At 39.1% G+C, this 141,793-nt stretch overlaps 3 protein-coding genes across 3 annotated transcripts in view; 1 reads left to right on the forward strand and 2 right to left on the reverse strand.

The window, feature by feature from the left end:
- The window catches only part of DYTN (dystrotelin), a 25,475-nt gene extending 290 nt beyond the window's left edge, over positions 1–25,185 (reverse strand). Inside the window, exons 1-3 of the mRNA XM_075181369.1 lie at positions 24,909–25,185; positions 17,460–17,580; positions 1,415–1,484 (exon numbers count right to left, since the gene is read on the reverse strand). Coding sequence (XP_075037470.1) covers positions 1,415–1,484; positions 17,460–17,568 — 179 coding nt within the window. The 5' untranslated portion in view covers positions 17,569–17,580; positions 24,909–25,185. The remainder of the gene's footprint in view (positions 1–1,414; positions 1,485–17,459; positions 17,581–24,908) is intronic.
- A 14,406-nt stretch (positions 25,186–39,591) lies between these two features.
- On the reverse strand, positions 39,592–70,659 carry MDH1B (malate dehydrogenase 1B). The gene is made up of 10 exons (XM_075180217.1): positions 70,478–70,659; positions 62,000–62,112; positions 60,933–61,067; positions 55,120–55,262; positions 50,576–51,075; positions 49,614–49,755; positions 48,470–48,624; positions 41,455–41,594; positions 40,267–40,342; positions 39,592–39,807 (listed from the first exon to the last, which is right to left on the reverse strand). Exons 1-10 carry the CDS (start codon positions 70,497–70,499, stop codon positions 39,716–39,718), a joined length of 1,518 nt encoding a protein of 505 aa, XP_075036318.1. The 5' UTR covers positions 70,500–70,659; the 3' UTR covers positions 39,592–39,715.
- A 62-nt stretch (positions 70,660–70,721) lies between these two features.
- FASTKD2 (FAST kinase domains 2) lies at positions 70,722–114,268 on the forward strand. Its single transcript, XM_075180216.1, has 12 exons — positions 70,722–70,853; positions 78,714–79,432; positions 80,552–80,655; positions 84,359–84,467; positions 85,959–86,082; positions 87,611–87,750; positions 91,607–91,779; positions 94,122–94,270; positions 103,917–104,129; positions 108,527–108,614; positions 112,756–112,870; positions 113,870–114,268. Exons 2-12 carry the CDS (start codon positions 78,782–78,784, stop codon positions 114,017–114,019), a joined length of 2,016 nt encoding a protein of 671 aa, XP_075036317.1. The 5' UTR covers positions 70,722–70,853; positions 78,714–78,781; the 3' UTR covers positions 114,020–114,268.
- Positions 114,269–141,793: the final 27,525 nt, after the last annotated feature.

The raw sequence follows: 141,793 nt of genomic DNA on the forward strand, positions 1-141,793 counted from the left end.
AACAATATAAAGGGGGGGCAGGGACAGCATTGCACAACACCTTACTCAGATTAGTCTAAATAATGAGAACTCATACTGTTTTATCTATAAAAACTGGTTATTGTCTGATCTCATATTGTGATATTAATTATTTCAGTTCAGACTAGGACATTAGACATGTACCTAATATTTTAAACTGTAACAGTATTTAGGGTCCATGCTGTAATGCTAATATAATGAAACAAGGTATTGACACTGTTCTATTCTCCACGCACCTCGCTTCACCCAGTGCACAAGGATGTGCACATGAGAACTTTTAGCCCTCCTTTCCCCAGGTGTTTCAATGGGAGATGGGTACTAGTCACTTTCAATTAGTGCCCAGTACCCATATTTTTAATTAGGTTAAGACTATAAGGCATCCCCTTTGTTCATTACACTGGAAATATGATTTCCATAATGATTTTTGATGTTCTTCATCCTTGATTGTTACATTAAACTGAGAAGGACAATGACTATGAAAGTATGTAAGTATGTATATATATATATATATATATATATATATATATATATATATATGTATATATATATATACCTTCCCTCAAGTCTCCCTCATCATCAGTGATACAATTTCCTGTGTCTCCCCAGAGCATTCTACATTGACTCCACAATTGACTCCACACTCTGCTTTGTTTCTCACATTCTCACTTTCCCAGTCATGTTGCTTCCACCTTCAAAATATTGCCAAAATATGTCCTTTTCCTATCCAAGATGTAACCTTTTATTAATTCTCTCATCATTACATTGACTACTGCAACCTGCTTCTATCTGGTTGTCCCCTCACTTATCTATCCCCACTTCGGTTGGTCTTAAAAGCTCTGGTAAGACTGATCTTCTCTGCTCTACATCGGCCACACCTCTTTGCAAATCCCTACACTGGCTCTCCGTGTACTGCAGAATCCAATTAATCACACCTACAAAGCCCTAATTATACATGTCAAAATCTCATCTTGAAATACTCTCCCTTATGCTCTCGTTGATCTACCTCTGACTCTTCTTTGATAACCACTACCTACCAATTCTCTGAGCCACTACACACTGGTGGAATTCCCTACCATGTCTACACACAGACAGACAAGAGTCAATTTTGATAGTAGCCAATTAACCTACTAGTGTGTTTTTTGGATTGTGGGAAAACCCACACAATCACGGGGAGAACATACAAACTCCACACATGTGCCACTATGTCTAGTTTTGTAAGCAAAGTCTTCATTGTAATAATTCTGCAAAAATAATATTATAAAGCCTTTATGTCTTGATTATATTGTAATCTGTAATAGTTTAATAAAATAGGCTTTATTCAATGGTTAATCACTGACAAAATATAATCATCACTATTAAATAGAGATAAAGAAGGTTATTGCAAATTGGACCATACCATCTCTCACCGTGGAGGTCTTTTATGCATTTCTGTGTCCTTACAAGCTGTGCCGTGATAGACTGAAGATCTTTAAAAAGAACGAAAAACAAACATAAAGGTTTGAAAACTAACAAAACACATCATTTAAAAAATGAAGAACCATTTTGTTTAAACCAATATCAATGGCTTACATGTTAAAAAAATTTACTGGATTTTTTTCCCAAAATTATAATAGTATTATTATTTTTGATGTTCGACAAATTCTATAATAAAATATCAACAGAATTTCAACTTAATTAAACTTAAATTTATATTGTATATAAATTAGCACAGTTGAATGTGGCTTAAAATATAAAAAAAGTGTTTTATTTACAGCGCTTTACAGGGAATAATCATTCACATCAGACCCTGACCATTGGAGCTTAGAATCCCTGGTCGGAATCAAACCCATCACTGTTGCAACATGTTGCCCAAATTTATAGATTTATATAAAACAAATGTTAAAAAAATGTCACTCTAAAAAGAAGTGTTGTCTTTAACTAATGTTATAATAATACTAAATTATTTTATAACTTTAGTTACCCAAAATTGTTCACTTTTTTAGTATTATTATTAGACCTTGCTGTTTGACTTTGAGAACAACACCCCCAAAGAATAAATATATTTCTTGCTGTTAAAATCCCAATGTTTCAGTCTCACTATCAGTGACATTTGACCTATTTAGTGGAGAAAGAAATAGGTGTTCTTTGATACTGAGATGCACATCATAAAATAATACATTTCCTGCTTTTAAAATCCAAAGTGTTTCAATCTGAGTGAAATTACGTGAGGGGCAGTATAAATGACATCTTTACAACTAACCAGCCAAAAAACATGTGCTGGTGCTCTTTGACTCTGAGAATATATATATATATATATATATATATATATATATATATATATATATACACATATTTCTTGCTTTCAAATTCTCAAGTGTTTCAATCTCAATGAAATTGTGTGAGGAGCAGTATCAGTGGCATCTTTACTACTAAGCAGCCAAAAAACACGGGCTCTTTGACTGTGCAGCACACCACCCCTTTTTTTTTTTAAGAACCATTTGTACAAATTTGAATTATATTATGGAGCAGTGCCCGAAGAATTGTATGTAACATTCCCTCCTTTAGCTTTCACATTGGTTGTTCACCTGGTGTGGAGGCAGCTACAAATAGCTCCAACTTCAAGTAACTTTACTCCTATTGTCAACCATGGATCAGTCTACAGATCAAGCGTATCCCAGTACTGGCAGTAGTAGTAATTTTTCAACCACTCTTAGTAAATGAGTGGGAAGATAGTGTAACAAAGCATGCTCAAAATCCAAACACTGTTTGTCAATCTCAAAGAAAACTCAGCTCTCAATGTAAGGATTAAGGGAAACGTTTCTGATGAATGAGGTGATGATAAAAAAAAATGAAAATATCTTACATTCCATACACCACCTGCAGTGGCAAGAAAGGGCTCAGACAATGCCCACTTTTTCCTAGTAGTGGTCCTGCTACTGCACTTACACATACTAGAATGCCCATTGTAAAAGAGAGTTCTCAACATGGTCATGCATTTTATGTAACATCCCATGCCCCACCTTCTTGCTCAGAGTGTAGGTCTTTTACCTTCAAAACAGCCACATCGCTACATGAAAAGAACACTGAGACTGAAAAACATCTTGGGCACTCATAGAAGCCTGAGTAGAGTATAAAGGTATCCATGAGTACTATATGTGAATCTGATATTTCAGTTGACACTGTAATTTTAGAGCAGTCTCCTTCCCAAATTTCTTACCCATTTGGAAATGTGAGCATGCTACTTTGGAACTTGCTAATGTGCAACAGGATCAGGGGTATAAATGTGGATCTGAAAATGATGAATGTGTTGTACTTGAACAAGATAACGAGAAGGATGATGATGATTGTGTCCAAGTAAGGCCTCATGCGCATTGGATCACTAAATTTTGGCAACCATGCTTGATCCTAGGTTTAAATCATAAGTCAGCTTATAAGAAATGTCCAAATATAGTGACACCTGTACCATGTCTCATTTTGACGCACTTTGTATTAGTAGAATGGTGGAGAATTACTTTACTGATAATGTAAAAAGTAGCACCTCTGACTGCCCTTTTGACTTCTAGGAGGAAAAAAAAGTCATTTAGATCACCTTGTACAAACTAGCTGTTGTGTACTTAAGCTGCAACTGTCCAGTGTGTACTCGGAAAGATTGTTTAGCACAGCCAAGAACATTGTGAGCTATCGCCATTGGATACTACTTCCCAAAAATATTGAAAAACAGTGTTCATCAAAATTAACTAAAAGATTTATGAGAAATACCATTGTTTCCTCTAATTACAATAAGAATCTGTAACGCTAGATTCCAGTGGAGATTAATTAATATTGTATGATGATGATCTTGACATCAGTGATGATGATGAGGGTGATGACATTGTCAACATTGAGGAAGATGGCCACTGTTACCCAAATAGCAATTAGGAAATTGATAAAAATCCATTTCTTTTCTACGGCTCAACAACCAACAACCAAAATGTTCTCTTTAGTGGGGAACCAAACAAAACAAGCCCTTTAGCTACAAAAGTGGCATTCCCTGTCGCTGAAGTGCTTGGTTTGTTATACTAATCAATGCCTTTTTAGCATTTGGTTGGGTGGGCGGTCCCAAGGACATATCCATCTTGCACTATTTTACATTATTTTCTTGGTCTAAATCTTGTGTAAAATATCTACTGATGCCGCTACTATCTGTCTAATGAGCTCTGATTACTGCCTCTTTACTTTCGATGACACATGCTGTCTAACGTTGAAAATATTGTGTCCGTGGTCTTTCTCCCTCCATCTCACTTCTGGGTGCAGCACACCTTCGTCTGTCTACTTGTCTAAATGTCTATTGGTGCTGTTGTCTAAAGAGCTTTGATTACTGCCACTTTACAATAATGATACATGCTGTCTAGTGTTGAAAATATTGTGCCTGTGGTCTTTCACTTCTGGGTCAGGCCCACCTTGGTCTATTTTCTTTTCTTAAATTACCATGTTTCACAGGGATTGTGCTATGCTTTGTAAACAAAACTTGGTTGTTCAGAATTTCTTTAAAAATGAGAGGTCAGTGCAGGAGATGCTTTCTGTGGCCTGTAAACTTTCTCGATATCTTCTGCATTTAGCGACCACATGAAAATCATTGCAACAGCTACAAATAAAATGACCTGTCATGCCACCAACTGAAGCAAGAGGGTATGCAGTCGACAGTTAGACATTCATTTGGTTGATATTCAGAAACTCGACAACATTAGGTCGACAATTCAAATGTCGAAAATTCAAATGTTGACAGTATTATTAGGTCTACAATTTGAATGTCGACAGTATTATTAGGTCAACAATTCAAATGCAGAAAGTATTATATGGTTAGTGTTAGGGTTAGGGATACTGTTATTGACTTAGTAATACTGTCTACATTTGAATTGTTGACCTAATAATATGGTCTAACATTTCAATTTTTAACCTAATTATACTGTCAATGTCATTATTATCAACTTTCCAACCTGTCTATATTATAGTGTTCAACATATAAATATTGATCATGTAACTGTTGAACATATGTATCATACCCAGCAAGAGGTAGTAATGAGCTGGAATTCCACACTTTATATACAATGTTCTCAAATCATTTCAGTTGTGGGGTGGGCCTACCCTGCAATATCTTTTCTAAAATGACCATCCTATCAGCCAGTGCTCTGCCTTTATGTATTAAAGGTAACCTTTGCTTTCCAATGTTGTCTGCCACAATGTTTCATAGGGATTGTATCTTGTATTAAACTGCTATGTATTTGAGTTTTTGCTCTGCCCCTAATTTTATCCAGCCAGTTCGCTGTAGCCTTTGGCCAATATTGGTGAAATCTTTGACATTTGTGAAGAGGCCATTAGGGTCTGATTCATTAAGACACATAAATGCAGATACGTGCCGTATTTTGCGTAAAATCACTCTGCATATACCCAGAACCGACGCATACGTAGCAACATCCAATTCATCTTCGACAGTAAAGGACACTTACTACTGCCTACAATTTTTGGGATGGAGTGGGAAGGGGCGTATGCAAGTAGTCAATGTACAGTAAGGGCGTGCCAAGCTTGAACGCATGCAGTAGCATTCAATTCAAGATTTGGGCATCTCAAAAGTACGTATTTTCCTGCCGTATCACTTACACCAGCTACAGATCAGGTGCAAATGCCAATTACTAGAGATGACAGTCATGTATTCATGCTAGAACATGTGTTTGCAATCAAGAACAACTGTAATAATGCATTTTATGTACAAAAGACATTCATAACATCCTAATACATGTATTTTTTTGGGGGGAGGGGGGGTAAAAATTAATTTATTTATTGTTTTTGAAATTTTTTATCAGTAACAACTATATTATTAGTAGACGACATAATTTTTTTATTCTGTGGTTTTTTTTTGGAGAAACCTTATATTCCACATATATTTTGGCTGTATCCTGCAGTGTATTGTGTGTTAGAGCAGAGCGCGCCTAGACCCATATTCAACAACATACGCATCTTTACATTGCTCCCTTTACATCTTTGTGGCATAGCTTTAAATGTGATATTGATACATTAAATGGACAAATAACCAAGGACATTTTTCTCCCTTTCAAAATTGTTTAGTGAGACAAAGAGACAGAAATAGGGGCACACAAAAACACACAAGAAAATAAATAAATTATTTGGACTCTCGCCCTCGCTTGCCCCCTGGCCCAACATTGGCTGTGCTTTGCAGTTTTGACCTGCTGCATATCATCCTTCCTCTTGCAGGCTGTAGAGGAGCATATGTTGGCTCAGGAACAGGAGAGGCGGCAGTGGGTCAGCAGTAGGCAGAGGGGCATGACATGGCAGTGAAGCAGGAGGGTGATAGGACTTGGGTCTGAAAATGAGGGTAATCTTGGGAAGCATAATGAAGGCGACCATCATGGAAAATCATCATACCCTCTCAAAATCATTACCTTTTGTCTCATTACAAAATGGAAACTAAAATAATTAAATCAAACTTTTTCCAGCTTTATTTACACATTTCAACCTTACAACATTTAACTTACAAAAAAAAGGCAACAGTTCTTAAAATTTATAAAAAAATAAAAACTAGAATAACAGGGTTGGATCAGTCCACTGATTTAATACTTGTAGAGCCACCTTTTTCTGTAACTGCAGCTATCAATCTGTTTGGATATGGCTCTACTAGTTTTGTGCAACTAGATTGGGGAATAATTGTTCCAGCTCAGTCAAACTTCATGGTGATAGCGACAGACTGCTCTCTTCAAGTACATCCACAAATCATCTATCAGATTTAGGTCAGACTCTAACTTGGCTAGTAAAGGACATTCATCTTCCTATCTTTAAGACACTGCATTGTTTTCTTGGTGGTATGTTTGGAGTCATTGTCGTGCTAGAAGGGGAACCACCTGTCCATCTTCGGCTGCCTAGCAGAGGTCCACAGGTTTCCCTCAAGAATTTAGGTGTACTTGGCAGCATCCATCTTCCCTTCAATCCTGACCAATCGCTAAGACCCTGCTGAAGAGAAACACCCCCAAAACAACATAATGTTTTGGGTGGTGTGATGTGTTTGGTGTGCACTAAACATAGCACTGGAAATCAATTTAAAAATTCTATATTGGTCTCATCTAACCATACAAACTTTTGCCACATGGCATCAGAATCATCTAAGTGTTTCTTGCAAACACAAATGAGATGCAGGAAAGCTTTGTGTAAAGCTTGTAAGATAGTTGTCACATGCATAGACTGACCTCTATCAGCCATAAAGACTTGTAAGTCCATCAAAGTTGCCATTAGCCTCTTAGTAGCTTCTGTGATCAATGTCCTTCTTACTCTGTTACCCAGCATGAAGGGATGGCCTAAAACCGGCAAGGTGTTGGTGGAGCCATACGCTATCCACTTCTTGATAGTGCTTTGAACAGTACTCAGAGGGAGAGTAAAAGCTTTTGCATCCTTCTCCTAATTTGTGCCTTTCCACAACTGTATCCAGGAGCCATTTTGAAAGCAGTTTTCCAACCATGTTCAATTGTACTAATAGTAGTGGAAAATGCTTCCTACGGGGCTTCTAAAATCTGTCTGTGGCAACATTTTGGCTGCCGGCGCAGTAAACTGCAACTCCAGCGCTGGCGGAGCGACCTCCGAAGGAGGCGACCCCAGCTTTTCTCAGAATTAAGGGAGAGAGATTACAAGGTGTAAGTTCACACATACAAAACCAATTTTAATGTAATGATTACAGTTTTATCTATCCTTGTGTATAAGAAAAAGCAATGTGGCTTGAAATAACCTTTAAAACACTGCTATATAATAGGAATGTTTCAGTATCAGTATGTTAATGTGCTAATAAAAAAATAACACTCCAGGATACTGAAGTTTACAAATACCTCAAAGATCAAGTCCATATGCAAGTGGTGTAGAGAGGTGTATTTATTTGGCCAATGATGTAGTAATGATCCATGTGTGGTATTTGGTAAATAAAATTTCAACCTGACATTATATCAGGGTATGTGTCTATGTGGGAGAGACAGAGATAACAATCATTAAAAAACTAATGTGGCATATTTCTTCCAACTAAATGCTGCCGACGCAGACTCCGTCTCAGACAACAACAGGCGGCCCAAGAGACAGGTCAGGAAGAGGCCCAGCAGGAGGCACAGCAGGAGTAGGCCCAGGATGAGGAAACAATTATATTCTTCTTTTCTCATAAAAGAATCATCTGTAGCTTTTCCCATTACAGTTGTACACTGCTAATACTTGATAAATATACCTGTCTAGGAACAAGAAACCTGTAATGTTTTATGTTGCTTAAAAGTCAAGTTTTTCTAGTGAAATTTGAATTTAAGTGTTTCTATGCAGAATTACAACTATCATTATCAAATTCTATCTGGAATTTCCCTATCAGTTTTGTTCCACCTGGACCCCAACAACAACACAGTGCAGAATGAACTGACACTGTTGTTTTGCCAGCTCTATTTAAGTCCATACATTCTAAGAAATGCTGAATTTTCAAAGACAGTGCAGAATGACCATTCTGCTTAAATGGAGAGGCAAAAGCTTAACTCAGTGATTGTGTTCAGTCACAAGATTTGATTTATTCTGCAACTTCTTTTATCTCTACTCATAGATGAATAGCTAACAGTACAGAGATGTTTCCCTTGTCCCAACAATCAAAAAAGGGTTCAATAGTAAAAGCAGCCATTGGGTGTATGGCCATCAACAACTTTGCACATATGATTTAACAAATAGTGAGTACCTGGTTAAAAAATATCCTAACATAATATATTGTCGACCCATATGAACCGTGCTCAGCCTCTGCTTCTGCTATTGTTGGATGCTGAAAAGGCATTCAACAGGATACATTGAGACTACCTGAAGGCCTATCTTTCCAGGTTTGGATTTCGTTGTTTCTTCCTTCAGGTCGATTTGCACCCTCTATAGCTGTCCCTTGGCCAGAGTTCCCAGTAACGGGTTTCGATCAACCCCTTTTGCCAATAAAAGCAGACAGGGATGCCTGCTCTCTCTACTCATCTCCGCATTGGAGCCCCTTGTGGAATGAATCAGAGCAATGCCTACTATCACTAGCAACCAAATTGGGAATACACATCATAAGATTTGCTTATTCAAGGACGGAGTCCTTCTGCTCCTGACCGAGCTTTAGACCTCATTGCCTGTTCTCCGAGCTTACTCTGAGGCTTCCTATTGTATAATAAACCCAAATAAATCAGAAGTTATGGGGTTGGGACTATTGTAAGATAGGCTTCTCTCACTCCACTCGACCTACAAATTTCACTCATGCTCCTTGTCTCTCATATACCTGGGAATCCATATGCCATACCATCCTAAGCATCGCATAGTCTGTAATTATGCACCTCTTCTACATCATTTCACAGCTCTTACTAACTTGTGGGCAGACTTTGAGGTCTCATGGATCGGTTGGATAGCCGCGATCAAAATGGTGCTTTTGCCAAAAATTCTGTACTTTTCCAGATCCATACCAGTTTTTGTTCCCCACCAAATACTTAATAAGTTTTACTCGAGTGCCTTGTGGTTTTTGAGGAGAGGCGGGCGCCCTAGGATGACTCAGTCACGTTTGTTTCATCCTAATTAGAATGGCGGCCTCAAAGCTCCTGACCTGGAACTCTATCAACAAGCCGTCAGGCTTGACCAGCTTAAGGACCGGACAAATTCCTACCTTTGCAAGCTATGGGTCTACATTAAGCCCTGCTTCAGATAGAAGACTTGCTTTAGTTATATGAGAAATCTAGGCCGATCACTGTGGCCATCCTGCATAGCGTTAAAAATTCCTTACCATCCTGGGATAAGCTAGTGAGGCTGGTCCAGGATTTTTCCCTTCCCTCCTCCGATCTCTCTCTGCCTGTGGTAACCTCTCTAATCTTAGACTTGCGCCTGGACATTTAGGTTTCCTGAGGAGTCACTAAGGTTTCAGACCATTTTGAGCTGGGCATCTTGGTATCGTTCTCCTTTCTACAAAAGCACTTCCAGATCTTGACCTCTGACTTCTGTAAATACTTCCAGATACACCACTGGATCCAGTCGCAGCAGTATTGTCCACCTCTATTGCAGCACACCCCACTCTCACTCACAATTAGTGAGGATTTTTATTTACTACCGTTCCCGCACTGGGGGCATATCCGCCTGGTACCAGTGTCTTCTGACAGCACCCGAGCATTGTAAATTGCAAATCCAAGTAAAATAGGAGTCTGATCTTGATCTAGCCCTGAAGGACGAAGACTGCAAGCATATTTTCTAGAATGAATATACGATGTCAAGATGCATCAACCACCTGGAGATGCTCATTAGAATGATTCATAGATTATATTACACCCTAGATAAATGACATAAAATTTGGCCCATGGTATCCCAGTCATGCTGGAGTAAGTGTGACGTAACCAGATCCCTCTTCCATATTTTCTAGACTTATCCCAAAATTACATCTCAGATTAAGTGTTTGGTTTAATCCAACAAGTAACTTCAATAGCTATCACACCACAGCCTTCTCTGGCTTTTCTTCAACTATACCCGTGTAACCTCCCAGCTCACCACCTGTATATTGTGGGACCCATTTTAATCACTGCTAGATCGGCTATTGCTCAGCATTGGAAGAGCCCAAATACTCCACCTATCTCCAAAATTATAGCAAAGACCCAACATAGTTATGTGATGGAAACTATAGGCTTCAAGTATTCCACCTCACAGCTCAGTGTCTTGACCCCTGATGAAGTGGTTTACCTGATCTGATTATTACACTACCCATAGAATTGCAGCCTTCCCTTCTTGCTCCAGTTATGGTTCATGTATCTTGCTATGGATCGACCATACAAAGGGCCCTTCCAACACTCCACTGTTCTCCCACCTACAGTGGCTCCTGGTGCTATCTCCCCCCCCCCCTTCTCCCTTCCTGCTTCTTTCCTTTAGGATGTAGTCCTCCCCTGTCTTCGGCTTTTTTGGTTTAATGTATATTTGTTTCTGATACCTGATGCTTTTACCTGCCATTTGAACTGTGATTGTTTGTGTATACTTTTTTCTTTGGAAACTTTAATAAAAAAAAATTTGAGTTAAAAAAAAATAACCTAATAAACTAGAATTATGGTAAATAGAAAATGATGATATCCATATAGTCTGCTTTTTATGACTTGTGACATGGGCACCATTAGGTGAGGCACACACAATGTCTTGTTTTTTTAAACAGTACTTTTATGGGCAGACGTAATGGGGATCAGACATGTGTTTTTTGCACTAAATGTTTTGCTCACAAAGTGTTTGGAAATGCACAGTAAAATAACACAACTGCTGACCTTCATCATCTTCTATCCTGAACCTCATCTCAATAATGTGAGCTTCTCATCTCTGCAACTGTCCAACTATATCTTCAGTAGGGGAAAACGTGTGTTTTCTGCATTAAATGTTTTGCTCACAAGGTGTTTGGAAATTGAGAGTTAAACAACACAGTTGGACAAACATTGGACAACATCTGAAAACGTCCAGGAATAAGCTACATCTGCTGCAGCCTAACTCTGCACTACTTATCAAACTACACTGAGCATTGCAAATAGGTATTTCTTTAAACTTCCTCAACTTTGTGGCTTTTTACTCTTAAATCACAATATTTAACTATTTGCTTTTATTACTCTCCTTTCATGGCATTATCTTTAGGACTATATAATCCTTCAGCCTTCCTGCAACATAAACATTTATCCACATTGCCTCTTCATTTCTCCACTCACCTCTAGTTAACACTCATGAACTTTTTCCTATTTATTTTCTCTGTCACCAGAAAATAAAAGGTCACACATTTTACAATCCACTTACCTATCTTTGTCTCTCTCTGCTTCTTTTAGCTGGTGATATATCATATATCTCCTAATCCGGGTCCCACACACACTTTCAATACACACATATCAGAACACTACCAAAATACAGCAAATCTCAAATGCATCACCTGTCTCCCCTTTCTTTCAAAGTCCTTTAAATGTGCCCTTTGGAATGCACGTTCTGTTTGTAACAAACTTACCTCCATACACCACCTCTTCCTCTCAAACAATTTCAACCTTCTGGTAATAACTGAAACATGGCTTACACAATCAGACACTGCCTCATCTGCAGCCCTTTCACATGGTTGCCTTATTTCACCCACACCTCTAGACCTGGAGGCAGACAAGGAGGTGGGGTTGGCTTACTTCTCTCCCCACAGTGTGCATTCAAACTTTCATTCACATCTTTTGAAGTACATGCTATTCAGATTTTTAATTCTCTATGCGTGTTGCGGTGATCTATTGCCTACTGGCCAGGATTTTTCTGCATGGCTCTCTCATTTTTTATCTTCTGACATCCCCACCATCATCCTGGGTGATTTCAACATCCCTATTGCTAATCCACATTCCCATGCTACTTCCATACTATTCTCCCTAACCTTCTCCCCTGGCCTCTCCCAGTGGGTTGAATCCTGTACTCATTGGGTTGGCCATTGCCTTGATCTTGTTTTCACTAATTTATGGTCAGTTTCTGATTTCCTTTACGTGCCTTTGCCCCTCTCAGGTCATCACCTTATCAGCTACATGCTCACCCCCACTGATTTAATCTCTCTGCTGTCAAAATCTACCAAACCTCCTCATATTTAAGAAAATCTTAAATCTATTAATCTTCAGCAGTTTTCCACATATCTCCAACACCTTTTTTCCCCAATCTGTACATTCTCCTCCCCTGATAAGGCGGTACCTCATTTTCAACATAACATAGCAACAGTCTTTGATCAAGTGGCTCCAACAAATATTCATACCTCACAAGTCAGCCGTGGCACTCTAAAGTAACACGAAAACTTCAAAAACTTTCCTGTAAAGCAGAATGTCAATGACATAAATCTCATACCTCTAATGATTTCTTCACATATAATTCTATCTATCACTCCTATCAAAATGCTCTGGACACTGTAAAACAAACATACTTTTCAATCTCTCATCTATGCTCAGGCTTCTAACCCCAAATGCATGTTTAACACATTTAAATCTCTTCTCAATTCTCCCACCCCAAACTCTCCAACTACTATCAGTGCCCAGGATCTTGCTTCTTACTTCAAGAAAAAGATTAATAAGATCAGACTGGAAATGGTATCCTCTTCCTCAACAAGCAATCAGATCAATTCCTTCCCAACACCCTCTATTCCTTTGATCACACAAATGAAGATGAAGTATCTACTCTCTTCTTATCTTCCTACTCTACCTCCTGTCAACTTGATCCTATACCCTTACAAAGCGATACATCCCTGTCTCTTGTGTTCATTTCACCTCTAACTAAAATCTGTAATCTTCGTCTCTCGTATCTTCCCATCATTATACAAGAATGCAGTGATTACTCCTAGTCTGAAAAAACAAACTTTTGACCCAAACTCCCTCCAAGTTTCTGGACAAACTTGTCTACACTTGCCTCACACACTTCCTTTCCGCAAACAACCTATTAGATCCTTTTCAGTCTGGCTTTTGTTGTCAACACTCCACAGAGACAGCGTTGACTAAGGTTGTCAATGATTTGATCACTGCTAAAACTAAAGGCCATTACTCTCTTCTAATTCTCCTGGAATTTTCTGCTGCATTTGACACTGTTGACCACTCTCTCCTCATACAAACACTACAATCCCTAGGTCTTCAAGGCACTGTCCTATCCTGGTTCTCATCCCACCTTTTTAATCACTCTTTCAGTGTTAATTTCTCTGGATCCACCTCTGCTCCGCTTCCTTTATCAGTTGGAGTACCACAAGGATCAGTACTAGGTCCTCTGCTCTTCTCTATCTAAACCACTTTATTTGGAAAGTGTGATCACTAATTACTCCCGCATGTCAAACACAAATCGTATTCTACATGCGGTGTTGCTGGTGTTTAGCATGACAGCGGTGGGTAAGGGCTCTATAACAGTCTAGTTTATAGTTTTGTTTTTGAACTAATCTCCCATAGGCTGTCCTCTGATTAACTAACTGGGCAACATCTGAAAACCACTATGGCCGATCGGTGTAGGTTATAAATATGTACATGTATAATATATATGTTATTATATATCACCATCCGCTGAAGCAAAACTGCTGGCACTGCCAACAATTACTTTTTACTCTATTGCAGGCTTTAAACAACAAACTTGATCTTTACATATATCCAGCACTTTCCACAGGTAATTAGAAAAACAAGCAGGTGTTATAGCATCCCAGACAGGCAATCAGAAAACTTCTGTTCACAGATTTTATTTTATTTTTATTTTTCCTATGAACCACACCCAACTCACAACTCAGTGAATATCCAGGGGTGGCAATAAAAAAACAGCAAATTTTTAAATTTTTTCTTTCTTTGAAAAACAAAACAGGAGCTGAAGAGTTCAATGTAATACTGCTCTTATATGTCTCTCCACAGACAAAATATTTGCTCTTTCTAAAATACAGCAATCTCCCCACTGCAACTAACAGGTTTATAAAATTTTGGTGTAGTATTCTATAAACTTCACACACCGCCATTGTGTCTGGACAACTGTGCTTTGACTGTCCTTTGCAATCCCACTTCTAACACCACTTGTGACACTGGCACCCAGGCAAGGTGAACAACTTCTTGTTTTTTAAACAGTAATTTTATTGTTCCATCACCATTATACAGCATACTTTCCATCAGGATAACATCAGGCAACATAACTCTGACTAGATCAAGTCCCTCTGTCTAGACACCAGCTACTGTTTGGCATTGGTCGCGATGCATTGTAGCACAATACAAGTTTTTAAACTTGAGACTCCTCCAGCAGCCTTAGTTTGATTGACAGGTGACAAACCCACGTGGCCCTTAGAGAATGAGGTCTCTTCAGGTGCTGTTTTATCTATCTCACTGCAGACACACCCAGTCAGCTGTAAAAGAAAACATATCCACCTCCACCATGCAAGTTAAATCACACTTTATACTTTAATTTGTCATACCTATGTCCTCCACTTGTTTATCTTTGAACTAGGTACACTGCTGCATAAGTGTATAATGTCCACAGCCTTGCTCTACAGGCTGTCAGAGGAATAACTACCTACTCTCTTAGAGGCCATAACACATAGCGTTACCAAGTCAGATGGCGCAGACTTTGCAAGGAACATATGTCTGTGAAAGAGAGCCTGTGCGATCATTTTGGCCATCTGAAATTTTAAGGCCTAAGAGAAGGAAAGTTCTTTAGCCTTTTTAAATGTCCTCACAATCACGCCTACAGCGCACTAACTGGTACCTTATCTTCTTGACACCCGAGAACCCTACTTTCAAACACCTTGTCTTCTCTCCCATGATCTCCCATCCTTACAAAAGGACTCTTATGTGCCCTTTGTAACTGTGGCTGTACTGCAACAGTAGGATAGGTTTTCTGGCATTCAGAACAAACCCAACAAAACCTTTTTACAGCTAAGTAGATTCCGGTCCAGTAAAAATTGTGCATAGCTAGTTCCCTTGTTCTACCTTCCCCTGTCTCCCACCTGAGTGTTTGCAGCATCCAACACTAGGTGTACATGAACCTGTGAAACTACCAATTGTTCTACCTCCCTTCCACAATAATCACTCGAAATAGCACATTATTGTTGACAATATATGATGGCATACAGCCTGATGAATTGACTCTCGAATCTTGCAATATCCCCAACATTATTAGCTTTAAAGTTACTTAATTTTTCTGATCACGTGCAAAGTTTGGCACATGCTACAGTCTTGGATAATCAGACCAGTCTACACTCTCACCAACAGGTGGGACAGGCACATCCACGATATCACAACCCAACCCTTATTTTGACTGTCCAGGCTTCCGTTAAATTCCTGACCATCAGGATAGAATTCCAGTTTGGTCGTTCCCAAAGATCAAGGTCCAGATGTTGTGGCTCCTTAGGCAGATCCTTTAAGACCGATTTTCTGACCGTTGTAAAAGTTACCGGCATGTCCAGCCAGACTTGCTCACCGAAGACCTCTTTAAACAGTGGGAAGTCTCGTCCCAGAATAAGAGGAAACAGCAGCTTAGGCACTATGGCTACCACTACCTCCACAAAGAGTCCTTAGCAAACTTTTGTTTGCCCCATGAGTGCAGTGAACTATAACGCTGGGCAGCCGAGACCTTGACTTCAGCCAGGACAGAGCTGGAGACCAGTGTAAGTCCACGACTGCATGGACAACCTTGTTGTTCACCTGCACAGTCACTTTAGTTAAAATGGGTCCACTGGTTGCAAAAGTTCAGGAACAGCAACTTCAATAGACAGGCCCAGCTTGGGCAAGTGAACAGTCCATGGGTTTTTGTGATCTAGTGCACTTGGCTTTAAAGTGTCCAAGCTATCTACAGTAGAAACACTTCCTTTCATACGCCCTTACAGCTGGACCTAGACTAGCAGCAGTGTTCTGTTTGAGAAATTGGACTTTGGGATCACATAATTGGATGCTCTTATCTTTGGTGTTTACTAAGTCCCTCTTGGAGGATGCCAATGCCACCGCCTGGTAATGGTCCTCAGCTTATCTATAAGAAAGAGTCTTTTCCTCATGTAGCAATCATTAAAACTCTGCATGCCTTAAAGTCAGACAAAGCCTCTCTAACTTGCACTCAACAAGTTCCTTTACAGAATCTCTTGCTGTGCGCACCTCCTGCTGAAGCATGACAAGCTATTGTTTCAAAACAGCAATTTCTTTTACTTTCTCTGCTGCTATCTCTAAGAGTTTCCAATACTTTTCCTCTTTTTTAATATAAGTCTTGCAACGCATGCATCTCATCTCTTATGTGCTCAGGAAAAGGCGCCTTGGGCTTTTTCCTTTTCCTAATACTGTTAAATTCCATACTTGAACGGTTTTCTTCTCCAAAAGTATTCTCCAAACAATCATACTTTTCCTTGGCTACATAATCTGATGCAGGTAACACCAGGTTTGTGCAGAGAACATGAGAGTTTCCAACATCATCTCCACTCTGCAAACTCCTGTACAGGTTTCCCAAATTTTCCTACTGGAACTAAATTTCAGACCCACCTGTTTGAAAACTTTCTTTTTGGCATTTTTTCTTCTTTCTCTTGCCTGTCTTGGCTAAAACAAAGATAATTTGCACTAGCAACAATTACTCTTTGTTCTATTACAGCCTTTAAAAAACATACTTGATCTTTATATATATCCAGCACTTTCCACAGGCAATTATGAAAACAAACAGTTGCTTTAGCTTCCAACACAAGAAAAGAGCTTGAGTGGATTGCGCAGCGTCTAAAAGAAACTACCATGATGCCATTTCTCATAATCACAGGGGCAAGTGAGGGTAGGTATGAGGTTATTGCTATCAATATGTTTCACACATGCTTTTACTCAAATTAAAAAAACACTAGTAAAAACATGCATTTTAATGCCAGTTGGAGCCTAGTTTAACTGTACCAATGGCGATAATATTCACTGTTTGGTCTCCACAGATATTACAGTACTGAGATTCACAGGTTCTAATGACCAGTGTCATACCTGTGGTGGTCTTATCACTGCTATTTGTGAAACGCGCATCTCTTTCTTCTTCAGGTATGCTTTCTCCAGACGGTTCAATATTTTCTGATGTATGTTGACAAATATCCATTCTAATAAATAGCTAGAAAGAAATATTGGGTGTCACAATGTGTGTACACTATTATTTAAATCACTATAAAGCAGAGCGTAGATGCAAATTATACTTACCAATAATTCCTTTTCCTCAAGATACTCCATGGCAGCCATTACAATGGGTTAGTGTCTTCTATCTTTAGGTATATACAGGAAATTAGATCCTGTCTAAGGAGATCCATTTGGACCTAGCCTCAAGTACCATGCTCTTTTTGGAAACACAACTTGTGTGCAAGCCGCTTTCCGATTTGAATTAGTGAGGACACATATACCTTTAAAGTTGAGCGGTCATATTTTAATTCTATTTAATTATTTGTCACTATAGAGAGAAATACACTACAATAGCTTATTTTATCTAGTTTATACTTTATTGCTATTGTTAGAATTAAGATATTATGCAGATTTACATATAATAGATGTTTGATTATTGAACTTATTGTTTCTCTTATTCATCCCAATTTCAATATTCTCCATTGGTAATTTCTGTACTCATTGTAATTGTATAACTCCCTGGCGCTTGATCAGAGGGGGTAGCAGGTAATTTTAGGGTCAATACAGAGGTACCAACCTCTACTTTTATTTCTTAGGAATAGTATATGCTTCGGCACTAGGAATAATAGTCAGGTATAAATAAATACAGAGAAATTTATTAACTGCAGTATTTGTGGGTATCACCCTCCAGTATTCATAACACTGACATATTAAAAGATGGCACATATGAGGCTGTAAGCATAAAGACAGACAGAGAAGATATATCACATTTAAGTGCGGCAAACAAAATCCATATTCGCCATACAAACACAAGTCTCTGATAGGGCTGGTAAAGTCCACTAGACACAGAGATACAAAAAAGTCAATGGTAAATAGATGTGGCAATCATGAAGTTTCCGTTAGGCTTGTCAGGCCACATAAACACGGTTTTCTGATAGGGCCACTAAGGTCCGCTGAACACCAGGAGTAAAAATCAACTCTATGCGTGTCATGCAGGTATAAAGTATCCTTTAGGAATGTCAGCAGACATTGTAGTCCGATGGAGAGCGCCTAAGAAAGGCTGAGTGATAGAGGACTTACCCTCAATATAGATGGGCTATGGTGTCCTTCCAGATTATCCCGTTATGTGCCAAGGTAGCTGATGTGATGAACGCTTGTGCCGTCCCGCTGAAGTGTGATAATCCAAACCCGGAAGTCGCGGGTAGTATCGCAATCCTAGCAGAGATGCGCATGCGCATGCGTGAAGTGGGTCCGTTTGTTTCCCACAGCGGCGGTTTCTGATATATGTAAGGTGCCTTTGAGAGGCACAATTATGTTCAACCAACGCGTTTCGCACTAGGCTTCTTCAGGGATCGATATAGTGCTGTAGGCCCCAGCTGGGAAACAAACGGACCCACTTCACACATGCGCATGCGCATCTCTGCTAGGATTGCGATACTACCCGCGACTTCCGGGTTTGGATTATCACACTTCAGCGGGACGGCACAAGCGTTCATCACATCAGCTACCTTGGCACATAACGGGATAATCTGGAAGGACACCATAGCCCATCTATATTGAGGGTAAGTCCTCTATCACTCAGCCTTTCTTAGGCGCTCTCCATCGGACTACAATGTCTGCTGACATTCCTAAAGGATACTTTATACCTGCATGACACGCATAGAGTTGATTTTTACTCCTGGTGTTCAGCGGACCTTAATGGCCCTATCAGAAAACCGTGTTTATGTGGCCTGACAAGCCTAACGGAAACTTCATGATTGCCACATCTATTTACCATTGACTTTTTTGTATCTCTGTGTCTAGTGGACTTTACCAGCCCTATCAGAGACTTGTGTTTGTATGGCGAATATGGATTTTGTTTGCCGCACTTAAATGTGATATATCTTCTCTGTCTGTCTTTATGCTTACAGCCTCATATGTGCCATCTTTTAATATGTCAGTGTTATGAATACTGGAGGGTGATACCCACAAATACTGCAGTTAATAAATTTCTCTGTATTTATTTATACCTGACTATTATTCCTAGTGCCGAAGCATATACTATTCCTAAGAAATAAAAGTAGAGGTTGGTACCTCTGTATTGACCCTAAAATTACCTGCTACCCCCTCTGATCAAGCGCCAGGGAGTTATACAATTACAATTATACACTCTAATAGGGTCGAGCTATCCCTATATCCCCCTACTCCCAGGTGGCTGCTTACCCACTGATATTTTAATAGGGAGCGCTGAACATTCATATTACCAATTTCTGTACTCAGTTCAACATATTTATTCTTAGGCTGCTCGAGTCTTAGTCACCCAGTGACCCCTGACCGCATATATGTTGTTTCTCAGTCCGTGGGTTTGGCTCCACCTCCCATGTTCCCGAGAAGCATTTTTTTCCTTTGTATCTTTGTATTTTTCCAATTTTTTCACCCAGCTCTCCAGCCCTAAAAAATGTTTTACTCTCATTGTTTTCCTTCCTGTCTCTCATCTATCCTTCCCATATGGTTCCCTGTGCCTCCTTACATATATACAATAATAATAATAATAATAATAATAATAATAATAATAATAATATGGGTTTGGCAAGAACCACTTTAGCTCCCTGTTCACTTTAAAGGCCCACTTTATCAAATAATCTGTATGAAATTTAAGTAAATACAATGCCGACTCTAAACGATAAACTTCATGTAGTTTCTATAAATGCAAACAGATTGAACATCCCTGAAAAGTGTTCTAGGACCCTGAGATCCTTAAAAGAAGATAGAGTTGATGTATGTAGCTCTCATCCAAGAGACCCACTTTAAACATGCTCTTCAATCTCTCTCCCTTCGTTCTTACCATTTTCCTACAGTTTGCAACAGCAATATTTTTAAAAGTAAAATAAAGGGTGATGCAATACTGTTTACAAAACCTCTAGGCTTGACCGGTGTGATTTCACAAAGATTGGAAGAAGGTAGGGGCCCCATAGTTACATGTAAGATTTTTAACTAAAATCTCACTTTTATAAACTTATATGCTCCCAACCAGGGCCAACCTGCTTTTTATGCAAGAATTCTGGAACATGTGGGACTCTTAATTGTTGGACTGATGGTGCTTGGTGGAGATCTGAATGGACCATGGACCCTCAGCAAGACTCATTTGGATTCTGCCACTTAGAGACTCCCTGGTGGTCCTTGTTAATCAAATGACAACCAAAGATATTTGTCTGCAATCCCACTGTGAATAAGTAACTGGAGATTTTGCATTTGACATTTTACCCGAGGAAGAATCCCTATGGTGGAAGAAAGCATTCCTAGAAGGTGAAGACCTCTTTGAATTGAAATCTTATGTTGGACTTTTCTTTAATTCTACCACAAGTATAATTAGCACCTTGGTGAAGGTTCTCTGGAATATTGCCAGACCAAAGAGAAGGCTGTCCCATTTTTGGAACTGAACTCCATGTCTGTGCCTCTTCATCATTGAAGGAGACTTTTTCACTTTATCCAGTTTATTATTAATTAAATCCTTTACTGCCTGGTGCACATGAAAATTCTATTTATTTTTACTCAATCAGGGACTCTTGAACTGCAGTGGAGATTGATGCTTTATTCATCACCACAGACTTATATATGTGCCTGAGAGGAATCTCCATATTAAATAGTCTGGGCTTTTTCTTTATCACCCCTGATTCACTGGGACAGGGCTCATCCATATCCTCTTAAAGAGGCCAGTTCTGACTCGTCTGAGATATTGTTATCTTCACCCCCTGCATAGCATATAAATCATCTTTACTCACAAAGGATTGATTCATCCAGGCTATTAATTGCATAAACTGCTCAGGGGTTTACTTAAGGGTTTACCTATGCCAGGTGCTCTTCAGCAATTTGTGGTTGGTTTCAAACTACATCCCACTGGAAATGCTGCTGTGCTCCATAACTGGTGCTTTCATGGAATGTTGCAGAGCTGTTCTGAGGTCCTGCTGCCTGGTCCTCCATATTGGTATTAGTGTCCTTTAAACGTGGACAAGGCTCATTTTCAAAGTATATTTTCTTGTACAGCATTTGCTACAAAAGGTAGCAACTAGCAATCTTTACACCGTCTCCTTAGCTCACACCACCAGCAGGGCCGGATTAACCATAGGGCTAACTGGGCTACAGCCCAGGGGCCTATGGCATCCAGGGGGCCCTTGAAAGTGCTCAGCAGCAGTATTGATCGGGTGGGGGGCGGGGGCACAATCAGTGCTGCTGATCACTTTCACTGCAGTCCTTCCCCGGCGAGCTGTAGTCTCCTTACTGAGGAGATCTCGTGAGCCTCGCTCTCACGAGATCTCCTCAGTAAAGAGCGTACAGCGCGCCGGAGAAGGAGGTAAGTGCCGGGGGGGGGGGGGACAGCTCGGATCACGGGGGCGGGGGGCCCTCACGGGGGAATGGAGGCCCCCTTAGCCCAGGGGCCTCCATTCCCTTAATCCGGCCCTGACCACCAGCAGTGCACCAATGGAACACTGCAAGTAGGCTGATATATATTAACAAACATCAACTGCTACCTGTACTCTCTACCTTCAGTTAGAGACAGGAAAGGAGACAGGCATAAAGGAAGAGCTGCACTATATATTACCTGAGGACGTCTCTAATTTCCTGTCTACCTAAAGCTAGAAGGGACTAACTCAATGTAATAGCTGCCATGGAGGAAATACATTTTGTGGGTTACTTTGCTAATAAATTTGAGTTGGAAACAGATAACAATGCAGCAAGCATTTTACTGTCTGTAAATTCTGTCTGTACATTCTGGAGTAATGAGGATATAGAAATACTGGCATTGAACCCTTATGCTTGTTGATGGAATAATATACAGTAAAGATCTAATTTGGCTCATTTGTTCTGGGCCTCTGTTAAACATCTGCTTCTTTCCATGTCTTTCAATCCTCTTGCCTCTGAGGCTTTTTTGTAATAAGTGTTTCAATAAGTAAATTGTTTGCATGATAGACTGGAATGATTCTGGTATTAAAACAATGTTTACATAAATAGCAAGATCATTAAAGGAATAAAATATTTACAACTTCTTTAATTAAGGTATTTAGCCCATTTCTGAATTCTTATAATGTAGTGCATGTATTAAGGGGTCTACTTATCAACAAGCCCTTTCTCCAGCGATATTATTGCAATAAAATATCTCCTATTGACAGAATTTACCAAAACAATATTGCTGGGGCAGCTGTGCCAATTATACTGGCCCGGAGCGGTAAGTGTAAACTTACTGCATCGCCTGGTCAGTCTCTGCAGGTATGTGAGCCAGCTAGATTTGGGCTTTCAGTTCCACTAATATATATTAAAACAAATAAGTTAAAAAAACTAGATCAAAATTATTGTAAAAAATAAAATAATATTTAAAAACCTTTACCCATTAAAAAATGTCTTTATTCCAAGAAAAAAGGATTTTTTTTAATGATTTTCATCTTATACAAGAAGAGGCATTGTGACAGTGCAAGCAGTGCAGAGATTCTTGATATTATTTCCATAGTGCCACTGTGCTATTCACTGCTGTACAGAGATATGTAATCATTCACAGCAGTCCCTGTCCTATTGGAGCTAGAAGTCTAAATTCTCCATCACACAAACACTCTACATTCCAGTTTTGTCAGCAGCTAATAAAACTACGTATGTTTTGGACTGTCGGAGGAAATCCATGTAAACATGGCTATACAAGCTCCACACACATAGGGGCCCATATCTCCCAACTTGCAAGTCTATGGAAGTGGGATGAGGACATGGTCATGTAACAATGGGGCCTGGCCATGCCCCCAGTGGGCTGCCTATCGTTATAATGTGCTAGGCTGCTCATTAGCTGCCTCGCTTTCCCCCAACATTCCCACTCGCGCGACAAACATGTCCCCAGATGGGACAGTGCTCTAAATTCAGGACTGTGCTTAGATTTAGTGGTACATAAGTCAGAGGTCTCTATTCTTTTTTAGATAAGATATTTATTATAATTTTATTACTGTCTAATATCTATTCTGAATCACTGCTGGGTTTTCATTAGAATACACATCAAATCCTCAAATACAAGCTCACTTTCTGATGTAACAAGTACATATTTTGAATGGGGAGTTTCCTTGACCTGAGGTGCAGCCTGCATATCCAACTTTAAACTAAATGCATCAATAAACACATCACATGCATGTAAACTATACAAAAAAAACATACATTTATCATTATAAAAATATCTGAATATTTTATATGTATAGGGATCCTACTCAGCAACCTGACTAGTTTATCACCAAGATTATTTACAGGAGTACTCCACCCAGTACAACAAGTTATGAAAAATATGCCACATCTGTCTTCTCATAAAGACAATCTATATTGGTATACAATCTATGAAATAAAAAGCATTAAGATTTATATATACATGGATGTCAATGCTATATAATATTTCATTATGCAGCACCAATGTTTTATATGTTAAGAGAACATGGCCATTAAAAATAATTTGAAACAACATACTTAAGAGTGGATAAAAGACTAAGAAACACTGATTCACCAGACTGACAGAGAATATGTAAGTTCAGTAATAATATAAATATATGACTACATTGGGATATTTCAAACACATGAGTATAAATGGTGCCACACATACACAGTAACTGCTAAGTGGTATATTTACTAAACTTTGAGTTTGAAAAAGGGAACATGTTGCCTATAGCATCCAATCAGATTCTAGCTGTCATTTTCTTGAATGTACCAATCAAATGATAACTAGAATCTGATTGGATGCTATAGGCAACATCTTCACTTTTTCAAACCCGCAGTTTTGTAAATATGCCCCTAGATGTTTAGGACTGTCAGAACACTATAGAAATAATTACAAGAGTTTTGTTAGCAAGCTGGTCTGTAACAAACAGAGAAAGCTGGATATTTATTTTTTAATTATTTTTGGAGCAGGAAGGACAACTTTAGGTAGATATAGTAAACAGGACTTAGTTTTTTGAACTACAACTCCCATAATGCACCTATATCAGCTCAACCACAGCATTTTCTTTTACATTTGTTTACCATGGGATTCTATATTTCAAGTCTGGATGTGATGATTTATGGCATTTGTTGTAATATATGCACTATAACACACACAATGAAGACTTTTTATATACAAACTGTAACACACACACAAACACACACTTTATATATGCAAACACTGACACGCAATATTGACAACTTTAATACAATACATATTTCCCAATGTCCCATTTCACTATTTAACTATACTTGCTTAACTTTATTATATCAAAATGATCCACCATGTCACCTCTCCCCTAAGCTGCACACATCTTTCACTCGTCCATTAATAAACACAAAGCAGTCTCCTACCTTAATTTTGGTGGCTTCCTGTCATTTCTCCTGTTAATTGTAGTGAAAAAATAAATGGAGAAACTATTGTATTCTCCCTATAATTGTAAAATTTATTCCAGCTACGATGAACCTGAACAATATTTCTTCCTTAGCGGAGACAGCCTGGCTGTAGGTTCTGCAAACATGACTGACTAATCAAGAAGTGCATTAAATAGTAATGCATAGCCTCAATAATTAAAGTGCCTTCCTTGATCTTAATTTCAAAAGGTAATTTCACCCTTATTCCATAGCCGCATTATTTTTCTCTGGGGTAGGTAATTAAAAGCAATTTCCAGTTGCTGTAGAAACCAAACGTTTCTGTAGCAACAGAAAAGCAAATGGAGACCTTCATATTTCAGCCTGGAAGTACAAAACCTCAATTAAATAATTAGTTACTTCCTGTAAATGCAACACAAGAAGCATGGCGATGTCAGGGTTACAAATATGAAGCTGATCAAATGTTAAACACACCTTTACTTTTACAGCCTAGTTATCCTGTACATACTGGATTTGCAATAAAGTATATAATGGTATATAATACTTTGGGGCATATTTAAGAAAGCACGATAGTGCTTTTACCGGGTAATTAAGGTGCCTCCGTGTCCTCCACAAATTTATTAAGGGTGCATCGCAGCAGATATCATGGATATCTGCTGCTTTGCATTCCTCTTTGTTTTTGGGAGCAATCACCATTCAACAGTATGGTGACTGCTCCCAGCTGCAATCTAACAAGAAAAAACATTTTTTTCGGAAACTTGTCTTGATAATGTATGCCAGCTGAAGCTAGCGTACATTATCAGAAATGAAAAAACCCAATGCTGTCAGCTCTGCTCCGAAGAGCAGAGCTGGACAGTGCATGTGTGGAGGGATCACATGATCCCTCCCTGTCACTCACCGCTCGCAGAATTGCAGACAGACCGGGATCTTTGTGGAACTGCACATGCGCAATGGAAAGAAGAAGAGGAACGAAGATGACGTGAAGGAGATCCTAGAGACAGCGCATCCCGAAGAGAGGGGTAAGTGTGATTTTTTTTTTCACAGAAACAGCAGTTTTTCGGAACTGCTGTTTCTGTGTTCCATTTTTAATAAATTTGAGAAATAGATCAATCCTTATCCATGCGATAAGGATTGATAACTATTTCTCATTTCTGCCGATGAATGATAAATGTGCCCCTATGACTGGTACAGAAGTAGTGTTCCCATGCTTGTTTATTTGTGTGGGGGAGTAATTTACATTTACATACTCATTACAAGTCACAGCAAGAAGTTATATACACTGCTTTTGATAATCTAAGGCCATCAAAGTAGAGTATTCATAAAAAATAACTATTTAAGTTAAAGGGGTATATTTACTAAGTTGCGGGTTTGAAAAAAGTGGAGATGGTGCCTAAAGCAACCAATCAGATCCTAGCTGTCATTTTGCAGAATGTACTAGATAAATGATAACTAGAATCTGATTGGTCGCTATAGGCAACATCTCCACTTGTTCAAACCTGCAATTTAATAAATTTACTCCAAAGACTTCTAGAGGCAAACTGGAATTCTCCCAGTGAAACAGACTGAAAAGACAAAACAGTCGTAAAATGGAAGTTTTGCCCTTTCATTTAGCTTCACAGCTCCAATTGGAGTTATCACTAATATGTTTTTGTATTTCATTTCCATTTGGATTATAAAGAAGATTTCCAATTGGATTATTCAAAATGATAGTTTTTTTTTATTGAGGTGGAGAATGAAGGAATTATTAAGGAGTGTTATTGAAATAAAAGTTTATTCAAACCCAGTGCATCTGTGTGTTTATTCATTTTTTTCTATTTCTATTTGATTCAGAATGTATTAGAAGCCAAGACTATGCTGGTGTTTGTAGTACATCAATTTCTGGAACCACAGGGGTGAGATTTCTTTATTATTTTTTTCCTATTCACTGTTAAGATATGGCAGTCATCATTATCATCTTCTTTCCATTCCAACAGTTTGGTCTGAGAAAGAAGCTGAGAAAGATGATTAGTGTATCAGCTCTGGCCGATTCTTTACTCTGTGGCCACATCTATGTTGTATTTTAAGTTACAAGTATTTTATGATGCATGCAACTCAAACTACAGATGTAGAAATGCATGTGAGCAGAAGCCTGTTTACGACTACACTACAGATGTATTTTTGTGCTCAACCCTAAATCGAGTCCAATATTGCCAAAATAGTTATGCAAGTTCAAGTCATAGCGCCATTGTGCTAACATGTACCCAGAGGAGACCTTCAGTGCATACAAAAGACACATTTTTCAGAAACATGGTATGACATTTTTAAATGTGGTTAAGACAAGTTCCTAATTTGTGGAATAAAAAATCCTATATATTATACCCAGAAACACATACAGAGTAGAGATTACCAGATCTTTTGTTTGCATTACACTGCCAAACTTGCACTATCATAAATATTTGTACTTCAAACACAAATAAACTGCTGTTTTATGAAGATACTGTTGAAAAGACACATATTTCAGACTGTTACGAGCCGCGGCGGTGCCCAGCCGCCGCGACTCTCCTATCTCCGTCCCGGCCATCGCTATGACGACCGGGACGTCACTTCCGGGGGCCAGACGACCATTGCCGTAGCAATGGTCGGACGCTTTTCAGTTCAGCGCCGTGTCCCGGCATTACAGGGCAGCCAGGCGCCTGCGCAACAGTGCGGCAAGTCTGCGGGCTAATTAATTCATTTATGGGACAGCCTATGTGCAATTAGAGAGCTGAGCTCTCATTGGTCCATTTCAGTATTTAAGGCAGGGAGGGCTTAGCCTCCCTGCCGGTTATAGCTTCTAGATTCCTGTGTTGCTGCCTGCTGCTGTACTCCTGGTGTTAAGCCTTTAGATTGTTGCCTGCCGTGTATGACCCCTGCCTGTCCTCTGGATTTGTCTTTTGCCTGTGCCCTTGACCTTTTGGCTTATATCTCCGTCTCTGCTGATTTGCTCGTGACCTCGACCCCTGGCTTGTTTCCCGACGATTCTTCCTAGCAAGTGACCCCTGACCTCGGCCTGTTTTTTGGATTTGCTGTCTGCCATTACCCTCTGCTTCTGGGTTCCCCGCAGCTGGTACACATCACACGACCCTCTGTAGTCTGCAGCCAAGTCTGTCCCCACTACTAGGGGCTCCAGTGAACACCAGACTGTCAGAGTAGACTCTGCGTGGTGTTGTACTGGTTGGAGGGGTTCCTGACACAGACAAACACTGTAAATATAACTAGGGACATGTTATGATTCCTAGTGAATTCAGGAAGAGTCAACAGATGTAGAAAAAAGAAGCATCAGAATATGTGAACAAAGATTCAATTCATGGAATATGCTGATTTCAGTAGCAGAATTAACAGGTATACTCCTATACACAAATATGAACAGGTGTGATGAATGGCAGTAATAGCCCACAGAAGCAACAGGTTCCAAGTAATGATTCAAATGACTAATAAAGTTCAAATTCAGAAACAAGTAGATTGAATTACCTAATTGCCAGGAGGCACAAGCCACCAGACTAAGGAGGTAGGGATTAGGATTCTAGTTAGCCAGAGGCACGAGGCAGTCCAGGGAAGCAGACATACTAGGTGTGTCCAGTGACCAGGCAGAGGTCAGGGCAACAAACGTACATGTCAGGGTCACAAGCATAATCCCATAATCATGCAGAGGTCAGGGCAACAGGCAAACAAGCAAAGTCCGGTAATTTGGCAGAGGGTCTCAACGAGAGATCAGACAGCAGTAAAGCAAACTGGAACATACAAAGTATAGACAGAGTCGTAACATAGCCCCCCCTTTAAGGAGTGGATTTCAGATGCTCCATACAAGCTTCCTTCAGGCTTTTCTCTTCTTCTTTTTATAGGATCTCCTTGGAGAGACAATTGGGCTCTTCTCCAACGAAGTACAGAAAAGACCCAATTCTTCAAGAGCAAAAGAAGAATTGGCAAGTTCGTCCACTAAGTCTCTAGAATCATCAATAAATACACTCTCAGAGTCTGAGTCCCAGCCTAAAGTCGGAATAGGACTTCTTAATTTATTGCAGGATGGTGATATGCCCATAAAGCCAGACACCAAGGTTGATGTTTGTTATGACTGCAGTGGCATAGCGAAGGTTATTTCCGTCTTGTTATCTTTCTCTCCAGGTGACACAGACCGCCTGATAGAAGACACATTCATAGAGGATTTATGGACAAGTGCAGGAACTGACACACAGGCTGGAATGTGCACAGAGAAACCATTATCAGATGTCTTGACTGTAGATGGAAAGTATTTTCGGCAAACTGCATTTACAAAGTCCATGGTGTTGTAGGTAATAGGATCATCAGAATCAAGAAGGGAGAAAGTCCAAGTCTGTGGCTCCCCTCTGAAAATCATGATAGTAGAACCAACTTGGTTAAATTGGTCAGAGAAATATAATGGAGATTCTTCAAATTGCTTGATACAGAGTTGAAGGACTAAAGAAAACTGTTTGAGGTCTCCATCAAAGTAAACTGGAGGAGGGTCTGAAGATTCAGAAGAGGTTTCTGGACGACCTGGCTATATAGCAGACTCTGGGCGCTCTGGCTGAATAGCCGACTCTGGGAAATCCCTGAATTGGGCAGCAGTCTCTGGAGAGTCCCCAACTGGGACGGCAGAGCAAGAGTTCCCGACTGGGACGGCAGAGCAGGAGTCCCCGACTGGGATGGCAGAGCGGCCAGCACTGTGAGAAGCCTTTGAGCGGACAGCACCGTGAGAAGCCTCTCAGCGGACAAGTCCAGAAGGCTGGACTGGACCGTATTGTGTGGCAGCTCGGGCTGGACCATACTGTGTGGCAACTCGGGCTGAACCGTAGTGTGTGGCAATTGGGGCTGAACCATACTGTGTGGGATCTCGGGCTGAACAGTCAGCAATGTTTCTGGAGCAGACTGGAGGGAAAGGACCCTCTCTGGTACAGACTGGAGGGACAGCGCCCCCTCTGGAGCAGGCTGTAAGGGCAGTGCCCCCTCTGAAGCAAGCAAAAACTCTGGAGTGGAGGCTGGCACCTCAGAACTGGAGGCTGAAACTGGAACCTCAGGACAGGCAGCTGGAACTGGCATCTCAGGACAGGTGGCTGGAACTGGCATCTTAGGAGGAGCGGCTGGAACTGGCACCTCAGGACAGGCTACTGGGACTGGAGGATTATGCCCCATTCCAGGGAGCAGATCAGGTTGTATTGAAGCAACAGGAGGTGAAGTGCAAACAAATCCAGGATCTGGAGAGGAGCACGCTGAAGACTGTTCTATAGGGTGTCATGGTCTGCGGAGTGGACAGTCTTGTAAGTAATGTTCATTATTGGCACAGTAGAGGCATAGTTTGCCAATCCTTCTGCGTCATCGCTCATACTCAGTCAGATGGGGATGCAGGTAGTATGCTCGTTTAGAATCCTTGATGTGATAGACTACCGACACTACCACAGATGCAGCACCATTAATGTCCTTGTGATCAGAAAAAGTTCCTGGAGGATATTCTGCGGTCTGCATGCTTTCTTGAGAAAAACTTGTTGCTCTATTTAAGTTGTAACTGCTCAACACAAAAGCAGGAAGGGTTTTAAGCAGTTCTTGAAGTAAAGTTGATATCTGTATGCTTTAGTAACGGATTTACTGACATGGTCTCCAACAGTCAAACACAGAGTACAATTCGAAAACCATAGGAATCCCAGGACAAAAGCAGAGGGCATGCAATCAGCAGGCCCAGATTGTATGGCAGTTCATCATGTTATGATTCCTAGTGAATTCAGGAAGACACAACAGATGTAGAAAAAACAAGTATTTTCATTAAGGTAGAATATGTCAACAAAGATTCAGTTCATGGAATATGCTGATTTCAGTAACAGAATTAACAGGTATACTCCTATACACAAATATGAACAGGTGTGATGAATGGCAGGAATAGTCCACAGAAGCAGCAGGTTCCAAGTAATGATTCAAATTACTAATACAGTTTAAATGCAGTAGCGAGTAGATTGAATTACTCAATTACCAGGAAGCACAAGGCACCAGGCTAAGGAGGTAAGGATCAGGATTTCAGCTAGTGTCACACGCCGGTCCCATATATAGGTGCCGGCACTGTGACTTGCCTCTGGGAACTGCGATTGAACCTATTCCTGTTTCTAAGATACTACCTTTGCACAGATGTTCCTGATTGCGTTGCTTGGACCTCCTTTCGATTCTCATTGATTCTGGAGTATTACTTAAACTACCCATGGTCCTTGGCTCATTATCTGTTCTTCGTGTTACTCAGTCTGCCTTGGTCCTGGCTGCCACTATTGAACCTCTCGTTGTTGTTACCTGTTTGCTTGACTTCTGCATCTACAACCATTGTACCTGGTACTTGTAGTTCCACGCTGTCTGCTGAACCTCTCGCTGCTGATACCTGCTTGCTGGACTTCTGTATCTACAACCGTTGTACCTGGTACCTGCAGTTCTACGCTGTCCTGCTGAACCTCTCGCTGCTGTTACCTGTTGCTGGACTACAATCTACCATCATCGTACCTGATACCTGTAGTTCCACGCTGGTCTGCTGAACTCCTCGGTTGCTATCAAGCTTCATGTTGAACATTCACTGTGAGTTGATTGCTGCACCTGTGGTTAAGCCTGCACACCTGCTGTTGTATTTTCAATGCTGAGTTCTATTGAGACTTTCCTTATGTTTAAACTACCCGCTGAATTACTATGGCCTGCAGCTAGTTCTATGGTTCAAGTTCCTGCTTTTGCCCGGCTGATCTAACAGTGCTGCTTTTCTTCATTCATATGTTTATTGGAAGACATCAGTTATCTGCAGTCCTATACTCGGCTAGGATACTCCTCGTTCTTGCTACTTCTAGGTAATGAACTGTTTGAAGTTTCTTCTGTTCAACTATATCTCTGGGACTGTTATTAGTAGAACATCAGTTCAACGATTATTGCTCTTCTATTCTGAGAATTATTGTGATACCTGTAACCCACCTGCTATGTAGAATCATCTTTATCTTCGGATCAACAGTTCTACATTCTCATTCTCTCGGAACTGTTGTTGACCAGTGATTTACATCAATCTGCCGTGTGTTACATTATTGGATCCACGCATTCTCCATTTGTCATCCTATGTTTGAACTATTATTTACTCATCCCATGCAGTTGTCAAGAGTTACCAATTATGAAGTGGCATAACGTCATTTGCATCTTGCCTGTGTCCTAATTGCTGTGTATTTAATATCTGCCGTTATATATATATATTCTTCCATTACTACCATCTCCAGTGTTTTATTACTACTATTGCTGAAGCCTGTGAATCCTGAACTCTTTACTCTATGTCTCCTCATCCACCGTGTCATTGTGTGTTGCCTCCACTATCCTCTGTCAGTCCTTGCCTGGGAGACCGCGACCTGCGGAATAGGAGCAGCGGAGTCCATATCCCCTTGTGGGGATCCCTGGTGAATACCTCCTATACGTTAGACTCTGCACTCCTGGGCAAGTCCTATATGACAGAGGCTAGGGATCTACAAAACCACTCAGAGTCGTGACAGTTAGCCAGAGGCACAAGGCAGTCCAGGGAAGCAGACGGACTAGTTGAGTCCAGTGACCAGGCAGAGGTCAGAGCAACAAGCGTACAGCAGAATCCAGTAGCCAGGCAGAGGTCAGGATCACAAGCGAACAAGCATAATTCAGTAATCAGGCAGAGATCAGGGCAACACGCAAACAAGTAGGGTCCGGTAATCAGTCAGAGAGTCACAACAAGAGATCAGACAGCAGTAAAGCAAACCGGAACAGGTTATAAACAGGAGACAAGCAGCAGCCAGGTACAGAACTGGACAATGTATGCACTGCACAGAACACAGGCTGAGTCAGGTATGTGAAGCCATGAAACAGGTGCTGGTACTAATTAGGTACAGTCACACTTGCGGTATTAAACCGGCAATGCGAGTGGGTCCTGCGACTATATAGCCACTGGACACACTGCAAGAAAATAGTGTAAAGATAAATAAACACATTTGAAAAACACAGCATTACCCCATTCCCACTCATATTAACCCTAATGCTGTCAGCCTAGCGCTGACCGAAAAAAATCAGGGGGATAACAGCGTGGGGTCTCCCTGAGTCTCTTTCAACAAGCCCTGGGCTTAGCGAGGCAGGGCTGGTGGCAGGGGAACCCGCAGCAGGGGGTAGGTGAGGGTCAGATAAAGGTCATGCAGGTTAGTGGTAGGGTTAACATATATGTAATTTAAAAAAAATTGCACAAAAAGCTCTAACAGCCTATCATTAGAAGTTACCTTCCATGCCCTCCCTTATATCATAAAGTTGGAGTAAGTAGTTAATGCGATAATATTTCAAGTAAGGATAGTATATCAGCAATTATTGTCACAATGACCCATCAGTCCAAGATCTATGTTCTGGGAAGGGGGGGGGGGTGTCAATGTGTTAAGTGGCTACATAGTTATTTTAATAAAGTTATAAGGTTTTGTGGTTTACAAGATGTTGTTCAATGGGCAACTTAGGTCAGTAAGGCTGAGCTATATTTTGATCAAATACATGTTTATTTATTATGTGATGTGTTTATGATGTGTTGTGCTAATTGTGCTAAATGTGTTCAATTGCTATTGCAAATAATACACGAGAGAGTGGGCACCCTTGACAGGTACCCCTTTCAAGACTAAACGGGGCTGAAGTATATCCACCTACGCTCACTATCGCCTTTGGATTGAGATACAGTATTCGGATCCATTGAATAAATGTAGGTCCAAAACCCAACCTTCTTAGTACCTCCCAGAGATAAATCCATTCTACCCAGTTGAAAGCCTTGATGGCATCCAGAGATGCCACCATAGCCCCCGGTTCGGAGACATAAGCCACCTGCAAATGCATATACAAGCAACGCAGGTTAGAGGTTCTACCCAGCATGAAACCCGTCTGGTCTGGATGAATGACCTGACTTATGACAGCATTAAGCCGGATGGGCAGAATTTTAGCAAGTACCTTAACATCCGACCCCAACAATGAGATAGGGCTATAGGTCCTTGCCAGGTTTTGGTAAGACTACAATTAATGCTTCAGACATTGAAGAGGAAATGGTATTAGATTTCAGTAATCTATTATAGAGAGTTAGAAGTTGAGGGACAAAAAAGCTTTTACATTTTTTATACAATTCAATCAGAATACCATCCACTCCCGGGCCCTGTGATTGGGAAAGGAGGTGATTGCCAACTCCATCTCTTCTGCAGTGAGAGGGACATCCAGGAGGGCAACAGCCTCATTAGACAGCATAGGAAGGTGGATGGAGCTGAGATATGTATTAAGTTGTACCTCTATATAAGATACCTTGGATTCATAAAGCGCACTATAGTAATTTAGAAAGGTGTTAGCAATACCCGTTCCCGTAAAATGTTTTACATGGTTGTGATCAAAGATAGTCATGACTGCCTTATTTACTCCCTCCTAGCGAGCCAGGCAAGCCATATAACTACTACCCATGTCTGCTCAAGTGTATTGGGAATGTCTAGTAAATCGAAATAGACTACAGCGAGAAGCACAATAATAAAGTATGTGTGCAACAGAAGTAAGCGCTACACAATAGTTCTCTTCCTTATGACCCACAAATATATACTAATTAAGATCTGCATGGGTACCTTAGTGGTTAGCACTTCTGGCTCACAACACTTTTGGCAGGAGTTCAAATACCAAGCATGGCTGTAGTGTCCTTATTCATTAATGTAAAGAACACAAGGAATTTGACCAAACCGGCCTATGTTTTGCTTTTGCAAGGGCTAGTATTAGGATAGTATTTAGCTAATACAATTGAAAAAAAATATTTTTTTTGAGTGAAGTGTATTAAGATGTATGTTATGCGTATTTAGTTGTGAGTGTTTTAAACAAACGATGCTTTCTGAACAGTTTAATGTTGTTATTCAGCGCTGCTCTAGCTGCTTTGGACTTAAACATGACCCTGAGCTTCCTTAAATTTAAGCAAGAAGTTAAGATAAATTCTGAGCATTTCTTCTTAACTATCCGACAGATCCGGAGCTAAACGCCTACTCCTAAGACAGTACGGATCTCCGCCCATTCCCAACCCTTTTATCTTAAGTGTTTGGAGAACTTCTTAAGTGCAGTTAAGAAGGATTTTTATCATAGGTTAAGAAATTCTTAGCTTACGCAATGGATTTTTTTTCTTGACTCCCTTTTCTGGGCATGCGCAGAGAAGATTTTCGTATTATCTGCACAAACCGGCAGATAAGATCAGTAAAGAATCAGGCCCATGGACACTAACTGAAATGATTATCAATAGGTGGGCTGTGACTCTGTTTCATTCAGTATGCATTTCTAACATTTATAAAGAATTATTCTGTTGGATATCTTTTGCTCCTGATGAAGTCTTGGGGTTACAAGACGAAACGCGTTGAGCGGTATCCAGCGTTATTTCTATTACCTCATGTGAGTGCTTTTATTACTTTTTATTAAAAAAAATTGTGCATACACATTAAATTATCTTCTTTTTTCAATCTTATGCATCTTCGCCACTTGTATGAGGCTGGGATTGTGAAGTCATTGATGTTGCATATGTCTTAAGTACCTAGACATGAGATCTACATGATTTTTGGTACGCAGATTTTTATTACACTTTTGATGCACTCATTTGGGTGTCCTGTATATGATAATCTGAGATAACAATCTCAGACACTCCATAGGATTGTGGGGTATTTAGTGAACGGCCCTTACCAATTACATTTCAGTGTTACACTATGTTTGCTCTTTCCATATTGTATGACTGATTGGTGGAGATTTGGAGGACTACAAGTACAGCAGAGACTGCTACATTTTTTCCTGGAGACCCATTGCTGCTTACCTTACGGTACGCATACTATTACGCATTTCCACCTTGTATATTTGATATTCCACTTAGAGGCGCCCTGCCTGTTCTTGTATTACAGCATTGCATCCGTCCGGACTAACCATCTGGTTTCAGGCTACTGAGGCTGCCACTCTCACAAGAGTAAAGTGATTTTCATGGATTTTATATGTGGGACTGATATTATATTACTTTGATTTAAAGTTGTCACGCTGTGGTGATTAGCGCCAGATATATCTTTTATTTTGAAAAAAATAAATAAAAAAAAATAAAATATATATATATATATATATATATATATATATATACTCTATATGGACAAAAGTATTCAGATGCTTGACCCTTACACCAACAGGGACTGTAATGACATTGTATTGAAATACATATACTTTAACATGGAGTAGAATCCCTTTTGCTGCTATAACAGCTTCCACTCTTCTTGGAAGGCTTTCAACAAGATGTTGGTGTGTTTCTGTGGAAATTTGTGCCCATTCATTCTGTACAGCATCTATGAGGTCAGGCCCTGATGTTGGATCTCCATTTCAGTTCATACCAAATGTGTTTGTGAGGTTGAGGTCAAGGCTCTGTGCGGACCAGTCAAGTTCTTCCACACCGAACTCTTAAAACAATGTCTTTGTAGTCATTGCTTTGTGCACTGGGCAGTCATGTTGGAATAGAAAAGGGCCTTCCGCAAACTGTTGCCACATGTTGGAAGCATAGCATTGTCCAAAATGAAGAATGCTGAAGTATTAAAATTGCTCGCCACTGGAGATTAGAGGTCTAGTCCAAACCCTGAAAAACAGCCTCATACCATTTTCCCTCCTCCACCAAACTTCACAGTTGTCATAATGCAGTCAGGCAGATAACGTTCTCCCAGCATCCACCAAACCCATACTCGCCCATCTGACTGCCAAACAGAGAAGCGTGACTCGTCACTCCACAGAACACCTTTTCACTGCTCCACAGTCCAGTGTCAGTGTGCATTACACCACTCCATCCGACACTTGACATTGGTCTTGGTGATGTGAGGTTTGCATGCAGCTGCTCGGCCATGTAAACCCATTTCATTAAGCTCCCGCTGCACAGTTTTTGTGCTTACATTAATGCCAGTGGAAGTTCTGGGCTCTTCAGCTATGGAATCAGCTGAACATTGGCTAATTTTGCGCACCATGCACCTTAACAGTCGTTGACCCCTCTCTATGATTTTACGTGGTCATCCATTTCGTGGCTGAGTTGCTGTTGTTCCTAAACGCTTTCACTTTCCAATAATATTACTTACAGTTGACCGTGGAATATCCAGCAGGGATGAAGTTTCACAAACCGACTTATTGCAAAGGTGGCATCCTATCACACCACCACGCTTGTCACTGAGCTCTTCAGAATGACCCATTTTGTATCACAAATGCTTGCAAATGGAGACTGCATGGCTAGGTGCTTGATTTTATACACCTCTGGCAACGGGTCTGATTAAAACACCTCAATTCAATAATTAACAGGTGTGGTCAAATACTTTTGTCCATATAGTGTGTGTGTTTGCCACAGACTGTTAAAGGAGAGGGGTATATGTACTAAACTGCAGGTTTGAAAAAGTGGAGTAGTTGCCCTTTGCAACCAATCAGATTCTAGCTGTCATTTTGTAGGATTTACTAAATAAATGATAACTAGAATCTGATTAGTTGCTATAGGCACCGTTTTCACTTTTCAAACACGCAGTTTAGTAAATATACCCAAAGAGTTTCCCTGGGAGTCGAAAGGCTCGGGCTACAAACAGGGTTAAATTTTCCCACTCGTCCACACACAGAGCACAGGAACTCAGGTGGAGCATCTGGGTGTGATCAAATAAGGGTTCAGCTAGATAGTGCTTGGGAGAAAGCATAAATAGCTGATTTGCTGTGTTGTGGGCGGGGTAACTGATGCTGAGCAAGTCAGCCAGTGGCTATAAAGCTGTGGCTATATTTTTTTATTTAATCTCCTTTAATATTGATGTAACAAGCCCTAATATTTATATTGCTAGTCCAGGAATGTAGCTTGCTTATAATAATGCATTTTATGTGTGTTATTATTGTGTGTTTTTTAATTGATAGCATTTAGTTTGTAACACTACATAAGTATATATTTATAATAATGTCTGTTTTTCTTTGCCTAATTATTGTTACTGTTGGAAAATTTGAGCCTTTTCATACTGTTAAGTTTTTTAAACTGTTGGTTACCTGTTGACATACTGTCTATGTGCTTATATACACATATGGATTACTTTCAGTCCGTGGTTAATCAAGGTATAGCTTTTATTTTATGGTTGTTTTATTTTATGGTAGTATTGTTTTATGCTATATATACTTCAGGAGAACTTCTATTTTAGTTTCAGATCTGTCTATCTTGGTAACCACGACAGCAGCACTACTAACCGTGAGTGGGTTGCGCTTCCGGAGAACATGAATAGGTACTTTTTGTGATTGGTAGTTCTGGATCATGTGACCATCGGATAGACCATTGGCGGTTTCCGATCATGTGACCGGTGCAGGTCGCTATTTAAAGTACCCTGCTATGCACTCCAGCTATGCCTCTGATGAAACGGCTTGTTAAGAGCCGAGAAACACGTCAGGCTGCTAGTGATCTCTGTTGGTGTGAATCACTGTCTCCGTTAACCCCGGGGTTAACTGAGACAGTCAATCTGCATGCTATCGGATCAACTGAGGGACGGATATTCAACACATACAAATGGATAAGTACCATCTCTTTTGATTGGAAAGTGTTCTCTCGTATACACCCTGTTTTTCTTTTGATACTAAAGATCGGATGCACATGCAGCTGTGCTGTTTGGGTGTTACAGCCGCTGTTCGATATTTATTGATTGCTCTAAGCTCATCATCCCAATGGAATCACAATACTCCTACGAATTTTGGAAATTTCTTTAAAGTGGTTCTTGATTGTCTACTTATAAACGTATGGAGCTGGACTGTGTAATTGTGATATATATCGATATATGGTTTGCTATATTCCACCAACTCAGATTTACTCATTTTGTATTTGTGACAATTTTTTTTGTTTAAGTGTTTATTGTATTAAATGATTTTATTAAATATACATTGTTGCTTTAAAGCTTAGCAGTCCCTCTTTTGTTTTCTCTTGGCTATAAAGCTGGACTATGGTAGTTGATGGTGTCTACTGGTGTCATCCTGATGGAAGTATGCTGCTGGTTATTGTGAAGGAAGGAATAAAAGTCACCTAAAGGGGGCCGGTTTCGCTATATATATATATATATATATATATATATATATATATATATATTTACATACACACACACACACAAACCATATATACCTGCACACATATATACATACACACAGTATATAGTCTATACATAATGGAGGAAGGTTCACTTTTTTTGTTTTCATTTTCATCATTAAGCGTCATAGGTGGCTTTATTTTGCTTGTACAATTACTGTTTGCATGAACATTTTAGATTCAAAGTACTGATTACTTTAGGGATTATGCTAAAGATACTTCATGCATTGATGTTAGTATATATTTTTTATAATTAAAACCGATGTAATACTTGACTCATTTTGGTAATATGGGGATGAGTGAGATATATAGCCATCTCTAAATTTTTCTTTTTATCTGGAGACTGAAATTGCTAGATTTTACTTTGCGATTTTCGGTCACATTTGTGTCTCATCTTTTAATTTCAAAATTCAAAAACACTGCCCTATAGCAATTTTTTTTTTAGATTTTTCTAATTAGCTATGTTAAGTAAAAAGTTATATTTTTACTCGAATTGTTCTGTGTAAAACATAAATAAAAATAACAAACAAACAATGACTTTACAAATGATTTTAGGAAACATTTAGTGAGTTCAAGATGATACAATGTGATGTGAATATACAAAATAAAATAATAACTAAAAGAAACAACTGAAAGTATAGACATATTGTAATCCATACAAAAATAATGTTCAACTGATTTGGTCAAGCGGCTCTTTGATAGTTTGCGGAGTTTCCCCATTGAGTAATGAAACTTTGTCTCTTGGTTCTGTGCGTAAAAATTCTGAAAGAAATTGACATTGAGAACAATCTGCCATCAATAAAACAGTAGTTGTTCTAAAACTATTTACAAAGTTGCCTACTTAGCTAAAGGTAAAGGATTAAATAATTATTTTAACAATACAATTTTTAATGAAAGAAATCTGGTCTGAATTAATTAGCAATTGGTGTTAAAGGTGTTTTAATGCTATTTATTAATTAGACCAGGTTACTTTGGCTGGAGAATAAGTGTGTAAAACCATAGCTATTCATTGTGCACTAGGTGAAAGGAGTCATTTTTAAAATAAGGTTTTTATTGTCTTGTTATGTTTCTTGTTGATATCACTGCTCTCATTGCCAGTTTTAATCAGCTTAAAAAACAAAACCCTTTCGTTTGTTATATAAAACATTGAAGATTATATTTATACACTTTAAATGTAGAATTTCAAAGCATTTTACACAGAATAGGAGCCACAATATTTACCTATTGCTATATTTTCTTTTGTTTCCTCTTCAGTGGTTTGTTCTTGTTGTGGTATTCCAAAAGCAATGTTCTTTTCCTGAAATAATAATAAAATAGCTAGTATTACTATTGGAATGATCTTTTTAAGTAAACCACTGGATTAAACTGTTATTAACGGGTACAAAACACATATAAATAGGGATGACACTAGAAGCTATTGTTTATAGAGTTAGCATAGCCGTTTCATTTGCATTGAGCTAACATTGCATTTTCTTTAAATATATTTTCTGTTTTATTTTTTTTGTTTTTGTTTTTTTGAGTGGGAAAATGCATTAGGAATGCTTAAAATAATGTATTTAATAATAGCAAAAACACAGGTGTCTGGCGTGAATTTACTGGTGTTAATAAACGCAAGTAGAATGCCAGTGGACATGTGGCCTTAAAGAGGTAGGAAATGGCTGCCCACATCACAACATTTTTAACCGGCGACAAAAAAAAAACCTCTTTGTTAATGAAAACACTGAAGATAATGTTTAATTATTGTGAGATACATGTCTACACAATTTAATTGAAGAATTGCAAATGTGATACAGTGGCGGGACTTCTGCCTTTGCAGGGGATATGACTACAATGGGGCCCCCCCTACTCCAAAACTCCAGCTCCACCAAGAGTTCCCTGCTATGTAAATCCATGCATGCTCTGAAGAGGCCACGGTTCTGCTAATTTGAGAGCAGAACAGGGGCAGAGGGGAGGATAGAGTTGCATCGGTGGGCCCTAACCCAAATATTGCGCTATTCAGTCCTTTATTCGAGCTTGATGCTATGGGTCACATCCTATCCTGGGGTGCCCTCTTCAGCATGTGAAGTCACGGTACTCTCCAGACCCCAAGCCACATCGTAATAATAATTATGCTAAATGACACTATACATCTGATAATACCAAAAGTCACTTTGACTGTCAAAACATATAGTAAACATTTTCTGCAAGGAAAATATGGCTGGAAATGATGTCAGGTGAAAGTATAAAAGACAAACAGTAAAATAGATAGATGTAACAAGTAATTATGTAGATGTTACATATAGGTATGATGATGATATTAATAATAACCTGCCTAATTGTTACAACTATAAAAATGTAATCATTAATATATTGATGTAAACATTAATACTTCGTCATTTTAACTTTCATTATGATTCCAGCTGAATTTACCTTGATCAACTCAGAGGCTGCTTGTAATAATATTTCCTTAACCTCCTCCTGAATGGTGACCTCTGTGTATACCCTCCAATACCCATCCTGGAATTGCACTGGCATGGAGTAAACAATGTCACCTGGAAGATCAAAATAACCTAAGGGAAGAAAAAAAATTAGCAATCAATCATCTGCATTGTCAGAATACTTTGCTGGGAAAAATTGTTGATAAACAAAAAGCATTATTTTCATTAGTTTCTTGCAATTTCTGGTGTATGAAACCACAACATTTGCTCCCACATTTTTACGCATATATTTGGGACCAGTGGTCGAAGTGGAAATTTAAAAGTGGTGATGTGGAAAATCTAATGGGACTTTAAATGATTACAATTTGATAGGTTTACAATGAAGTCAGTAGGAGAAGTTATACAATCAACACTACGACCACTGTTTGGGATGCAAAATGTGGCTATCTGTAAATGAGGCCCAGAGTGTGAATGCACACATTTATACATCATCAAAAGGAAAAATCAAAAGCAGAAGAATAAGCATGTATACTGTACTGTACTGTGTTCTGTTATGTACAACTCAGACTACAATAAAATGCAATACAATAAAATACAACAAAAGGGGGGACTTAACAGAAACATTAGTGTTACATCTGTATGTATAATTTGCAATAAAGATTCTCTGATGCGATCACTGAGGTTCCAAAGCACATAAGTTTTATTCATAAAGTATTACAAGACAAAATTTGGCATGCATACATTTGTGCTGTTAGCACTAACACAAGCTTCTATCAGAACGCTCTGGTTTCCAAAGAGAGAGGTGAACCATTTAAACACTGTACAGTTCTAAAAAGCAGAGACAACACAAAGATACACAGTTACAGTATTAAGGTTCGCATTAATAGGTCATATTGGATTTGCTATCTGCTATTTGGTATATGAAAAGTGCTATTATTTATAACTAGTGTTTGCAATGTAATAACGTCACATAAATAATACCGGAAACGTTCTCATGCAATTGCGAACAGAATGATACCAAACTGTAATTTAAATGTTGGAAATAATAATTAGCCTCTTCAGCACTTTATATTTTATATTAAGAGATAGAAATTATGTTAAAGATATTTAAATGTTATGATAATAATTACGTTGCACATTACTCACTTCGCAACTGATTGTAATGTACAGAAATTTTTGATTACCACTTTCGTCCAATTACTAAACTTCAACATTAGTGATACTTTTGGATAAGAGAGTAAAATATTTTACAGAATAAAAGGGTTTCAAGAAAAATTATTTGCCTTCTGATCTTCTTGTTGGTGCTTACTGATGGAAGATAATTTGACTACACTAAAGGAAAAGCAGGTGAAAAGAAACAACAGTAAAAATAAAGTTGAAACAACTGTGTTTGTGACACAGCAGGTTTTTTTATGCAATTGTACCTACTCTACTAGATCAAAACATTTGCACCCTTTCAGTTATTCAGGTTAATGCCAGTCATTTTGTCATGTTTTCTAGTTTGTGTCTTACACGGATGTTTTAGATTATATATAGAGTATGTATGTGTATGACCATGACAAATCCATGAGTCCTCATTGTTGCCATTCTCTGCACTGTGTCTATAGTAGAAAGAGGGACAGACGACCCTGTATGTGTACCCAGTCTGTTACATCAGGAACAGTCCCATATTGAGTTTCCAACAGCATTTGGGAATTTTTTCTAGCATTACCAAATTTTGTAAAGTACATAATTGTATTTACTCATACTTTATACATGTTGTAGTTTCTTGTTTCCCTTCTGTAGTATAATGGTGGTTTGACCCTTTGTATATTATGATAGAGCTGAGGACAACAACATGACTTGGAGACCACTTTCATCTGCAGCACTTCTCCCTCTCTATAACTGACTGTAGGTTGTTTGTTATTGCAAGCCCCAATATTGGGGTATCCCAGCACCAAGCATGAGGAAGAGGTCATGGATTGAGATGGTGAGTGGCTGCAAAACGGCGCAGTCGGTAGCAGGACTTTGACTCCACAGCAAGGGACCATAGTGTTCCTGCCTCACTGTCTATGAAAACCCTGGCATAGTGGGCGCAATAGATCATGAGGATAAGTAATATATGGAGTAGGAACTAGGCGTCAGGCCACAACTGTGATATATTAAGCAAACTATACTCTGCATGTATCTCCCAAAGAGGAAACAATCCCAGTGGTGTCTCTCCAGAACTTTAGCTGCCTGTTTGCTATAAATAGTGGCACTATGTATAGCCAGACTACACCCCAAAGACTCAGCCTTATTCACAAAGAAGATGGAATTTCCTTCAGAAGACTTAAACTGTCTTTGATATATTATTGCAACACTTTTAGTTCAGGCTAGGATAAGTGATAAATGTTTCCAAAGGCTATTTGAGTTCCTTGCAGAAGATCTATGAGGCAATCATAGGGACAATGAGGAGGCAAAATTTCATGTTGCTTACTGTCAAACACAATGACAGCAATTCCAGCAAAGACAGCTGATACGCTGGATAAAATAGGTTGATTTTCCCATTTAAAAAATACCCATGGCATTCCGAGGACCACAGGGAATTGAGGAGACTAGACCAAACCTATGCTGACACATTCCTGATGACCAGCCATAGGCTCAATAAGGAGAGGATGCATTTCTGAGGTGACAGGAACAGAGGCAATGGGAGATCCAATGGTTTTCAAAGGAATATAAATCATATATTGTGAGGCAAAACTCTTATCCACAAAGATACCCACAGTGCCTGAATCTGACCCATTACCCACTGACATTAAAAATATTTGTTAAGGTTAGCAAAAGAAAGTAACTGTCTTGTAAAGAGCAGTGGCTGCTTCTTTTGGGTGCTGCCTGCTCTATTTACTTGCGTTCACTGCAAGTTTAACATTTGCTGTAAATGGTGTTTTCCTAACTCCATAACCAGCCTCAATGAGAGCTGGGGCGTTCAGAAATCAATCCAGGGGTAGCCACTCAAACTGAGAGGAAACATAACAGTGCATAATGTTAGTTGGCAGTTTAACTGAACCCAGATGCTGCCCTTTCATGGTGTCTTTTTCAGGGTGTTACTTATTGACATCCTTACTCTTCTCTAGAGCTTGCATTCTGAGAGGAAATGGTATGGAATGACACAGTACATGCAAATATTAAAGTACTGACTGTGAGCCCTTTTTCTGACTGCCAGTGAACCCCCAATTTGCACAGGTTATGGGTCCTCCAGTCACCATTAGTGCCAAGTATAGGATTTCCAGATGACTGAGTGCAGATGGCATTAACCACGACGATGATCTTTACATATTGCTCTGCAACATTCAGTCAATTGAGTATCAACGGTTAAACACCAGGAGCCTGATTCATTAAGGATCTTAACTTAAGAAACTTCTTATTTAAGTCTCCTGTACAAAACCATGTTACAATGCAATGGGTGCAAATTAGTATTCTGTATTGCACAGAAATTAAATACTGACTGTTTTTTCATGTAGCACACAAATATCAACTTTAAATTTCAGTGTACAAATAAGCTATCAAGTATTTGTGTGCTACATGAAAAAACAGTCAGTATTTAACTTATGTGCAAAACAGAATACTAATTTGCACCCCTTGCATTGTAATATGGTTTTGTCCATGAGACTTAAATAAGAAGTTTCTTAAAGTAAGATCTTTAATGAATCAGGCCCCAGGTAACTACTTTTTTTAAATCCTGTGGAGGATCTATAGAAGCTAACTTGAATCGTCATTCAACCGTTTGTCAATACCATGTCAGACCACCATGTCGGTATCACCCACCCGTAAATCTGTGGTAGAGTCAGGACATATGATTGCCACTGGACAGGTTATAGAGGGAAGCTTCTGCTAAGGCAGCTGGTGGGGATCATCAAAAGCCCATGCAAAAGTTTGAAGGAACTGAGGAAAGCAGTTCAAAATCTTGACTTGGCGGCTGGCACAAAGGGAGTCAGGAGAGGGTAACAAGCGCAGGAGGAGCAAAGTAATGAGAGCGAGCATGTAGAGAGGAGCGAGGACAGGAGAGCGAGCATGGAGAGAGGGTTAACTGGAAGGCTGGTAGGCTTTGAGGAAGAGGTGAGTTTTGAGTACCCGTTTGAAGGAGCACAAGTTAGGGGACAAACGGATGGAGCGTGGAAGATCATTCCAGTGCAGGGAGGCAGCTTGGGAGAAGTCTTGAATTCTGGAGTGGGAAGAGGTGATCAGACCGGGTAGGAGTGTGAATGGAGAGGAGATTGGAAAACTAAGGGGCAGCAGAGTGGGAGAGAGCCTTGTGTGTGAGAGTAAGAAGTTTAAAAAGGATTCTGTAGCGAAGGGGAGCCAGTGTAAGGCAAGGCAGAGAGGGGAGGCAGAAGACGAGCAGCGAGAAGAGAAGATAAACCTTGCAGCCGCATTGAATATAGAACGAAGGGGGAGGCCGGTGAGGAGAAAGTTACAGTAGTCAAGCCGGGACATGATGAGCGCATGGATAATGGTTTTGGTTTTCGGATGTGGGCGATTTGCCTAATTGAAAGCGACAGGATTGGGCAAAGGACTGAATGTGGGGGGCAAAAGAGAGGGAGGAGTCAAGGGTGACTCACAGGCAGCAGAGTTGGGAGACAGAAGAGATGGTGGAGTTGTTAACAGTGATGGAGAGATCCAGGTGGGATGAGGACTTAGATGGAGGGAAAACAATGAGTTTGGTTTTAGCAGTGTTAATTTTGAGAAAGTGTGAGGACATCCAAGAGGAGATGGAGGAGAGGCAGTCAGATACACGAGAGAGGGGGTGGGGGATCAGGAGAAGGTGTAAAGTTGAATATCATCGACACATAGGTGATACTGAAGACCGAATGAAGTGATGAGAGCACCTAGGAAGGTAGTATAAAGTGAAAAGAGTAGAGGGCTGAGAACAGAGCCTGAGGGACTCCTACAGGTAGGAAGGAGGGGGGGGGGTGAACCAGACATGGATACAGAGAAAGAGCAGTTGGCGAGGTATGAGGTGAACCATGTGAGGACAGAGCCAGAGAGGCAGAGAAAGTGAAAGGTCTGCAAGAGGAGGGGGTGGTCCACAGTATCAAAGGCCACGGATAGGTCCAGGAGGATGAGCAGGGAGAAATGACCCCTGGATTTAGCAGACAGAAGATCATTAGTTATATTGGCCAGGGTGGTTCTGTGTGTATACCACATAAACGTAACTGACTGGATTAATTGCTTTTCACTTCTAGTAGCCCTATTTTTTTTTAAAGCTAGAAATGCTTACGAGTCCTTGGATTTTCGGCCAGGGTGGTAGTCTTGCAAAGCCAAACAGTCAGAGCCAGGTTGAAGTTAGACAAGCGAGGTTTGGTATACAGAAGATCAGAAAATAGGACTGTAGACAACAGACACTAGGACACAATAATTTGGCAAGGGTATCAATCATGGTGGTCAACTTAAACAGTAAGGGAATTGATCATGTGCTGAGATTTGGACGCATGCGCATTACTGTCTGCATTCTCCCTTGGACGCATGTGCATTTATAGATCTCAACATTTTTTTGAGTTCCAACATAAACACATCACCAATTGCAACATCTGGGCACAATCTTAAGTGATTGTAACTGTGCATCCAAACATAATATTTGCACCTTAAAACCAAGAACAAAACTTATCTTCTTGAGGTAGGATGGCATTATAAAGTAATAGTCTTAAATCAGGGGTGTCCAATCTTTTAACTTCCCTGGGCCACATTGGCAGACGACGAGTTGGTTTGGGCCGCACATAAGATACACTAACAATAACGATAGCTGATCATCCAAAAAAACATAGAAAATATAGTCAACATATATATATATATATATATATATATATATATGAGAAAAAAATGATATATATATATATATATATATATATATATATATATATATATCAATCACTTTTTTTCAAATCCCCCTATACTTACCTTTCAATCGCCCTGTTCAAAAAATCCTCTCTAGTTATTATACTATAATCACTTTTTGTATTGTTTCGATGCAATATCATTTAAGCCAGGCATTGTATATCAGTACCTGACATATACACCACTGTGACCCCAAATTGTGACCTGTTTTGATAATTACACCACTATGTTAGTTAAGGGATAACAACTTATAATGGGCCAAAGAGAATAATACATAATGCCCCATTGGTAATACAAGTAGAAGTATGTAGCAGGGAGATAAGGTCCATGATGCTCCAGGACCAGGTGACTTTTATTCACTTGTCAGCGTCCCTTGAAATAATAGAAAAAATCCCGCTTAACTTACCTTTTAATCGGCTTGTTCTCCTGTCCTCTTCTCTTCTTTTCTCCAATTCTGTGCTGCTGATTGTTCTTCTCGCGCGGGTGTCTCCTCTGTGCTGCGCTCCGCAATGGATGTTGGGCGTGATAACATCACGCCCGACATTCACTGCGAGCATGGTAGACAAGGATCAAATAGCAGGATTTTTTTCTTCCATTAAGAGCGCTGCCTCCTTGCCACAACCAAAACTCCTTCTGGGCCACATTTACAGGCGTGCTGGGCCGCATGCGGCCCGCGGGTTGGACAACCCTGTCTTAAATAGTCTCCAATAGTCTCCAACTACCTGGAAACAGGAACTAGCGCAGTATCTGTAACCACTGACTGCCAAGAGCCAGGTACTAGCACAGTAATTGTAACCATCAACTGGCTGGAATCAGGAACTAGCACAGTGCCTGTAACTACCAACTGCCTGAAGCCACAAACATGTATCATCAGCAATAGCTATAAATGTTATCCCATTACCTTTTGCATCAAGTGTTCCCCACATCTTTTAGATTGTAAGCTTGTTTGGACAGAGCCATTTTTACCTTCTGTTTCATGTCATTGTATGTGTTATGATAGCATCAACGGACAGTGCTTCAAAATAAAAAGCATATTATTACACTCTGAACAAGGCTGCTGCTAGATGGATCACTTAGTTGTGCCTACCGTCCCATTCAAAGTTTGCCATTACTACACTGTGAATTACCACTTTCTTATTTCCCCTTATCGTTACCTTCATTGAGGACACCAAGTGAAACAATCTCTCCAGTGTTTGATTCTTGTTGCCACCATGACAAGACATTGGCAATACAGTTAGCAGCTGACAGGCCAGAGCGATGTTGCTTTCGTTTCTTCCAGTCTGTTACAAGGTCATTCTTCATCCAGTTTCTGCCAGTAAGTTAGACAAATGTTACACAACTTAAGATACAGTAACTATAACAAGCTACAAAGGTTTTAATTTAATGTAAGGAGAATTGTTATGCAGGAGTTGAAGATCTCTTGGTATGGTGCAGTATACAGTATGCTGAAAGAAAATATTATTTTATAATGGTTGGCCCAAATTAAGTATTATTTTACATCAAATGTAAGCAGAAAAAATGATAAATGGGTTCCACGGGTTACAGCACTCTGCTTTTACTTCATTTCCTCCCAAAGTGGACAACCCCTTTAAAGTGGGTCTATCGCCTACATTCAACATCTCATTAGAGAGATATCTGAGCAAACATTATATAAATGCACTTATTATATTTACTGTGTGTTATATCTTCTAGTTATTACATGTGAACATCTCATTTACTGGCAAGAAACTTGCTCACTGTGCTCCTAAGAAACTGTATCTGTTCACTTTAAGCCCATTAGCTCTGAATGATCACATGAAAATAGTTTTAGTTCAGCCTAGAGGCCAGTCCACACCAAGAGACAAATAATGCACCAGGCATTATAACAGGAATTACAAGAGAGTTCAGTGTTAATTGTCTCAAAAATGGTAGGCGTGTTGCTGCAATTAACGTTGCAAATCATCAACTCAGTTCCACTTTAAGAAGTTAAGACTCCCAACAGCAGTGCTGTACAACCTGGAGTTTTGGGCTCTAAGTAGACTCTAAATAGGGTCCTAGAATCTTTTTGAGGTTTCTTCATTGTCAAATATTCAGTATATTATACTGATAATTAATTCTTCCTGGGTTCCAAGACATTGGCATGCTGACACTTAGGGTCCCAGTTAAAAAAAGGATGACTGCCACTGCCATACACAATACTATTCAGAATGCAATTTTCAACAATACATAATAAGCTATGATCCAAAACAATATTTAATTAAATTAGTTGGAATGAAAAAATAATAATATGCATTATAAAATGACAGTAAATAAATGTACCTGTCATATGTCACAGTAAGCAATGGGCGCGAGAAAGAAGAGGGGCCCCAAATGGAACTCTCAAATTTGTATACTTTGGATTGGTGAAGATCCAGATGGTTAATGCCACTAATATTACCCCAAACTATCACATCCTTTACCACTGTCAAAAACAGAAACAAAATGTCAGAATTTTTTTTTCAATTGATGAACTGCCTTCTTAGTTTGGTAGAGACTAGCAATGTGGTGGTGATAGAGGGAATGAGCATGCTACAATAATTTAAGGAATTTTCAGGGAATAATAGTGTAAAAGGCCTTTGTAAAATTTACAAAACAGGTGACAAGGCACAGGTTTTTTTTGTATTTGCATTAGCATTACATGTTACACTGCCAATGTGCTAAGAGGGGTCATGTATGCACTGCACATGGCACAAATTGAAATTGAGCCATTGATTTGAAGCATGACTTTGGTGCACTGTTACACGGATGACAAATAGTCTGCGCTGGACCAATCTGTACACAGTGGCTAACCCATGCTATAACTGCTATCACCTTGATCCTTTCACATAGAGAACCATTGTGGTATTTGTTATACCTGCAGACATGTATGTCCCAACACATTTATAAATCAAGTAAGACAATATTTAAACATGTTAGGTTACAAAAATTTCACACTAGGCCAGGCTTGATTTTTGTTCCATTAGGCAATCCCCTATAACCCCACCGTATCCTTATGGCCTGATATTAATAGCTGACAAGTTCTTGTGCTTAATGGAAATGATCAACTTCAAACCTGGAATAGAGCTACTAAATGCAGCATTCCAATAGCAAAAAAATATTTACAGAAGTATTACTGTACACAAAAACCAAATAATCCACTGTCCATTAGTCTTATAAACCTTAAGAAATACACTAAGAGTGTTCATTCTTAGTTTATTTTTTAGTTTACAAATATGCAATACTGTATATGTTTTCATACACACCTGATGAATTTATACTAAGCTTCTTTGCTATCTGAGCTTTAGCCTCGAACTCCAGTTGTGTTGGTAAAGCCACTATATTACGCTGATTGATGGATGGTGCATTTTTTATTATTATTAGAGCCTGAAGATTTGTATAGGTACTTCCTGATACAATCACTTTCACCTCCTTTTTTGCATTCTGATCAATGAGGGTGCCATACCAAACACATTGTTCTGTGATCATCTTAATATAATCGTCTGAGGACTGATACTCTTTGGCAAGGTCATCATCAAGCACAATTACAAAGTCTGCTTGGAGAAATGCATCGTCAGTCATTGTATGCAATGTTACTTTTCGTAGGCATGAAAAAGCTAAGTCTTCGGCCTCCATTTTCAGTCCTTGCAGAACATCCTCAGAGGTGCTGTCATCCAACAAATGTAACCAAATATCTTTTTTCAGGCCAAACACTTCACCGCTGGCCAAAATAGGAATTAAACTGTAGCAAGCTGGCATTGATGCACTAAAAATACATAAGTCAACATTTCTTTTTATACATAAATATTTACCTATTAGAATAAAATAAAAATGCATTAAAGACAAGATTTAAAGGTAAACCTAAAGATGCCCTCTATGTGTATGTGCAAAGTTGAGTTGTATTTTAAGTTGCAGCCATCTTAACATAAATGCAACCTTAAATTTAGCATATAGATTTATCTGAAACAAATGTGTAGCATTTAACATTATCATCTTTAAAACTTACAACTGATTTTTGTAACTGCAAAATGTATGTCTCGCAGCTTACATATTACAGGATCTGTATAACACAATAGGATGCATCTCAAAGATCCGTGCTTAATTTGTACCCATATGTCCTTCATGTAATGCAATTGTACGCTAATGCCTCCAAACAGCTTCTTTGGGTACAAGGGGCCACAAGTGCAAGACAAGGTACGTGCAACTCTTAATACTGATGCAAGTAATGTGCAAGAGCTGTATGTCAATTTTGCATCACGACACATCTTTATGTTGTACAAACGCACTCAAAGATAGTAACGCTTTTATATAGTCTGTGCCCCATTTTCAAGAGATATGCACATGCACACAGTGTCACTTTAAAGTGGAACGCCTCCTTGCATAATTTCAATATTTTTACATTGGAAGGCTTCCTTGTCCTGCAACACAAAATCTAATTTTTGTATGTGGGTGCAATAAGTGGTGCATTCCTTTGCCTGGTCTGTAGGAACGGCCTCATCTGCCAAGCTCATTCCACCAGAAGAAGCTGAGTTTTGCATCATGCCAACTCATACTTGTCTACTTATAATACCTTCCCCTAGAAGGTCCCAGGGAGGACGGGGGGCGTGACAATTTGTGGCAAACCACTTTATCACGACCTCACCTTGCCCACTTTGCAAGAAGATTGGGCTGGATCCAAGAGGGAGTCCTACTCTTCTGGGTGTCCAGATGAAAGGCCCAAAATTCAGGGCTCTCCCAGACATTCCGGCATAGTAAACAGATATGCTCCAATTGTTATCATCTGAACACAGTAAGACATGCGCTTACCCATACAAATGGGCACAAGCAATCGCATAATAGGTGCATGACATCACAAAACACAATTTTTGCTGTGGGTCTACATTTTTGCAGTTTTGCACAAATAAAATGACATTTAAGCATGTTAAGAAACAGAAACAACATAAGTGGAAGAATAATCACAAATATAACAAGAAACAGATAATATGCCAGGAAATGTATAGGCACAACAGCAGACTAGCAAGTCAAATAGGGTAAGACAGATACAAATGGAGAATGAGCCCAGGAATAAAGGGCAGGCAGGATCCAAGAAACACACTGTAATTAAGATAGAGGGACTGATGCAAAGTGGGATCCACACAAGTTGTGTACCAGTGTATCTTGCGTAAGATTACTCTGCACACGCCCAGGAAATGGCCTAGGTATATGTGCCTATGCAAACTTGTGTGCAATTCTGGAACTTACGTCTGACTGCTCCTGAAGAGGCGGTACGGGAGAGAGAAGGGACATTCTAACATTGTCCAAGTACAGTTTAGGCATAGTTATGCAATGGCGACTCATGCAGACATGTCAAAAACATTCATTTAGGCCTGTTAGAGTCGTATCTTTTGCACCTGCTAGAAGGCAGATGCAAATACTCACTGATGACTTATGGTAAACCTAGCACATATGCTGCTCATTCAGAGGTGGAGGTATCTTGAGTTGTGTACAGCTCTACATATGGCAGAAATAAAATTGTTTGCTGTGCTCTTTTTTTAAGAGTAATTTACTCCCACTCTGCGGACAACAATGCGCCAGGCCAAGAATATTTAACAGTATTTTGTTTGTAGAGGGGATTCTATTTCTTTCGGTTTCACAGCAAACACTACCAAGATCTTTCACTCTACAACCAATGCTATGCCCTGCCCCCATATCCACAGGCAGCATCAGGGTGGCCTTACTCTTCACCTCCGCCGAGGTAAGGAGACTATGGCACCTGTAATGGTAGCTGCGCATAATCCTCTGTGAGTACATTGCTCATCTCTGACAGCCTGCAGCCACCAAGCTCAAAAGGAGGGATCATCATAAACAACTTACCTGACAGTTTCCTGCCCATCCAGGTGGGTGCAGCTCTTTTCGCATTTCCTGTGTTTGTCCAAGGAGCTATCTTCCTGTGTAGTTGGTGTTCAAACCTAGTGCCTATACATGCTATAGATTTCCATATTGTAATATTGTTCAGTGCTATTATTTATCAGCCCACCTTACTCAAGCTATTCTCACAGTAGGTTGTGAGTTGACGTGGAAGCACATCTGTCTTTCCCCTATGCCCTTTACTGGCTAGATCCCAAAGATCAACCCCCTTTACACCAGTTTCCCCCCATGGACTGATTTTCCTTTTCAGTGTAGAAATATTGTATCCGTGCCTTCAAGCTAGTAGAAAACCTGAAAACATGATCCCTCTGTGACACAGCCCTTATATTCAACCTGGTCTCAACCCCAAGACCTTCGCTTTCTGGACATAAAACAACTTTAAGTTTCTGCCATATATAGTCCTATCAGGCTTCTTCCCGGAGTTTCCTGAGCTTTGTGATCACCTCCACCTTTCATCCTTCTCTTTCTATCAGTACCTCCAAATCGGTCATCTCTACAACAGCCAGACCCGTGCAGACCCTACTGCCCCTCTTCACTAGAGACGGTCTGTCTTCACAAATCCTCCTCCAGAGGCCTGATCTCCACCTTTTATTCACTGTTGATGCAATATAATTAACCATCCAAAGAACCTCATATGTTACGATGGGATGTGGACATGGGTGAGTCGCTTGATATAAAAGAGTGATCATTTATCCGAGAAGCTGTTGCCAAATCCTCCATATGTATTCAGATGAAAGAACATTCATATAAGATTTTCTTTCAATGGTATTTGGTCCCCTCCAGACTGAAAACAATCTAAACTAAATATTTTTATCCAAAGAAATTATGATAATAATGGGTGCTGACCACAATTCTTAATAATATAAATAAACCACAAAATAACACTCTAATTAATTCATACCAATCTTATACAAAGCCACATATCAATGAAAACTTGGGGTAGGTAATTGCTGCTTCTCACATGACTTGTTGTGCTTCAATTCCAACCACACTTAGTAAGAACCAGAGAAATAAATAAAAAGTGCAGACACCTTCCACCAAGTGTATGTACCTCCATAGACACACTACCATCATAAAATCACTTAATTTATACAGTAGGAAATGCAATTTTCAATGACCTAAACATCTGTTTGTATTTCAATGACTCATTAACTAAAGCAAAACGTATCAATGATGTCCAATTGATCAACTCCAAAATTTATAAAACGGAGAAAAAGAAGAAATTAGATGTAAATGATGCCCATTCAAAACCACAAGGTCTGACAGCCTAATTCAAGAACTAATCCACTGTTCGCAAAGGCAAAAAAAAAATCAATCTGCTTTGCTGGAAGCAAATTAGGGGTGAGACTCGGACAGTCTGCGACGATGGTTTTTACACCGGCGGCTGCAGGTCGCCTTCTAGTTTTTCATCCAGCATTACACTCGTATTCACAGCTGCCCAACGGTTTTTCTTACCCTCGCTCCAGGCTCGTACTGAGTGGTTGCTCATTAAACAGACCTGGGTCTTTCAAATGTTGAGATATTGCTTTTGTTGATTTAGATGATGCAACTCATATCCGGTCCTTATAATCACAATCAATAATCTAACTTACACATTTTACCGCATAGTATTGTTGTTGTTTCATCCAATTATTTATTTTCATCTCTGATGAAACCACAACGATACTATGTGGTGAAACGTGTCCTCCCATGCAAGCTTCTGCTCCTGTCCGAATATCGCCATTTTGCCATACAAACTCCGGCACTTTGGCACAAACTGAGGCACACAGAGCCACCAAAGACCAATTTTGCATTTCATAAATGATCTCCCCTATACTAAGACATGGGTTTTTTTTTTGTTTACTCCCCTACTGAACAAAATAATATTGCAATAGAATCTTTTAAAACCTGCTTGTTTCCTTACCCAGTAATCCAGATGTGCAAAGGATTAAATTGTTGTTTAATGTCCGCCTCCTCATTTTGTAAATCAATGTGGGCTCCCATGTTCTCTGCAGCAATGTCCTTCATTAGATCACTCAACATCCCCGATGTTACATTGTAATATTCCTGAAAAAGAGGGTAATACAACTAATCATAAAAAAAAGTACTTAGAATAATTATATGAAATAAAACATGTCGGTAAGAAATCATATCTTAAAACCTGTTATCCAAAAAGTAAAAAAAGTGATTTCTGCTGTTTTGTGATAATGTCTTAAGCAAACACAAGGTGCCCAATTGCTTTCTTCTACGGTCACTGTGGGGAGCACTGCTAAACAATGTAATGGAGTGAGTGAACAATGAGCAGTGTGGGAGAAGACAGGGCAATTTTTAAATGTGAAGCACAGATGGAGTCTATTGTAAATTGAGTATAAATAAAGGTGATGTAGTATATTTACAGGGCTTGATTCAACAAGGAATGCAAAGGTAACGCAATTTACGCTTTGCTTAAAATAAAAAAAAGACAGAAATTTCACGCATGTACACCCATATTCAAGTAAAAGCGAACCTGAAGAAATGTTTTAATTTGAATACTGGTATAAGCACGCTCTGCCTATATGACACTTGCCATATGCAGACAGACACAACACATTGCAGGATATGCACATCATTATGTGCACCATCAAGTCCCATCAGTCTGCATACAAAAAAAGACATGTTATGCATGCATATGTGTCCATCATCACTATCACTTAGAACTGCCCTATAGCTGGTGCTGGTGAGAAAGCTTAAAATCAAGTCTCTGAGATGCCCAGAGCTTGAATCGAATGATGCGTGTGCGCACGACCTTGGCAGCCTTTAATGTACATTGCCTATGTGCATAAGCCCCTTTCCTCCCTGTTTCCCCCCCTTTAAAGCGTAGACTGGCGGAAGTGTCATTTGCATTCACAGATGAATTACATGCACTTGTGTTCACTGGCTTAAAGTTCTTTTTTGAGCATGCGCAGAGCAATTTCACGCACAATATGGCATGCAACGGGACTTACTTTCCTTAATGAATCAATCCAACAATGTTTAAATGATAAAACAAAAATTAAAAAGATAGGCATTCAGGAGTGGTAAACCTCTTGCAGGGATTGGGTAAGCAGAATGTGAATTGAGCTCACAGTGATAAAATGTATCAATAGTACCCATATCACAGGTGAATAAGAGGTTAAAAAAGTAGAATAACAGTCACAAGAGTGGAAATACCATAATAGCACATCTGGCCTCTTATGACAAGTCTTTGTCTTCTATCATCAGTGCGATGAAAATGGATCCAAACGATTGTAACTATGCAGTTTTAAGTGGAAAAGTGCTTTTAGCAAAATGCAAAAAGCATGTGTTGACATGTTATAGATATTTTTATTAAAACAAAAATAAAATCATAAAACCAATGAGAAAACTACATAAAAAAATATATTAAAATGATAAATTTTGCAGGTACATTAAACCAGTTTCCCAAGGGTGAATGAGAATAAGTAATGTGCTGGGAACGGTGAAGAGCCATGTAAAGAGAAAGCAATAAGGGGCAGAGAAATGTCTGTAAAATATCAGCGAGATAGACAAAGAGGGTGTTCAGTGGAAATTATACAAATTAATGGTGAATGATAGAGTGCTGTTTGTGAGTGCAAAAAATAAAAAAGTGGAAAACGGGGAAAATATTTGGGTGGATGGTGGCAAGAAAATGAAATGCATAGTAAAAAGTGGAGAAAGACAATAAATAAACAAATAAGCAAACAAAAAGGGGAAGCTGACACAGAAGGGAATGACACAGATACAAAGGTGTAGATTAGCAATGCACTAACCATATTATTATGCACTACAAGGGTACTTGAGTAACAATACATAAACATATTGAAAAGTGATATGTTATTTATAATGACTATAACAGTCCTTTAAATGAATGTATAGTCACCATAGCTTGCATGTCATATTTTTGTTTGTTTAGATACCTTTGCATATATATGTACGGTATATGGCTGTCCCTGCATTATCCACTATATCTCCCATGTGGATCTTATGCTATTAGATCACTGAAGGCTGGGAGAGACAATTTTAGGGAAACAAACAGCATGGGCCACCCCTCAAAAAGCCACTGCAAGCACTAGGCTATGACAGGCTGGGGTAGTGACACTGTAAAAAGAAAACCAGCAGCGTGGGGTCACCCAGTCATAATGTTAACCAGTCCTAGAGTATTAGCCTGTTTAGCCACCCTCCTTCCTTAGAAAATAGCCCAGCCCAGGCTGAAGCACTAGAGCACTTTCCAACACCAGTGCCCAGTGGATTTCAGTTGTTTTTTTTTTCTGGTGCACTACTGGTTACAGAGAGCCCAGGCAGCCCAAAACTTGGGCATGCTGGTGCTTGATAACGTGTCAATGAACTATATTGTAGCACTATAGTTCATTGACACATTTTATATCCCATGTGGTGTGTAACCATTACTAACAAATACAGAGAGGCTTTCCCCTCATTCCCTGACATTATGATAGGGGGACCCTATGCTTCTGGTTTTCCTGTTATAGCTCCACCAGCCTAGCCTGTAATAGCCTAGTGCTGAATGCATTAACATGTTTATTTTGAATTGCTCTTATCTTAACTTATCTTATCTTAATTTAAAGTATATTCAAATCAAATAAATAGGCAAATGCTTTATTTTCCGGCACGCGGTTAACGTCTGTGGTTTGAGCCCAAATGCGGCCAACTATAAAAGTGAGCCCCCATATGATCTCAGACTAAGTGGAAGTTACCAACATGGATAATACTATAAATTGAGTTACAGTGTCATGTTTTTGCTTCCACTCAAGATAGATTTCATAAGAGGAACTTCACGCCACGAAAAAGAAAGAATAGGTTCCCCAATTATTGGCAACTGTAAATGACCCTTGGAGCTGTTAGTAAAATCCTGTTTGAGGTTACTATGGTAGTAATTTCAAGACCCATTATTATAGGAAGAAAATAATTCTTTACTTACAGATAATACTAAGGAAATAAATCATATAAGCAGGCAGTGGAAAAAAACACTCTTTACAAAATCACATATATGCCGGGGTCCCGACATTGCCGCTTTAAATGAACAGTTATCTAGGTGGCACTGTTCAATGACGTGGAACTCAACTGCCGGAGAGGTCTGTGTTTGGAATTACTTGCGAGCAGCATCATCCAGCCATCGTAAATGTGCAGCGTGGCTTTGTAGGCAAGTCTGTTTAGATTTATGTAGTTTTTTTTCTAATCAGTGTTTCTTTGTAGGTATCCTGGTTGTTGGGTTGTGGTACTCTGAGAATCGTACCCAGCCCATATATGCCTACTTCTGAAAAGCCTGCACAAAGGTATGGCTTCTGGATGGTATTTTATTTTTTTGTTTTAAAGATTTTATTTTTGCAAAGGTAAATATTAAGTATCCATCAGTGACACAATGTATTACAACAAAAAATATGAACATACAGGTAAGTACAGCAAACAGTGTCCATTAACAAATAAAAGAAAAAATTAAAGGTACAGACATTGACCCGATTTTACAATAAATAAAAGAAAGGAGAAACAGCAAAAGGAGGAAGTTAGAGAATAGAGAATAGAGAATAGAAAGGGGGGAGGTGTGGCGAGCCGCCAGAAGGTGAAAGGAAAGGAAAGAAGAAGTGGAACGGAGAGGTAGGAAGGATAGAGAGGAGGATCCAGGCTGAATGATGTTAAAAAGTCATGTGGCAAAAGGAATTTGAATTTGGAAGTATGAAGTCCATAGCGCCCACGCATTGTTAAATGACTTAGAGGTAATGCGTACGATACATGTCATGTATTTCATTTTATAAGGGTACCATATTCTGCTAATAATCATCTGCAGTGTTGGCGCTGGGGGTGGCTTCCAATCAGTGGCGATCTGACACTAGGCAGAAGAAACTATGTGACGGAACATCTTCATATGATTTCTGGTAGCAGATGGAATCCCTAGAGGGAGGAGGAAAAACCTGGGAAAGAAGGGGATGTCAATTTGCAGTAGTTGTGATGCAAAATTCTGAAGTTCCATCCAGAACAGACCAAGTTTTGGGCATTGCAACCAAATATGGAAGAAGGATCCTTTCATCATGCATCGCCTTCAGCAAGTCCGGGAAGATATTTTGTAGTTTGTTTTGGACCAAGTACTATCAATAAAGGAGTTTATATGCGTTTAGGGGAAGGGGAAGTGGAAAAGTGATGCTTTAGGGAGAGAAGTGAGGGAGGAGACCTTGTGGAAGAAAAGGGAGGAAATGCAGGGAGATAAGGGAGCAATGGAGGGGGGAGGAGAGAGATATATAAACTAGGCATTGTGAACATTTATGCAACATTGTAAGATCAACATCATAATTAACGGATAACATCAATCCAAGTCCCTAATAAGGTTACTAGATAAATAGATATTTGGCTAGACTCTTACTCCCATAAAGGGATAGAATATATGGGCGTGTGTAGCGGAAGACAGTTTGGTTATTAGATGTCCATAATGATTACATAACAATTAGGTAAACAGAAAAGCAAATACTCTCAGCAACAAAGGACATTGGATTTGCAGTGTGTGAGAACCTGAGTCCACAAAAGAATATAGATGGTTTACAGAGCTCTCAGACTCAACCAAAAAGTCCGGTGTACTGGGTATTCTTGCAGGTCGATGGTCCTCCGTTGTCCAGTCAGGAGGAGGTGCCGAATCTCTAGGAGGTCTCGAGGAATTGTTACTGGTGGTGGACAAGATCGCCTCTGGAAGAACTTCAAGCTTGGAGAGAATGTCTTGCCATTGGTCTTAGGATTTGGCAAAGAGGACAGAATTTCCTGTGAAAATTTGTAGTTGAAAAGGGAACCTCCATCAGTAATGAAAGTTATGTTGTTGAAGTATTCGTGCCATCAGTTGGAGGTCTCTATGCTTCTTGACGGTGGAGGGAGCTAAATCTTGAAATATCTGAAGTTGCATATCTTGAAAATCGATCATGTCTACAGATCTAATTGCATTAAGTACTTTTTCTTTTGTTTGATAGTAATGAAGGTGCACAATGATGTCTCGTGGCCTCTGGTCAGAAGCTGGTTTAGCTCTAAGGGCTCGGTGAGCTCTGCCCAACAGAAATTCTCTGTTTGCAGGTTCCTATGAATTGCGGAAGCAGGTGAGTGGTGCTCTTAGGGGAATGCAGCGTTTCTGGGGCCCCACTGTCAGGCCTGTCAAATACAACTACAGTGGGTTGGGTAAAGCTGTCGGCAGCGCAGCTGTTGTCTCCGTTTTCCTGGTGAGTGTATGTTTGTATAGTAGGACAGGAGGGCTGAGGTAGGTGTCTCAGAGATAGATTTAGGTCCCCAGTATTGTAGTAGACGGCGAGACTCTTCTTGTCCCGTCCCAGTTCTTATGGCGGGAACACAGGCCAGAGTATTATCATGGTGGTCAGATCGCCATATCAGGGTCAGTGGGCCAAAATAATCAGCACAAGGGTATGCTGCACTATTATTCACTGTTTTGGTAGTTATAGTTGTGGGATAGTAGCCCCAAATCTGCCATTTGGAGCAACGCAATGCCAGAGCTGGTGTAAAACGTCTTGCAGCAATGGCGTCCAGACCACATCCTTCCTGGCTGGTATTTTTAAAACTGAATCCTTAAAATAACTGTTATCCCAGGTTATTGCGCTGCAAAAGTCATCCCACTGATATAATGGATTTCAGCTTCTTAATAATATTGCAAGAGTATATTCTGTTTTAGTACAATTAGGAGCAAAGTATGGAGTAATCTAACCTATAACAAGATTACTTTACCTGGGTATGTTCCATGAAATCATTAAAGCCTCCGAGTAGTAATCCCTTGCCTCCTCGATCTGTCAACTCCCTCCATATTATGGGCGAACGCTTGTGCTTCCATTGATTTTTTACACATAAATCTATCAGCCATTTCTACGGGAACAGCAAACACAAAGTATCTGATTACATTAATATATAACATGTTTTATATCATTTTCTTTAAGGAAGCTCTTTCTTGGTATCAGACTGACTATCTCACAGCAAGATGCAATGGGATGCAAAGAATTCTCAAACACAAAGTCTCACATTAGAATAATAATAAACAGTGGGTTCACAGCACTACTTTGTGTGGTTTTTGACACCTAAACATTCGAATTGGCTGCATGTTGTCCTAGCAGTACTGACTTCAATTACACAAAGAATTTTACTATACAATGACATTTTGGGTGTTAAAAGTGGCTGGCTATAGAGTGTGGTGGGTGGCCATGCTTGAGACACTCAGACTGGTCAGGGAGGAAGAGGCTATTGCACAAATAAACAAGGATCTGAAGGTCAGCTTGGAATTTACATCAGAATCAACAGGGAGTGGAAGTCCCTGATATGCACAGAAGGAATATTGGTGTTTGTAGGCTGATTTAGTCAAGCACACTCTTCACCTCATGAACCACCCTTTATAATGTGTTCCTGCCTTAATACAAGTGATCCACTGAGATCCAAAGCTCTGTTTCTGACATCTACAATATGCTTGGAGTCCCTACACATTACACTTTCGCTAAGTCTGTGGTTTCCTGCTTGATTCCAATCCCATTCTTACATCACACTACTACAGTAATATTCAGCTCTACACTCACTTACTGAACCATATAAATGAGCATGTCAACCCCTCCCACAAGTTCTAGAAAAGTATACGCGCTCCTATGATTGGCTGCATTAGTTTTAACCCCACCCACTGAAAACTTAATACATGTGGATGTACAGGGGGTTAAAAGTAAATGCAATAGGTCCTGATCCTAGTCTCTCACACCTAACAAATAAACTAAGATGCCCTCAAAACACATTAGGATTCCTATTATTAGTAGTCATACCTCCCAATCATCAGGATGTTGAGTGATTTTGTGCACTCTGAAGTTCGGTAGGTTTTTCTGAAGATAGTCTGCAAGAAGTTCTGCTTTGGCATAGTATGGGCAATCTGTCTTTCCTGTGAAAAAATGATAAATTACTGGATGGAATTTGCAACATACTGCTGAAAAAGAATGCACATTTGTGTTGAATGAGAGATTTTGCGAGGGTCCCCTTGAATTAGAATTATGACCCTATGCTGCCGCCCTTTCACATTAGGCATCAAGACATCAAATACACGATCTGTCGCTAAGATACAGCAAAGCAGAATTGGGAGAGCTCTAGTGTGTGTCAGAGTTGAACAAGGCATGTCTATAAAAAAACAAAATACTTCAAAATACATGTGTGTTAGGTTGCAGTGTTTCGATTGACCATCACACCTGGGATTGTACATTTGCAGGTTCAGTGGTGAAAATAGCAACAACAAAGAACTACTAAGCAGTGGCGGAAGGTGATATGGTCAGATGAACCATCTTCCACCATGTTCTTGACAAGTAAATATGTCTTGCCAACCTACAGAACTCCACAGCTCTGAATACTTGTTTCCAATAATGAAGTGTCCTGGTGGCTCTCTCATGTTGTGGGGTACATTATGCTGGCACGGTTTGTATGCGGCCATTCTCCTAGTAGGCAGAGTCAATGGCAATTGCTGCTTAATGGTACTGAATAATCATCTTCCCCAAAGTTGAAACATTTCCTACCAGACAAAGGGGTTTCCCATCTTTAAATACTAGGGTGCGCCCTTTAAATTTTTATCTGGTGATCAATTGTGATCACCAATCAAAAATATAAATATAATAAAATATATGACAAAGGGAGGCATTTAGCTGGCAATATGCAGAGAAAGCATGCAGAGTAACATTTGTGCAGCAATGCACCTAGTTTAAAGATAATCAGGTTGAAGAAATATGTGTGGAAAATAATAGTTTAGTTTAAGTCTGGTTTAACTTACATACTTTGAAAGTGCCTCTTTCCACAGCTACAGGGTGTGTCTGTGCAAGTTTAATCAAACAGAGTGTCACATGCCCATCAAGCTAGGGCTGTGAGTTTGTCTCTTTGTTTAGTGTGACCAATGCTGGAAAAGCTGGCTAGTTGTTAGAGAGCTGGTCTAAGTTTAGCTAGTGTTTAGAATCGCAAGAAACTGTGTGGAATATTTTTAGTGTCAAATACTTTAGCATCCTGACATTAAAACTAAGTAAAAAGCAAGAAGTTGTTCTCAAATGGTTTACCAGAAGTGTGCTTGTGCCACAAAATACATGAATCAGTCACAACATTAAAACCTGTCAAGGGGCGGGATATATCAGGCAGCAAGTGAACAACCAGTTCTTGAGGTTGATGTGTTGGAAGCAAGAAAAATGGCCAAGAGTAACACAATCTGAGTAACTTTGACAATTGTGATGGCTAGATGACAGGATAAGAGCATCTTCAAGAACCAAAAAATATATATTATTCTAGGCGCTGAGAACCTTAATTTTCACAATAAGAATGGGTGAATATCCAAATATCCTGCAGCTGAATAGAACCTGTGAGTTCTAACAAAGAATTAGACAAAATACACAAAATCAGCGCTTGAATATAGGATATCATCCTTAAAGACTGAATCCGCAATATTGATGTATAAAAATCAACAATATGTATTATAAACAATAAGACATTAAAGAATCAGTGCACTGGTAAATATTACTACATAAAAAAATGTACAATAAAAGCCTTCACAATATCTGTCAGATTGACATTCGAATTAGAAAAAACAAAATAGTCTGTTTGTGTCGGCAGTGTTAAAAGAACATTCCTATCATGTAATTCCCAACCACGGATATAGCGTGAGATCTAGACGCCAAGAAAGTAAATTTCAGATGATGACAGTCTGTAAGTATGAACATTTGTCCGGAATAAACTTATACTTTTGGATATATTATATAAGTAATAATTGCAACAGTCACAGATCTTTCTACTCACTCCTCCGTGCTACAGAGTACAGCCCAGGAACGAGATGTAATGTATGTAATGGACTAAACATATAGAATGTATCCAATGACTTAGCAATAAAATTCAACTGCAACAAAAGATGAAATAGCCACTGATACCACTGATATGTTGAACCTGGACAATAGTCCCCTTCTGAAGAAGCGGTTATCCGTCAATAATTCACGATCTGATTCTTGTGCAACACTTGTAAGTTGATCCATGTTACTTGCTTAGCCCGTATAATAAGACCAGGGGGTAAATGTATTATGCTCCGGTTTTTTCATCTCGCGGGATATCGGCAACTTTGCATGTAAAATTTAAAGCGTGCTGGCTTGTAAAGGCACACTTGCCTTTACAAGCCAGCGCTGACTTAAATTTTACATGCAAAGTCGCCAATCTTCCGCAAGATGAAAAAACCGGAGCATAATACATTTACCCCCAGGTGATGGCAACGGATATATGCTCTGTATATCCTCGATCCTATGTCTGATACAGCGCTTGGCTGTTCCGATAGTAAGAAGGTCTTGGAATTTTGGAAGAAATTCACCTTACAATTTCTAATTTCAATAAATTTAGTATACTAAATGCTGTCATGGGTGTAAAGAAAACCCCCAAATCTTATGCTGAGATGTGCACTGGTGTGAAGTTATATGCCTTTAAAGCCGCAATTTTTTAACAAAAACCTTGCTGTTAACGGTTTTTTAAATTGCATTTGTGGCTCAATTGATTGAGCTAGAGAGTTGGGCAAGGTTTCATTTTAAAATATGGGCTTTCATATGAGATATAAACACAGCATTCTGCTTGAAGCAATATTAAAAATGTAAAATTTTCAAAATCAAAATTTTGATTTTCTCATAAAAGCTATATTTTAACATTTTTGAAAAACATTTAAAAAATTGTTCATACTGTTGTTAATAAATTCCCAAAGTTTTATTTTGGGATTTTGATGGGATCATCTGCTACAAGAGCTTTCAATTTTGAATGATTCGTGAAAATTGTATTTATTGAGACACTACACAACTGAGAAAATCAACCAAAATTTTTTTTTTCCAGTTCACGTTCCTCTTCAGGTGTGTTTGAGGACGAGATTTTGCAGACAGCGCCTGCTCCCACTTCTCGGCAGGCATGTTAACTTAAGAGGAAAGATACTCAATGTGGAAAGACACTTTAATTGTGTGGAATAGGCAGGCCCGGCGCTCCCATTAGGCAACCTTAGGCAGTTGCCCAGGGCGCCGGGACCTGCAGGGCGCCGCTGACTAGATTTTGTAATCTAGCGGCTCAGGAGAGGGTTGCAGCGGCGGCGGAGTGCCGCCGCTGTTTTTCAGTGTCCGCGGCGCATCAGTGAAGTATCACACTGTCTGTCACTGACAGTGTGAATAAAGTTCTCTCCCGACGCCCCCCTCCCCTTCCAGCATGCATCACTGCGCCTCTGTGTGAAGAAGGCGCGGATCAGCTAGAGAAAAGAAAGAAATGGTAAGTAAAATCTACTTTTTTTTTTAGTGTGTTCGCGGCGGGGGAGGGGGGGGGGACGACGAAATTTTGCCTAGGGCGCCGTGAACCCTAGCACCAGCGCTGGGAATAGGCCCATCTTTTACAGGGACAGGTTAAGTTTGGGTGGGCTTAATTAGTGAAAAGGCCCTGGGTCACTAATTTAAGCCCACCCAAACCTTACCTTACCTGACCCTGGACCATTTGAAAAAGCAGAGTGTTTACTACAGTGGACATTCCTCTATCCAGCTGGTCCATCACCATCTTTCTCATACCCAAGGAAGCCGGATGTTTTATGGATTACTCATACTTGCCAACTCTCCCGGAATGCCCGGGAGACTGCCGAATTCCAGATAGGTCTCCCGGACTCCTGGGAGACCTGACAAGCCTCCATGATGCGATTCTCTGGGATTCTCATCATTTTGGCCACGCCCCCGGAGCTAATATGACACGTTTGCGTCATTACTTCACAAGGGACGGGGCCAAGATGATGTGATTCGTGGAACCCAGCCCCGTCACGCCCACCTCTACACTGAGACTCCTGGAGGCCAATCTTTAAAGGTTGGCAACTATGGGATTACTATGGTAGATCTTCTTTGTAAGGTGAATCTGTTAAGTCCGAAAGGTCAAATGTACACCCTTTCTGGAAATACTAAAAGCAAATGAAGCCTTCAGCCAGTTCCAATCTATCAAGTAGCACCATTTATCCAGAGCAGCAGCACCAAATGGTAATGATCTGTAGTAAGCTTTCTTAATATGTGTGAAAGACATAAAATTTTCACAAATGGTTTAAATATTTCAGTATTAACATGTTGTGTCTTTGTACATAATATACATTAAAGGAATTGTTTAAAGAGATAAATTAAAAGTAATGAACAGGCTTAGATAGTTCCCATTTTCATTATTTTAAAAAACAATCCACAGTGAAAGCTCTTGTAGCAGATGATCCCATCAAGATCCCAAAATAAAACTTTGGGGATTTATTAACAACAGTATGAACAATTTTTGAGATTTTTTCCAAAATTTAAAAATATGGCTTTTTGAGAAAATTTTAATTTTGAAAATTTCACATTTTTATTTTTATTGAAATATACTGCTGTGTTATATATCATATGAAATCCCATAAAAAGAGGTTTAAAATGAGACCATGTCCAACTCTCAGGTGATATACAAATGCAATTTAAAAAAAAAAACGTTTAAAGCAAATTTTTGGCTAAAAAAGTGCAACTTTAAAGGCGTATAACTTCAAAACCAGTGCACATATCAGTCTAAGAGTTGGGGGTTTTCTTTACACCCATGACAGCATTCATTATACCAAATTTCATTAGAATCTGAAACGGTCAGTTTGAAATCCTGTGTTGATTTCATGTGGAATGACCCGTGTGCGTCGTTTACCTGGGGAAGAAATTACACCAGGACGCGCTACGGGAGGAAAGAAAGCTGGAGGAGGCAGTGTGTGATGCTCTGGGAAATGTTCTGCTGGGAAACCTTGGGTCCTGGCATTCATGTGGATGTTACTTTGACACATACAGCCTACTTAAACATTGCTGCAGACCAAGTGCACTCCTTCATGGCAGCGGTATTTCCTGATGGCAGAGGCCTCTTTCAGCTGGATAATGTGCCCAGCCACACTGCAAAATGTGTTCAGGAACATAACAAAGACATCAAGGTGTTGACTTGGCCTCCAAATTCCCCAGATCTCAATTCAATTTGGGCATCTGTGGGATGTGCTGGAAAAACAAGTCCGAGCCACAGAGGCCCATCTCATAACTTAAAGGCCTTAAAGGATCTCCTGCCAACGTCTTGGTGCCTGATACCACAGGACAACTTCAGAGGTGAATTGGTCAGAGTTGTTTTGGCGGCATGAGGGGGCCTGCACAATATTAGGCAGGTGGTTTTATTGTTGTGGGTGACTGATATATACAATTTAAAAATACTATATTTATATAAATATAATGGACCATCTCTTTTAGAAAACAAATTTCTGCCCCCACAACCATGAACAATGCAGTGGCAAGACATTTCATAAAGGGAGGTCCCCTTTTTCAAACAAGCAAGTCCTTTTATGTATTATCCGTTGGTCACTGGTGATCAGCAGACAAAGAAACACATATTTATGTAAATAAAAGTGGTAGGTGCATATTTGTCCTCCTGGCTAAGCTAAACCATACATATTGAGTAACAGTCATGGGTACCATTCTTGCTGGGAGACCAATAGCTATTCAGACAGGTATAAAAATCATTCTTATTTAAGTGTTTGCTCCGATTTCATTGAGCAAATAAGTGAAAAATGTTTAAGAAAAAAAAAGGCTCTGCTATTTTCTGGAAACTATTGTACATTCCAGACTTGGGTTAGACAGATAATTAGTGGAGTAAATATTAGATAAATTGAACACTGTTATTTTCAACTATTGCAACACTTTCCAGAAATGTGCATTCTAGTCTCGGATTACAAAGACACTAATGATGTTTCGTGAAACTGTAAAGTCTTCTAAAAACAACAAGGTATGATTAGTGCACAGAAAATGACTGATCTTGAAGTTGGAATTTGATGAGCCCTATCAAAATAGACTCAGAGTGCCCATGCTGTCCACCATCCACCCCCCTCCGGGAGGGGAGGGGAGATCATCTGGGACGGCCCCTTTCTTGAAAGAGAACCCACTGAGAAAGCCATAAACCTATCTATCCATTAATCTAACTTGTCTATTTATTAATCTTGCATATTTATCTATATATTAATCCTATTTCTTTACCCACTCTCCATCACTCCCTTGTCCACAAGCTACATCATCAAATAGCTACCCATCGGTTCTTACCCACCCTATTATAAATTACCACCCACTATCTATAAGATTAGCCTACCCTAAGTTTATTCTAAATTTAAATTTTTCCCACCAACTACTATTCTTTCCTATTTCCTGCTCTATTCATCTATTCACTAACTACACGTTTCTGAGTTTTACTGGTACATATGTACCCACTATTCATGCCACCTAAGTAATCTCATTCACCCATATTATACCCTATTTTCCATTGAGTCACTATCCTATCACTACAATCTAGTCATTATATCACCTTATTTCCATTCTAGATCTGACCCATATCCTTACATGCTACACTCATTTCATTCTCTCAATTTAATACTATTAGCATTCCTCTCCTGATCTCTACTCTTTTTTTCACATTCCTGCTAATCCACCTATAGATTTTATTTTGTTCCCCCATTCCATTATACTACATCCACACTATACTCATTTCCATCTTCTATTATCCCTAACACCTAACTTTTCTCTCAGTCCTGCATACCTTGCACCTAACTCTCCACTCCATTTTTACCTTCATTTTCCTTATCCATCGCCCCTATCCTTACCTCCTCATTACTGTATCTTCATATTTTACCTTCTTATGTAAGTATACCTGCATTGCAATTAAAATTGATATGTTTAATTTTTCCCAGTCATTTCCCTTCTTTGCAACAACCCTACATCACCACTGAAAGCCATCTTCAAGACAACAGACACAGTGCTTTACACCGACAAACAACTAAGTGGTGTGTGTGTGATGTAAGAGTTGGCCACAATGAATGCGTAGTGTGTGATATGTGTAGAGTGTTTGTATGTATATAATTACCATAATGCATATGTTGTGCATTTGATGCATGTATCTAATGGCCATAATGCATGTGCACTGTGCTTGATGTATGTATATCTTTATGGATTTTTGTTTGTATGAGAGATGTATGGGATATGGGACAGTATAGATCTGTGGTGGTAAAGTTATTTTGTGCGATACATATGTGAATGAAGCATAATGCCTCTGTGTGTTGTATCTATGGGGCACAATGTGAAGAATAGGGTGATGTGTGTGTGCGGGAGATGTATGTAACGTGTGTATGACGAAGAATGAACATGTTGCTGAGGAAATGACATGTGTTGAATAGAATGTATTGTCCATGAGTGACAGAATGTACACAATTCTAACTCCCACAATGTATTTCCATTTACACAATGCTGTCACCACACACAATACTTACACTCTTCTACAGCCTTAACTGCCACAAACACAATACTGAAACCCACTCCCTATCAACAAGGGATGAGCAAATCTCCCGTATTCCAAGTCTTAGAGCATTTTGCAATATTGGGTCAATTGTAAAGGTTTTATCACTTTTTCCAAGAAAAAGTAGAATAAAAGAGCTTTCAATGGTATAACAAAGAATGTATAATTAAACACTAGGGGGTAAATGCATCAAGCTGAGAGTTTTCTGGCGGGTTTGAAAAAACAATCAGATTCTAGCTATCATTTATTTAGTACATTCTACAAAATGACATATAGAATCTGATTGGTTGCTATAGGCAACATCTCCACTTTTCAAACCCGCTGGGAAACTCTCAGCTTGATACATTTACCCCTCCTCAGCTTTGCAACCCATGGGGGGGTCACCACCCTAGTTACGCTCTGCAACAAATTACTCTACAGTGTCAACCCAGAAAACTACAATTTAGAACTAGACAGGAACTAAATAACAACCCACATAAATGTTCAAAGTAAGCTCAACTTAAAAAACTCACTGAGGACTCCATTATTCTCTGGACATCTCCCAATTATTACTGCACACTTTTCTACAACCTACATTATACCACCAACACACACAATATAAATATTACATCACACTCTGCTATAACCTAGACTACACTGTCATCCTACACAGAATTTACATCTGCACTCTGCCATACATACCCTATACTATATTGTCACCCAATACAATACTGACACCCAAACTTAGTTACAGTCCACATCTATGGGTCACATGTAACATTTGGCAACATGTAACTTTCTGGTAGCAGTTGTGTTACGCTGGAGAAGAACAAAAATAACAAAAGGTGCATTGAACAGTGTCGATGTATCTGTGTACACAAGCATGCCCATATTAGTGAAAAGTGTACAATGGTGAGATGGCTGCTAGCAGAGAATAATAATTATTTTACCTGCGAGTACAAACTTCGCCATGCCAGCTGACAGTCAGAAGACAGGAGGGAGGAGCTTGTCGTTGCCAGACAACGCTAAACAGAGTATCAGGGGTGGAGATTGATGGTGACTGTACGTCCTGCTCTCTCTATTACCGGGTCTCGAACTACAAGTCCCTTGATTACTGCTAGTTGGTGACTGTTGTTGGAACTTTAGAGCTGAAACCACCATTATAAAATTCTCATTTGTAATAGATTCAGAGCTTTCTATTTTCAATAACATATTAAGCCTTTTGTCCTGCGTGAGACGCCGTACTTATGAGGAGTGGATTAGCTGACGTCATGTAATGGCGTTACCCTAGTTGAAAGTGTGATGTGCTAACTCTGCCGGCTCAAGGTGAGTTGCGCGTTATTGGTTGTATGCGGTAGGAGCACAGGGTCAGACGTGTTTGCCGCCTGTGACTTTGTTGCATACATGCCGGTCGCCGTTTAGATACCGCACCTGGGTACGTTTACTGCGGGATAGATGTATGTAAGGCAGCAGATTGAGGATATCTAGTGAGGGCGCAGTTTCTAGATTTTGTTAAAGGTAAACAGCTTGCAGCACAGTCGACTCTGTAGCCAAATTAATTACAGTAACAGGTGCAGTTGAGTCACAAAGTGTTGTTTAGTACTAGTGTGATTTTTTTTATGTCTATATAAACCACTGACATCTCATAGCGTCGTTGATTGAGCGGATCATATCACTAAACGTGCAATGTTATGAAATGGAAGGTAAAAGATGACCCTGCCACAATATAAGAGATGGGGGAACACTTGATACAAGGTAACAGAATATTAATTGAAGCTGCTGTTGGGGAAAGTACATGTGGCCAGGGCAGGGGGGGATCTAGAATATTACTGTCTTCCTGTCTCTGCCCAACAGACCTGCACACAGTGTGCAGCTGCAGGCAGCAAGCCCCTATTAGGGTGGGTGCTGCACCCCAATACAATAATATTCTATATACTAGACCCCTTCCTCCCGGGATCCGGGATGGATTGGGACCTTAAAGTGGCCCTGGAGAAAAATTCTGAAAGTGGCCTCATGCAGACAGGACCAAATAAACGGATAGGTGGAGCCAATACAAAATGAAGCAAGGATAGCAAACCATTATCCCTAACCACATTGGTGGTAGACAAGGCCAATGCAACACACAATGAAAAGCGTTTTAAGGCCTTCTGTACAAGGGAGGTATTTTATAAAACTATATACAATACAGAAAGCATTTAATTGACTGATACACAATACAGAGTGCATCCCAGTGACCGCTGTACAATATGGAGAGCATCCCAGTGACCGCTGTACAATACGGAGAGCATCCCAGTGACCGCTGTACAATACGGAGAGCATCCCAGTGACCGCTGTACAATACGGAGAGCATCCCAGTGACCGCTGTACAATACGGAGAGCATCCCAGTGACCGCTGTACAATACGGAGAGCATCCCAGTGACCGCTGTACAATACAGATAGCATCCTGGTAACCGCCATATAATACAGAGAGCCTAAAATAAATGTTAATATATTGAAGTGACTGCTATACAATAGAGTATCTGATATACCATACAGAGAGCATCCAAGTGACCTCCATAAAATACACTTTACAAATACACCAGATAAATGGTCAGTGACTAAGATATTCATGTATACACTGAGTAGGGTCTTTAACATTGAGATGTTTATTGGTGTAAGTGACTCAGCTCGGTAAACATACTGATCAGGGTGTTGTAGGAAGACATCATCCACCACTCAGATACTTGTGGCCATGCTGATGCCCATCTTGGCCTGTCTCATCCTCTCCTTCTTGAGGCCTAGTCGCACAGTGGCGATGGCAGAGGCCCCGTTATTGCTGAGGGTCAGGCTTTAACTAAGCAACCTGTTGGAGTGAGCTTGTGTTCTGACGGAGAAATTCCCTTCTTGGCTGGCAGACAGGAGAAGGAAGAGGGGTATGTGCAGCTTGGAGCTTCTTCTGTGGGGGAGGGGAAGCTCCTCTGGTGCCGGAGTTTGGAGAAAGTGGAAGCTGAGATTGGCTGGCTTAGGGGGGGTTGGGGTTGGAGAGATGTTTCTATGCACTGCTATCAGGAGATCTGCAAAGCCAAGTGCTCTGCCTGTGACAGATCACATGATCGCAGGGGGAATGATTCCTCCACCCCTGCGATCGGATCCTGGTGCCTGGCTGTCATGGTGACAGCCAGGCTGAAGACAGAATAGCGGAGACCAGCGGCGGGCCCCCAGGTAAGTATGTGTTGCTCATGGGGCGGGTGGCACGGGGGGCCCGTACTGGGCCCGATTTTTTCTGAAGGCGGCTCTGATCGGCCTACCTGGAAAAGTCCCGATAAGGTCTTTGGCATATCCGCCTCTGCATGTGTCTAATATAGGGCAGCGGTGTTATCAACCACCAATAATAAAGCATCTATTGGCTACAGGCGTTTCTGTGCATCTACTATTGAAATGAGAAGATACAGTGCAACATAGAGAAATGAAAAATTAAGTAGTCGTAGAAATGGAGCACTGTCAATCATAACTCTCCTTCTTCATTCATCTTAATCAAACCGTCTTCCTTTTCTGATTCTCTGGAAGAGGCTGTTGCCTTTAGCCTGCACAGACATTCCTTGTGGTTATCCTCCAGCTTGTAGTATCGGGTAGGGCACTGGTTTAGTTTAGCAAAGTCTAGATAGTTGTTTCCAGTAAGAAAACAGGCAGCCATTGTAGAGACTGACAGAGTAGCTTAGCAGAGGAAGAATGATTTGCAAGGAAAATCAATCTAGCTGCTGCATGCAAAATAGATTGTATGGGTGAGAGTCTGATTTGGGGATGACCAGTCAGGAGGAATTGCAATAGTCAACGCTGGAGATAAGTGCATGAATTAGAGTTTTTGCAGTGTCTTGTGTAAGATATGTGTTTATTCTGTAAATGTGTTTTAAATGTATGTAACATGATTTAAATGAGCTTGCAGGGGTGGGATTTATGGTCATGTTGTCAACAGAAATAGCAAGGTCAGGAGGGTAACTTCTCTTGTTGGGTAGGAATATGTTTAAATCTGTTTTTGAAAGATTGAGTTTGAGTTGGCGAGAGGATATCCAAGATGAAATGACAGAAAGGCGGTCAGTAACGTGGGACAACACAGATGGCAAGAGACCAGGAGAGGATAAATAAACTTGTTTATAATCCACATAGAGATGATATTGAAATCCAAAGAAGCTTATTAGTTTTCCTGATGACACAGGGGTTGTATTCTTAACATGATTCTTCTGTTTTCCTGCTGCTTTCCTTTCTCATCCCTTCCATACTGCAAACAAGATAGTGCAGCTGCAGCAGCAGACATACTTGAAGTAGCTAGTAACTTTTGTGCACTGGTGTGGCTGGATCCTCGTATACAAATGAGAAGAAATAACTTGCATAAATTTATGTCAACTATTGGCGCAGTAAGCTTTGTGTATATACTGTACATTGTATTTAAATCTCAAGTTTAGACATTCCATTGTTCCCTGTGTCCAGCGCTACACATGATGCAAATCATTTATAGCAATACTGTGTTGAAAGCTTTTCTGTTTGCAAGAGGAGATGCATGTACCTCTAACTAACTAGGAGAGAAATTAACTGCACATAAGCAAAAAGACCGTGTTCATTGGCCTATTCAAATGTAGTCCTGATTAGTTGGCTCCGTGCAGTGTATTCGCTTTCCAAAATTCCCTATTTATAGGGCGCTACAAGGTTTCCGCAGCGCTGTACATAATACAGACAGTGGATCAAACAAGGTAAAGCCGTAGAAAACAACAAACAAAAAATATCAGGACTTCAAAAGCTCCAAACATAGCTTTCACAGTGAAGTTGTAGTAGAAGAATAGATAGAGAGACAGGGGGGAAGAGGGCCCTGCTTGTTAGAGCTTACATCCTAAAGGGAATGCAAACAGAGAGGAGGCACAATGGGGAGCCATAGGGAAACAGTCGCAAGAGAAGTGAGTGGCGGGACAGGGGAAGAGAGAGGTTAGGAAATTGGGCAAAGAGAGCAGGTTAGGTGCATGGCTGGTAGGCTTTGAGGATCAGGATTGGTCCACTATGATTGGTCCAGTATTTCAAATGCTTATTTAAATTTATGGCAGGGGTGGAAACTGCACATATTGTGGTATGTCTGTTTGGGTACTCACTACCTTTTAGAGGCAGCTGCCTTAAAATCTAGTATTGAGCAAAAGAACATTACTACTCTTAAAGACCTTTCTCTGTTTATGCAAGACTCCTATATCTGCTGAAATCATATGACCTTTTGTGAACACACTATTTTATTTTATTCCACATCAGTATATTTATTATTTTTTTCTCTCTCCTATTATTCAGTTATTCTTTCTCATACTTTGATATTATTTTTAGCCTGAGCAGGGCCGCTATCAGGGGGGTACAGGAAATACAACTGTATGGGCCGAACAGCAGAGTGGGGCCCCACCAGCCCTGGACCCAAACAAATTTATTAGGGGTGGGTGCCTCCACAGTGAATTAAGTGAGGTAGCGGCGCCATTTCTAGGCAGCAGCAGCTGCGTCTGAGATGGTGTGGGGAGAGACCTCTGCATGTAATTAAGGATGTAGCAGCGGGCCCCCTTGTAGGTAGCATGTCTGCTTCCGCTCCCAATATGTCAGGGCTCCACAGTTGCCACTATTTGCTCCAGTCCTAGCCCTTAATAAAGTCACAGCGCTGTCAATAGAGAGGAGCCGAAAGGAAACAGGAAGAAGATGCAGAGAGGTAAATAAACTACTGCAGGGGTTAGATAAAACCTGGGATGAGGGGTGACTGTAGAGAATGGGGGGAGGCAAATGTTGGGTAGAGAATAATTTAAAAATGAAGGTGGGGTGAGAGAAGGAAGGAGGGGGCCCTGCCTGTTACGTTTGTACTGGGTCCCACAATCTCTGGTGGCAGGCCTGAACCTGAGTATTTTGTGGTGCTAACAAAAAGAACTATATATATACCAAAGACAAAAAGAAAAGTTATCCTCTAGTGGGCCACTCAGAGAAAAATATTCTATTAAAACTTTTCTTTGTTATTGCCTATTTTCTAAAATCCATGGTCAGAGATATAGTTTCTTTATAATCCAAAATATTTTTTAAATATAAGAGTTTTAATTAAAAGAAAACACAATTGTGTATTAAAATTGGTCTTGAGTGTTTCCTGCTTAATTATTATTTAATTACCTTGATTACCTTAATTAAAAACCTGCTTTAAACACACGCTCATCTCGCCAATCTGAGGAAAACTTCTCTTAACCCAATCGTCACTCTAACGAACACACTATTTCTTTCCTCCAATTTGCCTCAAAATGATTTATGCACAACTTTCTCCCTATTCACACCCTTCTCTACTGCAATGAGTGTTTCACACCCAACATTCTACTGCCAGCACAAAAGTGATTACTTACAGTAAATACTGGTCTTCCTCTCCTGCTTCGCATCTGCCACACCATGTTTCAAATTGCAGACAGTGGCTCCCAGTATCCTCCAGAATTCACTTCAAACTAACCCTCACTTACAAAACCTTCAACAACACCACCCCTTTATAAATCTCAAATTGTATTTCGAAATACTCCCCTGTGTCAGTTGCTGCTCACACACTGACAACTGACACCCTCACATCTGTGCCATTCTCGTTCCTCTTTTCTCAGTTGTGCCCTTGACATTAGATAGTAAGGTCTCTTATGAGCAGGGCCCTCCCTATCCTTTGTATCCATGTTGCATTTATCTACCTTGTAGGTCCATTTCTTCTTTTTTTCCCCCCACTGCCTGGCATTGCAGACCTCTGGGACGCCTTACAAATCAGCAAAAAATGATGCTTAGTTAATTTTTAAAATAATGGTATTATAGCTAGGCTTATTTAAAAAAAAATATATATATATATCCTTCCAGAGATGTTTCCACACAAATATAACTGCCATAGCAAACAAATAAGGAGTTAGAAAATTATTAATAAGCCCAGTAAAAATGCAAAATAGAATGTTATCTATAGTTTACTGTAAAATTAAATCACCAAACGTATACAACATAGGTTATAGGAAAAAAAGGAACGAAGCTTATAATGGGCCCCTTTATAATGCAACCAAATATGTAAATTATCTAACCTTGTATTAATGTGAATGTATTATACATTAGACTATGAGATTTAGATAACAGTATAGGGTCATTCCATGTCAGATCATCACAGAAAAAGTAACTTTTCAACCCGACCATCTCAGATTTCCGTGAAATTTGGTAGGATAGTAGACAACATAAAGTAACTTTCAGATCTAAAATTTTAGCCCTCAGTGATACACGGTGTTCTTGCAACAGGATTGCAAATATGTCAAAAACTGTAAAATGTCAAATTTATGCTTGCCAGGTCTACTAAAACTAATCATAACGTTGCTTCTAATTGTGGTAGAGCTATCATGTTGGTCTTGTTTTGAAGCTAAGGTACCTTAGTTTTCATAAAAAAAGTTTAATATTTAAATATTGACTTCTACATTTCAAGGTCACATGATCTGACCTTTAACCTTGAATATCTAAAAAAAAGTGTGTTTAATTTTTTTGGACATAAATTATGTTATGCAGTTAAATACAATCTCTTTGGTATAAGTTTCATTTTGGGAAGCCTTTGGGAACAGGAATAAAAAGAAAAAAAAAATCTGAAAATTATACATATCACAATCAGTGAAATACCTTAACACGTGATTACAAGATTTCTGTAGCATAGAATAATGTAAAGCTCCTTCTCCTCAGCAATGCTTTTTCTGTGTTTGGTGTTTTGGGTGTCCACAGCAGTTAGTGTGTAGGTTCATCCAGTCGCAGTCCGAAGATCAACCTTAGTTCTACCACAATTAGAAGCAAAGTTATGATTTGTTTTAGTTGACCTGGCAAGCATAATTTTTTTTTTTTTTTGACATGTTTGCAACCCTGTTGCATGAACACCGTGTATCACTGAGGGCTAAAATTTTCCATTTGAAAGTAATGCCTTCTACCATCCTACCAAAGGTCACAAAAATCTGAGATGGTCCGGTTGGAGTTTGTAATGATTTAGCATGGAATGACCCTATACAGACTGATGCACTCTGATGTTAGCCAGTATGTAACAAATTTCATCAGTCCGAAGATATTTCATATGCTACTAATGAATAGTTACTAACATTCCTCTTGTAGCAAACCTCAAGCTGTGTAGTTTATATTGTTGATGTGGTTCTGTTTTTCTTTTGTTTTTTTAAATGTATAGTCATTTAGAGATCAGTTGGAAGGACAGGATCTATGATGGCTGAATCCTTTCTCTGGTTGGCTGGTGATACCATACATGCACCGAAGTATTAGGCTGCTATGCTGAAGATGTACTTCCTCTATCTGTATTGCAGTGGCATGTCCGGTTTACACAGAACAATATATTTGGCCTTGATGTTTTATTTTTGAACATTCAATGTGTAGATAAAGGAATTGTAACAAGATTTTTTTCACATTAATGGCCTGATTCAGAGTGGAACATAAGCAAGGGTTGCGATTGAAAAAGTCACACGCAAGTGAATGAGTATATATGCCATATTCAGAGTTAAAGATGCGACCAGGTCTGAATGAGTAGCACATGCATCCGCTTGACAATAGACACTTACGTCAAACCTAGAATATGTAGAGACCTTTTATTTTTTATGTTCCAAACGCAATTGCTATGAAGCATCATTTAAACTTGAATGACATAACTAACACAGCAGGAACAATTTCCAATCATACACCAAAAAAATGTGTCTTTGCTACAACACGCTCTGCAAATCCTAAACTCTATGACTACTAAAGTCTCAATAAGCATCTGCAAATCATTTACAAACCTATAATTACAAGTGGTTTACTAGTTTAGGTGTTTATCATCTCCCGCCACTTGCACATGCCCCTGATCACCTGCAAATAAAACCATATTTGTGACTGTGTCCCAGTCTGAATCTGTATGTAATTACTCAAACATGCCCTGGCTGTACATTAGAACATCCCTTACCTCCCCTATCGCATTTCTACAGGCATAAGGAGCTGTAAGTGGCATAAAGCCGCAGGTCTGAATTGTCACAGTGGTGTATGTTCACTTTCTGAGCATGCACCGTGCTAAAAACACAAAGATATGGTACACAAACGGGCATAGGTCTAATTCTGAATCGGGCCCTAAATGTGTAAGTATTTTCTTACCATATACAGTGATGCTGAATATTTTTTCCTTTACTTTGTTTTTACAGATTGTGCTGAGTACAGCACTAATCCCCCAGAAGACATATAAGTACATTGTTTTGAGAAGACATCTGAGATGAACAAGAAGACCTATCTGTACATGCTGCGCACAGTACGACTAATAAAGTCATGTGATCCTCTAGTTGGAATGAGAATTCCTACATTTACACGGAACTATAGTTTCAAATCTGTAGCTCCTTTACCTTGGGGGACACACCCTTGGACTAAGGCACCCATAAGGTTTTTAAGTCAGGAGACCTCATTAGAATTGGAATTAAAAAATTGCATATCTTTAAAAGATACTTCTGACAGCTCAGATCTAAATAATGTTAGCCTCCCTAAAGAAGATCTTGACTTGGAAACCGAAGTAGCACATAGTATGTATGAAGAGAAAACAAAGTACCAATCCGCTATCATGGACGCTGTACAGAAATGTACTTCTCCTTGTGAAGTGTTGGATATCTTCGCTAGTAATTCGCACAATGAGAGTGATCTCCATAGTGGCATCATAAAACTATGGCAAATCATGTCACCTCATAAGAAATTGAAACATTTCGAGGAACAGCTCATATCTGAGCATCCAAATTTACACAATTTGTGCTATGGAGTAATGATGGTGGCCCCCACGATGCCTACTGGGTTCTTGGTTCGCAGTCTTTATGTCTTTGTGAGCCTAAAAGTAAACCAAAAATCAAGAATAATTCAGACTCTCCTGATTATTTGCCAGGTAAGTGTGTCTACTCTGTTGTACAATGTAATAATGAAACTGTGACACAAATTCATATATACATAGAGCACAGTAGTAGGTATCAAAGTGTGTTTGACACACAATATTGCAGTGTTTGTTAGATGTTTCTTTAAATTTTCCACTCCAAAGATTCATTTTAGAAAACAGATTTTTATGTCCCTCAGGTTTAGGAGAATGGCTGACATTAATTTCATTTGTTTTATGTATTTTATTTCTGAATTAGTTAAAGCTTCAGAATTAAGAACAATGGCTCATATTATTGGAAAGAACATCACTTGATTACATTAATCATTTTATTGGATCCCCCTGGTTAAACTGTTTTTTCATATTTGGCTCTACAGAAGGGCACTTTTAACTATAATGCTCTTTCATCAGTTAGATTAGTTTTCAAAAGTTGTAATAATTTTTCTGCAACAAAAACTAATGAATTTATTGCCATTGAAAGAGTGTTATTGTACTCTTGATAAAGTTATACCGTTAGTAACGTGTATCTATAATCTACATATGTCACAAAATCGTTACGTTTCCACATGCAACTCATCCACTTCCAGTGATGTGTGCACCTACGTTTTCAACAAGCTTGTTTTTCACAGCAAGTGATAACTATTTTGCACAGTGTGGGATTAAGAGCGTTCCACACTTTTGTACACATATCAAAGTCCCTGTTGTCTCTTGATCTAAAACATGAGAACCTGGGGTATACAGATAGGGGTAATGCTAGAAGAAAACAGGGTATAGTGGGTAGGATAATATTTAGTTACTAAAATATATTATGAACAATATTTGTGTCTTGGTAAATTATGAAATCATCGGGCAGCAGACTTCCCATGTAGTGGGAAGATATAACTTATTGATAAGCAAGGCTTGTGTATCTGCATATTTGTATTTACTAATGTGAGTGGGTACTATCATAGTTTGGCTCTGCTAATGTAAGATAAAGAGAGGCTAATGGACGAAAAGGAATGTGAGCTGCTCTTTTTTTAGTTTTCTTGTATTAATGTTTCTTGTACTAATGTATTAACTCACAGCATTACTGCTGTACATCTGTACAAGTTTTGTGAAAGGATTCCTCAGCTGACGTTGTGTTTTTATTCTTAGAAACGTCTCAGTATGTTGAGAGAAGAACACGTTTCTATATTGGCTGATTGTCTGAAAATGATGGAGAGTGACAGAAATGTGGATATTTTAAACTCTGGTCTTCAGTGAGTGGTTATAATATTAAAGTAAATTCAATTTTACTTGATTCACCCCCCTCCCCTTCCCTCCCTGGTTATACAATGACCTATCCCCATCATCACACAATTAACATACTATGCACCAAACATAGATACAGTGCCACCACTACCAGCACCCTGGTGTGAAGTCTGCTATATATGAACTAATCTATGTACTCTCTTCAAGTCTGTTGTACAATCTAGACCACAAAGGCTGCCCCTTTTGGATAGACCCATGCCAGGCACCACACATCTCTTCTACCAACAATCACTTTATTAACTTCAGATTTTTTTCTCTTCTGTCCACCAGGCCAATAGCTTTTTCCAAGGCATCATGTTAATTCAAATTCAAAATGTCAATACCTGGATCAAACAAATGGATGCCATCTTCCCAATATAAGGCTAGGTATTCAAGATTAATAACCTTATGGAAATCATTCCTAACTGATGTTTAGACTTCTGTTGTTCGCACTTGGCGACAGTGCCTGGTTCCATATGTACCTATGAATTGTCTCTGACCACACAAATGCACAAGATAGGTTGACTTTTGATTGTTGACATAAAGAGGGATCTGTTTTTTCAGATCCATAAATTTCATACTGCCCATTTCATTAGTAGCCGCATGTCATTAGGGTCACATCCAACAGTTGGGCATGCCTGCCAATTATGGATACCTCAAGGATGATTTGCATGTACCTCTTGAGCCTACTACCACACCAAAAAATTTGGTATAGTGATACTCTGCCTTTTAAGATCTTTAGTGACTAGCAAAACCTAGGATCTTAGTGCTAGTTATTTGCAAATGATGATGATTATTATACTTTATTTATAAAATGTTGACATATTACGCAGCGCTGTACTTTATTTGGACATTGACAGAAATGAAGTACAATAACATGAAACAGATGGTAAAGATTCACAAATGATCTTTTCACCACCAGTTTTTCAATGCTTTATTTTTAGAAATAAGGCATAATATTAATTTGTGAATAACCCCTAACACTAAAATAGATCTAAGGTTTTGGTCACCTTTCAATGAAAAGATTCATTGATTGATATTGTATGAGCTATGATAATAATGCTTTTTATCCTCTAATGTTGATGTTAATCACTCAGGACTTACTCTTCCTATAGGTTCCGCTGTTTTTTTTAAAAACAATTGCTGCTGCTGTTCATGCTCCCAAATTAGTAGTATTCATCATCATCATCATCATTTATTTATATAGCGCCACTAATTCCGCAGCGCTGTACAGAGAACTCATTCACATCAGTCCCTGCCCCATTGGAGCTTACAGTCTAAATTCCCTACTATAGACACACACTCACACACAGACAGACAGAGAGGGAGAGACTAGGGTCAATTTGATTGCAGCCAATTAACCTACCAGTATGTTTTTGGAGTGTGGGAGGAAACCGGAGCACCCGGAGGAAACCCACGCAAACACAGGGAGAACATACAAACTCCACACAGATAAGGCCATGGTTGGGAATTGAACTCATGACCCCAGTGCTATGAGGCAGATGTGCTAACCACTACGCCACCGTGCTGCCCAGTATTCATGACTTGGCCATGTGGTATCCTACCTGCAGTATCGCCCATTCAGCAGACTCCCTTAGGCCAGTTACCCATCTGTGACTTAAAGGAATGAATATGTTTCCCTGTGACAAATAATAATGTCGAGTCCATTTTGTAATAATATGGCATATATTTATGAATATTTCTCTGCAGGAAAGCCTCCTCACAATATACCACTAAACCCTTACATTTTTTTAAAAAAATATTATAGTATGGATATATAAGGATAAAGCCTATCCAACATTTGCTTAAAACTGCTGATGCTACTTCTGCCCTCATAAATTTTAATTGCAGGGAGAAGGCCCAGTGTTTGCCAAGGAATCTGGGCCAACTTGCTGTCTTCCACAGGATGGCTCTCACTTCCGGCACCCTCATCGGCTTGCCCACGTGTGCGAGCTTGAAAGAAATTGTGGTTGAACAGCTCTTATGCTAGTCTATCATGCTAGTATTTCCTAACGCTAGAGATGACCTTATTAACATATTTTTCACCCTGCCAGAGTTTGCCAGAGTGAGTGCCCCTAAGCCACTTGTTATCAGTTCCACTATCAATGCACATAATGTCCCTAACACATCAGTAATATATGTTGGCATCCCAGCCATGACCTGAGTCAGCTCACACTTTCTAATTATTCTGCTTAGTTGGCCTGATAGTGAGAGCTTGCCAATTGCCATTGATTGCTCACATGCTGTTTGCTCATTCCTTGTTTTTCTTTCCTTTGTCTCTGAGCTTCCTGCCCTTGTTCCCGTTGAGCTTGCCTGACGGAGATTAAAATATAAACAACTAAAATAATAGCAAAAACATGAGCTAATACTATGCCCCTTAAAACCTGACGACGGTTCTTTACTTTTTCAGTCTCCGGGGAGATCACTTCTTCCGCCTAGCTTCATCTTGTCCAGGAGCTTGCTTAGCTTAATCCCTGTATCCTTTAGATTGCTGCCATTGTTAAAGGGGGAACAGTGATCATGTTGTCTCTCTACCTGTTCTTGTTGTCTCTGTATATATGTTTATATCCCACCATTCTTTATTCTCTATTGGTGGCCAGGGAACATCTCATTCTATCCAATCTTGTTTTTGCAAACATTAATGCACTATCCCTTAGTAATTTACATCGATTGTAAGCTCCGTTTAGGACTCCCACTCCAACAGCCATTACTTATCATGAAACTCATTATAAAGTACCATTTAATTTGATTACTCTTACATGTGGGTGAATCTTCCAAAATCATATCAAATCCATAATTACCTATAACCATCCTTTTGTGATTGTGCTTTAGTACATTTTGAATACATTTTGATAGGAATAAATAAAGAGGTTGCAGCTCGCCTCTTGTAGTATTTTGATGGAGGTGCTTAGCAGAGTCCTCCAGTGAAGAGGGAATGATACAAAGTGCAACACACCTTATTTAAAGGTGAAAAAATATTTTTGTCTTTATTACATTTATGAAGGTGTTGGCATGCTAGTTAGTAGCCTTCTGGGCACTCTTGAAATATCCCAACCTTTCTGTGGTTGCCAGGGAGACAGAGACACTGCGTATGAGGAGTCCTGAACTCTACCCCTGTTTTGTTTTGGTGCTCGTGCGTGTGGCTGCTGGGTCAGTTACTTTTCCCAAGCACTCTGTAAAAATACATTGTATTGGCAAGAAGAAATCTAAGACACCATTCCCCTTATTGTAATCATCCCAGGGGCTATTTTATTATAGAGATTATTAAAATAAATAACTGAAACTTCAGAAAACTAATAAAATAATATAATAAAATTAATACAATAACTGAAGTTTGCCTTTGTATTATCACACTGTCTGTGTCTCCTTTTATTATTTCCTCAGATTCAGTTAGCCGCCATGTTCCTCAAAACATCGCGGCTGTGCACTTTTAACATTACTACAGTGAAATCTCTGCTCATTTTTCCTGCACCCTAAATCAGCGGAGATTCCTGTAAAAATCTTGTGGTCACGATCTTCTGAGGAACGCTGCGGCTAATTGAATCCCCTCTATAGCCTTGTTAAAGCAAAACATTTATATTGCATAAAACTTCTGAGAATTGACCAGGTGATAACCTGTAGACACACATAATGTCCATAAAATGAATTTAATTTTTTTTTCCCTTGTGCTAGGCTTCTGATAGAATTTAAACTTGAAGACATCAAAACGGTCACATCACTTCAGAACCTGATGAAAAGCCTTGGAAGAGATGCACCATTACATCTTAAACTCAGATTTAAGGTATTAAATAGAATATATTTTTTATCAATATAAATATTCTATTTAACTTTTTTTTTTTTGCAGAACATAATAAAGTTTTTGTTGTTTGCTTTCAGCAGTAAAGTATATATTTTTTATTTATTTGGCCTAATTTATTTATTTGGCCTTTGCACGAACTCTCATAGTATCTTACACATGTACACTAATGTAGTTGCCGATTGATGTAAATGTTTTACTTACCCAGACTTCACATCTATTTTAATGTACATGGTTTGTTTTTTGCCTTTTATAGAGGATTTCAGACCATTACAAAATCATTTCTTGCACTCCGATCACGAGCAAGGCTACAGACAATGGGGGAGGAGGCGGAAGTTGGTGCCCAGAAATAAGGCCCCATTCCCTTTAATAAAATCCCAATGTGTGCACAGCCCTAAAGCTAATTTGTGTATGATTCCAAAAAATGATAATACCAATAAAACAATTCTTGAGATTAGCAGCATTACTTAGAAATAAAGGATTCCTAAAGTTCCACCTTTATATAGATTTTCCTTTTGCAATACCAGAAAAAACACATTTTATTACTAATAACATCCGCACATATTTTAAACATTTTATTTTGAAAGAACAAAAGTACAGAATAATAACAAATATAAGGTCCATATTTTGTGTCAAATATATAAAAACATTTTGAATAAACAACCACATAAAATAAACTGGATTTGGGGAGAAGGGAATGTAGGGGAGGAAGTATCACAGAATAGACGTTTTAAATGGGGTAGGTCTGTGTCATTCCCACATTTTAAAATAATTATCAATTACTGGTTCTATAAGTAAAGATAATTTGTTGCTGTTTGTAGTTACTAATTTGTAACCATATTGAATAATACATTTGATTCACAGTATTCTCATAATTGACAGCAGAAATAGAATAGACAGTAGAGGCATTTTGACTTTAATCGATTATTTTGAAATATGTTTGAATGTTTGTTTATTTGTTTTGTTGTTTGTATTCCAAGTGGAGCCATCTATATCAATTTGTTGTTTTAGAAAATGAATGCAAACATGGTTACTACGGGTTATAGAACTTTTTTTTGGCACCAGTTTCCATACATATACCACACCGTTGATGTATGACTTGTGAAAATGTGATTTCACTATTATATTATTAGACATAAATTATGGGTTTTATTACACAAAGGTGTATGGTACCAAGTTCATGTAGAGACTATCCATATCTAACAGATTCCCTCTGTAGTAGTCATGGAACTTTCAGTGCAATAAAGATGCTATAATGCACCAGGGTATGTGTTCCTGTCCTTGGAGTCTTTCCTTGTTAAAAGCTATTTCATAATTTCTATTACTAACAAGTATCATTGGCCTTATCTGCTTTTTAAAATGACTTGTTTTATTTAGCAATAATTTCTTACTTTTTGTTGGTATAAGTATGTTTGCATTGATTTTCTGTTGATACTTATCTTCTATAATTTGTTTCTCTTCTTGTTTTTGTATAAGAAAAAAGCTTTACGGATGATTGACAAGTTCAGTGCCATCCAGTGCCAAAATATGCTCTCTGTTCTTGCTACCATTGACTTTCATGCTTATGATCTTCTGAATGCGTGCAGTCTCAGACTCATTGGTAAGTTCACTAGAGTATACATTTGCTAAAGCATTAGTTATCCAATTGAAATTCTTGCATATCATCATGCATAGTTATTGCACTACTAAATCAGGTTGTTGGATTTTCACCATCCATACTCCGATCATCCAGTGGTCAACCAGGAGAAGCTTTTTGCAGGCATGTTAGATCTGGCATTTCCTGATAAATGAACCACCAGATATGTGACACATTTGGTGTGGTTCACTTATCGGTCTGAATGTCTGTTGGCAGCTTTAAGTGTAATGAGGTAAAGAAGTTTTTAGCCAAACATGATGGAATAGCAGTGCCATCTCTCTTGGTACCATTTTCTGTGCTGAACCATCAGGAAACTGCATTTTGAAGTAAAGTTCATCATCTCAAGTAAAGCTTGCAATAGTTTCACCAAGTGAGGTGTTAATTAGCAAGCGATATGTACCGGTATATTGCTTGCATTATGGCAGATTTCAGATAAATTTGTAAGTGCTGAACTTGTAATTACATGCCGGTTATTAACAGTTGTACCGTTTTAGACTTTATTGACTACTGTGATGATCATAGTTTGCAGCACTGTATTCTATGTGTTGTGAGTAAAGAAAGTTACATGGCCGCATTAATCTTTGCTGAAAATTGTGCACTACTACTACTAGCTTTTTTGTAAAGTGCATGGGCACAAACAAATTTCCATATCTTAATATATAAACGAGTGGGAGAAAGTCCTCCAACCATTACTGTGTAAAATGATATAATACCTGATTACTAAGCAGTAATCTGTTAAACAAATAATCTTTTAGGTTTTAATAAAGAATGAGTGTTTCAGTTTAATTTCCCTTTAAGAAAAGGGACACTGATCAGACACTGTGCCTATAGCAGAGACATTTTTTTTTTTATTTAATCCATCTTACTTGTAAATAGGAAAGGCTAGTTTGGAGTATGGGACCAAATTAGTGGAGATAATGTCAAAGTATTCGGTACTAACCATATATTTTTATTTCTCCTCTGTATCTGACGTTAATGTTAAGGGACACATGTATTAAAATATTTTTGTTATAGGACATGACCTAGCTTTTCCGATGGTGCTAATAAGTACTTGCAGAGCTCACATTACAGCTCACATTGACGATAATCTCTTTCATCTTCTCCAAGAACTCTCCTGTCAGTTCATTATTCTACATATAGTGTCGCAATACATTCACTTGGGTGTTTGGCCTAGAGGTAGGCAATGAGTGTGACATCATTGGAGGTAGGACATGATGTCACTGGGACATTGTCCAATCATGAAAGGCCCATGAATAAATGAGGAGCAAATAGTGGCAGACAGCACTCATTAGGTTTGCCTATAGTTTATTCAGAGGGATAACTCAAAAACCGTCAAGCAAATATAATTGTACCATTATCAATCCCTTTAAAAGTTCATGTTAAATTCATTGTTATCAGTGCTAATGACATGGTGAATTGGTTAAGACCCATACAAGTCTACTCTCTCCATTACCCATTATGAATATGCCTTCTCTATACTTTTTCATCTTAGGTTGCATAGATGAGCTGACCTATGAAGATATTAACACTATCCTCTACTGTTGCTTTAAACTGTCTTATTTCAATGAAAAGCTGCTGTCGGCAATTGGGGACAATATAATGAACACCATTGACACATGGACAATATGGCAGGTAATGTAAGAGGTCTGCAATAACCTTGTGACAGTCCAAATCGGTGTCTGCCTACTTTAGAAACATGAGGCGCAGTGCATTAAGAGTTGCCTTTCACAAACTGAATTTCACCACATTATTTGTAGGAAAATTTGTTATGCTATTATTCTTGTTATTGATTTGTAAGGTGGCACACAGCGCCGCTCGGTAGGGAACACAAGGCATAAATAAATAAGGGAGATAAAAGGTAGACAAAATAATTGCAGGCATGAATACAATGGATATGGAGGGTCTTGCTCAGGAGATAGTTTAGAATCTAATAGTAAAAGGGCACAACTGAGAAAAGAGGCGTGAGTGTGGCTCACAGTGGAGATTTTGACAATTGACAGTGTAAGTTGTATAGGTAGGCGTGATAGGGAGTTCTATAAGTGACTACAGATAGGTAGATCTGTAAAGGGATGCAACATAGGATTAGGTTGTCTTGTAGGCTGGACTCAGCAATGGTTATCAGACGAGGCATGGCACAGGTAGATCTAACTGTGTAAGGGAGAGTATTTTGAGATGAAATTTGAGTTGTTTGAGGGGTAGTGGTATTGAGTGTTTTTTGGGTGGATGTGAATAATTTGAACTGGCATCTGTAGGATATCAGAAACTAGTGTACAGTCATGGCCAAAACTTTTGAGAATAACACAAGTATTGTTTTTTTTACAAAATTTGCTGCTTCAGTGTTATTAAACCTTTTTGTCAGATGTCGCTATGGTATACTGAAGTAAAATTACAAGTATTTCATAAGTGTCAAAGGCTTTTATTGAAAACTGCATTACGTTTATGCAAAGAGTTAATATTTGCAATGTTGACCCTTCTTTTTGAAGACCTCTGCAATTCACCCTGGCATGCTGTCAATCATCTTCTAGGCCACTTACTGACTACTGGCTGCCCATTCTTGCCTAATCAATGCTTGGAGTTTGTCAGAATTTGTGGGTCCTGGCGCTTGCTGGACGTTCTTGGGCACCCTGAAGCCTTCTTCGCAACTATTGAACCTCTCTCCTTGAAGTTCTTGATGATCCGTTAAATGGTTGATTTAGGTGCAATCTTACTAAGCAGCAATATCCTTGCCTGTGAAGTCCTTTTTGTGCAAAGCAATGTTGACTGCACATGTTTCCTTGCAGGTAACCATGGTTAACAGAGGAAGGACGATGAATTCAAGCACCACCCTCCTTCTAAAGCTTTCAGTCTGTTATTCTAACTCAATCAGCATGACCGAGTGATCTCCAGCCTTGTCCTTGTCAACACTCTCACCTGTGTTAACAAGAGAATCACTGACCTGATGTCAGCTGGTACTTTTGTGGCAGGGCTGAAATGTAGTGGAAATGTTTTTGGGATAAAGTTCATTGTCATGGCAAAGAGGGAATTTGAAATTAATTGCAAGGTAGCAGACTTTGTAAAAAAAAAAAATATTTGTGTCATTCTCAAAACCTTTGGCCATAACTGTAGAGATTTGCACAGTGGTCTAGGAGATGAGGAGCGAGAGAGGAAATCTTGCTGCAACACTTATATCCTATTCAAGTGGGTATTTTATTATTATTATTATCATCCTCATTGATTTATATGATGTCACAATGCTCCGCAGCATTAAACAGAGAGGAAAACAGGACATAAATAAAATAGGGACATACAACGTAGACAAAATAATATAAGGAGCATGCAAAATAGTCTGACAGGTATGACTTTGTGACATCTATAGATATTTTTCGACTCTGACTAATTGGCCAGCCCTGAAGTAGAACATTGAGTACAGTATCAGTGAAATATTGTGGGCAAAACACAATTGCAGAGTGTCGAGGATGGAGTGAGAGGAGGATAAGTGAAATGGGCATTTTGGAGAGAGGCTGGGTTGGGAGATGTTTTTCTCTTGGTGATGTGAGCACTTGTTTAAAGAAGGATAGGAATTTGCCAGTGCACAGACAGGTGAGCGAGAGGCAGGTGTGCAGTTGGGGGAGAGGATCCAAACCTCAACCATGGCAAACCAGACAAACCCACTACCTGAAAATGTGCTTCCAACCTGTTGAGCACCACTGGAGGAAACCTCTCTCCAAAGCTGACTTCCTCCACTATAAATTCATACTTTAATCTTAACACTGTTGTTTCACTTGTCAAGCAAACATATTTGTCAGCATAGTGGCACAGTGGCTAGCATTGCTGCTTGGGGTCTTGAGTTTGAATCCAATTAAGGCCCCATATGTATGAAGTTTGTATGTTTTCCCTATATTTGCCTGGGTTTCCTCTGGGTGCTCTGGTTTTATTCCACAGTCCAAAAACCCTGGTAGGTTAATTGCTTTCTGTCAAAATGGACCATAGTGTGTGTGTGTGGTAGGGAATTAAGACTGCGGGCTCCAATGGGGCAGCTATTGATGGAAATGATTACATATTCTCTGTACAACGCTGCATAATATAGTTATTTCTCCTTTACGAATATCCATCCAGTCTTTTATCCTCTTACTTCTTTTTAAGTCTCTTCTCTGACCTCTTACACCACCTCTCACAGACCATGATTTTGCCACCTATTTCAAAGACCAAATCAACAGCATTTGACCTCACACAACTTCCCCTACACTCCCCAATCCAACCTAAGTTCATTACCCTAGCAACTGAGAACACAGATTGTGCTCTCATCTTACTCTACCAACTGCCCCTTCAACCCTATTTCGAAGAATATGTTTGAATGTATAGCAGTATTTTTTTAGCAGTGAAGAATGCATAGTGACTGCTTATAGAAGTAACAGATTAGTATTCCTAGTTGATAACTTTTCCTAATTTAATTTATGACTTTCTTTTCCCAAACTGTTCTTAAACTGGTCCTCGTTAGGGAAAAGAGGAGAAATGTGTAAAAAAAAATAAAAGAACAACCCCAAAAAACCCTACCTCTGCTTGTCCTTCACCTCCAGGCCCATATGTAAGCTAGGAAATATTGAGGGAGGGAGGGATAGAGGAGTCGGATGTTTGTTTAGTACAAACTTGAAGCATTCATTATGTAGTTAGTTCTAGAGTTCCCATATTGCTTTAAGGTTGGGTACCTTGTCTTTAACTGTGTTCATAAGTTTCACTCAGGGGGGTTTGTCCTACCAACTTACAATCATAGCAGATCAATTTTTCAGTAATTGCATATGGAACTACAAGTTCCTGAATAAACCACTATCATCAAGGCACACTTGTGTAAATAATAATAGTCTGGGAAATGTCTCGTCAAATAAAATAATTTTCACATCCTGCCTGATCATTAATCATTTTATTTTCTGAGCATTCACTGTCGGCCATTTCTGATTCTTCATAAACTCCTGAAAACTTTTCCAGGTTGAGACCAGCTTTCACATTAGTCTATTACTTGATTTTGTGTGGGGATTTCCAAACATAGACCAGTTTCTTTCCTATAGTGCAGATGATGCCTTTATCTAAAGCCGGTGAGAAACAGGAAGTGATAAGTTGTGTTGTACAAAGGCCTTGTACAACATAAATGATGATGATGATGACAATATTGCTGGGGGAAAATGCTTGGCAAAGTTAGAGTGCATTTCTGGATTAATCGCCTGAAATTTTTTCCCCCAGTCATTTGCATCTCAATCCATTATAACCACGGTCTAGGTGAATTTAAGTTTTGCAACCCACATGAAGTCTGTTTCAACAGTTAGTTGGTATAGCTAAAGAGAGACTACACTTTTTCCCTTCAGCATTGGTTGGTCGGGGTCTAGACATACTATGATTCGTTTTAATTATAACAGGTGAAATGGTGGATAAAATTTGACATTAGTGAGGACCGCTAAGTTATAAGCCTCACACAATCACTAATACTAACTTTATTATTTCCCTCTCTTTTTCACAGATCGCAGTGATTCTACAAAATATGTCAAAGCTTAATTATCGCCATGTTCCGCTGTTGGATTATTTTGCAGAGGATATAATGCAACATTCTGATTCACTGAGTATAAAGGATTTATTGAGAACAAGCAGAATCTTTTCATCAGTAAACCATTTACCTGAAGGGAAGGGTGACCAGTAAGTATCTCTGTTTACAGTTTAATGTTATCACAAAATCTCATAATATATATCTACATATGGGCTGTTTTTGTATGAATTTTCTAGGAATATAGATACCGTATATAGATATAGAGATATATATAGTATATATGTGTGTATTTTTGGATCAGTGTAAACTCTCATGAAATGTTGTTCATGGCTTTCTGTGGAATAGTGCCACCCAGTGGACAAACGATTATAAGCAATTAGTTATTGTATGACATTACCACAGAATACTTTTTACACCAAGCTTGACTCGGACATGGGGAGGAACAAGTAACTTATCCATAGGTCATATAGGGGGACATTGATGAAAACTGTTCCACGTGTCACTGGTGTAAAAAGGTGGTGTAAGCCATAGCAACTGACACATTTGCTTTTATTTTCTAAGCTGTACTGGAAAACTGATGCAGTGTGATTGCTAATTAGCAACACCATGTATTCAGCTAGTAACTGTGGAACAGTTTACATTAATACCTACCATATTGTTTTTGTCATTTTGGATAATAAATAGCAGGATAACTGATTTCTGACTAATTTCTGACTTTTTTTTATACAACAAAGTAGCAGATATTTGTGCAGATGTTCAGTTTGTGGAAATGTGATGATAGTTAAAAACTTTTTTTTTAAAGATATTAAGGGGGGTATTCAATTGTTAGCGTTAACGCTAACAATTGAGCGCTCGAAAAATCTTACCGTTAATACGGTAATTACTCGCGGAATTTCAGCTCGCAGCTCCCTGAGCAGCGAGCTGAAATTCAGCCCGCTGGCAGCGAGTAAGTACCGTATTAACTGTTTACGCGCGCAAAATTACCGTATAATATGAAGTTTTTTTCGAGCACTCGTTTTTTTGTGTTTTAGCGCGTTAAAACTAACAATTGAATACCCCCCTAAATGTACCATTATAATACAGATTTAAGTCAGCAGTTTTGGAAGTCACACATTTTAATAGATAAAAGTCAGATTGCAGTGCTCAGTCTTTATTTATATATATATATATATATATATATATATATATATATATATATATATATATATATATATATATATATATATATATATAATGAATAGTCTCACACATGTCTATGTAAATATGACTGCTTTCAGCAAAAGGGTATGACACATGGTAGTCCTGTGCAGCTGCCCTCCAAGGTGTTTGTGTTTCCCAACATCATAGATGGCCTCTATAGATATGATGTATGCAGCCCTCTAAAACATAGCTCTAGCATATATGTGGCTTTATATACACAATTGTAAATTACTGGCTTAAAGGTTTGACATTGTGAATAATGTACAATTATATTTAAACATATTGTATTAGATGCACTTGAGTTTTCGTTGGATTGAATAGACTTTGGCTGTGCAGCAGTCATAGGTTGGTGTTCGCTAGATAAGTGTCTTCACTTTTGTCTCAGCATGATCTCAATGGGCAATGTGTAGAGGGAGGTAGCTAACCATTTTTACCCATCAGATGACTAAAAGAACTTGCCCTCATCTGACATAGCTCTCTACTTATAACCAAAATTGGTCAATTAATAATAATAATAGTATATTTAAACATTTTTGTTATTCAATACATTTATAGCATAATATATAGTTTCAACAATTCTCCTTAAAATAGTCTTCTAATAGATTTATCTTCTCACTAAGAGTAAAGCAGTGAAATATTGTCATTTAACTTTATTGCTTTGAAGTCTGCCATATTTTTTTTAACTTTTATTATTCAGTTATGTATGTTAAATATAGAAAAATGTATTGTTGAATATTAATGCATTCTATATTATAACATCTGAACCCTGCTCAATTATCTAAGACTTCAATAGAATGCATCATATAATTTGTAATATAAAAAATAAAATTAAGAAATGACTCGGGGAATATAGAATGTTTTAAATATTAATTTATAAAAAAAACAATAGGACACCATGGTGTTCAAAGGAATGGTTTATTTCAGAAATGGAATACTCTCAAAAACAAATACAAACTTCTATCATAGGCGTCACAGCAAAGGGGCTAGACTGGACTTGAATCCAGTAGCTAAGTGAAGGAATGTCATCTTACGGGGATCATGTAATCAAACGTCTTCTTTATTTATGTTATTATCAGAGTATAGAACCAATTTGATTATGTGACCATTATTTTCATTTTGTGTTAATTTCCAAACAGTTTCCTTTGGATTTAAACTCAGTGTTTCAGAATTTAGCTTTTTTGGTTTGTCCGCACAAAAAACATGGGAGATGGAGGAGAGGAGGGGAAAGGGTGGGGGTCCACCTCTTAAATTCTCATGAAAACTCATTTTATTTTGTGCTTTACATTTTAAGGTTCCTAGGGACTCTGAACAAATCACTGATGTTGAATCTTGATATGATAAAAAGCTCACAACTTCTGGGAATTGTGTACAGCTTCTGTTTACTTGGATTTTTACCTCATTCTGCAATAAACAAGCTTCTAAAGGATGAAAGTATTTTAAGTGAGTTGGTGGCCCAGGGCATGTCCTATAATATCATTCTTTATGTATCTGTTTACATCTAAATGTGCAGTGATTTGGAAATGTCCATGTAGCCGGAGCTTTAAGTATCTCTAATGACTAAGCTTATAGCAAATACCATTTGTCCTTGGGTAGGGTGACTATTAGGGGAGCGTTTGATAAAAGATATTCATATTCTCTCTGTTGTAACTTTTTGTATACAGTCATGTAGGGTTTTTTGTTGTGGGCAAGCTATTACTACTTGATACTTGGAACTGAACTTATAATTAAGTATTGTTATTCCTTTTCTGTTGTATGGACCATCTTTCTTCATGAACTGGTGCAATACCTGAATATCCATTGTGCCTATTTTGTGTAAATTGAAGGTTTAGGGTGTTATCGTTTAATGTGGAGATTAAATATATTTACATGACATTGATGTACACATGAATGATCTAAAAAGACCTACTCGGACTATATTAGACTAAACCTTAATTATATTTTCTCCTTCATCCTATCTGGGTGACACTGCTACAATGGGGTTGTATTGAGGGAACATGGAGTAGGCGCTCAAATAGTTAACTTATTTTACTTCCTGTCCACAGGCTTATCCTCTCTGCAACCCCCTGCAAACCTCAGTGTGTTTTGAGTGCCAGAGGAGTAGGACCTCTTGTACACTCTTCTTGCTAAGATAGGCTTTTGTTTAGCTGATAGTTTCTTTTATTTTATTTTAATAGCGCTGCTGGAACAAGCACACTACTCCCAGTTTTCGGCTGGGTAGTAGTAGTCAGAGTGAGAACAGCAGAGGCTCACTGACTGCATTTTTCTCTTCTCTACAGATGCTGTCAGGTAAAACCAGCGGTCATATTGTTCTGAGGACTGGAGCTGTTCTGTCGGGCATAGAGCGCCGGAATCCAGTGTGTACTGATGCTGATGGGCGGCACAAAGGCCCGCAGTCACATCATTTCTGAGGACCAGTGCTGCTCTGTCGGGCATAGAGCGCCAGAATCCAGCGTGTGCTGATGGGCGGCACAAAGGCCCGCAGTCACATCATTTCTGAGGACCAGTGCTGCTCTGTCGAGCATAGAGCGCTGGAATCCAGCATGTGCTGATGCTGATGGGCGGCACAAAGGCCCGCAGTCGCATCATTTCTGAGGACCAGTGCTGCTCTGTCGGGCATAGAGTGTCAGAATCCAGCATGTGCTGATGCTGATGGACGGCACAAAGGCCCGCGTTCACATCATTTCTGAGGACCAGTGCTGCTCTGTCGGGCATAGAGCGCTGGAATCCAGCATGTGCTGATTTTTGATGGGCGGCACAAAGGCCCACAGTCGCATAATTTCTGAGGGCTGGCGCTGCTCTGTAGGGCATAGAGCACCGGCACTCAGCATGTTTGCAGGTGTCATCTTGGGAATGTTCCAAGTCCCCTCCTCAAGAGGGGGAGGGGGGAAGATCAGATCTAGAGCACAAGACACGATTAGGGGGAGAGAGAAAGTATACTACTGTCTCCGGGCTTAACTCTGGAAGCCCAGCAGAACAGGGGGTATTTAAGAATTAAAGAAAACTAGGCAAGGTAGATGGACAGGGAGGAGTTAATAGGGAGATCCACCTGTTAGCAGGCAGCTAAGTATCTTTTCCTTTGCCTTTCTATCTCTCATTGTACTTGCTGCATTGTATGCTATAGAGAATATAGTGAAGTTGATACATGTATAATACATTGAGGTCTACTCACTACATTTTGTTTTGGTTTTGTGAGTTTATATAAAAAAAACAAAAACAGACCGACGGGCTTATTAGAGGGAAGCCTGCCTTTGGTCAGCATTCTCAGACTGCCAAGGAGGAAAGGAGCAGTCCGGGGGAGTGAAAAGATATAAAAATATCCCAACTTTTCTGCAGCAGTTGGTATGTTCCCAAGAGGGAAATACAATTGAGCCAGCCAAGGCTGTAATTTAGACAGGACATTGCTGCACCGATTTTTCTTTTCTCCAAATCGTTTTGAGCTGGTCCTTGGCCTTCTAGGAGGGCTAATACCCTTTTCTATCATTATTTACACATTATAAAAGAAAACATGCACAGTCTGCAGATTATTATAGTGGATATATGTATGCTATTGTTTTGGAGTAAACATTGTGCCACAGAAACCACAATTTCTGTACCTAGGTTTGCTATAGGAGTGTGTATATATATATATATATATATATATATATATATATATATATATATATATATATATATATATATATATATATATATATACATATTTTATATGGATGGGATGTACTGTGGTGTATGTCACAGACAAAACAGTATCCTCTAAGAAAGTTATTTTTCTTTCCTTTGCTGAGAAAAAAAAAAGCACACCTTCTCCTAATTATCCCTGGGTGTGGTTGCTACATTCTGCCTCTATTGATAGACAGGTGGCAGGTAATATGGGCAAATCATTACCTTGTTATATGTCGGACAAGGGAAAGACCAAGTGTAAAGCAAAGCTTTCCAGTGGATATATGTATGCTGCTGTTAGGGTAGACATTGTGCCACATAAGCACATTTTGTACCTAGATAGCTAAAATACAGAGTATACGCTTGGACATATGTGCATGGGTGTGTGTGTGTATATGTATGTGTGTGCGTGTATATATATATATATATATGTATGTATAGGAATCGGCATGGGATATAATAATGTAGGAGGAATCGGCATGAGCGGTCACGCTGGTGCAGTTGGTGTCTGCACTGGCTCAGATGCTTGCCCGTCCGGCAGAGATCCCAGTGTTAGCTGGGGTACTTCCCCCGGCTCCCGCCCCTTTAGTCTCGTCTGCTGCACCATTGGAACCAGCAGCAGAGCAGGATGTGAACCTGAGCTTTCTTGGTCAGTCATCCACCTCCTCTTTCAGAGGTCCCTCTCAGGGAGAGCCTGTGTGGTACACGCCCTTAAAGGCCTGGATCAGTTAAATTGCAAGCGTCATAGATCTACGCATCCTCTCCTCGTACTTTCTGATTTAGAAGAGTCTTTGGTGGGGGAAGGTGAGCTTCTTGTGGATTCGTACCGCCTCCCTGGTGGGTGATGTGGCTAAACCCTTATGGAGTCAGAGCATTGAGGACTTGATATTGGCAGTTCACCAGACTTTGAATTTATTGGATCTAGAGGAACCTCGGTCAGATCTAGGTCTCTTTTAAGCGCAGCAAACGTCATGTTGTCTGTTTTCCGACATCAGTGGAACTTAGAGATAGCTGAGTCAGCTTGGAAGCAGCCAGAAGTTTGTTATAGCACACCGATTTCCAGTTCCTTATCCCCTGCAGCGTTAGGAACAGCCCACTGGGAACAGGTTCCAAATGTGGATATGCTAGTGGCCAGGCTGACCCTCCATACTACTCTTCCAGTGCTGGGTTCTGCGGCACTCCCTGTCGCCACTGACCGCAGGGTGGAGGGTTTTCTTAAATCCATCTTCCTGGCGGCAGGCGTCTCGCCAAGACGTATTCTGTCTTTAGCGTGGGTGACCGGGCAGTGGTGACCTGGGCTGACCAGCTGGTAGCAGGGTTACAAGACTCAGATCATCTTCCCCTGGCTCTACATTTAAAGGAGGCCTCGGGATACTTGTATGAGGCTGCTTAAAACGCAGCCTCAGTTTTCTCATCTATCTCACCATCAGCAAATGTGGACTCTCTGGCTCAGGTCCTGGGATGTCAATGCAGAGTCAAAGAAATCTCTTGAGGCTCTTCCATACTTGGGCTCAGCCCTTTTTGGCTCAGAATTAGATAATATCTCTCCGGCCACTTAAGGTTAAAGTATCTTCCTTCCGGTGAGTAGCCCTAAACCTAGGGTTCCGAAGTTTGGGTCTTTTCACCATTCCCTTCGGGGGGGTTCATTGGGGAAAGACCAGACCATTAGGCGCAGGTGCTCTGTGGGCAGAGGTCATTCCCAGAGAGAGAGAGTCCTATTCTCTGCAAAACATCCAGACCCCAGGCTCCCAGACAAACCGGCAGCTTGACTGGACCCTTCCCCTCTCTGTGCCTGCAGGGATAGAGGGATCCCTACTGTGGGTCAGAATTCTTGGAGCTTTGTTCTCCCAGAACTTGAAGAGAGTGGTGATCATTCAGGGGGTCAGCATAGCTGTTGTTCCAAGGTTGACCCCCCCCCCTTTGTTCTTTTCACATAACGATGACACTAAATTGAAGCCAGGCTGTCGCTTTGCTTCCTTCAGCAGAAGTCATTTGCCAGAATATGACTAGGAGAGGGTTCTTTTAACTCCCTTAGCCCCTCAGATCTCTCCTCAAGAGATGGCCGGGCATGAAAGTTTACACTCTTCAGATAACCTGGGGGGGGCTAGTTTTGCTACTTGCCACTTGAGCAAGCAGAGGGACTTTCCGTCCCTCACAGAGCTATAGAAGTTGCTGGCCTTTTTAGGGCAGCTCCTGGTGAGCCTGAGGGTTCCCGATTGGCCACGATACATCGGGCCCACAGACATTCTAAGCAGGGTAGGAGTTCCAAGAAGGTTTCTGCTCCGTTGAGGCGACCTGTTATGGCAGGGCCGGGTTATCAGCACCTGATGGCATGGTCTTTGAGGCCAAACTCTGGCGGTCCTTCAGAGTGGTATACACCATGCTGCGAGCCAGGAAACCGACCTCGGACGTATTTATTACAGAGTGTGGCATACCTACATTAAGTGGTGCAAACAAAGACTCTGCCACTCGACTAATTTTCATCTTTCCCATATCCTAGCTTTTATCCACAATGGCTTGGACACAGGTCTGCGACTTGGGAACCTAAAGGTCCAGGTGTCGGCCTTGTTCCAACTGAAAATAGCTGCTATTCCGGAAGTAAGATCCTTACTACAAGGGGTCCTGCATGTACAGCCCCTTATGTTACGCCTACAGCTCCCTAAACTTGGTTCTGACCATGCTGCATAGTTTCCCCTTTGAACCAATGGGTTCACTGGAGCGGGGTTGGTCAGCTTCTAGGCAGACCGTCGCTAGGTGGATTACATCCACAATCAAGCAGGTCTATGTCACTTCCAAACGGCCTGTGCCTAGTCATATTGCTGCCCATTCCACCTGCTTAGTGAGGACTTCTTGGGCTGAGCGTAATGGGGTTTCAGCAGATCAACTCGGCCAGACGGCCACCTGGTCCTCTGTCTATACCTTCACTAGGTTTTATGAATTTAATGTGTTTGCGTCCCCGGACGCCAGTTTCGGCTGCACAGTGTTGCAGACTGGACTGTCAGAGTGGTCCCTCCCTTAGGGGGCTGCTTTGGTACGTCCCCATGGTAGCAGTGTCCCCAGATAGGATGAAGGAGAACAGAGGATTTTTATACTTACGATAAATCCCTTTCTATGATTCCATCTGGTGGACATTGCTACCATGGGGTTGTATGAGGGAACATGGGGTAGGCACTCAAATAGTCTAATCATCTTTTCTGGATGAGTGATGGAAAGTGTACAACAGCAAAAGTCAAGATTGCAGGTGCTGAGGTTTGCAGTGATGATTGAAAGCCGTGCACGTAGATAGAGTTGGAGCAGTCGTTGGCAGAGGTTAAGAGCATCCATAAAGAGTGTTGGATAATTGTTTACATAGGAAGCAGCATTGAGGGACATTTGGAGAAATAACAGAGATGTTCTAGGGAGGTACATGCAGGCATAATAAGTTTTAACTTCGAAAGAACCAAGCCTGTGTTATTCACATGCCAGAAATACTAAGCATGTGATGGTCACAGCTTGACTCACTGCCAGATTAACTTGATCCAGGTATTTCCAGCTGCTCCACATTAGAACTGATGTGCTGCTCCATTATAGTAGCAGTGTTTTCCCTCCTTTTTTGACTCACACTTTTAATCATGGTGGTAGCGTAGGAAGATCGCAGGAAAAGCCGAAGAGCCTCCCCAAACAGCTGTACAGAAAAGAATTGTAGTGGTAGAAGCATGTTTTCTATATTGAAGCAGTATATCTGGTGGCTAAGTAATTGTGGAGCAGTGGGAATAATCTGGGCCTTGATAAAATGTAGGAGATAGCCCCCAATGCTGAGGACGGCCCCACTAGCCATATCGGTAAATATACATTTGTGGGCAAAAATGTTGGCACCTATTGGCACACTTGCATTTTTGTTGTCGAACAGTGCTCCATCTCTTCAAGAAAAAAAATAAATATATAAATATATATATATATATATATATATATATATATATATATATATATATATACTGAAAAAAAATGTTCTTATTTTCCACACATCTATTTCTTTAGTTTGCAGTGGAATAAAACACAAACGCTAGAAAAATGTACTGAGTTTATTTCACGCCGAAATTCTTAAATTACAGGACAAAATTATTACCTTTTTGAAGTAGTTGCAAATAATTATATTTGAAGCAGGTGTTTCTCCTTCACTTTGGAACTGAACTCACCTGTGATGAGCAGCAGGTGCCTGCAATATAAAAATCGCTCATTAAACAAGCTTGAATAAAATAAACACCTTTTACTGTTTTATGTCACTGTGTGGTGTGTACTGCAATTAGACAATTCTCTAGCGTTCTTTTCTCCATGCTGAGGTCATCAGACAGAAGACTGTACCCAAAATGAGAAAAGAAAATAAGTTATTTTTCTCTATTTGTAATCTCCTTACGGCAAACTGTAAAATTCAGTTTAACAAACTTGAAAGTAATTTAAATTTAGCAGAAAGAGAAATGTGGAACTTAATGAGTCCAGAACTGTGTTAAAAAAAAATGTGAGTTGAACTGGTCTCTTAAGAAAAAATATTTCCAAAACTCTAACACTCAAGGTGAGAAGTTAAACGGTTGATGATGGATAGGCACAAGAGAATTAAGTAAATTGATAGAAAGTAGGAAGAGATCTGAAAGTGAAGTAGACCAGCTTAGCTGTAGAACTGAGGGTGGCCTGTCATGGATACATTTGAGAAGCTGGTAAGCTTCTCAAATGTCAATACTGCAATTGCAATACACCAAATGAAATAGAATGAGGGCATGCAAATATGTTTTAGCTGTAGCATTGGTGACATAATGGATGATTTTAAAATTATTTAAAAGGGAGAAGTAGGAGGTTTTAGTGGCAACTTATATGATGAGAAAAGGAAATATTGTGTGCAAGTGACCCTAATTAATATGCTGAAAGCTCTCATATTCTTTTAAATTTAGGATTAGAACACAATAGACACTAAAGATTTGGTAATTAAAGTAAGTAACATGAGTATTAGATTCTGTAATACTGTTTTATAGTAAATTATGAAGGATAAGTAAGTTAAGAAGACTTATGGTTCCTGATCCTTCAGTTACTGAAGTGTAGCATTCAATGTTCACTTTTCCATATAAGTGCAAGTTAAAGTAGCCATTAGGTACAGCGCCACATAGGATTGTTGCATTGGCATCCCCACCACTCCCACTGCTGTGGTTATGTTGTTTTTACGTCTTACCCATTCCCTAGGCCCTTTTTTTTTTCTTCCATCCTATTCCCTGCCAAATCTATACTCCAATTACCCAATAGCTTCTAACATTCCCTCCACCCATGTGGTTTTCTCTCACACTCGTACTTTGATAGCAAGCACTTGAACTTGCTGTTCATGGCCACCCAAAATAGCACCAAATGGGTGCCCCATTTTGCTCCTGGCTTTCGCACTAACAATCTCGCCACCGGTATCAGTAATAAGGGTAGCTTCAAGCGATCATAAAATAGCCCTTTATAGTATCAGTCTACTCCTTTCCAGAACAAACCATTGTATGTAATGATTTTTTTTATTATTATTATTATTTTCTCCCCTCCAAAAGGAAAACCTCTTCTGGAGCTCAAGTTATCCTTCAAATGCTAGGCCTGCAAGATTATTGTTTAGGAATTTTCCTAACTAGAAAAATTGACTTATCAAGCAAATGATCACCCTTGCTCGCCTGCATAAAGAAGAACTTGACTGGAAAAATATAATTTCCTCGATTAGCCATATTGCCTTCATTACAAAGAATAGTCTACTGGCACTGTTATACATTACTTACCAGAGTTCTCACTGCAGTCCTATCTGCAAATAATGGTGATGCAATTTTTTTGGTCTGGGAGAAAACCTCATATCCAAACCGTATCATACAGAGACCTTCAAGTTTGGGTGGCTGGGGCATTTTTAGTTTTTGCAAGTATTATTTTGCAGTTCAGTTGGCACAGTGCATTCAGTGGCAATACCCCCCAAGTACTAAAGTTTGGATTAACATAAAATCAGCAGTTCTGGCCGAAACCCCCATTAATGCCTTGAATTGTTTGTCCCCAGCTATCTTGTCCTGCTATACTAAGACCAGCAGCCTAACCCACCTCCTTCTCCTTTAATTCCCTTATGGGGCAATCTGACCGTCCCTCTGTCCCCCTCACTCATATGGCTCTGTTATGGTCTAAAGTCAGTTTATTTTTCATAACTAACCTCTCACGATTGGGGGTTGATCCCCCCAGTTCTCTGACTTGCATTAATCACATTTGTTTTTTGTTTTTTTTACTAGTCCTTTCCAACAGTATCTACAGATTAGACATTTCTAACAGTTAAAAAATGCCTTTCTCGTAGGCCGCTTTCCACACTTTTCCAAGGGTCTTATCTTGACACTTTAAAAAACACTCCTAACTACTTCAAACATTTGAAAGGAAAACACACACAGCCAAATGGGAGTTGCATTTTAGCAACACTCTGGACTCTAAGGAGTGACATATGGTAAAGAGTTGCTAAATCTCTCATAAACGTCAATGTTAAAGAAAATGCTTATATATGACTTTTTAGATGGTATTCAGTCCCAACCAGACTCTAAAGATTTTTTTCCATCCAAAGAACATTAAATATATTGTGGTTAATCCAGGATCTTTTCTGTATATCTAGTGGAGCTGTCCCAAACTTCTACATTATTGACAGAGATCATAAACCCAATCGCCACTATCGCCAGCAAAATGGTTCCAGAACACCCAAAAGTTCATATTTTTTTTCCCCCTGCTGATAAACTGATCAGACACATTACTAGCGCAATCACACGCCAGATAGCAGCATCATTGAAAAAGTTCCATCCTCTAATCCTAACAATGGTATGTTCCTGCACCTGGCACACATCAAATGAACTATATAACCAGCATCCTGAGGAATCTCCTCTGTTACTTACCATCCTTTCATAATCTTTTTTTTTTTTTTTTTTTTCTTTTTCTCAATTTGTAATCTTGAGCATCTTCTTGCATAGCTCTTGCCCTAGCAATAATCCAATGTCAGCTGTAATTTCAAGGCCACAGAACCGACCCGACTGCATACACACACCCCATCCTCATTACCCAATTCCCTTCCTATTCATTCCCCCTACCAGTTTATCAAGCTAGTTTTAAAAATTTGCCATTGTTTGCTTACTAATTTTTGATTAGTCTTCAGTCATTTCAATGATGCATAAGGTTTTGTACACTTGAGACTATTTTTCTCGTACTTTGTCACTCTCTGTGCTTCCAATAAACAAATTTTCTTGTTTGTTTGTTTTATTTTTTAAATTTTCCCGAGGACATTTTCAATTTCCTCCTTGTATGTTATTAGGTTATCAATTAGTTAAATTGTGATGTATAACAATATTGTAATGAAGATATGCTTTGTCAGTTACAAGTACATATGAATTGTATAGATAATTTAATTTTTTTCTTTGTTTTTCTGCAGGCACGGAGAACAAGAAAGATATAGCTTTGTTGAACCACATTAAGTTGTGCTCGATGATGGACATGTCATCTCAAGAATGCTTACAGGATTTGAAAAAGGCTCCAGTTATGTGTGCTGCTTCCATCCAAAGATTCCACACTTATCTGCAAAACTATATTGGCGATCCAAACTTATACCAGCATAGCATGCAGATCCCCAACAGTTACTATATTGGTATATACCTCCATTTTATGTTTTTTACTATAGTAAAATAATATTAAATTAGATTCCAGGGTCTGGGTGGTCTCCAAAGGATTCTGAAAATAAGTTAAGAGGAGCGCACCTGACATATTCTGAGTGTTGTATTTTTAGAATCAAAGTGAAATGATAATGTTCTGTAGCACTAAGTATGTCACATGCACCATGATCCTTGGGGTGTAATGGATTTCCTCTGCTTTTCTCTACCCTGGACTTTTATAGACTTTCAGTGTAATGATATAGAGCAAGGAAGAACTTCTAAAAGTTTCATGCACAAAATGAGGTTTTTTTTTTTGTTTTTGTTCTTTTTAGTTTTTTTTTTTAGTTTTTTTTTTTTTTTTTGCTCGGGTAAAACCACTGAAATCAGATGTGTAGGTTTCATGTATATTCATGGTTTAGAATTTCTTCCTAGCCTTCCCTTTTACCAGAGCCTTATGTGTTCCTACATGGCTTTCACATTGATGTATTGCGAAGATCGAGGATGGTTTAAACAGTCCTTTTAACAATGTATGTCCATCATACACTTATCCTATTTGTGTGCCATATTGTGAAGAGCTATGATCATGCCTGGCATATTTTACATGTTTTACATAAAATAACAATGAACGTCTGATATATTGATCAGTAGAGAATGTAAAACAGCGTGTTCGGTGTAACTGATTTTGTGTTTGTGTATATAGGAGTGTGTGTTGTACAGTAACAATCATCCCAATTGGTTTCATTACTTAGTTGTTAAAAGTGGTTTTTGGAATGAATTAAAATGAAGAAACGTGTAGAGTACTGATAAAAGGGCCTGGCTTGTACACGTCAGCAGCGCTAATCACCACTTGCACACCCAGTCAGGAGACACTGAATGATATTAGGTGGAATGGGTGTTTCTTAGCAAAAAACAAAACAAAAACCACTCAACCTATGAGTGGAACTCACGCATTGCTTATTCCCAATTTTATATAACATTTTATGCAACAATAAATGCTTCTCTCAGAGACATTTGCTTAGATCTCTATATTATGACAATGAAAGCATAGAGAACCAGAGAAGAGAAAAGCAGAAGAATACCAATACACCCATAAGATCAGTATAATTAAATGTGCCATACTTTAAAAATCAAGTAATTTTTATTGTAGGGTTTAGACAAAAGACATAGTATAAGTATAATGAAATAAAACAAATTAAACAAAAAACAAAAAAATATAAAGCCATACAGCATAAATAGTTGTGATGTAGGTGAATTTGATTCAAGCAGAACAGATGTATATAATTAATATATATATATATATATATATATATATATATATATATATATATATATATATATATATATATATATATATATACAAGTTAACCCGTGCATGATACTCATGCATTCTAGAAAATGTTTGTTCCCCGGGGGGATGTTAGAGCGGGGCGATTTAGGCCCCGCCCCCTTTCCGACTTCTGAGGCTGCCGGGGGCTGCACAGTATGTGCAGGTCCGCTCGGCAGTGACAGGCAGGGACAGTGTGCTGCCCGGCCGCTCTGATTGTGTTTAAAACACAATCAGAGCGGCCGGGCAGCACACTGTCACTGCCAAACGGACCTGCACATACTGTGCAGCCGTCGGCAGCAAACCCCTGCTAGGGGGGGGCGATTGCCCCGATCGCACCCCCCTGGATCCGCCACTGTACACATGTGTGTTCATGAGGTAAAATTACCTCACGAAAATGAGTTTGACCCCTCAACTCGTCAATAATGTCAGTATACCAAATTTCAGCCCTTTTTGAGGTTTTTTTCCCCATACACACTAAGAATTTAGTAGGTCAGTTAACCCGTGCATGATACTCATGCATTCTAGTCAAATCAAGCTACTTAAGGTGTTAAAAACTCCCCACTGTCACCCCCGGCAACCACCAACCACTCCCAACTGTCACTTCTCCTTCAAGAAATATATATATATATTTTTTTTTAAATCTTTATAAACACTTTTAACAATTAACAAATTAAATTAACAAATTAAAAACATCTTAGTATACCAAATTTCAGCCCTTTCTGAATTTTTTTTTCCACACACACTAAGAATTTAGTAGGTCAGTGTATAACTCCGCCCAGCAGGTGGCGCTGCAGCTTGGTTTTATTTTTTCCACACACAGACAGACTAACACACGCCACTAGACATTTATATTATATATATATATATATGAGAGAGAGAGATAAAATCTATATAGATAGAGGACACTTTGAAAGATTTGTCATCAGCTCTTATTATGAAGGAACGGTTAGAGCTAACTTGGACTTTTATAGAGCGGGTATTCAATAGCTATAGCCATGTTGCATAGACTAATGAGAGGAAGCGTGAAAGGATAACTTTGCACCTATCCATATTTTGTAACAAGGTTCAATGGGAAAGAATTAAAGGATGAACGTGTGTGTGTGTGTGTGTATAATAACTATAATAATAATAACTATAATAACCTTGGCTAGGGTTGTGAGGGTAAAGATATAATGACAACGAGTTTTAGAGAAACTATCATCCAAGGAAATAACAACTAAACATATCTTTGATGTAAGAGGAGGAACCCTATGCACCATATTACAAACACATGCCCATACCTTGGTCCAGAAATCATGTACTTTTGGGCATTGCCATAGCAAGTGCCAGAAATTGCAATCAGTTGACCCACACTTTGGGCAGTCCGAGTCATGTTTTTTCCCAATGTCAGCCAGTGAACATGGGGTATGATAGACCCTATGTAATATGTATAAATTAATTTGTTGTTAGCAGATACATACCATGGCTTTTTTCAAACTTTATAGGATATGAGACCATTCTTCCTCTGACACATGTGCCATACTTAGTTTTACATAATTTGCGCATCAATCAGTTCAAACCTGTGATCCTAAAAATATTTCACCCAGGAGACACTGGCAGGACTAGTAAGCAAATGTTGTATAGTGTATATAAATTAATAAACGTTGCAATAATTTCTTACCAGTCCTGTGAGTGCCTCCTCCTTCCATGCTATGTTTTCTGTCTACTCTCGAGTCTCTGCACCCCAGGCCATGGAATGGTTAATAAAACATAGGAGCCTACTTACTGAGAGAGGGGGTATATACAGTGGCATTTCATACCTCCACTTCTCCTACTGCCTTAATTGTAAAACTATGAATTTTCTTTCACTTGCACTCCCATTACATTTTTCATACTGCAACTTCTAAATGGTCTACCATGACCTGTGTGTGTGTGTGTGTGTATATCTATAATATAAATGTCTAGTGGCGTGTGTTAGTCTGTGTGTGTGTGTGTGTGTGTGTGTGTGTGTGGAAAAAATAAAACCAAGCTGCAGCGCCACCTGCTGGGCGGAGTTATACACTGACCTACTAAATTCTTAGTGTGTGTGGAAAAAAAATTCAGAAAGGGCTGAAATTTGGTATACTAAGATGTTTTTAATTTGTTAATTGTTAAAAGTGTTTATAAAGATTTTAAAAAAATATGTATATATTTCTTGAAGGAGAAGTGACAGTTGGGAGTGGTTGGTGGTTGCCGGGGGTGACAGTGGGGAGTGGTTGGTGGTTGCCGGGGGTGACAGAGTGAGAGGAGTGTGATACTCAGGACCGCTGAGAGAGATCCCTGTGTCTGGATAGACATCTGGATAGATGTGGCGATGAAAATGAAGGATGAGGTGGTGACATGTGGACAAAACCACGTTAAAAAAGGGCGCTTGCGTCGGGAAGTAACGCTCTTCCCCTGAGGAGGCCTGGGCTATGGCCCAAATGCATGAGAAGAACCTTTTTAACACCTTAAGTAGCTTGATTTGACTAGAATGCATAAGTATCATGCACGGGTTAACTTGTGTGTATATATATATATATATATATATATATATATATATATATATATATATATATATATATATATATATATACGTACACACACACGCACGCATGCTATATAAATAGATATATAAATAGTTATATCTTGTCTAGTAGTTATAAAGTGTCATAACCAACAGAAAATGCCAGGTAGGTGCTTATCTATATTAGTGCTAATTAACAGTTCTCCACTTGCTACCCTAATAGTTAAGCCGCTAGCCCAGCAGCAATGTCCATTTTTGTATTTGTAATCAAAACATAAAAGGGTTTTCCACTTCCACTACCCAGTTTTGCTATCGACTCTTCCTTTTACACGATACAATAATGTGGAGAGGCCCTTAGTGTTTTGCAAATAAGATATAGTTATCTTAGTATATGGTGGACAGAGAGGTGCCTATTAATTATAGCACTTTTAAACTGTGTTTTTAATCCATATAATGAATAAGGCAGATTTTAGTTATTTTATTATTTACAATAGTGAGAGTCATGTGGCTCTTCTAATTCAATCACCTTTTTATATTTGCAGACTTTGTACTGGCTTTGGATACCAAGCAGAACAAGTTGGTTCCAGTAGAAGACATTCAGACAGGTGACCGTTCTAACAATATTGCCAGGTAAGAAAGTGTACAATCAATCACTGCCTATTAACCAGATTTAGGGTCTTCAAAACTAGTGTCAATGCAGATGTTGGTTTATTTAACAATTTACTTACCATGTGGTGAGACCAACAATGTTTTGTTTGTTTTTTTTTGAGGAATAGCAAAAAATAGAGAAATAGCTTTATTCGGATGGTATGTTTCCATCCAACTATATATTAATGGCCGTTCTATTTTTTTCCAAAAGTATATGTGCGTGTATGTAAAATCTCGCGCTCTCTCATTCTCTTTCATTAACTTTGATCATTTGATACATTTATAATTGCCCAAACTCTCCATTTAAAGATGAAAATGGGGTCTTTTCTCACCTTTATCAAGGACATACAAAGTAAAGTGGAAAAAAGTCCATTTTATATCTAGAGCTATCCATCAGTAGGAACACCCACTTTTATTGACAGATAAAGTAAAACATACATTTAAATGTCTGTTAATATCAAATTGCAGATCATAAAATGTTCATTATTATCCAGCTGCTTAGCAACAGGAAACAAATTCAATAGTGGTTTGATCGAGTACTGACAGCGCTCCAAAAGATCTACTACCCAATATGTACACACTAGGAAAGGTTCCCTTCCTCCTATACACAACAACAGTATTATAATATCAGCTGTGTACATACATAAGGTACCAATCTATGGTCTCAACAGAGATGGAACATTCTTACTTCAAACATGTATGTAAATAGTAATGCAAATCAACAATATACGTACATTAGGCATCAAATTATGTCCCAAAAGAAAGTGGAACGTCCCTTCTTCGATACATCGGTATTAAGTCAGCTCATTCTCATGGCTAAAACTTAAAAAGGTATAACATAGTGTAACATGTTTAAACGTCCACTTTCTAGTCACAACTGGTTTACTCCAAACACCACGTGAATACTCAATTTTAGACACCCAAATAAAATGCAGGTCTGTGGGTTTCCTGTGGCACCTTGACCCCAATGGACATATGCTTACAGTGTTTCCACTTTAAACCAGCCTTCAGACAAAATGTGCACTTTGTTTCTTCTCCCTCTCCTTCATTTAGATGTTGTCATACTCTCCATGATGCATATGAATAAAAAAATGAAGACAGGAAGGAATCTAGTGCAACACTGTTTTACTTCTCATAGAAACAATAAAAACAAGTTTACTTATAAAACAAATTAAAAACAATCCCAAAATGGATAAGTCAGGGACTCATACCAGATGAAGATAGAACACAGGCATGGATCACAACAATGTTCCAGATCTGTTCCCCATCCAGGTCAGGTCCCGCTATCGCCAACGCGTTTCAACTCTCTCTGAGTCTTTCTCAAGGCTGATGTTCCTCCATATGATTGTAGGCAGTATTTATATTCTGTCTCTATGTGAAAGAGAGGCTTGGAGATTCACTCCCTTCCGTGATGTGAGTCCTCCGTCACATCGCTATACCGGATATAGGTAGATGCCCCACTTCCGGTTGGCATGTGTAATTCAAATCTTCCTCGGATACTAATACAACACCCATAATACTTTACATGCAACCAAAGGTCACTCCACAACCCTAATTCACTACAATAGTGCATCCTGCCATTCTCTCCTGGCATGTCTCCGTAACGAGAGCGGTGCATTGCCCCACTTCCGGTCGGGCATGCGCAGTTACTCAAGTCAGGAAAAACACTTTGTAAAATAATTGTAACATTTTAAATCTGGTGACAAAAAGAATACTACTATTCCAATTAATTCTAATCAGATGCGCAGTTGAGTAACTGCGCATGCCCGACCGGAAGTGGGGCAATGCACCGCTCTCGTTATGGAGACATGCCAGGAGAGAATGGCAGGATGCACTATTGTAGTGAATTAGGGTTGTGGAGTGACCTTTGGTTGCATGTAAAGTATTATGGGTGTTGTATTAGTATCCGAGGAAGATTTGAATTACACATGCCAACCGGAAGTGGGGCATCTACCTATATCCGGTATAGCGATGTGACGGAGGACTCACATCACGGAAGGGAGTGAATCTCCAAGCCTCTCTTTCACATAGAGACAGAATATAAATACTGCCTACAATCATATGGAGGAACATCAGCCTTGAGAAAGACTCAGAGAGAGTTGAAACGCGTTGGCGATAGCGGGACCTGACCTGGATGGGGAACAGATCTGGAACATTGTTGTGATCCATGCCTGTGTTCTATCTTCATCTGGTATGAGTCCCTGACTTATCCATTTTGGGATTGTTTTTAATTTGTTTTATAAGTAAACTTGTTTTTATTGTTTCTATGAGAAGTAAAACAGTGTTGCACTAGATTCTTCCTGTCTTCATTTTTTTATTCATATGCATCATGGAGAGTATGACAACATCTAAATGAAGGAGAGGGAGAAGAAACAAAGTGCACATTTTGTCTGAAGGCTGGTTAAAAGTGGAAACACTGTAAGCATATGTCCATTGGGGTCAAGGTGCCACAGGAAACCCACAGACCTGCATTTTATTTGGGTGTCTAAAATTGAGTATTCACGTGGTGTTTGGAGTAAACCAGTTGTGACTAGAAAGTGGACGTTTAAACATGTTACACTATGTTATACCTTTTTAAGTTTTAGCCATGAGAATGAGCTGACTTAATACCGATGTATCGAAGAAGGGACGTTCCACTTTCTTTTGGGACATAATTTGATGCCTAATGTACGTATATTGTTGATTTGCATTACTATTTACATACATGTTGAAGTAAGAATGTTCCATCTCTGTTGAGACCATAGATTGGTACCTTATGTATGTACACAGCTGATATTAGGAAACAAATTCACCTTTCACTCCCCTAAAGCAGCACATATATCCAGTTGCATGTGGACCTTTACCTCTAAGAGAGTATAGCTAATCTAGGCAATAGTGAAACATGCGTAACATAAACAACAGTATGGTAAAGGAGCAGGTAAAGTACTAACAATATGCCGAATGTACAGTATATCCAGCCAACACCTTAGTAAAACAGTGGAGCATCATGCATAATAGGTTTCAACACATGAAGTAAAAACATAGTCACACTTACATATCAATAGTTGCATAGTAACAGTGAATTATATGAGTATCCATGTATACAAAATGGAGTGTGCACACTTCACTATAGGGGTGTCAATAATACAAGCATGTTCCATATCGATAGGCTGATGGTGATGGTGTAATGATGTACATAATGTTTTCTTGGCTCATGTTAGGCTCTTTTAATACCAACTGAGCATAAAGGCCACAGCCTACTAAGATGTGCATCCGTTTAGGGTTACAGTCTACCCATACTTACCATATGTATGTAATTTAAAATATGTATGTGTGTGTGCACACTATCGGCAGAATGCTTGTTACCAATGCAATGGAAAAGTCATTAATTTATCTGGTCACAAAATCACTGGCCTCCTTCATCAAGCTCAGCAGAACGATCTGCCTGATAGCCAGAGACCAGTTTCTCTTCCATCTACAATATCAGATTCTTAACTTTGCCAGGTTATAACAATCCATTTTTAGAAAGAAAACACAATGCAAATTTTTAATGCAATGTTATATGATAACTCCTGAAAATAATCACCCAAAGAATAACAAATCTTCATGTTCTGTTTTAATGAGCCTTTCCTGCCCCTTATCTCCTAAAGGAGGGATTCATCACTGATCCCATTATACTCTTTGGGGTGACATTCATTGAAGGTGATTAATAGCATGATTAAAGGAGATCATCACACTACATAGATGACGGGCGGCTGCTTAACCAATAGTTATTGGAATGCAGTTCACTAGGGACCAGTGACAGCAATAAGTCCCTTCTTGACCAATGTACCTGAGGTTTGAACTATGTAAGTCACTGATTCCTACTGCTGAATTCCGTTGAGTATTTGTTTAGCCCCCAATATTGCTGCCACCACGATGTGCAGTTCACAGGTTCACGTAAAAGAACACTAACTTCTCGTTATATATTTGAGACTATTTCAGAAACCCCAATCCTGCACTGACGGGTCTTAACGGCGAACTAGGCTTACTGGGGGTGGACATTCAATTTCAGCACTGCAGTGTAATTGGCATTACCCTATTGTTGGAAGTTGGTATGTCCTCTTTAGCTGAAAGTAACTCACTGTTTGTTTGTTTTTAATAGAATTGCTGTATTGTGCCTCTCTAAGAGTGCCTTTACTTTGGGAACTTTTCATCCAGTCGGAAATGTGGCAGCAAAAATAAGACATATAAAGTATCATGGCTTTGATGTTGTGCTGGTAAGCTCATTAATTAAATCTCCTAGTTATATATCATGAAATCATTACCTGATAATAAAACTATATTCAGAATTATGTGGATTATATGTTTACAAACACAGAGGCGCTAAATGTTTTCATGAGTATATTCTTAAGGTTGTCAGTGTTCCAAAACCATGTCAGATGTAGTCTTACCGAGTTCCAGACATGAGAATCACTCTTCATGCTTGTCATTTATTTGTAGTCAGGAAAAAGGATCTGCACACATTGTATTGACATTTGTTACATTTTTGTAGAAAGATTCAGATATGCGTTAGATACATAATAAGTATCTAGTATATTTAAATACAAATCTGACCACACGGGGCCGCTGATTCAGCTATTGGATGCAAGATTCCAGGCGTGCCTATCTAGTGGAAGTCCCAGATGACATGTGTTAGACACCCCCCCCCCTCCCCCCCGGTGCCTCTCTGCAGCACAGCTTTAACTCTTTGTGGGGTCAGGAACTAAAAGTGAATCTTGGATCTGACACTGGTCCCAAAAGTTGTTGACAGTCAGCCAGACTGTTAAAGGTTTTTTAAAATTATTTTGTGTGATGTATTATCTTAAGATCTTTGTATCAGGTGAGAATGGGGTTGGGCGACAGGAATTCACTGCAGTGGGAGGTGGTAATGGCAGAACTGCTGGGTTGATTTAAAAATACATTGGATTCCTATCTTACGAGGAATTATATATATTGTTATGAGGCGGTTTGAGTGATCTGTACCATGGAATTAATATGAAAACCATGGAAGCAGAAAGAGAACAAAACCTTTCTGTGGGGTTAAATGAGCAGAATATGCCTATGGGAGCTTGCATTGCCTTTCTCTGATCAACACATTTAGAATGTTTAAAAAGTTGATGAACTAGATAGACCTCATTAAATATATAACTCTGTAAATGTGTGGGTGTAGGTATTCTTGAGACAACCAAATAAGACTCTGATGCATTCACTGGCTAACCTAACCTTATCTTTTCAAGGTTCCTGTACACCAGTTTTTCAAGCTGAGTGAGGAGGGGAAAGTGGAATTTGTGAGGAAAAACATATTTAGAGAATCCTCTGGCAGTCAAAATGAAGTGGAGGCAAAACAATCTGAACAAAGCCTCTATGAAGACCCCAATGACACATAGGTGGATATTTTATGGACCTAAGTTTGCATATTGAAATAAATTAAGTTTGAAATGTATCTTGATTACCGGACTTATTAACGTTCACAATAATTCTTATGTACAGTTCCTGTAGCATATGATTTCCTGAAGTGGTTGTTTTGTCCCACAATGTAAATTGTCTAATAGTCCAATGCTGATGTAAATATGAAGTAATAGCTATATGAGAACAGTTCAATACCAACAAAGAAATAAACATAAACATTTTTTTAACCTGTTCTGTCCTTTGTTTAGCAAATCTCTCAAATCCTGCTCCCCACATATGTAATTGTTTCTTGCTTACTAACTAATCAAAGCCAACCCATGAGCATCATTACAATTAAGCAATTCACCACCATTGAACTGGGTGCATGGACAGTAGTTGCAGGAGCACTGAATGATGAGCAGCACTCGGCTGAATAGAGCAAATAGGACACAGAGGAGGAGATGCTAACAGCAGACAAAGCATGAGCAGGCCCCTACCCTCATTCCTCCGCTATTTCTTTGAGTCCTGTCTAACAGGTGAAAACAAAAATATCACCAAAATAACAGTATTAAAAAAGTGTATTGTGATATACCATATTGACTAGTAATCTGTAATCAAAAGTGTGAAGCAGTGTGTGTGGAAATGTTTCTGCCATCTAGTGACCACATTGCTCAACTGCCCTTATGTTAAGCCTAGTAGTTGTATTTATTTGCTTTATACTGTATCTTTCTGCTCTTCCTCTTCCCCTCTCCTCTTTATTTTTTACAAACAAAAATGCTTTGGAATATGTATGCATAGGAAATAAGTTGAATCAGAGACGTTTCTGAACCACACAGGTTTGGAGGTTATATCATCTACCCAAGTTCAATGCTTTAAACCTGGATCTGCTTTATTTTCAGTCATTGTACCTTGATCCATTACCCTCTCATTTTGGTACAACACGAGCTGCTCCTACCCACATCAACCATAAAAGAAAACACAATATAAAGGTATTGGCTAAACCAGCCACAACTTTATTGAAAAAGGAAAAATCCAACCTTTAAATAACCTTCTAACTAACTTTTCACAACCATAATACTTTATTATGACTGCAAAATATGTATTTTGGAGGCTCACAAGCAAGTTTATTGATTAGAGGATTTGAACTGCATGGTGTTGGCAAGTGTTGCATATTCCGTCAAATGCAATAGGTGTGGGTTCCTAACTGTAAGCAAGGCATCCAGGAGCTCATCCGTTAGATATGTATTTTGATATAATTATCTTCATATGTGAGCATCCTGATACAAAATGGTATGTACATCCAAATAGTGCTTTCAGCACATGGCATATTTCATTATCTTTGAATATTTGTCCTCAACCTGTAGTCTACAAAGTTTCCCTCACAGGGGCTGCTTCTAATGTAAAGGTCATGTATGATCTCCTTTTGTAACTGAAGACGTGTCTGTGTGAAATAATCATGGTATTTTTGATGATATCCTCAATATCAATGTCCACAACAAAGGGGAAGCATAAAAATGTTTCTACATGTCCAAATTCTGCAAAGTCCTGGAAATACGTTTTTGAAGTCTGCTATGATATCTTGCATCTGTTCTATATATCTACCAATGTCAAGCTGGAAATTTAATTTTATAAACAGTCTTTGGTGTAAAAACAAGTTGCCGTACAGACAAAATGTAATCTGTCATTTCAGAGACAAAGTATATAGAAAGAAAAAACTGAACTGGTTTTTATATGTTCCTAAGGGAGAAAAAAAGATAAGGTAGATATAAGCTCAAGCGGTGGTGTGACTTGCCGCCAGAGAGGAAGAGTTAAAAGATGAAGAGGAAAAAAGAAAAAGGGTCAGAGAAAAGGAGAGGGGGTGAAGGGGAGACGGAGGTAGGGACCAGGTGGATGGCCATTAAAAGATTAAAAAACTATAGCAAGAAGGGCATGCGAGAAAGGAAGTAGGAAGCATTCCATACTTTGAGGTGTTGTGAAAATGTTAGTCATATATTCCATTTTATATGTTTGCCAAAGTCTGCCAATAATCACTTGAAGTGTATGAAAACTAGGTTGCTTTCAGTCAGTGGCTATTTGGTACAAAGCAACTGAAACTATGTCTAAACAGTTTGTTCTGGTGAGCAGTGTACCCTACGCTATCCTAAGTGGCAGGAGGAAGAACCTGGGGGAGAGGAGGACATGGAGGTGTAGCCAGTTGGATGCAAAGTTCCTAAGCTCCAGTTCAAACAGCATAAGTTTGGGGCATTGCCACCAAATGGGGAGAAAGGAGCCGTCAGTTGGACAACACCTCCAGCATCTGTTGTATGAGTCATGGAAAAAAAAATTCAGCTTGGTAAGGAAGAAGTACCACCAATTTTGGAGTTGATATGCATTCTCATTCGTTCCATGCCTACTCTTGTGGGTCTCTTATGCTCACATAAGGTATTGAGGTATTGAGTCCCCAATATAAAAGGGAAAGGAGATTTCTAGTTGAAGATTGTCTAAAGGAAAGTGATTTGAAGAGGGTCAGTGGTCTGGCCTGTAGGCAGGGTTTAATGGTAAAGTGGAAGTTTTTGGAGATGTAGGTATTGAAAGAAAAACTTAGGTATGTTGCATTTAGGCCTTAAGTCTGAAAATGAAGAGAAGGTGATATCCTTAGTGATATCATGGAGATATTGGACTCCAGCCCGTTTCCGTGTTCAAATGAGGTCAAGATACAGCTGGGTGGAAATTTAGGATTATCAAAATGTGATATAATTGGACTAGGAGTTGGAGCCAATTTAAATGTCATATTTGCTCGATCTCATAGCGCCAATATGTATGCGAATGATGATAAGCAGAGAGCAGTTAAGACAAGGGAGCCACAGAACGGAAAAAACCAAGGAGATGCCCAAGCTCTCCGCCTCAGTTAAAGTCCAGATTCTAGTGGTGCCTGGAGTGTTCCATAATATACATTGGGATAGTTGTGCTGCTAAATAGTAGTGTTTGAAATTAGGGACTCCCAACCCCCCACCTCGTACCGATCTCTGGAGAATGCGAATTTTAACACTGGCATTTCATTTGCCCTATATAAATTGTGATGTGTAATGTTGCAAATATTTGAATATGTTTGGGGGGATTCGCATATGAGAAACATAAAGAAAACCTTGGTAAAACATTCATTTTTAAATCTCTTGGTGAAAGGTTTTTTCTTTTTTTGTTTTTGTTTTAAATTTTACATTGAGCAAACAATCATGGTATTATAAAAGTCACACAATCAGGGTACAAGAAACACAGGTAGTGTAGACTGGAGTGTTGTAGCAATCAAACAATAGAAATGAGCCTGCAGGCTGCTCCAGTGGTCCAAAAAAGGAGACCGGGGATAGGTGTGTGTTCTGTAACTAGGCTGGCATGCCTTTGCCATGGGGCAGGGGTATAGGGGAATACTAGAATATAAGGGAACATGCTGAGGGGGGTTTGAATGTGGTGACGAGTGGAAGTAAAAGGAGTGTACAGAGTGCCAGTTAGTAGAGTGACATGATGGGAGTACCAAGCTTCCCAAACTTTGTCAAAGGAAGCGACTTTATTGTTCTGAAAACTGGTGAAATATCCAATCCGGGACACAAACCAGTCACAACTGATTACCTCCTGGCATGAGATTTTTCCAGCTGCAAGCTATATGGAATTTTGCCACACAGGAGATGTGTAAGATCAATTTGGCAGTAGCTTTGTTGAGGTTGGGGATGGGGGCGAATAAGAGGAGATTGGCAGGGGGGCAGGTCAAGAGTTAGCCTTGTAACGTCAGCAATAAGGGACTTAATACGAGGAGCGATTGGGGTATAGAGTAGAGATTGGGATAGCTGTAAGGGTGTATTAGTGTAAATAGTATCCGTAATAAGGTAAGCTTTAAAAAAAGAGATGGATTTTTATAGAACGGGTAGGGGATTATTCCATAAATGGGGAGCAGCATGGGAGAAGTAGGTGCGAGTGAGAGATGGTTAACAGATGACTGAATTGTGTCCCACAGTTCCTCGCTCGGGATTACCAAGGTCAGCATCCCAGTCCATTATGTAGGGTGCTGATGGGGGGTCCGACAGGGTGAGAACAGAGTGATAGAAGAGAGATATGGCCCCTCTGTAATTGGCGTTATAAGTGCAGTTACTATCAAATTGGGAAAGGCGTCAAGAGGGGGCAGGGGAGAGATGACTGTGAAGTATCGTATTTGGAGATATCGATAGAATTGTTAGTTGAGAATGTGGTGTCTGTAGTGTATGTCGGAGAACGATCTTGGGCCAAAATCACCCATTATGTGGTGAAAGCACATGATCCCTGCAGCCCTCCACTACCAGGAACAAATCCCACTTGGCCATTATGGATTAAGTACTATAATAAGGTTTTTATTTGGTTTGCAATCATTTTTGCACTTAACTTTATGTTCACATTTAGTTGGGAGATGAGCCTATAGCTCTAACACTGGGTTGGGTCCTTTCCTTCTTTAGGAATTACTGATATGGGCTTCATATGCTTGAGGGGAAACATTTTTGCTGATTTAGATTTTGTTTATTGTCTGAAGAAGAAGGCTAATTGTCTTTTGAAAGTCTTATAATATGACATTGCAGACCCATCAGGACCTGAATTTTCACCTAATTAGTTTAGTGTCAATTGCCACTTCGAGTTTTATAATAGTAAAGTGGCAATCTAGTTGCAGTAGTTGCAGTTTTATTTACTCTGTAATTTTCGGACAATCTATGTTGGCAAGTATGTAGACAGGGGATCTGTTGAGTTATATTATTTGGTATAGTATTTGTGGAAAACATCCGCTATCTCTTAAGTAACATGAAGAATTGTTCCTTGGTTGTTTTTTATGGTTAGAAAAAAAAGTTCCGATGCATTGCGAGCGTAGGGCTCTTGCCAATAGTGTACGTGGTTTATTATCCATTGAAAGTATTTATGCCTGCATTCATTTTATGTTATCATTTAGAAGTTTATTCAATGTTGTCCTTGCTTCTTTTGGTTCTACTTATGTATAATTGGCAAGTGTTGCTTTATGTATTGTTTCTAAATTTTACATTTTGAGTAGAAGGGCAAAATTTCTTTTTTGGACCCATATACTAATTGTATAAGCTTCCCTCTCAATACACAAATATGGGCTTACCACATGGAAGTCCTGGAATGTGAGTAATTTGTGGCCATGTAATCTTCAATTGTGGATTTTACTTGGAGTTGATTCTGAGGATTTTGCAATTACATTTTATTTAATCGCCCTGTACCCTGTTTGGAGATGGAGTTCAAATACTCATTGTAGTTGCTGAAGTGGAGTGGGCACTATGATAGCATAAAAATTTCCATAGGATACAATGTGTACTGATGAGTTGACATTGTAAGGTTCAAGCTGTCTGTCACCATCTAGAGGTATGGATCTTGGTATAGAGAGGAATGGCACAATAATTCCACCCCAAATATGGTCTGATTGTATTTCGACTTTACACTTTATTTCCATGAGTAGTTACCAGAGGGCAGCAAAGCTTCAATATGAAAAGCCCAAGAAATGAGAGTTATGTTTAGCAAGTACAGTTGAGATAGGAGACAGGATGCTGAGGCCCTGTATTGGCTTAGAGTGTAAAGTTACATTACCGTCCTGTGCAATGCAAGTGCTGATGTTTATAGTTGCTGCATTGCATGAAGATCCATATGGTTTTACAAATAAATTATCAAAAATTACCCACTTTGTTAGCTGCAGGGCCCTGTCCCTGAGTTGGGGAGTTTTAATAGAAATCTTGTGCGCTTCTTAGTTGTGATTGGTCCTGCAGAATCATCTGCTCACTACGAAATCTTGTGAGTTTAAGTGCACCAATCTTTCTTAATTAAACTACCTGGTGTTTCCCTGTTTGGAGATGCTGGATCAGGTCCCAAATCATGTGTAGATAGGTGGCTGCTTTGTAAGTACTATAGGCCGGTTTAGGCCTTAGGCTTCACTATATACACAGGACCACTGGACTCTTATGATACAGTGGTCCTGTGCTTCAGAAAGACACCTCTTAAAAATTGAAGGGGCCAATGTATTATGACTAGCCACTGTGGAGAAGGAGGTATGTGCCAACTAACTTGAGTCCCTGGCTTCGGACTCAAAGCCAGGGCCAAAGTTAGGGACTATAGGTGTTTCTGGTGAGGATAGGGCTAAAATAATCAATGTATGGTGCCTTTAAATGGGGTGTTATGGTAAGTATACCATGGGTCCCATATTCTTCATTTTTTATCATGTTATGTTGTAGACTGGTAATACTGAACATTCCCTATTGGATATGAACCAGATGCAATTTATTACTTCCTGTTGCAAAGGGGATGGTTTTCTTCCATTTATGTGATATCTGCAACTTATCTGAAAAATAGGTTTACTGACATGCTAATTGAACTATAGGTACATACAGTACAAAATTACAGAGAATGAGACAACTGTGTGTAAGCAATGGAGATAGCCTGGGCACACACTACAGGTTTTTGAGCCAACTATTGTGTTAATCATGCGATAAACGACCGTTTGGGCCAATATCGCAATAGTGTGTAAACTTAAATGATGAACGATAGTTGTTCCAAAGTACCGATCATCATTTCATTTGATTACCAAAACTATAAATCTCATTTCAATGTTGTTCCAATCCTGCAGGGTGTATGCACTCACGATCAAGATCTCCATAGAGTTTACAGAGTCATGATCTTTTCAGCAAACGGTTATGACAGTTAAAGAGCACAGATCTGAGGGTAAATCTTTTAACATGCATAGTTTATACACATGAATCGGCATTCTGATAATGACTTCTTTTTTTCAGTAATTGGTAAAATACTTGTAGATAACACATTGGTCGAAAAATTCTGTAGCGTGTACCCAGCCATAAACTATGAAATGTCATTCTAATAGGATGTAATTAAGAGGCAGGACCACCAAATGTATACATAGCTTTCACTCTGTCCACACTACCTCCAGCAATAATCTGAGATTTGAGGGTAAATACAATTAAGTCACTCTGGGACTAAGTACCACCCTGAGTAAATCTTATATGAATTTTCCCTGCCTGCTACCCTAAAGAAGCATTTTGCTATTCTAGTTTGGATTTCACCCCAAGCCTCCTCTTCAGCTTCTCAAGTTGCCTCATGAGTCTTGAGTGTTGGCACTTCCAGGACCAAAATTGTTTGATATAAAAGGGAAATGGCACTTTAATTGTTAGCGCGTAAGTACAGGTGTGTTCTGTTTGAAAAAGCTTTCTAGATGGGGCTGCTTTAAGACTTGTGTGGACAAAGTGGTGTATCTGCAGGTATTAATAGAACTTTGTCTTAGAAAAGGAGTGTTTTCTCTAAATTCTGTAAATTAAGTTGGGGCAAAGTCCCCCTATGTTGGGTTAAAGCATGTTATGCTTTCCAGTTAGCTGCTATGTCTTGATTCTATTCTGGGGAGAAAAGGGAATAGTCCTATATGGGGGATAGTGGAGATATATACACTGACATATAGAGATTTCTGTTGATTTTGTCCAAACATTAGATCAACACTGGGAATGGGACAGGTTTTGACCTATCTTGTGCTTTAAGCCAGGGATACATTTTTGTAATTTGCTTTTAACGCAAACATTCTATGTTGTACTTCCTGTTTAGACTTTTAAATTGCCTTTGCTAAATCCCATTCATTATAATAGGTACATTTGAAAACCAGATCATACACAAATATTTTGAAATGGACATGGTAAAAAAGATTTGTTCCTCTCATTCAGTGTAAAAGTGGTAAGTAAAATAAGTTAATAAAACTATCTACAGTGTGTTGCATGCAATAAGGTACAAGTATGTGTTGGCATTGTTTGAACAGCACATTGCATGTAATAAGGTACATGGATGTGATGGCACTGTTTGAACAGAGTGTAACGTGCAATAAACAAATACTGAGAACATAGTATATAGCAGTGACCCTGTAGAACAGAGATTGCTCAGTGATGACCCAGGTCGTGGCCCAATGTGAAAGCAGTAGAGTACTTAAATGGTACAATATTCGTTATGTACTCATTGAATTATTTTATGGCATAATTATATTGTGTTTGTGTTATAAATGAAACTTTTGGGCTGTAGGTATAAATGTGACAACCAAACTTATATCCTATCAAATTGGATAGTATCAAGGGAATTTAGCAGATATATTTTTATTGCACACTAATCATTAAAAACAATGGTTGGCTTAACCAGGAAATATTGCACAAACCCTAATAAAAAATATAATTAATCAGATTGACAATGTCTTAATTACACCTTTGTTCCCAAAAATACCTCTGTTGGCAGCACAAACTAAACTGAATGGGGACCAGAACTGCAATAAATAGTTGATGAATACTCCCAATGATAAGCAGCAGCAAAATCAGAATAATAACAATACATAAAATGCACAATAAAAATAAGTACATTAAAATTCATAGAAATACATAAAGCCAAGAATATAAACGTAAGACCAATATGAAGACCAAATACTGAGGTGCTCCAGATTGTCCGTATAAACTTAGAAACCTAGATGGTGACCAGTGATCAAGTGTAAGAGAATCCAGCAAGAGTTTTTAGTAACACTACTTATCCAGCAGAAGTAATAAATTGAGCAAGGGTAGATTCAAATGGCAAAGAGTCAATATTAGCACATTTCTGTTGAACAGGAGACAACACAATCAATAACAGTGCCGATACGTGAATCAAGTGTCCACTATAATCTTGCTAACCAGCATGGATAGTCCACAATATCGTATAGAATATAACTGATGTCAGGATGATAAGATTTGTTATACTTGCTTTTGTTGTTCGAAGTAGTGGGCAGACTGGGTATCCAGCGTCTTCTCACAGCAGTCCAAGCTGTCACCGTGTAGAGAGGGGAAAGAGACGTCTGTGATTTCCTGTCCCAGTCAGTGCGGAAAGGCATGTTCCAACGTATTTGGTCCGTCTATGGACTTTTTCAAGGGTATGTCATCTTTAATCTGGTTCATTAGATCTATATATACACCCCTCCCACAGATCAAAATACTCCTGATTGACCCATTGTTTTATTTTAATTTCTCAATCAACAGACCTTGGTTGCCTTTATATGAAATCTGAATTGCCTTGAGATACTAGGATGTCTGCTGGATTATAATGGTACAATGAATTAACAAGGGTTAGTAGAACATACATGTTTAATAAGCATTGTTTGAACAGCACAAATGATATAATAAGGTACGTGGATGTGTTGACACTGTTTGAACAGTGCGTAATGTGCAATAAACAAAGGGATAGAACGGCGTAAATAGCGGCGACCCTGTAGAAAAGAGATAGCAAGTGTAGCGGAGTACACACACACACACACACACACACACACACACACACGACAATAACTAGTAGGCGGGTTTGGCACAACCAAATACACTTGAGCGGAGTCTAAGACCTCCATCGGACTTCATCAATTATCCCTGCAAGAGTAAATGAACAAATGGACTGGTGGTAGTCATTAAAACGGCACTTTAAATGCTGACAGACCTTGTCCAGACCTTCTGCCTGTATGATGTAATCCAGGCGGTGGGGCTGGCCATTGCCACTTCAAAAGTGCCATTTTTACTCTAGCGATTCCAAGTCATTTGTCACTGTACATATTTCTTCCAGTTACGTTTTGCATGTGGAGGTGATTCAAGCTGTCGGATACAGTGCCTGTTTGTTATATGGTAAGTACATATTTCGATCTTGCCAGTGTAATGGTAATCGGTATTGTTTTGTCGTTATAAACTGTGTATGCATTTAAAGTGTTGATAAAACCTACCACACCCAAATAGACATTGCTCAGCTCAGTGATGACCCAGGTTGTGGCCCAGTGTAGTTGATTCCCTCTGTGAAAGCAGTAGAGTACTTAAATGGTAAAAACACAGCAGATGGAGATGGGTGTGCTGATGTCTGGGAGACTGGACACAGAAATTGAAGAAACACAAATAGATGTTGTTCTTCCTAGTATAGTCCTGAGGGTATATTTACTAAACTGCGGGTTTGAAAGTGGAGATGTTGCCTGTAACAACCAATCAGATTTTAGTTATTAAGTTTGTAAAGGCAAACTTGAGTTTACAAGCCTTCGCCGCTTTAAATTTTCCCTACACAGTCGCTGACTTCCGGCAACTTGCAGAAATTGACGTTTCATACATTTACACCCTGGAGTGGGTGTATTGATGTTGAACACAATTGATACTCAGGCACTTGAGGAGTGTACTGAGCAGATTCTTATAGTGGCTAGTTGATTGGTTATGCCCCACATGTGTTATCAGCACTGGAGGTTAGTGGTAACACCTAAGAGAGTTGTTATATCATCTCTAACCTGAGGCTGAACCCAGCTGGATTCTGTTAAGGATTCTATTTGGAAAGGCCAATATAAAATATCAATACCTTTGTTTCATATTCACATACTTAAGCAAAAGATCTACCAAAAAGAGAATTAAGTTAATTGCTTTACCTGCTAATAAACAGACAGCATTTGGATATAACTGAGTACCTCTCATCAAAGCATGAATGAGGGAAATGCTCTTGATTAGCTCACACACAGAGAGCCCTAAATTTCCAGTGCAGGGGAAGCAAGAAAAAAAACCCAAGAAAGTAGCAGTAGTAAGTAGAGCCCCAGTATCTACATAGTTCATTAATACCATGGTAATAAGAACAGAAAAAGCCATATTTGCATTACCTTCAATTTTTATTACCTTAGTATTACTCTATCATCTGTAAATTGTCCATTCCTAGCACGTACTGCCTGAGACTTGTGAATTAAATCTTACTTTTATTGGAGATTTTTGAGGGCATTTCTTTACATATATACATGTGTGTATTACGCACAAATGTTATACTATGTAAATCATGACTCACATTCCTTCGTTTTCTACCCAGTAGTTCTGGGACTCTTTGTCCAAATGGGCTAAACGAGGCATTCGATTTTTATGATATGGACTAGTGCACTTAATAACAGCGATTCACATGGGAAGATATCTTTGGAGTAATGGTTTTAGATATTCTAGATATATGTTCTATATGAAATATTAAGTACGTCAGTTACAGAGGATAAGAGATCCATTATTTCAAGTTATTATAGCAAAGTACTTGGGATTATATATAATTAAACCCAATGAAATATTGGAGTGAACAATCTATGAATATAAGTGATTAAAAAAACCATATATTGTATGCAAATAGAAGCAATTAGGAAAACCATGTACTGCATGCAAATAAAATATGGGCGGTATATGATATACGAATACTAAGTCTATGTTGGGTTGATTTTAGATTCTATAGATCTTTGAGAATGAGAACATTATTGGAACTAGAAATATGGGCCCGTATGAACATTATTTACTATCTTAGAATGTTCTGTTGCTTTGTGGCCAGTTTAACACTTTGCATTTATTGATAGATATATGATATATATCAATACGATTATGATGCTTATTTACAATAAGATAGGGTCTGGAGAACCTTTTGAAAAGGAGGAACTCTATATGACACGATTTATTAGGATGAACTTTACGTGATGCCATTATGCTCTTTGAATAGGAGCTGAGAATATCGGGGCTTGTCCCCTGTTCTTGGTGATATGAGGGACTATACATGTGGACCATCAGATAATATAAGAGCAATGAATAAATGAGTAACAAATTAACACTGTCTTAGGAACGGTGGGTTCCACTATTAGTAGAACAAGAGGTAAAAATGAAGAAATATACACAAAACACTAGAAGTTAATTTCCACTCTTTGAGGTTTTTATAAGTGCCTCTTAAGAGTGGATACAAATATTTTGACCCTTCATAAGAAGTTATTTGATTCTCCAGACTCTGTATATATTGAACAAACAACTAATTGAAAAATTTAAATAAGTATTCCATATAGCTGTCCTTTGAAACGGACTGAGGAGAGGAAAAAAGGAAGAGTGCACTTTAAATGCAAATACTTTGAGGATAACCACGCCCCTATGTTCTTTAAATAGGAGCTGAGAATATCGGAGCATTAGATTTGAGAAAGTCCCACTTTGAACGGGACGAAACACATCAGAAAAGGATCTCCCTTCATGTAGTTTTCTATACACAGCACTGTGTGGAGAGAGAGAATACTTTGACAAGCATATGCTCCGACGATTCCATCGGTATTGTATTCAAGCGGAACGAAAACACAGCATACCGGTTCCTGTGCGCTTGAGTTAGACACTGCACCCTCTCTAGCGGAAACATCATTGGACGTTCGGATGGCTTAAGATTACTTTACATGAGTATTGGAATCATGCTTCCTTGCACCTCTCCATGAGAGCTACAGGATGCGGTAAGAACTACTACAGTACACTACAAGCTTATTGTCTCCGATGCCATGAGACCCTATATATGTATTGAAAGGAGGATATTATGAACTGCATTTACCATATATATGTGGAACAAGCTTAGCTTCGTATTTTTGGATCCTTCATTCTATTCCACTGGAGAATACCTGTTCGTTGTGGACACACACAAAGCAGTTATTTTATCACAACTTATCTCTCTCTCTTTTACTTTTTATTTTGTTTTTAGTTAAGAATTTTTATGAATTGAGATCTCTAACCTTTGAATCATGCATGCATTCATATTTTGAAGGTTTATGATGGACACAAGTTTCATTAGATATAAATGGAGACATAGGACGTTCTTTTTTTTTAGTCTGCAGAGTTTCTATCAGTTGTCTCTATCAGTCTCTTTTTTTATAATCTATGAGACGTGTAAAGGTTATATCATATCAGCATTCTTAGCCTTAAATTGATATTGTGCAAATACTATATATCTTTGTATGCATTTGTATGTATTATCCCTTGTTTGGATTTCTGTGATTTACTGTAGGAACCTAGAGTTCCAATAAACCTGTGTATTTTACCTAATTGTGTATTCTATAGAAAACATTTGTATACAGAAGTAGAAGGTTTATTCCCAGCGCTGGACATTCTGGTGTATCTTTTTGTTTATGACACGGTCCGATGAACCGTGGCCCAAGCTGCAGGGTTACCCTGAGAGTATTCCCATATTGAGGGTTTATCTTCTGACTACAAGCGCCGAGGTTGTTCCCTAGGGAACTGTTTGTGTGTCTACCCAGTAGTTCCCCCCTCTTCTTTCTCTCTCCTCTTTCCTCTTCTAGCTCTCTACATTACTCTTTTTATCTCCATCGCTCCATCAATTTTATCTCCACCCTCATCTTTTTTTCTCCCCTCCAATTTTTTCCCTTACCCCTCCTACTCCTTTCTCTCACTCTGTCTCCCCTCTTCCTCTTCCTTTCTCTCTCTCTGCTTCCTCACTTTCTCTTTTCTTAATCTATCCCTCCTTTTTCCCATTTCTCTCATCTCCTGATCTTTCTGTCCTCTCTTGGGTTTCTGCTTTCTTCTCTTACATCTTATGGTCTTCCCTCCATCTAGAATCTCCTACCCCTCCAACCTCTCTATCACTGTTGACAATACCACTATTTCATTGGTTACCAAACTCCACTGCCTGTGTGTCATTCTGGACTCCTCTCTCTCCTTTGCACCCCTCCCACATTCAATATCTTGCTAAATCCTACCACTTCCACTTATCCTACATTGCTCGCATCCAGTCCTTCCTCTCCCAGGATGCCACTACATCTCTCATCCACTCACTAATCATCTCTCGTCTGGACTACTGTCTCATCTGGGCTACTGCCTTCTCCTTACTATTCTCCCCAGCTTCGATCTCGTTCCTCACTGATCTATACTCAGTGCTGCTGCTAGACTTATCTTCCTTTCTCACCGCTCCACATCTGCCTCCCCCCTCTACTAAGCCTTACACTGGGTCCCCTTCCCCTACAGAATCCTTTACAAACTTCTCACCATCACATACAAGCCCCTCACTAACTCCACTACTCCCTACATCTCCAACCTCATCTCCATTCACACTCCATCCTCTCCTCTGCAATTGTTCAATGACCATCGCCTCTCCTCTCCCCTCTGATAACCTCATCTCACTCATGTATCCAAGATTTATCCCGCACTGCCCCTGTCCGTTGGAATGATCTACCTCATTCTATCAGAATCCCCTAGTCTATGCAGCTTTAAGTAGACATTAAACACATGCCTATTCTTAAAAGTCATCCGCTTGACTAATTCACCAAATCGGTTACCTCATTCTCTCATCCTTTCATTCCCAGTCCTCCTTCTGTCCCTCTAGTCCCTGTCCCCATCTCACCCTTTGTGTCATCTGTATGTCTGCCCTTCTCTTTAGGTTGTAATCTCTTTTGAGCAAGGCCCTCTTGCCTCCTGTTTCCACCACTTTTAACTTTGCTCACCAACTCTACCCACCTCCTTCTTGGGCTTTCTACCCACTGACTCCACTCCTGCATTACTTTTCATCTTTTCAGTGACTTAGCTGCACCCACAATCTTGTGCACAGGCTTACAGCTTGTGCTGAATATTCCTCGCTCACCCTAACCCTCTCTGCCTCTCTCATTAGCAGTGCCTAGAGTTATAGTGTTACTTATATATTGTACCGTACTGTTCTACCTTGTACTGTCCTATTGTATGTACCCTTTACGGCGCTCTGGACATCTTGTGGCGCCTTTAAAATAAAAATTTGTATTATTATTATTAATAATAATAATAATAATAATAATAATAGTACATTTCCATAACATTTTCAAAACAGCCACTTCTAAATTTCCACTTTGACCACTGTCTAAACCTCCAATTAGGAACAATTCAGTCCTGTTTCTTAAACAAGGCATATCATTTTCATTTAACTGATGCTCTTTTGCAGATGTGAGCTATATAAGTTTAACTAGTCCAGTTATTTAGGAGTCCCTATAGAGCACCCAGTCCAAACAGACTTATTGATTATAAATGTGATCATAACAAGTCAGTTCAACTCCTTAATGGTATATTAATTCTCATCTCCTGCCAGAAATAAGTTATACTGGGTTCCACTAATCCAGTCATATAGAAGAGCCCTTTAGAATACACTGTCCATTCAGACTTATTAAATTAAGTCTCTAGATGTAATCTTACCTCTCTGAACCGCTGATTCTCCACTTTGTAAACAGGTATCCTGAATGTCACATATAAAATGGCAAAACATTTATTATCCCAGCACATTTAATTGCTTAATGGCAATTTGAAAAATGAAAACAGTATTTTTTTACATTTTGTTTTTGCTAACTTTTTAATTTAAAAGCGCATTTACCACATAGAGACAACAGTGAAAATAGAAATCTACCCTACTACTTTGTACGGAGGTACACTCTTAATTCAATTTCTGCACATGTGATAGGGCCTAGAAAATATGGTGCATAATTTCTATAGTTTATTTTGTGAATCCATAGACACTTTGTATATTAACTGTATAATTTTCACACAAAACATGGGCAACTATAAAAACACACCGCAGCTTGTAATTACACATTTTAATATTTCATTAATCAAGGTAAATCAGTGTAAAGCTAAATATTTTAATCCATACCAATAAAAGTAATTTTAATTTTTATTGAGATTATAAATCATTGAATGCCTCTTGACAACACATTTTCCTCTTTTTTTATCTTGATCTGTACATGCAATTAAAATGTGTGCATGCACCCACCTAAATCAATTTGATGAAGTAATCATATGAATTCTAAAAAAACATAATAATAATAAAATAGAGGTGAATGATTTACTTAGTGTGGTGTGAACCCTAAACAGATTAACATCAGGAACGCACCAAGGGGCATGACAATGTTTCCGAAAGGTGATGTTATCCCCAAGCCCCCTCCCTTAGAATAGCTTTGAATTTCCAAATGGCAGGTGCAAGTAGCTCCCATTCACCATGGTGAACAGGAACTTACCTCCCACCTTTGGCTCAGAACAATTGTGCCATCTGGCCAGATGACAGGACAGTCCCCAATTCGGGACGGTTGGGAGGTATGTAACAGCATGCCACTTTCCAGAATACATGTTGTCTTCACATGCATCTTTTGAATCACTGCAGTGCAAGTGAGGTTAGACCATCAAGTGCTGGGCCAGACATTAATGCTGTCACAATCCTCTTTGAGCTGATGTAGAACTGGATGTGTATGCATGTATTCCCAACATACATTCCTGTATATACCATATTAGCTCTCCAAAGGAAAGCTGTCGAGAAAAAGATGATATATTATAATATGATATTTAAATTGAATGCACAGTAGACTTCCAAATTAGGGAAAGACCTCACAGACTTCTCAGAGAGGAGGCAATTCTTCCACATGGTGCCTTTCTTGCCAGCTGGACGAGAATAATCTGTGACACCAATTATGTCATCAAACCACACCCACTTTAGTAAACACAGTGGCAGAACATCAGGAAAAAATAAGCAAATGTATCATCAAGATGTGCCTACCTCTTTTCATACAACCCCTCCACGGAAAAGAGGTATAAAAAGACGGCAAGTGTGAATTAAAATGGGTTTAAAATTAAGTTTTGTTTGTTTTGTTTTTATAAATATAACTTTTCTATACTAATGTTGTGATTTTACTCACAATCACCTGGGACCTTTGGCAAACAGCTTTGGTAATGACACTTATGTGTCAGAGGTAAATGGGATCTATCGTACTGGGTTAAAATGATATCCAGCTTCTAATGAGATGACCATACACTTGTTCATTTAGGAGCTGGCCTTAGAAATAAATGCATTTTACTATAAAATAATTTAAAAAAATAAAAAAAAACATTTTTTTCCCATGTAAAATACAGAAAAATGTTCACCCTGGGGCTAAAGTAGAGTTGGAAGCAAGTCCAACTTGTGAGAGTAAAACATGCCTTTCATTAAGTGTCCATAAGCATTAAAAAAGCTTATTTTCTAAACACAAAACTCTTGTGCGCTCCTACTCCAAGGGTTGAAAATAAAAAAATATATATATTCACTCCTTTAGGGAGGAATATTATTTATTCATCAGTTTTTAACCATAGTTTTTATTCTTATTGGTTCTTAATTTAATATATTAAAGATTTTTTTTTTGGAGCACAAATATAGCAGATTTCGTTTGTTTTGCGGAAAGGCTGAAGAGACGAGAAGGGTATGTTATTTAATTAGAAGAGACACAAAATACAGAAACTAGAGGAAACACAAACGAGTAAACCACCCTTTTAAGGGACTTTTACAAATTGGAAATCATTTTAAAAGCATAAATGAGGAATTGGTAGGATGGGGTTTCTCTTAAGAATTATATTAAAGAAATAAAATCCCGAGAGGTTTAAGAATTTTTAAACAATTGGCAATCAATAATAATATAGATCTTTTAGAACAATGGAACTATACTTTAGAAAATTGTTCTTTTAATCTCATGAAGCTGTTTGTAAAGTATAGAGAAAAGAAGGTACAACAAATCACAAATTAAATTGACAAAGTTTAGACTATAATGATTCACCAGCATTTAAAGTTAGAGATCAGCTTATTAACAAGAGAGTGATAGAATATGAACAAGGGCTTATAGAGGAGAAAAACAAGAAATCTGGGAGAGATTCAAATGATTATGAGAAAATGGAGTAAGAACCTATAGAAAGAATATAACATTGAGCACTAGAGATCAACAAGATGAGACGCTGTCCTGGAAAGGAAGGGATATGGTAGATTCCTGTCCGAATTCTAGGATTTATTCACCAACAAAGAGCTCTCGGCCGCGTATTTTGTCAGATAGACGTACATTTTACAACAAACAACAGAGCTAACAATCCCCTAGTACAGGAGAAATGGAACATAAATTAAGAAGTAGAGAAATAGACAGAACACAAGGACAACACATGAGAGCTAAACCTGAAACCTATGTGGATACAGTTCATCCCTCTTTTTTTAGAATGGGAGGGAGGGAGAATGAGGGATTCTCTACCACTGTCTTATTTTTATGTACCCCTAATGTCAAAGACTCCAAAAAGAAAGAGAGAAGAAAATGATAAAGGGGAGGGAAACCCACGACCAAAGAAACTATTGACAAAAATCCAAAAGGTGTATTTAATGTCTCATTAAGGATATTAAATCTAATTGAAAGAAGAGTTTTAGGAAGGGATTTCAAATTTGCGCCTAGCACTGAACCCAATCTCTTTGATCTATATATAGAGCTTAATCAGTATGTGAAAAATCTGTGTAGGCAAAGATTTTTTGCTGTAAGAAAATTAAATAAAGAAAAGATTAGAAGACTGTACACCAATATTACTCGATTCCCAAGATTATGGTATATTGACTACCGTAGAAGATCTCTGGGTAGAAAATAACACTATAGAGGATGATGAGAAACCTACATATTTGATATCAATATGGATTCAAATAGATCAGGTGGAGTAAATGACAATAATACAGAAATATGTGGACAAGAAAAGTTTAAACTAAAATCTAATTTGTATCCAGCATAGCATAAAAGAGCGCCCATTCAATGTTTTTACAAGGCAACCATAGCATATTTCAATGCAGTATGCAATAATAAAATAACTAAAGATAAATATGATACAACAAGGGGTGTAGAAATCTGACAAAAGAAGAGTGGTATGCCCTCAAGTCCCTACAAGCAGTTTCAAATATAACTATAAAATCTGCAGACAAAGGAGGGAGTTGTAGTGCTAGATACAAGTGAGTATATAGAAGAAGCATTTAGAAGATCGTTTTATAAAATAATGGATAGTGATCGGACAGAAAAAATATCAGGAAGAACTAAATAATTTATTGGATAAGGCCATAGCTGAGACGGTCACCTCTAAAAAAAATGTTGGCTTTATTTATTATACATACGGTTGTACCCCCTTTTTACTACTCTCCCAAAATTCACAATACCCTCACTTCACCTCCTGGGCATCCTATAGTTTCTGGAATAGGTCCTTAAGCACTCATTTGCCATATTATGTAGATTCTTTCTTACAGGACCTAGCTGTCTCTCTGAAATCTTATATGTTGTGAACATAGAGAGCTTGCAGTTATTTATAAGGGATAATTCATAACTGCAGTGTAAATAGGTTGTATCAAATGAATCCATTGATAAGTTAGTGTAAAAGTTAAAGACGGAGAGTCTGATGTAATTGTGTTTGATGGCTTTTTACATCCCAGTGTGAGGAGATAAGCCTGCCACTTTTAGCAGCTTCCAGGATGTCTCACTGTTAGCTTTAGACACTTGAATAGACTTTGTGGTGCCAATCGCAGCTGGAGATCCTGGTAGACAGCATGTGAAAGCCTATACAGGTATATAGAAATATGACCTTCAAAGTAAAATTATGTCATAGTTCATATTTTGGGAAATCTGGATGCCACTCCGTACTAAGGGACAAGAACCACACAAGGGTCTTAAAACATAGATACCAACTACACAGGGAACAGCCATAGTCACATGTATTTCAGCATGAGATTAGATATTGTTGTAATCTCATGATATTTGGTATTTAAATGTGCGGGAAATTATGATCGGTTTATTGAAATGAAAGTTATGTTTCTGGGAGATATCTGAGGAAAGCTAAGACCGGTCAAAACGTAGAAATAGCTTGAACAAACCTGAGGTGACACCCAGGGGACATTTCCGCCCCCACATTAGCATTCACACTGCACTTGTGAATGCCGTCCCATTTGAATTTGCTTAAAAATCTGTGTTCTGGAAGGACAAAGGGTCAGCTTCTGGGGGATCAATCTAATTTAAGGACTGTCCATCTTTCTTGCCTGCCCCAGGCATACAGATTATTATTTGTAAGTAATGCTCTGTACTTTCATCCTATTTGTTTTTATAACTGTTTGCAATTTTTTATTTGTATGTCAAATCTTTATCTAATTGTTTTTATTATCTGTAAGCATTGTACTTTTTGTATATTAAATCTAAAATTTAATAGTTCTGCCCTTATTGCTCTAAAACGAATCCATTGTCTGTTTAGAAGAAGCAGGTTGTTTGGCTGGATTAATTCTTTAGATACCAGATTGAGGAGAGTTAACTATTTAGTTACCGGTGCACAGAATGTGCGCAATTGGTGATTAAGTCATAGGTTTGCTACGGGCCTTATTCGTAGCTGGTCGCAGTTGCTGAGAGGTGTGTATTCTGCGTTTGTGTTGGGACGGGATCAGTGAAATCTGTAGCCTTAGAGAAAGAGGTGAGTGTTAGATTTAGGTCTGGAATCCTGTGTTCCCTTATAGTAAGCTTTCAAGTGCGCAGAGTGCGGTTTGTGACTGATAAAGGGGTTCAGGAGCGGTTTCCTGACAGAATAGAGGTGATATATTGTATGACGGTTGGAATATATGATAAGATATCTAATCAGGGAGTAGCTAGAGGGGCTTCTCCCTGACAGTATATTAAAGATATCACACACATTCTGAGAGTGGTTAAAGATGTAGTCTTCTTACCATTTTGTCACACGTTATGGGACAACATTGTGCACAATATTTCACATGATAAAGGGGTAGAGGTGATTCATGAAGAACTTCATGAGAGTTTGATTGAGAAGGAACAGTAAGGTTTCATTATTAGCTCCATTATTTACATCCTCACGACTATTTTTATTTCACTCCAAATATTATTTACAGTTGGTTTGTATGGCCATGGGCACCAAGTTCACCCCGAGCTATGCTAAGTTCTACATGGGACATTTTAAGCAAAGGTTTATTTGGGATGGCCCATTTGGGGTGAACCTGGTTTACTATGGCCGCTATATAAACAATTTTTTTGATTATTTGGCATGGCACGGTAGATTAATTCAGCAATTTGTTATGTACCTTAATGATAATGATTATAATTTAACCTTCACATGCACTTGGGACCCACACACAGTTCATTTTTGGATCTGACCCTCTTGGCACAGGGCTCTAATATCATTACAGAGAATTACCAGAAAGAGCTGGACACTAACAATTAAATAGATTTTGACAGCAACCACTATAAGCTGTAGTTGAAAAACATACCTAAGAGTCAGCTAAACAGAATTAAGATAAACTCTTCTATGGAGAGCTCCATCCAGGTGCAAGCAAGGAGGATGCTCAAATATTTTGAGGAAAAGAGATACCGAAAGAAGATGTTGGATGATGCATAAAACTATGCCACAAGTTTAGATCATAATTCCATTTTGGAGAAAAAAGAAAAAGGACCACGAAACACAGGGGTTGATACATTCAGAGGTTTAAAAGTTGTTTTGAAATTTAATGTTAAATCAATGGGAATCAGGAAAATCATTCAGAAAAATTATAATTTATTGAAACAAGATCACATTTTAAGTACATTTATCCCTGAATGCCTACCATTATATTTAAAAAGAATACAAATCTAAAGAATATGCTAGCCTCTAGTTTTTTGAGACCTAAAAAAAGAAAACGAAAAAATAATAAACTCAAGTTTTTTTTCTAGGAGACATAAAAGGAAAGTTCAAATATGGAAAATTAAGGTGTACTACTTGTCAATATATCACAAATAAAACCAGAACCCTTATCTCCCTGATATCAAAGGAAACTTTTGTGATTCCAGATTTTTAAAACTGTAACACATCTTATTCAATACACGTACTGCAATGCCCTTGTGGACTGCAGTATGCGGAGAGGACAACTAGATCTCTGCATATCAAATTTATGGAACATAGAAGAAATATTGTGAATGGCTTTGAAGCCCTTAGCGTTTCTAGACACTTTAAAGAAAAACATAATGAAACGCTATGGGTTTCAGTGTTCTAATTGCAGAATCTGTCAACCCCACAGCAAGAAGGGGAGATAGATTTAGGACTCTTTGTTAAAGGGAGATATTCTGGATCTTTAAGCTTCATACACTGATACCAGAAGTTTTGAACGAAACTTTAGAATTTAATTTTAGATAATTTTTTTATAATAAGTCAATAATTTTTTGTGTTCCATTTATCATACATCTTTTTTATTGGTGTATTTTATATTTGGGTTAAAGAACAATGAAAGAGATATGGTATCATAAAAAATGTGGTCAGCTTTTAATTAGTGAGGTTCAGCAGTTTATTGAAGATCTTATTACAGGTTGATCTAATGGTTTTAGTGAGTTCACTATATATATACATTCTTCTCTATTGAGAGTATAAATAATTGTGGTCTTGCATCTCTTTACTTCTCCTAGCAGTAAGATTCATGCATTGAGATGTGGCTCAGTACTTAGAATACAGGTTCCTGAACTAGACAGCTAGGGTTTGTACCCCTTTGAGGAAGATATTATTTTTAGAGATGGGCGGGCTCGGTTCCCCGAGAACCGAACCCACCCGAACTTTGGGTATCCGAGTACCGAGCCGAGTAGGCTCGGTACTCTCCCGCCCCGTTTGGAATCCAAATCGAGGCCGAACGTCATTGTGACGTCGTCGGGGCTCGGTTCTCGCGATACTTGAAGATTATAAATACACGCCTCCACAGCAATCCATCGCCATTTGACAGAGGGAGAGAGCAGGGTGTAGTCACAGGCTGATTAGAGCAGGGACAGAGAATACAATATTCTGATTCCAATTGTGCTAACAAAAATCGCTAGAGAAGAGAGGAGGATAGAGGAGGTTTTTTTTTCTTCAATATTTGGCCCTCAAAGTGCTTTTGGGTGTCCCCCATTATTTTGCCTAAATATTTCTGGCTGTCAAAATTACTATCTGTCAGCAGTATCTACCAAATAATTTTTAGCACTTCCCAGTGCTTTTGGGGTGCCCCCCATAATTGTGCATAAATATTTCTGGCTGCCAAATTGCTATCTGTCAGCAGTATCTACCAAGTAATTTTTAGCACTCCCCAGTGCTTTTGGGGTGTCCCCCATAATTGTGCATAAATATTTCTGGCTGTCAAAAGTCATATTTGTCAGCAGTATCTAAAACAATTTGTAGCACTACAAGTGCTTTGGGCTCAGAATGGATTCAAAGCAGTCCACCTATGAGCAGAATGAGCAACCAGGTTCTGTCACCAGTCCTGATGGTAGTGTTCCCAGTACGTCATCTGGGAAAGGCGATGTCAAAGTACACCATCTTTTAAAATCAGTCAAAAAAACACACCCAAAATTTTTTTACCGTGTTGAAGCGAAAACGAAGTGTAACTGAGGAAAAGTTAACTGCCGATAAAAAAAAAATTGCCAACATGCCATTCTACACACGCAGTGGCAAAGAGAGAATGAGGCTTTCGCCTTTCTCTATTAGTGGCAGATCCAAAAATGTTACCGAGCTTACAAGTGGTGCACAACTACTGTTACGCGTTAAAACCGGGCTGCAAGATAACAGTAAGGCATTAGAGGATAATGTTTGCTCTGAATCAGAAATGACACCAATCCCTGTGGAGAGTCCATCCAACAGTGGGATGTCTAATCGTGAGCATTCTGTTAGTGTACCCATAAAGAAGGGCCCTTTCAGTTCTGCTGAGGTGTGCCTGAACAGCCCGAGTGTAGCCGGTGATACACCAATTGAGGATGCCACTTTTGAATTAGAAGAGGATGAGGGGGAGATTTGTGTAGGCGACGAGGGCACTAATGATGATGTTGATGCTTATGATGCAGACAGATACCAAATTGCCTTTCTCAATTTCTATTTATATTCTAGACTCCAGATACCAAACTACCATGGTCCATTTATTTTTACTTTCTAATTCCACAGTCTATGCAGGCTGCTTTTTTTTGTATTCAACTGCAAGTGGAGGGCGGGGAGGCATAGATAGCCACCAAACTACCGTGGTCCATTTATTTTTACTTTCTAATTCCACAGTCTATGCAGGCTGCTTTTTTTCGATTCAACTACAAGTGGAGGGTGTAATATACACCCAAAGACGATGGCTACATTGCAAATAATCAAAGATGGAGGAGGTAGACAACCAGGTTTGTCTGTATAATTTTCAGGCAAGTGTTTGCATTAAGGACGGCCTACCAGGGATTAAACTGTTTTTTGAATAATTTATTAGCTTTAGAATTACCTCACTTATCCAAGAAACTTGTTGAGCCCTAAATTAGGTTATTTTAGACCAAAAACATTGTATTTTTTTCAAAAATGGCAAAACAAAACCAAACAAAACCAAAACACGCAATGGCGGTTTTGCAAAACCAAAACCAAAACACAAAGGTAATCCAGATCCAAAACCAAAAACAAAACCAAAACACGGGGGTCAGTGACCATCTCTAATTATTTTAGACAGTTACACAATTCAGCATCTGCGGCTCTGCTTGTATTTCATTTTTTTAACAAATTTTTTCAAGTAAAACTTTTTATGTCAATCAATCAGATTTTCTTGCTTTATGGCTATAAAATATTAAACACATTTAACACACAAAGGGTTATTTTAATCTATATGACCCGATAATGATATATTGAATATTTTTTTGTTATATATGCTATTGGTGAAAAAAGAAAAATATAAATCTCATTTGAGTCTTGCTATTTGATGTTTTTATATATATGTTTCCACATGGGATTGGTAAGAAAAAGGATGTGTTTGCTCACAGGATCACTTCAGTGTAATGTGATTAACTTAAGAAAGTCATACATACTCTCTCTTTTAGCTCTCGGTTTTTTTATATGTTGTAGAATTTACTCTACAAAATTGATGTTTCATGTATAGTTTATAGTATTCAGACAATATACATGTTAACAAGTTATATGTGTAGATAAAGGGTGTTTAAAACATTGATTAATTAGTGCCACAGGTGTTTATGTTAATGAGAACTGAACATTGAGATAAATAGACACCCATCGCATTGTCAAGTATCTTTGATACTGATGAAACGCATTAGATGAACTTATTTCCCACATCCACCAATCTAGGTCTATAAATGGACAAGTGTTACTTTCATTCTTGATGCACTTTTCCATGCTGCAATTTAGAGAGCGGAACTATCCGATCCAGGTTGAGCACAACCAGTGAAACATCAGTGTGAAGAGACCCAGAATACGGAGTATTTTTTGGCTGTGTGATCAACCAGAAGGGGAAAGCGTTCTCCCTAAAAGCCACATGTCAGACTGGGTGATACCACTCCTGAATATAGCATGTAACATGCATACAAGCTCTACACAGCTCCAGATGATGTTGGATTAAGAACAGTGATTCAAATATGCGCATAAATTTGTTTTTTTATTATATGTAAACTGACCACTCATGTTGTATTGAGATTTAGATCTCCATTTAGCGCTATTGAAACATTTGACACAGCAAGAACAAGTTTGTGCTGTTGGCTATGAGGGATCGCTAATTTGCACCTTGTATATGATTGACATCTGCTTACCTTGAGTTACCTGGACATTTGGGATTAGCGTAATATATGCACTATTTGTGCATATATTAGCAACAATAACATTCTGTTATTTATGTGGATACGAATCCTCCAATTTGTTTTAGAATTCTATTATTGTTATTTGTTTTTTATATCTGTAGTAAATGTATGGTTTTATCATATGGGTTGCGCTATATTTGTGACACACGTTTACTTTTATTAGCTTCAGTCCCCTGGCGTTCCCTCTGTTTTTGTTTTTATTTCTTGAATTTTTTTTTTAACTGTGTATACAGAAAGTGGTAGGGAAGGGGCAGTTAAATACAGGGCAAGTACAGTGTTCCACACTCCTTACTTCTAGGTAGAGGTGGAAGCAGCCACAGGTACGCATATCAGGAGGCATATCATCATCATCACCATTTCTTTATATAGCGCCACTAATTCCACAGCGCTGTACAGAGAACTGACTCACATCAGTCCCTGCCCCATTGGGGCTTACAGTCTAAATTCCCTAACACACACACAGACAGACTAGGGTCAATTTGATAGCAGCCAATTAACCTACCAGTATGTTTTTGGAATGTGGGAGGAAACCGGAGCACCCGGAGGAAACCCACGCAAACACGGGGAGAACATACAAACTCCTCACAGATAAGGCCATGGTCAGGAATTGAACTCATGATCCCAGTGCTGTAAGGCAGAAGTGCTAACCACTTAGACACCGTCCTACCCATATCTGTTATGGCTGCTTCACCCTGGTTTAAAATCTATGCTGCTGATGATCATCCTCACCATAGACCTTGCTAGTATGTTAAGAAAAGTATCTAAATACATAAAAAAAATGCTCATCCCCAAAAAATTCAACCAGCACCAATGCTTATAGCCTAGGCTTGGCAAAATTAAGTGGGCACAAAGTGTAAGGTCCCCCCTAAAATGCCGATACAAGCACTAGGCTATGCAGACAGGGCTGGTGGCACTATAGCAGGGAAACCCACAGTCCCCGCCATAGTGACATAAAATATATGTTTATAATATACAAGTTAACCCGTGCATGATACTCATGCATTCTAGTCAAATCAAGCTACTTAAGGTGTTAAAAAGGTTCTTGTCATGCATTTGGGCCTAGCCCAGGCCTCCTCAGGGGAAGAGCGTTACTTCCCGACGCAAGCGCCCTTTTTTAACGTGGTTTTGTCCACATGTCACCACCTCATCATTTTTCTCCATCACCTCATCCTTCATCTTCATCGCCACATCCTTCATCAAGCTACTTAAGGTGTTAAAAACTCCCGACTGTCACCCCCGGCAACCACCAACTACTCCCAACTGTCACTTCTCCTTCAAAAAATATATAGGTCAGTGTATAACTCTGCCCAGCAGGTGGCGCTGCAGCTTGGTGTTTTTTTTCCCCACACACGCCACTAGGCATTTATATAGTAGATGTATGTCACATTGAAAGATAATTTAAAATCCATTTAAATGATGATTTGGGGATTAGTGATTTCATTCACTAGTAACATTTATGTATCAAAAATACCATTCATTCATGTAAATTACAAAGTCAATAGAAGTTCTTCAGACCTTTATGTACATGTTAATTATAGTGGTGCCACTTGGTATGGAGGAGCCACTTTGACATGAACTCCGCTGCCTGCCATTCCAGGGGTTCTGTTATTTGCTTCTTCAGTGAGTAGGAAGGCTGGGTGCCCAACATCAGCTGGCTCTACTGACCAACTGTTCCAAACCACCGTGAACAAAGTGGGCAAGGAAGGGTGGAGGACAGGGTGATAAGGTATGGCTTCAGAAGAGAAGCAGCGGAACAATATAGGATCCTGCACAGAACATCCTCTATGTCAAATGGTGCCCGTATAATTAACATACAGACTTTGAAGAATGTGTGCTTAAATTCCTGAGATTATTAACCCAAATAATTCTTTTTCTACATCTGATACATTAAGATATTGCAACATATAAACAATTTGCTGCCCAAAAATCTGTTATACCCGAATATGCTTTGCAAAAGAGCAATCAAATAATTGTTTTAAGCTGATATTTTGTTTATATGGGACTTAGTTAAACTGCTGTGTTGTTTTGTAGTTCAGTGTTGCACAATTTTTAATTTGTTATTAGAGGGATAGCTGAAATGCCCCTTACAACTTTGTTAGTTAATTATTAAATTGATAAAGATGCCTGCTTTCCCCCATTTGAATTCAGACATCAATTATTGTGTCCTTTGGATGGAGCTATTGCTCCATGGTTATGGGAACATGAATTGTGTTTCAAAAACCGCATTCCCTACCTCCAGCATACTTATTTAAACTGTATAGTGAAATGCAGATCTTAACTACATAATTGCCAGATTCCTTGCATTGATTAGCTTAAGACTTACATTTAACGTTTGTAGATAACATATAGTTATATTGGAATCAAATGTTATGCCAGGCAAATAAAGTGTTTTATTGCACATTATGTGACATGCTCATTGTGGGCCTGATTCATTAGGGCACAGAAAATAAACATAAATTACCTTTTATTTTAAAATGCAAGTAATTTGGGCATGCACACAGTCGTATTCAACAAGGAGCGGATGTGAAGAAACGTCGGGTCTAGGTATACTCTGCTCTGACAGGCAATACACTGCAGGATACATACA

This window comes from Mixophyes fleayi, chromosome 7 (assembly GCF_038048845.1).
Source record: "Mixophyes fleayi isolate aMixFle1 chromosome 7, aMixFle1.hap1, whole genome shotgun sequence".
NCBI classification, from domain to species: Eukaryota; Metazoa; Chordata; class Amphibia; order Anura; family Limnodynastidae; genus Mixophyes; species Mixophyes fleayi.

Coding starts and splice junctions, on each gene's coding strand:
- MDH1B (XM_075180217.1), bottom strand. CDS start 70,499: ATGGCGAAGTTTGTACTCGCAG. Junction 48,625..49,613: donor CTTACTGTGACATATGACAG/GTACATTTATTT, acceptor ACTTACTGGCAG/AAACTGGATGAAGAATGACC. Junction 40,343..41,454: donor CAGCCTCTGAGTTGATCAAG/GTAAATTCAGCT, acceptor TTATTATTTCAG/GAAAAGAACATTGCTTTTGG.
- FASTKD2 (XM_075180216.1), top strand. CDS start 78,782: ATGAACAAGAAGACCTATCTGTACATGCTGCGCACAGTACGACTAATA. Junction 79,433..80,551: donor CTCTCCTGATTATTTGCCAG/GTAAGTGTGTCT, acceptor TTTTATTCTTAG/AAACGTCTCAGTATGTTGAG. Junction 94,271..103,916: donor AAAGGATGAAAGTATTTTAA/GTGAGTTGGTGG, acceptor GTTTTTCTGCAG/GCACGGAGAACAAGAAAGAT.